Source organism: Bos taurus, chromosome 24 (genome assembly GCF_002263795.3).
Source record: "Bos taurus isolate L1 Dominette 01449 registration number 42190680 breed Hereford chromosome 24, ARS-UCD2.0, whole genome shotgun sequence".
NCBI classification, from domain to species: domain Eukaryota; kingdom Metazoa; phylum Chordata; class Mammalia; order Artiodactyla; family Bovidae; genus Bos; species Bos taurus.
In genome coordinates this window covers 56,576,246-56,719,992 of record NC_037351.1, presented here as the reverse complement: position 1 = coordinate 56,719,992, position 143,747 = coordinate 56,576,246, and the positions used below count along the sequence as shown (strand labels likewise).

The following is a 143,747-nucleotide window of genomic DNA, read 5'->3' as shown; positions in this document are numbered from 1 at the left end:
TTAACCCTTTGGACCACCTCGCAGGGGTCAGGAACTGTCTGCTGGTGAAGGCAGTCTGAGCAGGCACCACGCGGGAGTTAGTGGGGTCACTGTGGGTACCACGCGGTCTCTGGGGTCCGGAAACATCAGCCTCCCAACGCTTGTGCTCTTAGCTCACATCTTTTAGATTTTTTATTTTTTTCTCTTTTTTTGAAATTAATTTTTATTAGAGTTGTTTTAAATGTTGTGTTTCTGCTGTACAGCCAAGTGAATCAACCATATATACATATATATACATATACACACGAATGTGTGTGTGCGTGCGTGTGCGCGTGCGTGCACACGTCCAAAAAATCCCCTCCCTTTTGGACTTCCTCCCCATTCAGTCATTACAGAGACTGAGCAGAGCTCCCTGAGCTGTAAGGCTTGTTCTCATTAGTTATCTGTTTTATACCTAGCATCTAAGGGCTTCCCTGATGGCTCAGTGGGTTAAGAATCCACCTGCAATGCAGGAGACATAGGAGATGCAGGTTTGATCCCTGAGTCGGGAAGATCCCCTGGAGGAGTAAATGGCAACCCACTCCAGTATTCTTGTCTGAAAAATCCCATGGACTGAGGAGGCTGGTGGGCTATAGTCCAAGGATTGCAATGCGTGTGTGTATATATGTGTGTGTGTGTGTGTGTATACGTGTGTGTGTATCCAAAAAATCCCATTTTGGACTTCCTTCCCATTCAGTCACCACAGAGACTGAGTAGAGCTCCCTGAGCTGTAAGGCTTGTTCTCATTAGTTATCTGTTTGATGTGTAGTATCTACAGTGTGGATATGTCAATCCCAATCTCCCAATTCTCCACTCCCCATTTTAAACTCCCATCTTTCCTGCTTCCTCTCCGCATGCTGGCTTCTTCTCGTGAGCTTTCTGGCCCATCCCAGTCCTCCAGGAACCCAGCAGCCCTTTCCAGCTCGGCCTCCCCTCCTGCCCCGTGCCCCCTCCTCCAGGCTGCACTCCCCTCTCCCCTCACTGCCCAGCATCATCTCCCACGTCAACCAGCTGGCCTGGGAGTCCTGCAGAGGTAGACCTTTCCTTCCAACCCTCTTCCCTGGAAACCACAAACACACAAAACAAAGAGAGATCCTTGCAGAGGCCTGGGCTGGCAGGGGTGGTGGCGAGGGGGTCATGCCTCCACAAAGCAGAGGCCTGGGCTGGCAGGGGTGGTGGCGAGGGGGCCATGCCTCCACAAAGCAGAGGCCTGGGCTGGCAGGGGTGGTGGCGAGGGGGCCATGCCTCCACAAAGCAGAGGCCTGGGCTGGCAGGGGTGGTGGCGAGGGGGCCATGCCTCCACAAAGCAGAGGCCTGGGCTGGCAGGGGTGGTGGCGAGGGGGCCATGCCTCCACAAAGCAGAGGCCTGGGCTGGCAGGGGTGGTGGCGAGGGGGCCATGCCTCCACAAAGCAGAGGCCTGGGCTGGCAGGGGTGGTGGCGAGGGGGCCATGCCTCCACAAAGCAGAGGCCTGGGGTGGCAGGGGTGGTGGCGAGGGGGCCATGCCTCCACAAAGCAGAGGCCTGGGCTGGCAGGGTGGTGGTGAGGGGGCCATGCCTCCACAAAGCAGAGGCCTGGGCTGGCAGGGTGGTGGTGAGGGGGCCATGCCTCCACAAAGCAGAGGCCTGGGCTGGCAGGGGTGGTGGTGAGGGGACCATGCCTCCACAAAGCAGAGGCCTGGGCTGGCAGGGGTGGTGGTGAGGGGGCCATGCCTCCACAAAGCAGAGGCCTGGGCTGGCAGGGTGGTGGTGAGGGGGCCATGCCTCCACAAAGCAGAGGAACTGTGGCCCCACCGGCATAGCATGATGCCTGGAGACGCTCAAGGATGGTCAGTGGAGAGCCACCCCTTGCCCCGCACAGTACCCAGAAGACACACTGGCCTCAGATGCAGGCAGAGGAGACTCCTTCTTGGTGTGGTTTCTGCCCCCGGCTGGCTGATGCTGAAGGCGGCCTGCCTCAGCTTAATCAGGTCAGTGGCAGGCTTAACCCCTGCCAGACTGACTGCATCCCTTTCCCCTGGGAAGAGGGCCACTGAAATCCTGCTTCAAAGTCATCCTGCGCAACAGCCCCGGTACAAACAAGAAACAGCTCTGAGGGCAGGTGTGGCGAGGAGGGAGCAGGGCAACTGCAGCTTCTAGGAAGCAGGGGCAGGCCCCGGGGGAAGCAAGGCAGCCCAGCAGCTGGACCAAGGCAGGCAAACTGCGAAACTGGCCCCCCTTCTTCCCTGCCACCATCCCGGCCTCCTGCCGCCACTCTGCAGGGCCTCCCCGCACGAGATGGAGGCGCTCTGCTCTTTCTGGATCTGGGCTGGTCTGGCGATTTGCTCTGGCCAGCAGAAGGGACAGCCTACACATCCAGAAGCCGGGTGACTTGTTCACGCTCCCAGAGCGCTGGATGTCACGTGACAAGCCCAGGCCAGCCTGGGTCCGCCCACCCCAGCCACCGACTGTAGCGGACCCAGCAGAGACCACCTGAGCATGGCCTTGAACAGGAGAACTGCCCAGCTGACCCATGGACTCCTGAGCAGAAATAAACGTCCATGGCTGTATGCCACCGGTTCTGTGGTTCTGTGGCAGGTGGCATCCCTGTGGCTACACAGAGCTGATAAGGAAGCAAAGAACAACTGTCGCCTTCCTGCCCAGGCTGTGAGTGAATGCAGGGTGAAAAAAAACCTCGGCCTGAAGTCCAAGACCTGGTCGCCAATTTTACGTTGGCCACTTATCAGCTGCATGACCTGGAGCCTCCGTTTCCTCATCTGTAAAATGGGGATGGATACTAGTGCAAACCCTTCAGACATCAAGGGGTAGTTCAATGCTTGGTGCACAGTCGGCAGTCCGTAAATATCCTTCCTTGCTTCACAGCTGCTGCTGCTGCTGCTGCTAAGTCGCTTCAGTCATGTCCGACTCTGTGCGACCCCAGAGATGGCAGCCCACCAGGCTCCCCCATCCCTGGGATTCTCCAGGCAAGAATACTGGAGTGGGTTGCCATTTCCTTCTCTAATGCGTGAAAGTGAAAAGTGAAAGTGAAGTCACTCAGTCATGTTTGACTCCTAGCGACTCCATGGACTGCAGCCTACCAGGCTCCTCCGTCCATGGGATTTGCCAGGTAAGAGTACTGGAGTGGGTTGCCATTGCCTTCTCTCCTTGCTTCACAGAGAAAGAAGAAAAAAGGGTGGGGCGGGGTAAGAAAGTGAAGTTAAGAATTTAGAGGCTGAAATGATTTGCCAAGACTTGATCAATTGTAGATGAACTGTCCAGAGGTCTTATGGCAAATAAAAAGTTAAAGAGTTTTGTCTTCCTGGTGGAAGTTGCCTCGGAGCCAGCTCCCAGACTCCTAGGAAAGGTAAGACTGTGACGTGTTTTTACATACGTGTCCAGGATCCTGATAGGTTTGGGACCCCTGGTGTTTCCTAGCATCACTAATTTATGTCCAAATACATTCTACACGTGATGGGTATTGTGAGCCCCTGATAAATAACACAGTCGCGCTCTATTCTCCCCGCATTCAGTAAATACTTGCCCTGAACAGTTCAATGTGATCTTGCCGGGGCACTGGGTGGGGGTGGGGCCGGAAGCCATCAGGGTGTGCATTTGACAGAGCAGTCACTTGACCCCCCAGGATACGGGTTTGAAAACAGTGCCCAAGGAAGATGTCTCCAGCTTTCATCTGGAGAGCCTGAAGCCGCTCTCCTCCAAGGGCTCGTGCAGAGAGGGGGCCTAACTGTCTCCAGCAAGGAGGGCACACACACAGGGGCTGTCAACCGAGGTGATCGACTGGGTGATGCAGAAGTCCATTACAGAGGAAGGTCATGTCTGTACCTCCAGCCTCATTCCGAGAAACCTACGGGGTTTTGAGGTCAGAGCAAGGGAAATCAACTCCCTTACTTCTCTGTGTTGCTGTCAGGATGGGAGGAGGGATGGTTGTCCAGGAAGGCCCCTGTTCCTCAGGAGTTAATCTGCACGCTCAAGAGCTTTTGAAATAATAACAGCATGCCTTGCATTCAAATAAGGAAGCAAGAATAGAAGAGTTACGCACTCTGATAGTACATATTTAATGATCGGGAAGTCGTAATGCTGATAAACCGTAGCAATGCGGGCTCCTCCAGCCAACGGGATAGGTCCTGGCACAAGGCTACAGGGACCAGCAGAGGTGGGGTGTGACACCCAGGCCCGGGCTCAGGGTGGCCCGGTGCGCTGATCAGTCCCTGGGGAGGCGGGAGGGCTTGATGCAGGGGAAGGGACTGCCAAGGACAAGATCTCTTCATCATTTATCTTGTGCTAAGATTTGGAAATTATAAATACTTTGCAGTTCAATGCTTTGCAGTTTTCCCTGCTTCTCTGTGACTCCAAACCTTATCATCAAAGGCCACCTTGGTCTAGATGACCATAGAGCAAGTAGGGTAAACTTGACCCCCAAGAGCTAAATTCCAACTCCTCTCTCATTTCTCCAAACGTCCCTGGCCAGAGTCAGGGGGAAACTTAAACCCAGCTTTGTCTCCGGGCTGGGAGCTGACTTTCCTCACAGACTGGCTGCCCATCCACATGGGCAGCAGACCCAGGGGCACCCAGGCCAGTGTCCACTTCAGTGGCCAAGGGCAGAGAAAGGGGGGTTGCGCTTCCCAAACCGACTTGGGGTCATTCTTGGTCACTGGGGTTTTATCCCTCCTTTTGCTCCCTTCTAATTGGCCTTCCTTGGTGAGAAAAACTCCTAAACCATTTGACACATCATCCTCAGCAGCCAAGGCACTCTGAACCAAACACCACGTGCCAGGGAGCAAGCTGCTGCCTGGCTTATTATCTGAGCAAATATTACTGGCAGGAGATGCTGGAGCAGGAGGGAGAGAGGAGAGAGAAAAGAGACGAAGGAGGGAAAGGGTGGGGGGACCACGTGTGTGTGAACACGCACCCTTCATTCTGAAGACCCTGGAAGGGGTCTGGCCCCAAGTGCAGAGAAGCCAGGAGCCCTGGGAAGCCTAGCGTTGCCTGGAATGTTTGAACCCCACCTGGGGCTTCACCTATGACCTGGGCACATCTCTGCCTACCTGGGAGTCCCGCGGTGCCCGCTTTCTCCCATCTGGAAAACATGGGTGATAAGTGAGAACTCGCTGTGCTTCCCCTAACCCCGCCCCTGCCTTTACCCGGGCTGGGGGATAAGCGGGATACATGGATAGGTTTACTCGCTCAGTTGTGTCCAACTCTTGGACCTTGTGGACTCTAGCTCGCCAGGCTCCTCTGTCCATGGGGATTCTCCAGGCAAGAATACTGGAGTGGGATGCCGTTTCCTCCTCCAGGGGATCTTCCCGACCCAGGCATCGAACCTGGGTCTCCTGCATTGCAGGCAGACTCTTTACCAACTCATTCACCAAGGAAACTGGTATAAGCGGTTGGTGGTGACAAGTAACAGAGCACCTCCCCCAGGTCTATGCACTGTCGCATGAGTGGCAACAAGCCAGCCACCACCCAGAGCTCCCGCGCCTCGAAGGCCTCCTCGGAGGGCGACAGGCTTGATCTCCTCTGCCTGTTTGCCCTGCAACACAAAGTCACTGGAGGGGACTCAGCCAGTGGGGTCCTGGGCTGCCTGACCACTTGCTCAGAGGCCCGCAAGGCCCCAGAGGCGGGTCTCCAGAGGGGGGGTCTCCAGAGGGGGGGTCTCCAGAGGGCGGATCCCCAGAGGGGGGTCTCCAGAGGGCAGGTCCCCAGAGGGCGGGTCTCAGAAGGGGGTCCCCAGAGGGCGGGTCTCAGAGGGCGGGTCCCCAGAGGGGGGTCTCCAGAGGGGGCGCCGGGTCTCTGCATCGTGCTGCCTGCTCTTCCCACGGTCCCTCCAGGTACATTCTGCCCGAGGGTGTGGCTCAGCTGCCCAGCGTGGACGTGCCTTCTCCTCCCCTGCTCCCCTTTCAGCAGAAACTCTGGAGGAAAACAGGGAGCCCCAAGGAACAGGCTTCGCACAGCAGAGGTTCCGGGTCAGCTGGTAAGACCACTGAGTCCTAGACTGGCAGGGCGTTAGAGACCACTTGGTCCTCTCCTTTACTTTAGAGAGATCCAACCAGTCCATCCTAAGGAAACCGATCCTCAATATTCATTGGAAGGACTGATGCTGAAGCTCCAATTCTTTGGCCACCTGATGCGAAGATCTGATTCATCGGAAAAGACCCTAATGCTGGGAAAGACTGAAGGCAAAAGGAGAAGAGGGCAGCAGAAGATGAGACGGTTAGATGACATCACTGACGCAATGGACGTGAGTTTGAGCAAGCTCTGGGAGATGGTGAAGGACAGAGAAGCCTGGCGTGCTGCAGTCCATGGGGTCGCAAAGAATCAGGCATGACTGAGTGACTGAATTACAAAGGAGTCTGGGGCTCTCGGGGCTCTTAGAGGTGTCATGATTTGCCTAACATTGACCACAGGAGTCAATGACTGAGACCTGAAAACCCAGATTACCTCCCTACTAACTCAGTGGGGTGTTTTTTTTTTTTTTTTTAGTTTCTAACTGACTTTTGCTGTGCTGGGGTTTCATTGCTGTGCAGACTTTTCTCTAGTTGCGGCGAGCCGCGGCTGCTCTCCAGTTGCGATACACGGGCTTCTCTCTGCCGTGGCTTCCTTGCAGCAGACCATGGACTCTGGGCTTGAGAGCACAGGCTCAGTAGTTGTGACGCACGGGCTTAGTTGCTCTGAGGCTTGTGGGATCTTCCCAGACCAGGGATTGAACCTGCATCTCTTGCATTGGCAGGCAGATTCTTCACCCCTGAGCCACCAGGGAAGCCCCTCAGTGAGCTTTTTATTCTTTCCTTGGCTATTAGAATAAATCTTTAGGGGGCACTCAGCTTTTGGAATCATGATTTCTGGTCATCTATTCTGCCTACGAAGAAGCCTGGCAAAGAGAGATCTTTAGAACTGCTGCGGGCTGTGCTCCTGCAAGCTATCCAGGATGTCGTGAGTTGCTGAAACAAATATTTAATTCTGGACAGAATGCTTCCCTAAAAGTTGGTAGAAGAATCCAGTACAGCCTCGCCTAACTTCCCACTAAAATCATCTTAAAGACCGATTAATAGAATAAAACATAGAACTCACCAAACTGAACACCAAGACTGCCATCAACTTGCATGGGGGACATTTATGAGGAATTTTCACCTAAACACAAGGCTGATGGAACTGGGTAGGAAAAATAACACCTGAGTCCTCCAGCTGTTCAGAAACTCAAATTAAGCAGCGATCACTCAACATGATGGGTGATGCCTTTTGAAACAGCCAGAGTGCTATCCACTCCCTTCTACTAATACCTACTAGAGTTGAGAACTGCAATTCTCAGAAAACACCCAGGAAAAAAAATGAGGGTGGGTGGGTAGAAGAGGGGCATCAGTGGTGGCAGAGCAAACCCCAGGAGGTACAGTTTCCCAAGGGTGCTCCAGGTGAGAATAAGGACGAGAGGACGATCGGGCTCATGGCATACCAGGGTCTGGGGATTCCTCAAATGGCAAAGAACCTGCCTGCCAATGCAGGAGACGTGGGTTTGATCCCTGGGTCAGGAAGATTCCCTGGAGAAGGAAACGGTAACCCACTCCAGTATTCTGGCTTGGAGAATTCCATGGACAGAGGAGTCTGGTGGACTACAGTCCATAGGGTCACACAAGGTTGGACACGACTTAGTGACTCAACAACAATGACATATGGTGAACTGATGCACACACATCATTTGAGCAGCTTGTCAGCAGCCTAGGAATGGACACAGGTAATGAATCTATGTCAGTCCAGCAGAGCCAGATTACAAGAAAGCTAGTTAAATGGTAGGAGCTGCGTTAGGTGTATTAATTGGCAATTTACTGTAGGTCTACAAGGTTGAGCACACCAACATCCAGGAAGGAGGCTGGGAGGAAAACACACACCCTTTCTTAATTCCATCAGGCCTGACTGGGTCTTCTTCCTTTGAGAATGAATAAATAGGACAAAAGGAAAGAGATGGAAAATATTGGAAAACAGAAAAACAGAAGCTACCTGGAATCAGAGAAAACTCATCTGAAAATATCTTATAGAAGCTTAAAAGAACATTTTAGAGAATTATTTGGTATCTCAAGATGATGCAAATGAGAGCTGGATTCTCTGAACCAGGATCAGAAAATAATTAAGAAGAAAATGAGACAGAACTCTATAAATAGTAGTATGTAAAAAAAAAAAGTTAAGGAAAGAGGTGAGAAAGAAACTCTTGAAAGAAAATGAGAAATACATAGCATTGGAAATGAAGAGCCAAACAGATGCCACACTTGTTAGGTTAGAATTTATGCAGTTCAGGTGGTCTTTCCTGCAGGGAAGCATTTTCAATTATATGATGACTCAAAACGTGTATCTGTATACACTTTTTGACAGTTTGAAAAAAACTTTTAATTTTGTATTGGGCACAGCCGATCAACAATGTTGCGACAGCTTCCATCTGTGTACTCTTTATGAAGGGAAACTGAAGACATACTTGGAATATGATCAAAATTAAAAGCTCGAGAACATGACATTTTGCTAAAAAGGACTGGCCAACAGGTCTGCGTGAATATAAATAGTCCTTCATGCAACCCCAACATCAAAAGGAGTATCATTACGTCAACAAACAGCACCTTTTTGGAAAGATTTTATGAATGAATCTTCAGGAACATAGAAGGGTCAATACCTCCTTTTACAGAAAGATTTCAATGATATTTAAAAAGAAATAATTCCATTATTAATGGTTTTCATCATTATGTAAATAGCAGAGTTTGACAAAAGGAAATTCCTCTAAAAAATTACCTTCCTCTAAAAAGTTATCTCCCTCTTGCAGAATTTAACGCAGATTCATAAGTGCAGTTAAAGGGGGTTGAATATATGTCAAATGATGAAAACCAAAACCAAATAACCATGCTTTTAAAAAAACCTAGAAGGAATATTTCAAAGTGTTAAGTTTCAGGTGAGGTCTGAAAGCACCAGTAAGATTCAGTATTAGCACTGGAAAAGTAGCCAGTGCGATCAAATGAGAAAAAAACAAGGGGAATTTAGAAAGGAACGACGCTAGTATAATTGATAAAATAACAGAAGTCAGCATAAACTGAGTGCTCATGACTTGACAAGTATTTTTGAAGTTGCACGAACTCAATTTTTAAGATCAACCTATGAGGTGGTTTACAATTAATTATCCTGAGTCACAGAGGATTAGGTAAATTATTTAAGGTTACACAGAAAAGTAATAGAGGTGGGATTCAAACTCGGGTAGTCAGATTCCAGACTCCTTATCCCGAACAGCTACCCTATATTGCTTCTCTCGGCAGAAAGAGAACACTCATAATGATAAGTTAATATGATTTTTTTAACCTACAAAACATAAGAGCCTCAACACCCAAATTATTAGAACCAATAAGAAAGTTGAGTAAGGTGGTCAATTTTCAGGTGAACATACAAACATCAATATGGATTATACATCCATAAAAAATCCAAGATAATACACTGGTAAACTACTAGAATTAATATGAGAATTTAGCAAGGCTCCTAGACTCAATATCCACAGACAAAAATCAACTGTATTTCTACAAAACACAACAAACAGAAAATGAAAAAGACACCATTTACAGTAGGATTAAAACATCAAGTACATAGAAATAAATCTAACAATAGGTATGCAAGAGTTTAGCAAAGAAAATGATATACTCTGTTAGAGAAATTAAAGCGTACTATAAATGAATTGTAAGACTCAATACTGTAAAAAATGTAATTCTCTCCATATTGATCTATAGATCCAACCAAATTTTTAGTAAAAATCTTAGCAGATTTCTCTTGTTCCCTTCCTGTCTTCTTTCTTTCCTTTCAGCTTTTTGGATTTAACAAGCTGATTCTAAAATCTAGGGGAGGATACAAAAACATCAAAGAACAGTCAAGCTATTCTTGATGATGAATAAGAATAGATGGGAGGACTTGCTATATTAACTATCAAGACCTCTAATAAGACTCTAATGGTGCAATAGCGGGAAAGGATATACAACGAGACCAGCGTAACAGAAAGAAAGCCTACAAACAGATCCACATCCGTACGGCTGTGCTGTGCTTAGTCCCTCAGTCACATCTGACTCTTTGCGACCACATGGCCTGTAGCCCGCCAGGCTCTTCTGTTCATGGGGATTCTCCAGGCAACAATACTGGAGTGGGTAGCCATGCCTTCCTCCAGGGGATCTTCCCAACCCAGGGGTTGAACCCAGGTCTCCTGCATTGCAGGCAGGTTCATTACTATCTAAGCCACAAGGGAAGCCCATGAATACTAGAGTGGGTAGCCTATCCTTTCTCCAGGGGATCTTCCTGACCCGGGAATTGACCCAGGATCTCCTGCATTGCAGGCAGATTCTTTACCCGCTGAGCTACCAGGGAAGCCCCATATACACATGACACGGGATTTAATAAGACGGGCACTGCAGAACATGAGGAAAGGTAGTCTTTCTAATAATGGAGCTAGGGTAACTAGACAGGCATGGGGGCAGGGCTTGATTCCTGATCCCCTACTTTATGTCATGCACACACAAAAAAGTTCTGTAGGAATCACAGAACTCAGTGTAAATGGCAAAACGATAAAGTTTTATAAAATAATATAGGGTAATATCTTAATAATCTCAAGAAAGATTTCTTAAACAAGACTTAAAAAATACTATAGCAAGGGTAAAAGACTGATGTATTACAGCACATTAAAATTGAGAGCTTCTGTATAATCAACGCCACAAATAAGAGAGGAAATAGACAGACACAGAGAGGGAGGGAGGGAGACAGCGTGCAAGGAGAGCCATGGATATTTTCAGCGCATGTGACTGACAAAAGGCCTGAATCCAGAATATATAGATATAAAGTCTTTTGGAAATCAACCAGAAAAAGTCAGACATCCCAATAGGAAAACAGGCAGAGACCTGAACCAGCACTTCACAGAAGAAGAAATCCAGATTTCCAACAATTATATAAAAATGTACTCAAAATGACTAGCAATCCAGGAATTATACACATAAAACACCCTTATATATCTACAAAATGGCTTAAATGAAAACCTCTCAATCTCAACTACTGGCAAGGAACATAGGAACACTCCCAGACCGCTGGTGGCAGTGTAAATTTATGTAACAGGTTAGAAAACTGTCTGGCAGGATCTGATATGGTTGAATATGCCCATGTGCTCTGATGTGGAAATTCTGCTCCTAGAGAGACCACCATGTTGCAGATGCTGTCACAGGCTGGCCTGCCCCCCGCTGGGTTTTTGAGGCTGCCATCCAAGGGACATGAGGACACGCAAACTTTTAATGAAAAGACGTGAGCAGCAGAGGTCTGAGAGTGAACCAGGCTCCCAGAGTCTAGCCCATGCTCAGCCACATAGCTGTTAAAACGGAGGAAAATCTTGTTTTTGTTATTACTTCCCAACTACGAGTTCTTTGGGTAGATTTCTCTGAGCACTCTCCTATCTCAGATTCCAGGACAGGCTCACAGAGATGCTCACCTCCCACCGGGAGCTCCGCCCCTCTGCTGCGCTGGACTCCTTCCAGAGGACCCGACCTCGGTGCATCCACAGGGCGGGGGCGAGGGTGCAGCTGCAGCCAGACCCCATCAGAGCCCGCCGGAGACGCGCCTGTGGATCAGAACTAATGGCATTAGGCGATCACTCAGGGAATACAGCTGCAATTACCCCTTGGATGCTTTCTCCAAGATGACCACATGCAGAACACCAAGAGGGGAGAGAGTAATGAATCACCCAGCGAATTAACTGGAAGCCGCTCTAATTAGTGTTATAATTTTTCATGAAAACACTAATGAATATGAAATAATGTGGCCATGAAACCGCTAGGACAATTAATGCTTCGGAGTAATTTGGGGTCAGGGAAGGATTCTACAGACTGTTTAAATAGACTTGCATGTTGAGAACTCAGTGGAAGCCCCTGGCTTCAAAATCTTCTATTAGCAGGTAAGTTTGTTACCTCAGGAAAAGCAAAGTGTCTGTGGGTTTTCTTCCTTCCTTTCTTTCTTTTTTTTCATGTTAAGGCTCCTGGCTTTGGGAATAAAGATGATGCCATGAAGGGGACCTCTTCAGGATCAGGGGAACAAGAGAAAAAGGCAAGATTCGGCCATACCGAAACCAGAAAAGAAGAAACAGTACCTGGCACTTTTAGCCTCAGCACTACCTGGATGTTGGAGAAAACAGCTTTCTGAAATGACTCCCAAACCTGCGATCATGAAGACAAGCCGAGCCTCGGTGGTGGAGCTGCAATTTTTATACGTACAATTGTACAATTCTAGCAAATGCAGAGTTTGTGCTCAACATGTACCACACTTACAGAATGGACCTTATCCCAAAATCAGTCAGTAAGGATGCCAATCAGAACGTACTGCATGCATAGCAGATTCCTGGGTTCTAAGCCCACACTTAGCAAAATGCTTATAATTGTTAAGAGTCTTAAAAGGACCTGGGGGTGGGGGAGAGAGGGAGTGTGGCAGGGTAACACTGCTGCGTGTCTGACCAGCTTGCAAGGGGAGCACCCAAAGACCAGTGTGGTGTCTGGCCATCTCTCTCATCACAGTTCCACCAGTGAAACTGACATAAATTCTGCCCCTGTGAAACAGGTGATGATCCTGGGTGTGCAGGCAGTGCTAAATACTACAGCGTCTCATTTAACCAGCACACCAACTACCAAGTCAGCACCAACCTTGTCCCCATTCTACAGGGAAAGCAACTGAGGTTCCTCAAGGTTAATGACTTGAGTGAGCTCACACAGCTAGCTAAATGGTATAGCTGGCACTGGATCTGTCTAGCCCCAAAGCTCATGCTCTCAGTGACGACACCAAGCAATACTCCTGATATGTAAAAATGATGGAAGAGTTGGTGACTCAGGCCAAATCTCCTGCTAATGTACAGAGAAGTTACAAAGGTAATATTAATCAACTAATAATAATAATAATGATAGAAACTATATTAGCAAGCATTCACAATGGATCAGCAGTTTTAAGTATCTATATGCCTGAGCTAATTTAAGGCTCACAATAATCTTCTGATACGCTCACTATTATTTGAGGCACAGAGACTGCTATAGGCTGAATGCTTGTGTTCCCCACCCCCACTGCCCAAATTCATTTGTTGAAATTCTAACCTCCAAAGATGATGGTAGCAGTAGGTGGGGTCTTTGGGAGGTGCTTACGTCATGAGAGTGGAGCCCTTATGAACAGAACTCAGTTCAGTTCAGTCGCTCAGTCGTGTCCGACTCTTTGCGACCCCATGAATCGCAGCACGCCAGGCCTCCCGGAGTTCACTCAGACTCACGTCCGTCGAGTCAGAATTAATGCCCTTCTAAAAGAGGCTCCACAGAGCTCCCTAACCCCTTCCCCCAGGTGAGGATACCATTAAGTCTGCAAGCTTGAAGACAGCCCTCACTAGACCGTGCTGGCATACTGATCTTCCAGCCTCCAGAACCATGAGCAATACATTTCTACTTCTGATACGCTATGCAGTCTGTGGCATTTTGGTACTGTGGACTAAGAGATAAACAAGATAAACTCTGAAAGCCTTGACGATTCTAACGAATTCTGAAATGTTTAAAGGTTAATTAACAATGCAACAAAAAGTCCGTCTTTGGAGCTTTTTATTTTATTTTTCATACTGAAGCAGTGCCTATGGAATGTGAAGGGCATGGCCGTGTCAGGGAGAGCCAGGATAAAAGACGACAAGGCTCTGTTTTTCTTGTATTCGGTGGTAGAGGGTGGAGTTGAGAGGTAAGGACTTTCTCCTGGGTTCTGCGTCCAAAGATGAAACACTGGGAATCATGCCTCGTCCACTGGACGCATCCTCAGACAGTTCACCCTGTTTGTTTTCAAACGCCATCTGGAATTCTATCCACCTCTGTTGTGCAAACAAGACTTTTGTATGCCCTGGCTTCCCTCGTAGCTCAGCTGGTAAAAAATCCGCCTGCAATGCAGAAGACCCCAGTTCAATCCCTGGGTTGGGAAGATCCCTTGGAGAAGGGACAGACTACCCACTCCAGGATTCTTGGGCTTCCCTGATGGCTCAGATAGTAAAGAATCTGCCTGCAGTGTGGGAGACCTGGGTTCGAGGAGGATCCCAGGAGGGACCCCTCATACCTGGAGAAGGGTATGACAAGCCAGTCCAGTATTCTTGCCTGGAGAATCCCCATGGACAGAGGAGCCCAGCGAGCTACAGTCTAAAGAGCTGGACACAACTGAGCGACGAAGCACACACTCGTGCCCTAAAGGAGGGAAGCAGCCTAGGCTGGACTGTGAGCTTGTGAACAGGAGTACCAGAATTCTAGCTCATCCATGAAAGGAGTTACAGATTTTGTTCACAATGCTCAGAATCTGAATAAATCAGCCTAGCAAAAACCACAGACACGAAAACACAAGGACTTTTTGGAATGACAGGGTGAGCAAGTTCAGTAACCAGAGACGGCCTGTTATGAATAACAGGAGACTACATTTGCCTACAGGGTGTCATTTCTTCACCTCCACGGAAAGTAGAAGCACCGGGTATTGATTCATAGGATGCCATTTCATATGCACGCAGAACAAATCCAGCTAAACAAAGTTATCTGCCCAATGGAACTCGAAAATATTTCTCAATTGAATTTTAAACAGACCTCGATGTGAAGGAAATTTAATTAGGTGAGTAATATAGAACACAATGAAATGTCCATCAAAATTGCTTCCAAAGGTTTAAAATGTTTTCCTTTTCAGACAATGTAGTTAGAGCTGCTGAGATATCTGTGTTAGTAGCGTCTCTTGAAAAGTGGGCCTGGGAAATCAATGTGATCACCTCTCTGAATTACGTATGCACAAATGAGAGCAACTGAGACCCATATAAATCAGCTCAAGGAGCCCACTGTGCACCAGACCATTAGGGGACAGGCAGGGAAGAAGGAAAATGCAAATAAACACATTATCTGAGGCATACTCACTAATGGAAGGCATCTCTTAACACCCTCATTAAGGACCAAGGCAAAACCCGTCAAGTATTTTTAACACTGCTTCTGATTTTAAAAAATAAAAGCACACCAGAGGTAGAATCTCAGGTTAAAAAAAAAACAAAACCCAAAACAAAACAAAGAAACAAAAAACCATCAACAAGCCTCAGACATTGTGAGAGTCACAAATGAGTAAATCTCTCGATCTTTCTGATATCACCTCCAAACAGCCCCTATATTCATTGGCAAAATGAATCAAGGGCTTTCATTCTTTGGATTTTGTCCACTCAGAATAATGAACCTCTCGATTGGATGGCTTAACTTCTGTAGGCATTAGCTTTGGACTTGGTTCCTCAGATGTTTGGTGATTATTTCAGTGGGAAAAAAACAGAAAAATTTAAAATGAAATCTTATAAAATACATGGAGAGCCACATATGGTCATCTAGTGAGCCTGGAAGGGATGCCCTGCTAGGACGGCAGAGGTGACCCTAGGGATCACCAGGATTTGCTGAGTGCCAACTATGTGTTAGGCACCGTGCCACACTCAAGGGAAGAGGAAGGAGAGGGATGCTTGGGTCCTGCCTGCTTCTATCCAGAGGGCAGGTCAGGCACAGCTACAGACAGACTTGAACATGGCTTCTAACAAGCTAGGCATAGCTCGCTATTTGTATGAAAGTTTGCTACTTTTTAATGTCTTTAACAGCCGCGCTGGGTCTTTGCCACTGCCAGCGGACTTTCTCCAGGTGCAGAGAACAGGGGGCTACTCCACCTGGGCGCACGGGCTTCTCCTCGCTGTGGCTTCTCCTGTGGAGCCCAGGATCTAGGTGTGCTCCTGGGCTCCACAGATGTGGCTCAAGACCTAGCTGCCCCACAGCATGCGGGACTGCCCGGACCAGGGATCGAACCTGTGTCCCCTGCACCAGAAGGCAGATCCGTAACTGCTGGAACACCAGCAAAGCCCAATAACTGGTTTTGAAATATTTCCACATTTATTTTCCATTTGTTGTCCTTATCCCAACCATGGAAATGGCATACTCCAAGAATGGTAGTGAGCTAAAATATGTGGTAAGAGGTAGATGGCAACACACACACACACACACACACACACACACACCCCCCACACCGCTCAAACTCCAACCCACACTTTCCTGAACCCAGGCACCCTGCTGTGACATCGTCTAGTGTCCCCTGCTCTGTCTGTAGGCTCAGTCACGTGACCTGCTTTTCCCCAGGGAATGTCACGGGGTGTGTCATTGCTGTGCCTTCCTCTTCGCCATTGCTGGGAGGATCCACCCAGGGTACACCAGAGGTCCCCGGAGGGGAAACATGGAGCAGAGCCAGTCACACACACACATGATCAAGCCAGCCAAACCACAGCTGCAAACCCAGCCGGGATCAGCCTAGGTCAGCTGAGCTCTACAGATATGTGAGGAAAAAAATGTTTAGTGCTTTTTTTAAATTCATTTTTTTATTGGAGTACAGTTGATCTATAATGTGTTTATTTCTGCTGTGCAGCAAAGTGGATCAGTTATACATAGACACAGATCCACTCTTTTTTAGATTCTCTTCGCATGTAGGTCATTACAGAGTACTGAGTTCCCTGTGCTACACTGTAGATTCTTATTAGTTATCTATTTTATATGCAGTAATGTGTATATTAATCTCAATCTTCCAATTTACTCCTCCTCTCCCAAATATCATATGATATTGCTTATACATGGAATCTGAAAGAAAAAAGGTACAAATGAATCTACATAGAAAACCGCAATAGAGTCACAGGTGTAGAAAACAAACTCATGGTTACCCAGGGGAAAGGCAGGGACGGAAAATGTTTATTGTTCAACGCCGCGAGTTCTGGGGTGGTTTGTTAGTTACTATTATGGCAATGGGTAACTGACACGTAGCACATTATAGATGTTCAATAAACTATGGACTTTATTTCTTTTCTCTCCTTCGCCCCAACATCCAAGGCCATCTTGTCCCTTAGGTCATCATTCTAGGCAAGGGTTTCTGTGGAAAGTCCTGAAGACAGCTGATCAGCCTGCTACCTGACAAGTGGTTGTCCAGGCCGTGGTACCCCAACCAGAGGAGAGGACAGCCTCTGACTCGGGGCTCAAGGTGCTTCAGAGAGGCCTCAGAGCTGCCTCCTGCTCTGCCCAACCCCACCTGTCTCTGCCTCCGTGTCAGTGGAAAGCTGGTTTGTCCACCCAAAGCACACAAATGACGGTCACTTAGGCCAACTGCTTATCAAGCATATCTAATCACCACGCACCACTGACTGTGGCTCAGACCATGAACTCCTTATTGCCAAATTCAGACTTAAATTGAAGAAAGTAGGGAAAACCACTAGACCATTCAGGTATGACCTAAATCAAATCCCTTATGTTTATACAGTGGAAGTGAGAAATAGGTTTAAGGGACTAGATCTGATAGATTGCCTGATGAACTATGGATGGAGGTTCTTGACATTGTACAGGGGACAGGGATCAAGTCCATCCCCATAGAAAAGAAATGCAAAAAAGCAAAATGGCTGTCTGGGGAGGCCTTACAAATAGCTGTGAAAAGAAGAGAAGTGAAAAACAAAGGAGAAAAGGAAAGACATAAGCATCTGAATGCAGAGTTCCAAAGAATAGCAAGGAGAGATAAGAAAGCCTTCCTCAGCGATCCATGCAAAGAAATAGAGGAAAACAACAGAATGGGAAAGACTAGAGATCTCTTCAAGAAAATTAGAGATTCCAAGGGAACATTTCGTGCAAAGATGGGCTCAATAAAGGACAGAAATGATATGGACCTAACAGAAGCAGATGATATTAAGAAGAGGTGGCAAGAATACACAGAAGAACTGTACAAAAAAAGATCTTCATGACCCAGATAATCACGATGGTGTGATCACTCACCTAGAGCCAGACATCCTGGAATGTGAAGTCAAGTGGGCCTTAGAAAGCATCACTACGAACAAAGCTAGTGGAGGTGATGGAATTGCAGTTGAGCTATTTCAAATCCTGAAAGATGATGCTGTGAAAGTGCTGCACTCAATATGCCAGCAAATTTGGAAAACTCAGCAGTGGCCACAGGACTGGAAAAGGTCAGTTTTCATTCCAATCCCAAAGAAAGGCAATGCCAAAGAATGCTCAAACTACCGCACAATTGCACTCATCTCACATGCTAGTAAAGTTGTGCTCAAAATTCTCCAAGCCAGGCTTCAGCAATACGTGAACTGTGAACTTCCAGATGTTCAAGCTGGTTTTAGAAAAGGCAGAGGAACCAGAGATCAAATTGCCAACATCCACTGGATCATGGAAAAAGCAAGAGAGTTCCAGAAAAACATCTATTTCTGCTTTATTGACTATGCCAAAGCCTTTGGCTGTGTGGATCACAATAAACTGTGGAAAATTCTGAAAGAGATGGGAATACCAGACCACCTGACCTGCCTCTTGAGAAACCTGTATGCAGGTCAGGAAGCAACAGTTAGAACTGGACATGGAACAACAGACTGGTTCCAAATAGGAAAAGGAGTATGTCAAGGCTGTATATTGTCAACCTGCTTATTTAACTTATATGCAGAGTACATCATGAGAAATGCTGGGCTGGAAGAAGCACAAGCTGGAATCAGGATTGCTGGGAGAAATCTCAATAACCTCAGATATGCAGATGACACCACCCTTATGGCAGAAAGTGAAGAGGAACTCAAAAGCCTCTTGATGAAAGTGAAAGAGGAGAGTGAAAAAGTTGGCTTAAAGCTCAACATTCAGAAAACGAAGTTCATGGCATCTGGTCCCATCACTTCATGGGAAATAGATGGGGAAACAGTGGAAACAGTGTCAGACTTTATTTTTCTGGGCTCCAAAATCACTGCAGATGGTGACTGAAGCCATGAAGTTAAAAGATGCTTACTCCTTGGAAGGAAAGTTATGACCAACCTAGATAGCATATTGAAAAGCAGAGACATTACTTTGCCAACAAAGGTCCATCTAGTCAAGGCAATGGTTTTTCCAGTGGTCATGTATGGATGTGAGAGTTGGACTGTGAAGAAAGCTGAGCACCAAAGAATTGATGCTTTTGAACTGTGGTGTTGGAGATGACTCTTGCAAGTCCCTTGGACTGCAAGGAGATCCAACTAGTCCATTCTAAAGGAGATCAGTCCTGGGTATTCATTTGAAGAACTGATGCTGAAGCTGAAATTCCAGTACTTTGGCCACCTCATGCGAGGAGTTGACTCACTGGAAAAGACTCTGATGCTGGGAGGGATTGGGGGCAGGAGGAGAAGGGGACGACAGAGGATGAGATGGCTGGATGGCATCACCGACTTGATGGACATAAGTTTGAGTGAACTCCAGGAGATGGTGATGGACAGGGAGGCCTGGCGTGCTGTGATTCATGGGGTCGCAAAGAGTTGGACACGACTGAGCGACTGAACTGAACTGAACTGGATCACCATGCAGCACAGCAATGCATTCAATCAAAGGCATAAAACAAAGGTCGGGAATGTTTTAAACCTTCTGCTCACATATGCATAGTTTTCATAGTTTGTTACTCGTGTAATATGAACGTCAAAATGTAACTGCAAAAGGAAAAAAATATCTCCAGGCAACATATAGTTTCCACAGAAGATACACAGCAAATTACCTTAGTTTCAGTTTATCACCAAAGTTGACACAATGTAATCACTCGATTCTGTAGGGATATTACAGAGAGAAGTGAGGATTTATCCACTCAAATCTTAAAATTCCAGTAAAATCAAGGTGAAAAAAAGCTAGTTTTTCCCTCATGCATAATTACTTAGTTCAGTATTGTGATGGTAGAACCATATATATCCCTGAATACCTCTGAACAACTAGGTTTCAAAGATCTCAGGTAACTTTATGTACTTCTCTGCCAAAGATCAGGAAATGAGAAAGAAAAAGGATAAACTTATAAAAGTGCTGATCCCTGTCTTTTTTTCCTTTTTAAAATCACCACCTTTCTTAGCCTGTGCCAGGCCTCAGTTGCGGCATGCAGGACCTTTAGCGGCCCTGTGGGAACTCTCAGTGCAGCTTGTTCCCCTAGTTCCCCACCAGGGACTGAATCCCGCTCCCTGCGTGGGAAGCGTGGGATCGCCCAGCCTCCAGACCACTGGGCAAGTCCCTGGCTTTTTTCTTTACAGGTAAATTTAAGTCAATAACAATCTAAGAATTTACAGTATATTAAGTAATGGCCATTTAAACGCAAACTTGGCCTACAGATAACCAAAATGACTTGGAAGAGGAAAATAGTCCTCCTGATTTGCTGATGTGTTTGCAGGCTCAAATATTCTCAAATGGGTAACATTTTCAGCTTTGTGTGGAAGCAGAACCACCTTTGTTATTTACAAGATATCGTGAGCACTGTTTCCTCTACACAGGAATCTATTTTTAATTATGTAAGCAAGTATTTCAAGGATTAAAATATTAACAAAAAAGAATACTCCTTTTCAAAGAGCAGAGGCTAGAAAAGAATGCCGGATATAAGCAGACATACAAAACCAATTTCCCCCACCCTCCAACTGAGTGACGGAAATTAGGAGAATCCATTAAAATAGGCAGGAATGCATCAAAATGACTCATTTGAAAAGAAATGACTACTGTGTGTTCCGCCATGGGCCAGCACCTGTGGGAGACACGGGCGTATGGCTTCTCCCCTCCAGAGCCATAGGGAAGGGATACAGAGAGATATAGAGAGTGTCGTAAGACTCCAGCTAAGAAGCTGCTTCGTAGTTTGGAAGAGATGACTACAACCAGAGTTGAGCAAACGGAAAAAAAACAATGGGCTGGAGTTTGTTGTGAACGTTCGGAGTTGGAGGACCCGAGGTGGCCAGGAAGGATGGGGAGGGTCTGGAGAGGAACAGATGAGATGTGACACCCCAGGAAGGAGGAAGAGAGGGTGCGGAGACACGGATGCGGTGAAGAGGGCAGTGTGTGGGCAGGGCAGCAAGAACCACCTGTTCAGCAGGTTCCCTTGGCAGACTCGTCCACCGTAACACGGGTCCCTGTATAGTGCTTAGTGATCAGTACTGCACATCCCTCCCCTCGGTGGCAATAGTCTAAAACTTTCGATAGGATTTAACCCCACTTTAAGATTCCCTTTAAAACTCATACACATATAGTAACTGAGCTCAGGAGGAAATGTCATTAATGAGAACTTGATACCATGAAACATGAAATACTGCTTCCAAACAATGTACCAATACTGATGATTCTTTTTCAAATGCCATCTACTAACTTGGGAGGGTAAAATGGGCAGAAACAGCATCATATAAAGGCATTCATTAATTTATTCACAGGTGTTTACTAGCTGCCTGTCATATGCTATATCCAATCTTCGGTCTCGTAGAACTTACAGTCTGGGGGGGGGAGGCCAGTGACAAGTAAGCAGGTCATACCTATCTGTGTTCTATGTGAAACGGGAGGGGTGGTCCAAGAAGATCTCAATTTAGGAGACCAGAGGAAACTTCCTAGAGGCAAGGACGTTTAAGCCGCCAAGATGTGAAGTTGAGTTGAGTTAGTTGAGTGAGGGAAGAAGTGTTCTAGGCTAAAGGAATGGCCTGGCGTGTCTGGGGCACAGAGTGAATGGGTGCGTTGAAGGGAGATGAGACTGGAGGTGGGCAAGGCTCAGTCTGTCTGGAATCAGTCTATCTGGAATCAGGACCAGTCTATCTGGTCCTGGAATCTGGACCTTCACCAATGGGCAAAGGGAGCTAACAAAGAGTCTTAAACAGCGGTGTACTGTGGTCAGATGTGGGTTCCAGAAAAACCACTCTGGCTTAAGGCTGGAAAATGGACAGGATAAGGTTAAGTCTGGAGGTGAAGAGACCAGCTTAGAGGTTGTTGAAATCGGTGATGCCTCCAACAGTGACTGATGCTGAAGCTCCAATATTTCAGCCACCTGATGTGAAGAGCCACCTTGTTGGAAAAGACGCTGATGCTGGGAATGATTAAGGGCGGGAGGAGAAGCAGGTGGCAGAGGATGAGATGTTTAGATGGCATCACTGACTCAATGGACATGAATCTGAACAAACTCTGGGAGATAGTGAAGAACAGGGAAGGCTGACGTGCTGCAGTCCACGGGTCTCAAAGAGTCAGACCTAACTCAGCGACTGAATAACCACCACCAAGGGCAGTAGTGGAGGGGATGGAGGCAGATATTTAGGAGGTATGATCCACGTGGCCAGTATGGCTAACTTGGGGGAAAAGGAAAGAATTTTGAGTTAACTTCCTGGTTCCTGGCTTGAGATTCTGTGTACAAGATGATGCTACTGAGAGAGAGAGACTCATATTTGGTGATGAGGGGCAGGGGTTAAGAAAAATGAGTTTACTTTGAGATAGACTGAGTTTGAGGACACTCAGGCAAAGATGTCCAGATGCAAAAGGAAATAGAGACCTGCAACTCAGAGGAGATATCAGGGCTGGAAAGAGACCTAGAAGTCCTCAGCAAAGAGAGAAGACAACCTGATGGATGCCCTCTTCCGGGGGTGAGTATGTTGAGTGAAAATAAAATAGCCTAGGCCTGAATGATGGGCAGAGTCCACAAAGGAGGCGGAGAAGGAGGAGCCAGAGCTCCAAAAAGGAAAGTAAAAGAGTACAGTGTTTCAGAAGTCAAGGGCAGAGTGGTCAGGAGACTGTCACAGGCCACGGAGAGGCCAAGGGAAGAACTGAGAAGTAGACACTGGGTTTAGCTACAAAGACCTCAACAGCGACGCCGGTAAGAGTGGGCTTAGTAAACAGGAGTGGCCAGAACAGGACAGCGAAGGGCAGACTGAAGGGCAAGTCAGAAGCACACGCTGAGCTATAGCAGCTCTTCCCAGAAGTGAAGGGAGGGAAGAGCCCGAGTTAGAACAGGGGTCAGAGGAGCATTAAAAAAAAAGATAAGCAAGTTTGGAGCACAAAAATTCAGATGGGAAAAAGCTAATGAGGTGGGGGGCAGGGAGGAAGGAGAGGGTGGGATGCAGGAAGACAGTAACATGGAAACCCACAGGACCATACGCAGAATAGACAGGCTGCTGCGTGACTCGGGAGCTCCAACGGGCTCTGTAACAGCCCAGAGGGGCCGGGTGGGGAGGGAGGCGGGGGAGGGGCAAGAGGGAGCGGGCACAGGTGAGCCTGTGGCTGATTCATGCTGATGTGTGGCAGAAACCAATACTGTGCCAATTATCCTTCAATTAAAGGTGAATAAATAAAGTTAATGAGGAAGAGCTTCTATGCACAGGAAGGGATCGGGTCCTGAGAAGACAAGAGAGGCAGGGGCCCAGAATGAGGGGAAGGAATGGGTTTTCTTGTTTTCCTCTTCACTTTTTAAATTATGAAACTATGACAACACATTCACAGGAGACTTAGAAGAGACAGGAAAAAGTTACATATAGTTCCAATATATGTTCCAATTATTTTTTAAGTAGATAATATTAAGATTTTTAGTTGGAAGTTTCAATATCAAACTCTCAAAAACTAATAGAATCAATATACAGAGAAGTAGAAGGATATTGTATACCTGAGAAGCACTATGAATCAGAGGAAGTGGTTTTTTTTCCTTTTTTTTGTCTTTTTAAAAAATATTTATTTTTAATTGATTGATGATTGGTTTACAATATTGGTTTGATTTCCATCATGCATCAACATGAATTAACCCCAGGTGTACATACGTCCCCTCCCCGCTGAACCTCCCTCCCACCTCCCACCTCCTGCCCATTCCCACCTTCTAGGCTACTCCAGAGGCCCTGTGTGAGCTCCCCGAGTTACACAGCACGTTCCCACTGGTGTCTGTTTACACAGGCTGGTGCACACGCATCCCCGCTGCTCTCGCCATGGGTCTCACCCGCCCTCTTCCTCCGCCTCCGTGTCCGTAAGTCTCTTCTCCATGTCTATGTCGCCACAGCTGCCGTGTGAATACACCCATCAGTACCGTCCTTCCAGAGTCCATATACATGTGCTAGTATACGCTATTTATTTTTCTCTGACTCACTTCAGTCTGTGTAATAGGCTCTAGGTTCATCTACCTCATTACAGTGGACTCACATGTGTTCCTTTTTATGGCTGAGTAGTGAGAAATCCAGAGAAGGCGACGGCACCCACCCCAGTGCTCCTGCCTGGAGAATCCCAGGGACGGAGGAGCCTGGTGGGCTGCAGTCCACGGGGTCGCTAAGAGTCGGACATGACTGAGCGACTTCACTTTCACTTTTTAGTTTCACGCATTGGAGAAGGAAATGGCAACCCACTCTAGTATTCTTGCCTGGAGAATCCCAGGGATGGGGGAGCCTGGTGGGCTGCAGTCCACGGGGTCACTACAAGTCGGACACGACTGAGCGACTTCACTTTCACTTTTCACTTTCATGCATTGGAGAAGGAAATGGCAACCCACTCCAGTGTTCTTGCCTGGAGAATCCCAGGGACGGAGGAGCCTGGTGGGCTGCCGTCTATGGGGTCGTACAGAGTCGGACACGACTGAAGTGACTTAGCAGCAGCAGCAGCAGTGAGAAATTGGCTTTCAAAAGGAAGAATGTCTCTTCCTTTTTAGAAGAATGGAAATAAAAAGGGGATCAGAAGGGTTAAACATCAAGAGTGGACTAAAGAATTCACTTTCATGCCTTGAACATAAACTGATATAAACTCTGATATATGTTAGGAGGCATCTGAATCCAAGATTTTAAAAAAAAATCCTTTAGATTTGTGTATCTATCACTCTTTCAGAAAAGCAAAAAGTTCTTTTACTTTTTTTTTAAAGTATTTGGAGTCAAAGACGACTACAGGAGAGGTCTTGTTTACACTGCAGTCTTATCAAAATAGAATATCTTTTAAAAACCACACTGAGTTCACTAGAAAGGAAATGCATTTAGTATAAGCCCTGGTGGAGTGGACAGACTTATTTTAATAAGATGCAGTGATGCATATAAAACAGACTAAAAAAAATGACTTTCCTTACTGTCAAATCCACGTTTTACTGGAAAAGGTTTTGGTAGTGTAACCCAGCAACTACTAGGAAACGCAGGTCTGCAGATTTGAGGACCACATGACGTGAAGAAACTGCTTTAATCATTGTTTATCAAATAGATTTACAACCAGCTCTTAGACCTAATTCAAATGTGTTCCTGCTCATTTACAGAGCAAAATTTCAGACACAGAAAATGATTTTTTTCCCAACACTGAGACTGAATGCTTTACCAGGTTTGTTTTGCTTGGGGTGGATTTTCTTCCCTTCATCCAAGTCACTTGGAATTTAAAGATGAATTGTCACAGAGAAGAAAATCTCATTTATCATACCCCTGACTTTCTTTTAAAGGGGATACACTTGTCTGTTCCTATGCACCACCTTCCCGAGAACCACTTTAGCAATATATTAGGCTTGAACTCAAGTTCCCTGATATGCAGCAAAAGTTTTACATTTTCATTAGCTTTGGGAAGTCAAGGGCCATTTTACTAGAACTCTAAAGAGATGGGGTCGTGCCTAATCACAGACCAAAAGGACCCACCTGCCTCCTTTCTCTGGACTAAAAGATGCAAATAAAGTGGAGCAACTGACTGAAAACGGCCAGAGGCAGGGGTCAAAGCCTAACGTCAGCTCTCACCGTGGCCAGGGCCATGAGGACGGAAGTGGTGGAGAGGTCCCTCTTAAAGACTGCCCCATCAAGGAATAATCTCAAGAACTCCAACCTGCCTCACTGGAGGCAGCCAGGCAACATGACTGCTGACATGATGTGAAAATCTTGGTTAATATAATGAAAACTGTGTTTGCAAAAATCACGTGGTGGGGGAAATCCGTTTTTGTGCACTTGTGTTTGGGGCAACCAGACGATAAGCCTTCAAAGGAAACTCTAAATCTGAAATACCATGTTGAGAATAGCAGTCAGTGCCTGCAGAAGCCAGTTCAATTCTCCCCCGGCCCCCTCTCTCCCAACACACAGAGGTAACGCTCTTCCTCTCCGAAAGGAAGGCGTCCTTCAGCATCTCTGATCCTCACGCCATCATCTCTCTCCCTTTATTACCCTGACCTCACACAGAGAACCGAAGCCGCAGGCTAGAGAGGACAATCGGAGGCCTTGTTCAGACTTGGGCTCCCAGATCAGAGAGCTGGAGCTGCTGATCAGGGAGGGCCCCACCCGGACCTAACCCTGCAGAGGACCCATGCCCCTTCTCTGGGCTGAGATGTAAGTTTGCTCTGCTCAGCGTGGGCGCACGCTGGCTCTTGGGGCGCTCTGTGGCGCTGTTCGTGGTGCTGAAGTCTGAGCCTGGGGCGGGCAGGCGGCAACCCACCCACCGGTGCTCCGCTGTCAGGGGCGGCGGGCTGGATCAAGGGGCGGCGAGCCTGGAAACAGCTGCTGCCCACAGAGCCTCAGCCAGCACCCCAATCTGGTTCCAGGTGTAGCTCGGTGGCTTACTTCTTTGCAACTGAAAAATGGCTGGTTCACTTCTTCTCTTCCCAGGGGATTTTCGAGAGCCCACCTTCTGGCTCACTGACCTGGCATGTCTTTCCTGATGCCCTCTCTGCACACACTGATTCTCTCTCACCCACCTCTCCCCAGTACAATATTTTGCCTTTGCAGAGCACCTTATAGTTGGCACAGTGCTCACTGGCACCATCAACTGAGCCATTTCTCTTACACACATAACATTCCTCTTCTCTCCCACAGATATATATATATATATATATATTTGCTTTCTCTGCCCCTCTTCTCCTCCCAAGCACTTTCCAACTAAGCAGGAGACTGTTACTTCAATGTGCAGGGTGGGCGAATCATCTTACCCATCACAGCAAAACTGACGATTTCTCCTTAGCAACTTATTAGAACAGGCAGAGGTTAGAGTTCCAAGGGACCAGGAAAAAGCCCTCTAAGAAATTCCTAGGAAAATACGGGTAGTGGTCGGGAGGGTGGGGAATGGAGACACAGATACTAGGAACAAAGTGAAGCAAAGAGTGTGGCCCTTAGGGGCGCAAGGCTTACTGCAGTTAGGAGACTGCCGGCAGGTGGCGCTCTAGCTCAAGGTGCTCTTGGTAGAAGCCTGGACTGTGCTCCTGGCTCCACCTCAAACCTTCTTTCTGTTAACAACCCCCTCCCCCGCCCAGGTTTGGAGCTCTGTCTTCTTGATTCAAGCACTTATCCAGACTATATTCCTGCTAAAAAGCACCGTTTGCACAATTCTATTTACTGTAACACACAATGAGGAAGGGACATAAATAAGAGGTCAAGGGAGGATTTTTTTCCTTCCGTGTGTGTTTGATGGGTCTCAGATCAAAACTGTGTAATCATCAGTAACATGATTCAGCAATTGGGAAATGCAAACAAGTTGTGCAAGTGCTTGTTCTGGGCAGGGCCCTGGAGGAGCCCACAGGGCTGGACCGAGCTTGAAGAGGGCCATGCCAGCAAGGACACCTCCTCCCTCCCACCAGGGCAGAGCTGGCTGTGCCTACAGCCTGACTGGCGTGACCTTTGGCTTTTGCGACACACACTCGGCTGGGCCGGGGTTAATGGCACTTTGCAGGGAGCTCCAATTGAGTAAACAAAAAATGCCTTGCCCTGTTCTAATGGAGCGCATTATTCTGAGGCCTGAGCCTTCATCCAGGCCGCTGCAGCTGCTCTGCAGGTCAGTGCTACCAATAAAGCAATTAGCCAATGAGAAAACTCTTCTTCCCTAAGGGGGACTTGGGGGGGCTTTGTTGCCATTGCTGTGCTTTTGCTTTGGGTTTTTAAACAAGCAATCCAAGTTGATATGAGCCTCTTACATCAGACTCCAGGATGAAGACAGTGAAACTGTGTGTTTGCCGAGTGTGATATTTTAAGGAACTGGTCTCTTGTTCAACACAGGCTGGAGAGCTCACAGCTTCCTGTTCAATTAACCTGAACCATAGCTGAACTCTGCCCTTTGAACTCACTCAGCAGATAAATACATTAGCTCACCTAAGGAATCATTAATATTTTCCAATCACATAAAACAAACATGAATGTCTGAACTCAACCCAATAGAGAGCCAATTATGTATACCGCATAGAACATGTTGGAAAAAAAATCACAAATGGATGTTATTTACAGAACAAAAAGGGTCAAGGAAGAAATAAAACAGATCATGCCCACAGTTCTGGAAACAAAGGGGACTTTCATTTTCATCTCTGTAAACATGAGGGGTACCAAGCAATACTTAAGCAATTCCTGTTCCATCTACACTGCTCTAGAAGAAAAAGTGGTTCCTTACTCCTGGTCTGGTTTCTACCCCCTTCCATCAGAAGGCTCCAAGCCCTCTCTTCCAAAGTGACTTCAGTGCTCATGCTCAGATACAGAGTCCAAAACATTGCATATCTGGGGACAAATTTTATTCCCAATCTGCTACAAATGAACCAAAAGAATTTCTGTGGAAGTTTTACTGCCTTTAAGGGAACCAGTTTTAATGAAGCAAGCTAGCTTCTTGATTGAAATAATTTCAGAGTAGAAACTGATGTTCCCATGATGTTAGTCTAGCACCTAAACAGATTTTGTTTTGGGGGGAGAGAGGAGGGGAGGGGAGGGAAGGGAAGGGAAGGGAGAGGGAGAGGAGACTCGTTAAATGCATCTATTTTGTTCTTATCCCTGCGTGTCATCTCAGAAGAATGAGTAAAGCATCCCCAACCGAGTCATTATGTGTTTCAGTTTGATTCAGTTTCACTTCCCACCATTCTGCCTCATGACTCCTCCCCTCCCACCCCCTTTCCATTTCTGTTTGGCTTGGAGTGTGGGCTTAATGCCCAGCTAGCCTAGATGAGGACACTTAAAGGAATATCACAAGCGCGAAGGGTAAATCTATTGAACGAGGGTCTTTAACTATGTGGTTTCCTTAAAGGGAAAGGTTGGATCAATAGGATCAATATGAAAGGTTTCCCTGGCCCTGCATAAAAGGGTAAGGGCTTCTCTTTTCACTGGTTTAACTTTACTCTCTGACAAATGCAAATCAATGGATCTGTGTTTACAACAGATTCCCTAACAGACCCAACTTGGGTACAGCCCAGAGCCTCGCTCTGGGGGGTGGGGCATCCGGGCTTGTTCTGGGGGATGCTCCAGGCCCTGGAGGCGGGGTGGGCTTGCTGCCCACTGGGATCCTGCGGCTACTGCCCGTGGTCTCTCCAAAGAAAACAGACAGAAATGGAGCAATGGAGCACCCGATTCTTCCAAAGATGCCTCAACGCAAACACAAAGCCGAAATTCCTAGGAGTCCATCAACCTACTATTAACTGGTTGTACCAATACAGATCTGGCAGGTTGACTACACAGAAGAAGCTGGAGTGGGATACTTACAATTGGAGCAGCCCATATATTTCAGTTTCTAGAATGTTCCTTCCATCCTTTCTCAGGTGGTAACTGGCTCTCTTAGCTATTACAAGGCAAACCACCGAAAAACTATGGGTTCTCTTCCCCGTCAATTTTACCTTTCCCTTTAAAAATGTGATGCTTTCCGGAGATGACATGACTTCAAGTCAATGCCGGTTACAGAGAAATTATTTTTCTTCCTGCAGGAGAAAGTATATGTATATTTGATTACGCGAGCCAAAGTCCAATGCTGATTAAATTACGTTGGAGGTGTGCTTCCAACCCAAACAAAGTCTGCTTTCTACAGAAGAGTAATGGATCTTCAGATGGTGAGAGGGGCACCAAGGTGGAACACAGCGCCTCCCCTCCCTCTGGGACAGTTTGCGTGGGACGGCTTTCCTAACAAATGTCCACAGCTCTGAGGAATCCTCCCCACACCGAGACTAGCCCTGTCTGCACAGCCCACGCTGGGCCCATCCACGCCCTGCTGTGCATCCGATGGGCTCAGTCACCCAATCGGGCCCCTGCCCCTCCTCCCCTGCCTGCATCCATTTCTCAGAGCCTTAGCCTGGAGATCTGGGGATCATAGAGCTTTCCCCAAAGGCACTGACGTGCATTAGGGGGACGGACGGGGTGCTGGGGGGTCCCCAGCCCACGTGTACAGGCTCCGTACCTGACAGCATGAAGATCCTTCTTGGAATCCCTCATAACAGCCTCCCCCCACCAGGAAAAGCAATTTTCCCAGGTCAGGAAAAGCTGGGGCCTCTGAGCGGGCCGGGGGTGAGGACAGTCCAGGGTCTGTAGATGAAGGTTCAGGCCCCAGGCTCCTCACCATTCACCCTTCTCCCCAGGGCCCTTTATCCAGACGGTAATCGCTATTTATTCCCTCCTCGGTTCCCTTCCTCTGGCAGGAACCCAGAAATGGAATCTCTCTGCTTTTCCTCTGAGGTTTCCATTCCTCCAGGGACGCCCGACACGACGCCACTTCTCCTCCAGACAGTTTCTGCCAACACCAGCCTCCGCAACAGTGAGAACCCTGCAACCCCCTTCCCCCGATCTTTCCTTAGAAGAACAGGTTCTAAAGCCCAGAAAACTAAGGCTCACCCTAAAGTGAGGTTGTGGAATGGAGGCAGAGGCGGCCTCGTTTTCCCTTCTAGGTTCTGGCCTGGAGCTCCAGGAGGTAAACCCTGCCCTGGGCCCCCTGTGATGTCTGGGCAGACCCGTGTCTCTAGGGAGAAGTGGGCCCACTCTCCTCCTGGAGACACAGAGCACCTGGGGGGCTCCGTGTCCCTTCGCTCCACCCTCACCATTCCCCAGGAATCCAGCCCTGTCTGAGGATTCTAGGAGCGGATTGAAGATTCTAGGATGGGGGTGACGAGAGATGAAGAGTCCACTCTGCAAAAGCCTGCTCACCTCTCCAAACCGAGGGCCCTTCCCCTGGGGCTTATGGGGAGGGGCCAGCAGCCAGCCTCACCAGGCGGAACCACTAACCTTAACCCTTTTCGGTTTCTGTATCCAATCACCTGAAGTGATTCACATCCATTTTCAGAAGAGGGGCTAGGCATCAAGGAACCGTTTGAAAGCCCTCTTCTTTAAGGAAACCCATTGGTGGGAAGATGACCCCGTCTCTGGGGAGAACAGAAAGAAAGAACTGCTTCCCCTTGGCCGCCCCTCAAGGCAGAAAAATACCAGATTTGTTTTTGTCCTCTCTCCTTTCCTTGCTCCTTCTTCTCATCTCGTTCTTGGAGAAGGAAGGAAAACACTCCTTTCTTCCAGGCTGAAACTTTCTCTTGAAGGGAAAGCTTTCGTTTTTCTCAAATTGGAGAACTTACAATTAAAAAAAAAATCTGAATGATTTAGTTCTGATCTCACCTGCACCACTGCCCCAACTTTCTCTTTCTTTCCGTCACCCACCTTGGTGTTCCTTCTGGAAAAGTCAACCACTGGGCCAAGACGGGAAAGGTTGGCAGAGTGGAAGTCTCCCTGAGGAACAGCTTTGAAGTTCTTTCTGTTTCCCCATCAAGGTAGATGTCTCAGAGAAAACTTTCCTACCAGGGGGCCAGGCCTGAGTCCGGGGTCCCAGAAGGAAAGCTCGCCCCAGTCTCCGGGAGACTGGCAGTCCCCCCGGGGCTGTTTTTTCTCATCATCCTGCCCCCAGCCGGGGAAGAAACAAGATTCTTCCCTCGTTGACCCAATTAGCCCAGAGCAGAGCAGACAATACCGAGGGCTGATGCCTAGGCCACTGTCACTGCGGCCTCGTTTAATTGTCCAAATAATGCGTCGGTGGGAAAGTGTGCGACTGGGAACATTTAACTCGAACGTTCTTCCCTAAGGAAGACAAATCAGGATGGGGGCGGATCAGGAAGCTGCGAGGTTGGCAGGCAGCTTTAGAGACCTCGTTTCTGACGTTCAGCTCGGAGTATCCCGTGTAACGAGGGGTGACCAGATTTCCCGGGTGGTTTCGACGGAGGAGAGAAGTTGCCTGGGCCCTGCTGGATCCGATGCGGGCTGCGCGGGGCGGAGGCGAAGGCCCCCGAAGCGCGGGACGGGGAGGCCTCGCGTCCCGTGCGAGCCCTTCGGGGACACCCGCAGCCCGGGGAGCGCGGGGACGGGGCCAGAGGCCGGCAGCCCGGCGACAGACGAGACCAAGGGTAGGAAGCGCTGGCTGGGGCAGCCGCCAGACCCGAGAGCCCGAATGGAGCTGGCGAGGCGGCGCGGCGGGAGCGCCGGGGAGCCAGGCCGCTGGTGTGCGCTCTGCTGGGAAGAGGGCGCCCGTCGGGTTTACTGGAAACGCGCCGGATCGGATTCCGGATCAATGAAATCTGGGTCCACACGTTTACGTTCTCGTTGCCAGCATTAATGCTCTTTTAATCTTCTAAACATTATCAGCATCGATCTCCCTCCATATACACATTTGTTTGAGAAAAGTGACATACCCGCACGGCGCAAAGCCTGGAAGGAAAATAAAGTCGCCGCCTCTGGCATCCAGGGCGCGCGGCGGCGGCGCGCGTGGGTTCACTGCTCTCCGCAGCTCCCGCCCACCCCAAAGCAAATTAGGAAGGTGTTCTCGAGGCCACCGGGGACTTGACCAAGATAGGATGGCAGCGAGCTTTCCAATTATTCACCCGACCAGCCGGCACAAGAGGCACAAGAGAACACCGTATGTGGCGTACCGACTAGGGAGGCAAAACCGTCAGGAAAAACGCGCTGGGACCGACTGGGAGTCAGCGAGGGAGGGGGAAGGTCTCTGCGAATGGGTCCCTGTCCCCACCCCGAGGCTCACCCCTAGGCTCAGCGTGGCCTCAGGAAGACCCCTCGGTCGGCCCACTGGCCCGCTGCGGGAGACATTCCGGTGGGTTGGGTGAGGGCTCTCCACTGGAACAGAGTTGGCTCCAGATCGGCCGCCTGGAGCGGGCTAGGTGCCTGTCTGACGTGGGGACGGGAGACAGGATCCCTGCCGGCCGCCTTGGGAGTCCAGCTCACAGGAGGCCAACCGGCTGGGAGAGTCGTCTGGGGGCTCCGCTGTGTCTCTCGCTCTGTCTTCCAGCTGTCGGAGGAAACCAACTCCCGCCATGGGGACCTCGATTTTCCTCCAGGAGGTGCCCCTCCACTGTCTTGCCTGCGTTCTCTCCGTATCTCCTGGTTCGTGTCTGTGCTTGGTTCAGAGGCCTCTTAGGCTCAAAGCCAGAGAGAGTTTGTGCTGGAAGCCCCTGGGGAGTTGGTTCCAGCGTTCTTAAATCTCTTCCCCGGTTAATAAAAACTGCCCTGCAGGAGTCAACCCTGGACACCGCCGAGGAGGCCCAACCTGGTGTGGTCCCAAACAGTTTCCACTGTGGCCACCCTTTATGAAAGGAGTCCTGCACTTGGAACCCCTTTCTCTGAAATCTAACCTGAGTTTCCCCGACATCTTCACCCTTCCCCTTTAAAATACTACCTGGGGCTGTGGATCCAATACCCCAGTGGTGGGAAAGGAGGAGAGCCAGGCCCCCTTCTGCTGTGATGGGGTGCACTCCACCTCCGGAAGAGGGGGCCAGCGCTGGCCCGAACCAGTCATCTTAATTCTTAATTCAGGGTTCCCTCAAACCCCTGTCTGCTTAGGCCTCTGGCAAGACCCAAAATGAGAACGAGAAAGGGAAATTAAGAAGAGACAGAGAAGTTAAGAGGACATAGAGAAATTAAGACGAGACTGAGAGAGACTTGGTCTTTGTGAGATGGGGGCCGGGCGCTCTCTGCCAGATTCCAGCACCGGGGTCTGCAGAGTTGCCCTGTGGAGTCACCCGGTTTGCTGAAAGCCCCCTGGAGCCCTCCGCTGCCCTGTGAGTCCACTGCAAGAGTGGGATCGATACTCCTGGTAGAGAAGGCCTCGGAGTTTCTTTTCCATTCGCTCCCATTCGCTAGCGCTCCTAAGCACATAATACCTACTTACCAGGCCCAGCTTCTGCGTCAGTGTCTGAAGAGACTGATCTACTGACCCCAAGCTGAAAAGACTCCTGTGTAATAATAACCACTCGACACACTTGTAGTTCTGATAAAATGGCCAGATAAAAAGGCTAAAGCTCTTGTCCCTTTTCAACTCGGGGTAATAAAACAGACACGCATTTGAATGCTTGAGCAAAGTGGGGTCCCTGGCAGGAGATTTCCACTTGCCGAAGGAGGCTCTTGGTCTCCCACTGAGGGGGCTTTCTGGCTCCTGCTCAGAAAAGCCCCCAGGACTGGCCCCAGGACTCTTTGGCGTTGGGTGATGGGACTGCGGTCTCCCACAGATGCCACACTCTCCCTAACCCCCTGATGCTGTTGCAAAAAGGCTTGAAACCGGCTGACCAGCAAAGTGTTTCTTTCTACCTCACTTTCAGACAGATGTGGGCGGAAGGCTTGCTTTTTTTAAAAAAAAAAGCTCTGTCCTTTTCGGGACAGGCATGAGGGGGCGGCAGTGCTCTGAAATGAGCCGGAGTAGATCGTTGTCACTCCGTCTTCACCCTACCCTGGCCTCCCTTCCCCGAGACCCACCGCCAAGTTTCTTCTGCTGCCTGTGCCCAGGAAGCCCATCCTCGCTAGAACTCTCAGAGACGGACTAAAGGCATGTTCGGGGGCCTAAGACAAAGGGGGACCACACCGTTTGGAATTGTCAGTAGGCTTCCAGTCCATTTTTCACGGATACTCTTTATTTCCTGCTTAATCTTTTCAAGGGACCAAGAGCAATCAGAGTTTTCTAGGAGAGGATGAAGAGTAAGCTAGGGGAAAGATAAAGTAGGTTTCGAGTTCCATGCAGAACTATTTGGAGTTCACCGACTTGGGGAAGCTCTGGGGGTGGCGGACCTAGTTTTCATGACCTTTTCGGATCGACACTGAGGGCGGTTACGGACTAAAGACTGGAATTCTCCAACAAGCGTAGGCGGACGGCGGCTGTCAGAGTGGAAACGCCCCCTCCCCACCGCCTGTCACATCCCCCAACCCTGTCCAGCGTCGGTAGAGTGCACCCCATAAGCCAGACTCATTGGTGCGAGGAAAGCCCCAGGGAGCCGGAGAGGAAGCTTGTGCTCTAGCTCCGGAAGCCCGTTGTATGCGGCTCGGAACTTCGGGCTCCCCGCTCCTGTATGTAAATCACCGCCACCGCGAATTGTCCCCCAGACAATCTGACTATCGGGAGAGGTGTCTCAGTCCAAAAGAAGCCGCCCAATCCCGGCCTGCAGTCGGGAGCCGTGCGTCCTCCCCGGAGGGGCGCCTGGACACTTCGCCCCTCCTGGCCTGTGGCAGGGTCCCCGGGGGCGCAGCGCACCCGCCACGCATACCGCGCCGGGGCACAAAAGCGCGCACCCGGGTGCCAGCCGCAGCCCGGGCTGCGCCTTTCTCTTGGCTCCCGCCGCCCACACGGGAGGTTTCTGCACTCCTAGAACAATAGAGGGCTGTACCTCGCGGCTCCGCCGCTAGAGGAGGCACAAAGAGCCCAAGCCGGCTCCAGAACAATGTAACCGGCGCGCCGACCCGTCCCCTCCTGCCGGCCGCCGGCCCTCCCCGTCGCCGAGCCCGGCGCTCCATCCGCGTCCGCTTAATGCAAAGGCGAAGCCAGGAGCCCAGCGCCCAAGAGGCGTTAACTAACCTGCATCTTAATTTCTCAGCACCCTCTTCCGCGAGCTCCCAGCCTCGTCCCCGGGGTCCAGCCACACCTCGGCACATCGCGGCCAACGCTGGGAGCCGGGCAAAGGGCGGCCGGCCGGTAAGGCAGGACGCTTCCCGCTCCGAGTTTCCTCTCTCCTATCCTCCCAGAGCGGTGAATGTGGCAGCCCCAACCTCACTGTGCGCAGGGACGCGGGCGCTGGCCCCAGCCCGCTCTTTCCATCACAAAGTCCCCGCGCCAATGTCAAGGCCGGAGACCGGCTCCGGAAGCGTGGTTGTATCCCGGCCCCCCCGGTTCTCCGCGTGGGCAAGGCTGTGCTTCCTGTCAGTGACCGAATAAGTTTGCCCAACACTGTGGGGAGAAAGACAGCAGAGAGAGCTCTTCCCCCTCTAAAGCCCACTACCTCTCGCCACCAATTGCCTCTATATAGGGAGACCGGGCAGCTGGGAGAAGTGAAATGTATTGTCTGAACAAGAGTTCAAGTGCACAGGGTTCTGAATAAAGGCAACCCCGCAGTCCCCGGGAGTCTGGGAAAGACAGGGCTCCTAGTGGACACCGCACACCCTCCTCGTGCCTTCCACAACTGGAGAAGGTCCGAAAGAGAGGGCAGAGTTGTTGGCACGGTGAGCAGAGTGCGAACAAAACCGGGACGCGGGTCGCTCAAGAAGCTCGGGAGACAGGGAGGTGAGAAGGGAGAGAAAGAGCAAGGGAGAACAGAGAAAAGAGGAGAGAAAGAGTAAAAGGAGAAGGTCTGAAGTAGAGAACAAATGGCAAGCCTGGAGGAAGAGGGGCAGGGGACCCGGAGGGGAGGCTCAGTGCCCGCACCCGGGGCCAGGGCAGCCGGCAGCCCGACTCCAGACGACCCTCTGGGCTTACCTGCCAGGCGTAAGGCGGACATGCGCTGGAACTCGGGCTCCTGCAGCCACTTCCACATCCTGCGGAAGGTCTCCCTGCCAGATTTGAGTTTACTCCACGGTTTGGGGTTCCGGAGCAGGTCGGAGAGAGTCCCCTGAGACCGGCACAACACCCTCTGCGCGAAGATCGCCTGTGGGATGCTGTAGCGCTTCAGCTCGGCGGTGATGCGCTGGGCCACCTCTTTGGTGTTGATCTCCTCCAGTTGGCCGGAGGTGGCCACCTGCGACCCCGAAGACGACGAGGGTGGCCTCTCGCGGCTGGGCGCCAGCACCGGCCCGTGGGACTGAGCGTGGCCCGGGTGGTGCAGGCCGTTGAGGTGCGACATCATGGCCGCGGGCGGGGTGCCCAGGCCGCGGGACAGGTGCTGGTCGCCGCGGGTCAGCATGGCAGTGTGGTGCGCGTCGAAGTTGGGGCTGAGCATCTTGTCGGGGCCCGGGGGCCCGTAGTTGGGCAGGCTCTGCTGCGCGTTGTGGAGGCCGCCCAGCCCGTTGCCCAGCGGTGTGGCGGCCAGCGGGGACAGGCTCTGGCCCATGCCCGGCATCTCCTTGTAGGGGCTGTAGAGGTTGTTCATGGTCGGGAGCCCGCGCTCGTCGCGCAGGAGCGTGAAGCTGCCGCTGACGTTGCCCGAGAGGCGCTGCTGGTGGTGGTGATGGTGGTGGTGGTGGTGCGGGTGGTGGTGCGGATGCGGGTGGTGGAACTTGTCCGACACGGTGGAGATGGGCGGCAGCGGCTGCAGCGGCGTCAGCGTGGTGTAGGTGTTGCTCATGCCCATGCCGGGCGGGGACGAGTCGCAGGACATGCTCATGGCGTGGTGGAGCGGGATGGACAGCTCGGGCCGGTAGTCGCCGCCGTCCAGGATCGAGGCCATGCTAGTGACCATGGCCGAGCGCGACGCTGCCGCCGCCGCGGCCGCGGCCGCCGTGCCCAGCTCCTGGTGCGCCGTTGGCGGCGGCGGCGGCGGGGGCGGCGGCGGAGGGCCCCGCAGCGAGCCGGCGGCGCCGCGGCCCGCGTGATGGGGGCTGGGGCTGGCCAGCAGCTCCGGCTCATGGCCCGGGCCTCCGCCGCCGCCCCCGCCGCCCCCGCCGCCGCCGCCCCCGCCACTGCCGCCGCCGGCCGGCCCGTGCAAAGTGCCCAGACTTTCCATTGTCAGCTCTGGGTTCATGGCGCAGCCTTCTAGGTCTTTGGTGAGGCATCGATAGGCGGTGTAGGCAGCCTTCATTCAGTCCATCGGGGCCCGGGAGCGGCGGCGGCGGCGGCGGGGGCGGCCGGCGGGCTGGCGAGGTGCGCGTGGCGGAGCTCAGCTGCGGGCGGCGACGGAGGGCGCGGGAGAGCGTGTGTGTGTGTGTGTGTGTGAGCAGGGAGAGCGCGCGTGCGGGTGTGCGCCCCGGGCTGCGGGCGGGCGCGCCCGGGGCGGGGGCGGGCGAGGCGCGCGTGCGGGAGGCGGGCGGGCGCGGGAGGGTCACCGGGCCCCGCCGCGCGGGCCGGCGCGCTGCCTCGCCATGTCCGAGCCCGCTCCGGCGCCGCCGTCCTCCGTCTGCGCGAACGGGAGCTGTCCAGAAGGGCTCTGCCGCTCGCCGGGGCGGCCAACCTAACCCGCCCGGGCCCGGGGCGGGGCAGCGTCCGATGGGCGTCGCGGGAAGCCACTCGGCGGCCGCGGCTTCCTCGGGAGGGGCGGGCCTCCTGCGCGCCGCCACCAATGGCTGCGGAGGGGGCGGGGCCGCGCGGTTCAGGTTTGGCTGACGGCTCTATGCCTCTTTTTTTTTTCCTCCTTGGCCGCTGAAACCAAACGTCAAGGGGAGGGACGGAGGGGAGGGGAGGGTGGTGCGGAGAGAGAGGCGAGAGTGCGGGCGAGGGGGAGAAATCACGGTGGAGATGCTGCTCTGTGTCTCCTCCGAGCTGCCATGACCCGGTCTAAAGGGCTTTGCTTCACCCCTAAGCTTTTCTCGAGGCTAGTAAGCCAACTGCGTACGGCTGTTAAACGCAAACTCACATCTCCTAACAAGCCGCTACCCGAGGGTCACTAGCTGGGAGCCAGTAATGCAGCTTTTTAAAAAACGCAGTTGCCAATGTATTGTAATGCACGGTAAATCCCCGAGACTGGGGAGTGCATAGTCTACGGGGCGAAGGGAACAACCAGCGCCCTCGCCGCCCCCGAGCGGGCCGCTGTGATGCATGCAAAGTTAACACGATCACATCATTTAATTACCCGGCGAGCCCATAAATCTCTTAGTTATGAGCCTTCAGAAGGGCCCTGCTAGATTGCAAAACAAAACTGGAACACCAGGAGCTGCGGTTTCAAGGTGACCATATGCTGGCTGCGGGAGCGAGTTGGAAAGGAGTGGGTGGGGAGTCGGGGTGGAGAGGCTGGGGGTGGGGGCCGTGTACAGTAGGCTTGTTGCTGGTGCCTGTAGCCAGCAAACTTCGGGGTGCAGGGAGTGTGTAAACCGTCCGGGAGATTACCGATCTTTACACACACACGCACACACACACACACACACACACACACACATGTCCCTCAAATCCTAGGAGAGGGACGCCCGGGGTTACGGCTGTGGGTAGAAGACCTAGAGCCCAGATCTGCATATCCAAGCCTTGTTTTTGAAAAGAACAGAGCCCTGGTCAGTTCCAGAACGCTCGCAAGTCGCAGCTTTGAAACGTGCACCTTCACGTACCCAGGATTTCCGTTGTTGACTAACCCCAGGTCGGCGACTGGGAGTGGAGCGCGCGTAGAGAGAAGGGGCAGATTTCTGCGGCCCGGGGTTGGGGTGGAGGGCTGGTGGAAGGCCGAGAGCCGCTCGGCACGGAAAGCCTTAAAAGTAACTGCTTCTTCCAAAGCAGGTTGCGCTCTGTTTGCCTCCGAAGATTCAAGCTAGCTGAGGTTGCGCAGATGTTGCCTTTGTTTAAAGAGACAGTAATTAAGGACAGGGTGGACATAAGTTTGAGAAGCGTGACCTATTTTCTTTTGATCAGCTGTCAAAAGAAGAGCAGGGGGTCTCCTTAAGACAGCCCCCTCCAACCACTTCCAGCTGTTAGAGAAAACTTGATAAGAAAACAAGGACACACAGTCTGGAATACTGTATGCCTTCCTGGCGCTAGAGAAAGGTTTTATTCATTTGGAAAACAGTTCTTAGTCTCAGTCACCTTTTATGGCTGCCCTCCTCTCTAGATACAGAGCCAAAAAAAGAAAAAAAAATCCTCCCCCCATCATCCTGTCACATGAATGTACGGTGACATTATTTACAGATCAACTTTATTGAGTTCTGGTTAAAATCTTGCCAATTAGTCTTTCAGATAGCCTCTTCTCTGTGCTATCAAAGCCTGGGCAAGAAAGTGGATGATCCCCTGATTTGCTAGATATACTTTTCTTAGCTGCTCAAATTTTTAATGTCACAGCCCTAGGCAGGTAGCATCCCTCACTTTTCTGTTTCTCTGACTTTTCTCTCTCTCTCACCATCTCCTACCATCTCTCTTCCCACTCTCCACCTTATAGATGGTGACTGGACAATTGGGGATAACTTGAACGTTAAATGTTTGAAATACACATCGAGTTGAACAAAAGTACACAAGAGTGCAATCTCCGGTTGGCCCAAGAGTGTTCAGGGACTCAAAGAGGGCAGGAGAGGAATCCAAGTGCCCTAGTACTAAAGGCGGCCTCCCCTCTGTCCTGGCTTCAGGCTCAAGGAGTGGCTCGTGACCCCAGGCTGGGACTTCGGTAGGCACTGTCGCCGTTTCAGAAACCTCCGCATATAAACTGCCATTTAAATAAAATTTCAAAATGATAAACTCATTTACCAGGCTACCAGGATAAATCTGCTCCTGGGTATTGCATCTCCATGTGCCTGGAAGCAGTCACGTGCTGGGGAGCTGAAAGGTGAGTTGCGTATTCTGGCCTCTTCCTCACTCTCCCCTCCCTCCCCCACTCCTTCCCTCGATCAATATTGGCGATCTCAGGGAAATCATGAAATCGTATTGGCTTCTTTGTGTATAATTTCATTGGGCTAGATTAAAGCAGATTTTTCACGTTGTTTTTCTGATAGTGGTTTGACATTTTTGTATTTCAACCCCCAACCCATTGAAAAGAAAAATTAATGTGCGTGTTTAGTCAGCACCCTAATTTTTTTTTCTGAATTACGTTTGCATGTTTTCCTCCTTTCTTTTTAAACAGGAAAAATATTTAGTATCTACTCGAAGATAATTTTAAGAACATCAGTACTAATTGAATACAATTTTCAAATATGTTTGAAATAGCTTTGATTTTTTTCCCTCTACAGTTCGAGAAAATAAAAAGGAGGAGTTGCTTTCTGACCACCTCTTGAATAGCACATATGCTCTAACCTTCAGAAGTTCTGAGACTCAGAATTATTTTTTTATTTTAAAGTTATACTCTTGTTCCCCTCGACTGTATAGCAATGCGACAGCAGAAATGCTACTTCATGACTATTAAAATTACCAGTCATTATATCAGGAGCAGACTATCCATTACTCAGGATACCCCCATTTACAGCACCGACTTTCTTCAAGACCACACACTTAAATGGGTCAAAAGAACCCTGTAAATAAAACACACTGACAACAAATGTAAGCTATTGTACTTCAAAAGAAAAAAACAAACAAACTGAATTTGAGTTAGCAAGTGCACGAAAAGACTGGAAAATTTTACTGTTGGAGTTTTCATATGTGTTTTCACATTAAAAAATTTTTTTTAAGCATCTGAGGAGAGAGTGTGAACATTCAATTAAAACAGAGAACTTATAAATTATTCACACACACACACACACACACAATAAACAGACCACAAGTAAACCCAACCTGGATAACGGGCCCAACAGCTCTGTTTTTCACTAAACAACAGTAACCACAGCCCAAACCCCGGGGTAGAGGGGGGCGGCGGCTTATTTTCATCTCAACGTTCAAAATCCTGAAGAAGGTTTTGTGTTGGGGAGAAGGCATTTGTGCTACAACTAGGTTTATCAGAGCAATACAAAAAGACATAATGGTGGGTTGATTTGGACTATTTTATTTTTGTCCTTCCCCAAACCATCTGGCGTGTGAGTGTAGGGGTATTGATCAGGATCTGTGCACTGCAGACCCCATGCCAATCCATAGCGTTTCTGGCAATCAGCATCGCCCATGAATTGCAGCTGTCTGTGCAGCTCCCGAACAGAAATCTTCAAAAAAGTCCCCCCCTTATCAAACACATCATCCGTTCAGGGGTAAGTCAATACCATTTCTTTGTCATTCCGTGAGCAGGGATTATGTAGGAGAAAGTTTTTGTTGTCAGTTGTAGCTGCTGCTGCGCCCCTTTTTTCCTTCCTTTTTTTTAAAGGAAAGAGAGCAATTTTCTAGCCATTGAATGGTAATGGTTTTCCAGAAAGGCCTCAAGCGTTTGTAGGAATCGGGAGACAAATGCTGTTTCAATATTGTGGGGGAATTTTCAAAGGAGGGGGAAATTCTTATGTTGCTATACACAATACTAGTGATAATAGAGGGTTCCTTTTAATGACGTTGGATTTTCTCGGAGCCCCTGGTGATGAAGACGCCGCAAGTCTGTGATTACCCTTGCAGATGGAAGGTGGGTGCTAGTGGCGGAAAGGGCGTCTTCGGAATCGTAACTGTTTGATATCTCCATTACCTCCAGTTTTCTTCGGCCTGAAAGCTCGGGCTGGTTGGTTGGGCACAGGGAGAGGAAAACCAAAACCCGAGCCTAGCTCACTAACTCCCTCCGGCCACTCAGCTCAGAAATTCACTGATCCTTCTCAGATTCCAGGTGAATCTAGGAAAGTTGTTTTTAAAAGTTTTCTATTAATAGGTGGTAAGGCCAAACCGGTCCTTTTTTTTTTTTTTTGTCCGTTTCTGGCGCTGTGTGGATGTTGTTAATTTCGGGAAAAAACCCTACCGAGTTAGTTACAAGAGCTGGTGGGGGACTGCCCTGAACTTTCAGGTGGACAAAGGACACTGCACCAGGTCGGGGGAGAGCGGGGAGTTTGTTAGTTATTCCCACCCTCAACTAGCCTCTTAGGGAAAGAAAAACGAGGCTCCTGGAGCCCTCCCTGCCGGGAGAACTGTTCTCTCGGAGCCCCAAGCCCGTCGTCTGGATTCGAAGGTGCGGAGTAGGGCCGCCGGCGCAACCCAGCGGCAAGTCGGAGCCTGGGCGAAACCCACCTAGCCTCAGTAGTCCGGGAGCGGGAAGTGGGCGGGCTTGGGGGAGGGGAGGGGGTGGCGGGGACCCCGTCTCAGGGAACTTCGGCACGTGCTCTGGGGCGGCCAGTCTGGAGAGGCAGCGTCAGCCGGAACGCTGAGCTTAGCAGCAAAGCTTCTTGCCCTTCCGCCTGCCTAATTTCAAAGAAAGCCCGGGACTAGGTCTGCCTATCTTGATCGCACCCCTCCACCCCGTCAGGTGGGGAGCCTGAAGGACAGACAACACACACACACACACACACACACACACACACACGGATACACAGAGACACACACACAGGTTTTTGTCTTTCGTCCTCCCTGCCCTCTCTGGGTTCCCTGGCCCTCTCGCTGGGGGAGAACTTCGTCGAGGGTGGGTCCCCCCGGCCTCCGACCTGGATCCTAGGTGACTGTAGCCAGGGCTGGGTACTGGGACCGCAGTCCCTGCCCGGGCACAGTCCTGCCTTCGGGGTTCACAACAGAACCTCGAGTGGAGCCCCACCCCCTCTTTCCGATTCTGGTTGCGAGGCTCCTACCACTTCGGAAGCTGGTGGGAGAAATAATCTGATGCTTGGGGGAAATAAAGAAGTGAAGGAGAATTTGAAGTCTCGAACCTGCAAAGATCAGAGAAGGCTTATTTTATTTATTTAGTTAGTTAGCTGGAGGAGTAGGGGCGGGGGGTGGGGGGAGCCTGACTCTTATGACCTCGTAGCATTTCCCCCCTAGAAGAACGTTGAGCTTTAAGAGAGCAACTTTTTAGCCTGAAAACCGCGTCGACGAATTTTCTTCTCATCGGCCTTAAGTTCCTCTCGCGTGCTTTCTCTCCCCGTAAAGCCCTGAAGTCGGTTTTAAGCCGTGTGGAGCTGCGATCGCATTTTCTTTTTACAGCGGGTTTCCCAAAGTACAATCCAAGTATACCTCAAGTTCTCCTCTCCTCCAGTCGTCAGCCCGCAAAAAGAAAAATTGGCGTGAGGTCCTTTTGTTCAGGTCAACTTGTGCGTGAAATCTTTTTGTTGTTCTTTGAAAAGGAAGGCAAAAGTTGCAGTTGATTTTTAAAAGGACTCTGAAAGTGGAGCTGTTTTCAAGTTGTTCTGAGACACCAAGCACGGGCGTCGCTTTTATTTATTACCTTCTTAAAACGATCATTTATTTGCTCTGGACATAACCCTTTTTGATTGCTGTTTTCAATATTGTTTAGACATTAACACAACTATCCAGCACTTCTCTCTTTGAAAATGGGAGCGTTTAAAAATCTTTTTATATAATTTAGATCGTCTAGCTACCACTGATTTAAAAAAAAATACAGAATTTAAAAAAAAGAGTTGGTCTGATTAAAAGGGTAATATTTCTGTTGGAAAACTAAAAACCAACTGAGGGGTTTAAAATATTCACACGAATCATACCGTTTCTTTTTAAAAAATCACATGATACATATATATTTTTAGATTCCTGGGACATCAACCTCCAAGGATATTAAATTGCCAAGTGAGTCTGAGCTGATCTTTCAAAGTAATACTATCAAAAGTAGAATAGAAAACACACTCGAGATTATTTCAGGAGCATTTAATTTTGGGAAAATTGCTTCGATGGCACTTTTGAGACATTCTGAATTGTTTCACTTCCAAAACGTGTCAGAAAACAGCAAACTCTGACCGACTGCAGGGTTCCGGGGCGGCCGTGGGCGTTCGAGGAACGGGCCACGGTCCCCGCGGGCCACTGCCTCCAGCGCCGGGCCGGGCCTGGCCGGGCACAGGTGGTTCGGCTGCTTCTGAAAGACGCCGGGCGCCGAGGGCATCCTGCCGCCGGGCCTGGCAGAGCGATGCCCGCAGCGCACCTGACTCGGGGCAGAGAGACCTGTTGGCCACGGGGAAGCCGCGTTTGCGCGGAGCGGCGTCGGGGCCGCGGGCGCGGGTTGGTCGCCCGCGGCGGACCGCGCCCTCGAGCTGCCCGGGTTCTGCCCTCCCGACCCGGGGCCTGCGCCCAGCCGCAGCTCGGGAGGCGGAGGAAGCCAGCCAGGATTGATGTCTAAATCAATGCCGTTTCTAGGCGCTTCTCTCTGCTCCTCTCCGTCTTTCTCAAAGGCAGAGCGCCTCCCCAGAGTGGATTTCCTCTCCCTGCGCAAAGTCAAGGAGAGGCGAGTGTCCGCAGGAAACCGAGATCGCTGCCCTGCGCGGGGCCTGGGAGAGGTGGGGGGACCAGGAATAAGCGCCAACAGGGGCCTGGGAGCCCCCCGTGCGTCCTCGTCCTCTTTTTCCCCCAGGTCGCCCGCCACCCCATCAATTCCTACTTCCTTAGCCCACCTCGGAGGGCTCGGCCCCGGCTCGGGCCGCTCTCGTGGCGGTGGTAGCCGGCGAGGCCTGACCCCGTGCGCCCTCGTAGGTCCCAGCCAGGCCCGCAAGTTGACGAGACCCGGGAGGGGAGTCCTTAGTCTCCGATGCCAAGCCCGGCCCGGCTAAGGCCGGCCTGGCCGCTTCGGATTTAATTCTTCACCGACGAATTAGGCAGCTGCAATTGTCGCGGAAAATCAGCGGCCACTATTGATCCCCGGGACGAGCAGGGGATGGGGAAAGCCTAGGGGCGCGGGCGGGCAGAGGGCGGGGCGGGGTGGGGGATCGGCTCCGGCCCTCGGGTGCCCTAGATCGGGCGTCCTGGTCGGGCCCCCCGAGGCCCCCGCCGAGCACGCGGCCAGGTCAGGCCTCCGTCCGAGACGGGCTCCTCTTCTCGAGCGAGACCCGGCGGGGCCCGGGTGGGCGTGCGCTAGGCCGCCCGGCCTGCTCCAGCCCGCTGCGGGCCTGCCCTGCGGAGGAGAAGGAGGGGGACTGAAGACAAAAGGCAGGACCGAGGACGGATGCTCTCTCAAGGTCTGCGGGGGACGCCTGGGCCGGGGCGGGGAGCGGTACCCGCTGCCTCCCAACCCCGGGCGGGCTCCCTCGGTCAGGAGGCTGAGGGGAGGCCCCGGGGCGCCTCCGGCCCCCGCACGCCCGGCTCCAGGCGCCCCCTCCGCCCGGCCCCGGCTCCCCGCACAGGCTGCTTCGTGAGGGACAGGGCAGGCCTCGGCCGCTGGACAGGGGGGACTTCCCGCCGCCACCGCCGGAGCAACAAGTCCTCAAGGCAGAGGCCCCCCGAGGGCAGGCGGTGGAGGTCAGTTTCCTCTGCTTTGTCTCAAACAAACTTGAGAAGGGTGTGTCCTCAGAAAAAAGGAGCTGACCCAGTTGTGTGGACAATGCATGCTAAAGAAGCCGTTTTGGTTAACTGATGCAGAAAGGTGGAAAGGTGGGATGTCTGAAGACAGTGTGTAGAAAAGCACCCTCACCCCTTTATATATGGGAAATGCACCGGCAGCCAGAGTAGTCCTCTGACGTCTACATTTCACGTTTTGCTACTTTGGACATCTTGAAGCCACGTGGGTTTCCCTTACCTTTGAGATTACTTTTTTATAGGACGTTTATGGGAATCACATATTATACAGAAAGTGTGTAAGCTATATAGAGCAGAAGTATCAAAGGTATCAAGCTCCTCATTTACTTTGTTTCATTTTTCTCTTTCTTTCCCAAACTGCCTTCTTTTGTTGGAGGGAATGTGTGCTTCAGACTTTATCCTGGAAAGAGTTGAGCACTGGCTCCCTGGAGATCAGATATAGAGTCAAAAAGGGCCTTCTCACTACATTGCCTGCTCCATAATCCATGGGCTGAGTATAGGTCACTGAACACAAAGTGGCCTTTCCTCTCTTGCTTACTGAGATGGTTTAATGGATTTTATAATGGTTTTGCAACTATCAGACTGGGGAAATCTGGTTTGGGGGCATTGTGTTCATATCAACCAACCAAAGGCAATGCATTATGTCAAATTCTTTACCTTATCAATATAAACTGGTGACAACATAATGGAATTTCTTAGGATAATTTTGAAAGATCAGGTTTTGTTTTGAAACACCTGTTTTGAAACACCAGGTTCCAAACATGGTTTGTAATTTTCATTGTGGAAAAATCCTGAAAATTCTCCATTTAGTTGATCTTGGGCTTGGTGAAAGTTCTGAAAACCCTTTTAAGCAGCAATATTCTATATATGTCTGCTACAAAACAATGATGTTTGATCCCATTGCAGTTTTTAGCATGTCTTGCTCCCTCTTTTTTTTTTTTTAAGTAGAAGACTTGTTGGGAAGGCAGTGAATTAGAGTGAATTTAAACCTCCAGTAAAACAGAGATGGGGGTGAGTGGAAACATTTTTAGGAGTTTACCAACACACTAAGGTTGCTTAGATTCATACATATGAATAAGGCAAGGATTTTGTGTTCTGGGAGGACAGTTTTGCTTTGCAGATGCTGTTCCCAGTGAACTGTGTTCACCCCCTTGAACTTGGAGAATGTCAGCTCATATCTGAAATTTCAGTTGCCATTTTTATACTTCTTTTTTAAAGCTACTTGCATATCTGAGTTTTGGAATTATTTTTACTTCCTTTTTTCCCTCATACTTTAGTTTTCCTCCCCCAGCTTTTAATCTAAACTTCTCTTTTTTAAGAATTATTACTTAATTAAATTGCCCATTACGTAAGTGATACACTCATCATGGTAATTAATACTGTATCATGACATACTTGGGGAAATAATGACTAACCCTAGTTTAGTTAAAAAAAAATTTTTTTTTTTTTACTTCACTCTTTCATCAACAAGAACTTGCCTTTTTAAGATATTGTAACTTAAATATTGGGACATAAATGGGGGATAACTTTGTAATGATGAACTTCATATTCCAAACGCTTTCAAGATTCTCTTTTTCAAAAATGAATTTTCTTGTAGTTCTAATTCCAAGTGACGTAATTCAGTGAGTGGGTTCTGGGTTTTTTGGTTCCTATCTGTGACTAATTTACAGACCAGGAAAGTCAGAAGAAACAGAAAACAGAGAACGAGAGAATAGAAACTGTCAGAATTTAGTGATTCATGAGACCAAAATTGCTTCAGAATTATGTCATTTTTTAGAATTTATTACACATTTCAGATTGAGGGAATTTTTTTTTCTGAAGGGACTTTTAAATTTTATGTGAAAAAATTGCTTAAGCCCTGTTTTCTCAAAGTGGAACCATAGTGATATTTACTATATCATCAAAGTGTCCTGAAGGGAGAAATGTGGGGACAGTTTCAAGGGTCATGTTTAACCTTAGGCTTGTTACACAATGTGAGCAAACAGCAGCAACCCTGCATATTTTGTATTCTTGGTATTCTGAAAACAATTGGGTGTCAATCAAATAAGCATATTAAACCAGGGTCACTTACCTTGTAAATGAACGTCTGGGTGGACTCGTTTTAAAAGTGAGTAATCCCTTGGAAAACCAATCGATCATAATTATGTATATATATATTATCTGTATGCTTAAAATATTGATTTCTGTATGCTGGGGTTACATGCAGTAGTGAGTGGAGTTGGGGTAGGGTAGGTGGAGTGAAGTGGGCAGTGGAAAAAGTTACATCTATAGGAGTCTATTGATCCATGACAGGGTAAAATTTTTTCCCTTGGTGTACTCTCCCTAGGACACTTTAGATCATACCAACCTTTAACACGGTGTTTGTAAACTTTCTGGGTGATATCCACAGTGAGAAATGGATTTTTATGTTACAACCCTAGCACATACGTATGTATGTACATTTCAGGAAGGAATGGCATGTTTTTAAAGTTCCCTTTTGTAGACCAACTTGTCTTGGAAATTCTAAAACTAAAGTTTTAGAACCCTGTCTGATTGTTCTGTGTTATCTTCTTCCCAGTATAGCCTCTGTTTTTCTTGCTGCTCATTTAGTACTTGTTTTCTCGTTTGGTATTATTTGTGTATGAGGTTCACTGGCTGTTTTAGATAGTAAGCACAAGGAGGGAAGTGTCTCGTAGTACCACACAGGGCTCTTGATCCTACCTTGTTCATTATTTTTTTGAAGTCTTTACTGAAGGTTAGAAGATCTGCTCATCAAATCTGTAGGTGACAGAGAGCTAGCAGTCATATCTAATATACTGAAAGACAAAATCAAGATTCAAAGTGAAATATGAATGTTGGAATGAAAACCAGTATCGTTTAATCAAACACAGACTGATATAAAATCCCTTTATTGAGGCTGAAAATAGAAATCAAAAGAGATTCCTGGATTGCCACAACAATGCATGTGCAAAAATAGAGGTGTTAGTTTACTCTAAGTGCAAAATGATATAAACATATTATGCTCCATAAGCAGCTAATGTAATTTTGGGCTGAACTAATAGAAATGTGGTATATAGCTTACAAAGAAGGTAGCAGTTTCCCTGTACTCTGGGCTAGAGGCTTGTCTCGCTCTACCTACCTCATTTTAATACAGATATTGACAAGTTAAAGATTACCGTGGGCTCTCAGGGTGTGAGGGAAGAGGAAACCATGCTTTATGGGGAAGAGTTCGAGCAAATGTTTAGGCTGGAGAAGAGGTGAATGGTATGATTGCCACTTCAAATATTTGCCTAGCTGTCATGCGGCAGAGTTGGGGGAGAGTAGTTTTTGCTGATCCCCAGGGCAGAGTTGGGACCAAAGGGTAAAAGTGTCAGGGGAGTTGACTTTGATTCTAATAATTAAGGTTGCTTGAGAGTACAGCAGGTTACTGCATGAAAAGTGAATCGTTTATCCACATGAGTACTCGGCAAAGGCTGAGTGACCATCTGGCTAGGATGCTATAGTACGGATCAGCTGAATTAGGCATCAGGTTGAAATAAGTGATCTTTCTGGTTGAATTTGAGAATCTTCTCAATTATTTTAAAATATTGTGAAAGTGATTTTACATGTAGATGAATTTAAGAGATAGATTTAATATTCAAGCTTGTAGGAACTTCAAATGGACATGGTAGAGCATTTTCTGTCTAGAAGCTCTGTGAAAACAATCTCTTATTTATAGAAAACACAACCTCGTTATTTCTTTTTTCTTTAAGCTTTTTATTTTGTACTGCAGTATAGCTGGTTAGCCATGTTGTGATGGTTTCAGGTGAGCATCAAAGGGACTCAGCCGTATATATGTACACATGTTCATTCTCCACGAACTCCCCTCCCATCCAGGTTGCCACGTGACATCGAGCAGAGTTCCTGCACGACACAGTAGGTCTTTGTTGATGAAAATGGATTCATTATTTCTTGTCTGCATTTTTTAAATCCAAAAAAAGCTCTGAAAATCAAGTTTTTCAAATCTCATGTTGAAACTGCCTTAACTGAACGGAGGTGAGATATCTCGGTCTTTATCCCACTTGGAATGAACGTTCATACATATCTCTGCAGAAATAGTAGTGTGTTTAATTACCAGGTGCTTTTCCAGACCCTGTTGGGGGTATGCAGTATATGCTTTTTTGCTGCTAACACCTTTCAAGTATGTGAAAAAATGTTCAATTCTAAGCCATCTATTTCCAAATGATTTCCTTAAAGGATTGTTATTACTTACCTTATAATTAGATAGTTCTTGTTTTTTCAGAGTTGCTTGAACCCATTGGTCAGAAATCTAAACAATAAGCCACTTTACTAACGTAGGCTAGAATGATTCTCGGAACAATTATTGAGTCCCTAAACCTTGTCACAGAAGGAAATTTCTTTACAAGCCAAATTTATCCTAGATAATGAAATGGTAAGTTGCTCTGCCATTTCCATATTTATTTTATGAAGAGGTTAGTGGCAAAAATGATCTGTGTCAAAGGTCTCCTCCGAAGCATATTTGATATTACTTAAGACGGGCAGCGGGTGACGGTATCACACTTTGCTGGCCTGGGAGGAGGATTTAGTGGGATCCGTTAATTAATGGCTTTCATTTTACAAATCATTTCTGTTGCTATTACTCATCCTGTAGACATTTATGGAACACCTACTCCAGGCTGGCCCTCGGCTGGGCAAGACGAATGAGATGGAAGTAGTATCCTTAACACGCTCACATAGTAATTCCATCCTCAAAACAACCTGTCGGATAGGCAAGGCAGATATTATTGTTCCCATTAAAGATGGAAGTGACTCTCTTAGGGTCACACATCCAGTAAGTGGTAGAACAGGACTTGAATCCAAGGCTGTAATTCAGAATCTACGTATTTTTCCATCGTATTACCATATATTAAGGACCTGTTGTTCACCATACAAAGTGTATCTTCTCATCCAGACTTTATCTTTGGCTTTCCTTTTAGCTGGCTGCTCAGAATTTGTAGCCACTTTTTATGTGTGGAGAAGGCATTGTGAAATGAATTTTATGGGAGATTGGTCTCCAATTTCTTCTTTTTAATATTTATTAAAATTAAAAAATGTTTTATTTGGCTGCACTGGGTCTTAGTTGCGGCGTGTGAAATCTTTAATTGTGGCATGCGAACTCTTGGTTGCAGCACGTGGGTTCTATTTCCCTTGACAGGATCAAACCTGGGCCCCCTGCCTGCCTTGGGAGTGTGGAGTCTTAGCCACTGGACTACCAGGCAAGTCCCTCTAATTCCTTCTCATGAAAGCCCGAATGCCCAGACTCTCCCTATTCTTCCCCCAGCAGTCCCCTGGCAGGTGGGGCTCAGGAACATCAACCAAACTCAGTCAATAAGATACGCATTCCTCAAAGTAAGACACCGAAGAACAGAGGCTGGGACAGCCTAGAATTCACGCTGGTGAAGCTGGTGCGTTCTGTCCAGCAGCGTCAACTGGTTCTTTGGCTATGATTCCTTTTTCTAAACGTCCCTGATTTCAGACCATTTTCTGGACCTGGTTCTCATCCCTTTGGGTCTGTTCTGTGAGCCATCTGATTTCCTTTCACTTCATTTGTTCGCAAAAGTTAGCCTGCATCAGTTTCTGTGGTTTTCAAGATAGGACTTTAGAGAACCGTCTTACAGACTACGTAGTGGGAATTGGTCAGATTTTAGACGTATTTTGAAGAGAAACCGGACAGAACGTGTTGAGGCATTGGACGTGGAATGTGAAAGAAAGAAAGGAGTCAAGCACGCCTTCAAAGTTTTCGTTCTGAATAATTGAAAGAATAAAGCTACCATCAAGTCCGGTTCTCTATTACTGCAAATCTCCTCCCCCACCCAAGTGGTGAATTAAAACAACAACCTTTTTTTAAAAAAATATCTCTGTTGAACTGGGCCTCTTGCAGCATAATGGCTGGGTTTTGAGAGGGAGCAGTCCCTGAGGGTGAATGTTCCAGGAGAAGAACCTGGAAGAAACTGCCGGGTCTTTATGACCTAGTCTCAAAACTCACATCATGTCACTTCCTCCATCGTCTATGCCTAGAGTTATTCATGGACTCATTCATAGAGGAAGGGACGCTGGAGCAACAAAGAATCTGCAGCAGTGTTTTGAAACGTTTATCAAAGAATTCTAAGAAAGGTGGGGAAGATGAGGAGAGGAACAAGGTGAAGGGGCTTATCATGTGTTTGGACACGTTAAGTAGATGTCTGTTAGGATTCAAGAAGGGATAGTGGGTAGGCAATTGGGTTATGAGTCAGGTGTTCAGGTGAGAAGTTGAGGCTAGAGATAAAAATTTAGGAGTTGTCTGTGTGTACTTGGTATGTAAAGGTTTTGAAGTCAAAGAGTGCCATACCTCCAGCTTTATTGTATTTGCTCGAAATTGCTTTGGCCATTTGGGGTCTTTCATGGTTCTAAATGAATTTTAGGATGGTTTTTTGTATTTCAATAAAAGTGCCATTGATATTTTGATAGGAACTGTGTTGAATCCACAGATCACTTTGGAAAGTGTTGACATTTTAACAGTATTAATTCTTCCAATGCATGAACATGAGATGTCCTTCCAGTTTATTTGTGTCTTTTCCCTTTTGTCATTGTTTTGTTGTTTTCAGTCTACAGGTGTTTCTGTTCTTTTGTTAAGCTTATTCCTAAGCTTTTTCTTATTTTGGATGCTACTATAAATGGAATTATTTTCATTTCTTTTTCAGGTAGGTTGTTGTTAGTATATAGAAACACAGTTTTTTATATGTTGATTTTACATCTTGTAGCTTTACTGCATTTGCTTATTCCGTAGTTTTTGTAGAGTCTTTACAGTTTCTACATATGGCATCATGTCAGCTTTAAACAGGGGTAATTCCACTTCTTTCTTTCTGATTTGAGTGGCTTTTATTTCTTTTTGTTGGAATAGCTTCTCTTGCTAGGACTTCCAGTACTGTGTTGAAAAGGAGAGGTAAGAGTGGGCATCCTTGCCTTGTTCTGGATCTTAGAAGGAAATCTTTTGGTTTTTCATTGTTGAGCATGATGTTTGCTGTGGGCTTTTATTGTATTAAAGTAAGTTTCTTCTATACTTAATTTGCTGAGAGTTTTTTTAAAATTGAAGGATAATTGCTTTACAGAATTTTGTTTTCTGTCAAACCTCTTGTTGAGAGTTTTTAATTGTGAAAAGATGTAAATATCGGGAAATGGTTTTTATGATCCATTGTGATGATTCATGTGATTTTAATCCTTTATCCTGTTAATACGGTATAACGTTGATTGATTTGTATGTATTGAATCATTCTTGTATCACAAAGATACATTTTACTTAGTCATGGTGAATGATATATGCTGTTGTAATGAGTTTGTGGTATTTTTTTGTTTTTTGAGGATCTTTGTATCTGTGTTCAGGAGGGCACTGATCTGTAGTTTTTTTCTCTTGCGATATCTTTTGTCTGGCTTTGGTTTCAGACTAACTTCATAGAATTAGTTTGAAACTATTTATTCTAATTTCAGGAAGCATTTAAGGAAGGTTGGTGTTCTTTATAAATGTTTGGTAAAATTCACCCACGAAGTCATTTGATGCTGGTCTGTTGCTACGTTGGAAGTTTTAAAACCATTCCTTTGGTTTTTTTCATTCGTTATTGGTATGTGCAGAGTCTCTGTTTCTCCTTGACCCAATCTTGGTAGGTTGTGTCTAGACTGTCCAGTTTTTTGGCATAGGATTGTATGTGTTTAGGTTGTCCAATTTATTGGCATATGATTGTTCATAATAGTCTTTTATGAGCCTCTTTATTTCTGTGAGATTAGTTGTAATGTCTCCTCTTTTATTTCTGATTTTATTTATTTGTGTCTTCTCTCTTTTTTTTACCCCCTAGCCTAGTGAAGGGTTTGTTGATTTTATTTTATTTTTCAAAAATTAACTCTTAGTGCTCGCTTCAGCAGCACATATACTAAAATTGGAACGATACAGAGAAGATTAGCATGGCCCCTGTGCAAGGATGACACGCAAATTCGTGAAGCGTTCCATATTTTTATCAATACAGTATACTAACGCATATATATGGAATTTAGAAAGATGGTAATAATAACCCGGTGTACGAGACAGCAAAAGAGACACTGATGTATAGAACAGTCTTACGGACTCTGTGGGAGAGGGAGAGGGTGGGAAGATTTGGGAGAATGACATTGAAACACATAAAATATCATGTAAGAAACGAGTTGCCAGTCCAGGTTCGATGCACGATACTGGATGCTTGGGGCTAGTGCACTGGGACGACCCAGAGGGATGGTATGGGGAGGGAGGAGGGAGAAGGGTTCAGGATGGGGAACACATGTATACCTGTGGCGGATTCATTTTGATATTTGGCAAAACTAATACAATTATGTGAAGTTTAAAAATAAAATAAAATTAAAAAAAAATCAACTCTTAGTGTTATCAATTAAAAAAATGTTTATCTGTTCTCTAGCATTTATTTATGCCCTAATATTTGTTAGTTCCTTAGTTATCCATTCTTGGAAATGTTCCTTCTTTCTGCTAATTTTGGGCTTAGTTTCTTCCCTGAGGTATAAATTGAGATTGTTTATTTGAGATCTTTCTTGTTTTTCAGTGCAAGTATTTATTGCTATCAACTGTACCTTCTGTACTGTTTTTTCTGCGTCTCATTAGTTTTGGTATGTTGTATTTTTATTTTCATTTGCCTTGAGATATTTTCTAATTTGATTTCTTCTTAAACCCAATAGCTTTTTAAAAGAATGTGTTGTTTAATTTCCATGTGCTTGTTAATTTTTCCAGTTTCATTCCATTGTAACTGGAAAAGACACTTGGAATTCTCTCAGTATTCTCAAATTTGTTTCGTGCCCTAACATGTGGTATGTTCTGGACAGTGTGTTTCTGTGAAAGAATGAAGGCTAGAAATGTCCTATTTTGCCATCTTGCTGATCTTTTAGAAAAGAAACTGCAGACTTTTCCCCAGAGTGACTGTACAGCTTTGTTTCCCACCAGCAATGTATTGAGTGAGTGAGTTTCTATACATCTTTATCAGCTTAAGTATTGTAAATATTTGTGTAGTGATGTTTCATTATGGTTTTAATTTGGATTTCCTTAGTGGCTAGTGATGTGGAAGATCTTTTCATGTGTTTACGTGCCATCGGTATACACATCAATGAAATGTCTGTTCATATATTTTGCCCATTTTCCAATTGGATTATCTTTTACTGTTGAGTTTTGAGAATTCTTTTTATATCCTAGATAGTTGTTCTTTGTCAGATAGGTGGTTAGTAAATATTTTCTCAGTCTGGACCTTGCCTTTTCACTCTGGTAAGTAGGACCTTTCACAGAGCAAATACAAATTTTGGTAAAGTCCAATTTATAAATTTTTCTTTTTGTGTACCATACTTTTGATTTCAAGGCTAAGAATGCTTTGCCTAGCCCTAGATCAATTGTCTCATATTTAATTTTTCTAAAGTTTTATAGTTTTACATCTAACATTTAAGTCCAAGATCCATTTTGTGTTAATTTTTGCAAATGAGTGAGGGTTAGAACAAAGTTCTTTTTCTTTTTGTTTATTTGCCTGTGTACACCCAATTAGTTCAGCTTCATTCATTGAAAAGACTATTTTTCCTCCACTGAATTACATTTACGCCTTTGTAAAAAATCAGTTGGGCATAGATATGTGGGTCTGCTTCTGAGTTCTCTATTCTAGTTCATTGAGTTATGTGTCTGTCTCTCCACTGATACTACATAGTCTCAGTTACTGTAACTATATAATAAGTCTGGAAATCAGATAGGCTAATTCCTTCTCCTTTGTCTTTCTTTTTAAAAATATTTTAGATATTTTCATTCTTTTGTCTTTCCATATACATTTTAGGATAATTTTATCTATCTCTATAAGAAATCTTGATGGGATTTTGATAGGAATTGTGTTAGACCTGTGTTAAACCTTGATCCAAAGGAATTAGAAAAAGAATGACAAAGCCTGGAGTCAGCAAAAGGAAGAAAATAATAAAGATCAGAAAGGAAATAAAGAGATTCCCCAAAAGAAAATATCAGTGAATCCAAGAGCTGTTTTCTTTTTTAAAGGATGAGCAAAATTGACAAACCTTTAGCCAGGCTTATTAAGAAAAAGAGAGGGAGGACCTAAATATAAAAACTAAGAAATGGAAGAGGATAAATTACAACTGATATCACAGAGGTACAAGAAATCATGAAAATTAGTTATATGCTAACAAATTGGACAACTTAGAAGAAATGGATAAACTTCCAGAAACATACAATCTTCAAGACTGACTCAAGAAGAAATGGGTAATCTGAATAGATTGATTACTGGTAGTTAAATTTAATCAGCAATAAAAAAATTCCCAGCAAACATTACTCCAAGATTGTATGTATTGGACATTTTCATAAGAGAATTCTACCACAATTATAAAGCAGAGCTAATACCTATCTTTCTCAAGCTATTAAAAAATCTGAAGAGGAGAGAACACTCCCAAATTCTTTCTCTGAGGTCACCATAACTTTGATGCCAAAACCAAAGACATTATGAAGAGAAATGTTTTTTACAAGCCAAAATCTCTAATGAATACAGATGCAAAAATGATCAACAAAATGTTAGCAAGTGAAATTCAACCATATATAAAAAGGATCATACCATGATAAAGAGTGGTTTATTCTAAGAATGCAAGATTCTTTCATTATTGGCAAATCAATGTGGTACACCATGTTAACAAAATGAAGGATAAAAATCACATGATCATCTCAAAAGATACAGGAAAAGCGTTTGACAAAATTCAACATCCATTCATGGTAAAAACTCTTACCAAGTTGTTCCACAGCAAATATATCTCAACATAATAAAGGCCATTTATGACACACCCACAGCAAACATATTTTATATGAAAAGCTGAAAAGATTTTCTCTAAAATCAGGAAAAAGACAAGGATGCCCAGTCTTGCCACTTCCATTTAACACTGTTTTTGGGAGTCCTAGCCAAAGCAAACTGACAGGAGAAAGAAAAGGCATCTAAATTAGAAGGGAAGAAATAGAATTATCACTATTCTCAGATGACATGATCCTGAAGATAGAAAACCCAAAAGTCACCACCAAAAAACTATTAGCACTAGCAAAGGAATTCAGTAATTAATTAATTACTGAAGATTAATACACAGAAATCTGTTTCTTTCCTATAAACTTATAAATCAGCAGGAAGAGAAAGCAAGAAAATGACCCTGTTCTAAATTGTTTCACAAAGAGTGAAACACCCAAGAATAAACTTAACCAAGGAAGTGAAAGAGATGTCCTATGAAAACTATGAAATACTGATAAGGGAAATTGAAGGTGATACAAAGAAATGGATAGATATCACATGTTCATGGTTTGGAAGAATTAGTATTGTCAAAAATTCCTATCAACCAAAGCAGTGTACATATTGAATGCAATCCTTATCAAGATACCCATGACATTTTTCACATAACTAGAACTTGACTGAGAGACAGAGCGTGAGCATGAGAACAAATAACCCTAAGATTTATATAGAACCACAGATGACTCCAAATAGCAAAAACAATCTTGAGAAAAAAGGACGAAGTTTGGAGCGACCACACTTTCTGGCTTCGGACTATACTGCAGAGCTATGGTCATCAAAACAGTATTGTACTGAAACAAAAACGGACACACAGATCAATGGGACAGAATAGAGAGCCTGGAAGCAGACCCGTGCACATATGCTGCACTGCTACATGATTTCCCTGGTAGCTTAGTGGTGAAGAATCCACAATCCGCCTGCAGTGCAGGAGGCAGAGGAGATGCAGGTCTGATCCCGGGGTCAGGAAGATCCCCTGGAGGAGGAAATGGCAACCCACTCCAGTATTCTTGCCTGGGAAATCCAATGGACAGAGGAGCCTGGTGGGCTACAGTCCATGAAAAGAGTCGGACGTGACTGAGCATGCACGCATACACTGAAAGACAAAGAGGGCACGAATATACAGTTGGGAAAAGACAGCTTCTTCAATAAGTGGTGCTGGGAAAACTGGACAGCTAGATATGAAAGAATGAAATGAAAACATTTTCTTATACCATACAAAAATAAACAAAATGGATCAAAGACCTAAATGTAAGCCCAGAAACTATAACACTCCTAAGAGAGAACATAGGCAGAACACTTTTGGACATAGTTTAGGAATATTACTTTTGGATCAGTCTCCACAAATGGGACCTATTTAAAAGCTTTGCAGAGCAGGGAAACCACTGACAAAACAAAAAGACAGCTCCTGAGTGGGAGGAAATATTTGCAAACGACATATCCAATAAGGGTTAAAATGCAAAATATATAAACAGCTCATACACTGAAATATCAGAAAATTAAAACCCTTAAGCAAAACAATTTGAATGGACAGAAGACCCAAATAGACATTTTTTTTCCCCCAAAGAAGACATATAGATGGCCAATAAGCACATGAAAAGATGCTCAGCATTGTTGCTGATTATCAGGGGAATGCAAGTCAGAATCATAAGGATTACAAGTAGATATCCCTTCATGCCTGTTAGGATGGCTATCATCAAATAATCTACAAATAACAAAAGTTGGTGAGGATGTGGAGAAAAGGGAGCCCTAATACAATGCTGATGGGAATGTAAACTGGTGTGGCCGTTATGTAGAGTAGTATCGAAGTTCCTCAAGAAACTAAAACTGTCTCCCGGAGTTTGAGCAAACTCTGGGAGACAGTGAAGGACAGGGCAGCCTGTGGCCCAGTGGTTTCGAGTTTGCCTTCCAGTGGAGGGAAGGCAGGCTCGACCCCTGGTCAGGGAGCTGGGAAGCAGTGTTGCAGTGTATTCAATGGAGACTTTAAAAAAAATGGTCCACCTCAAAAAAATCTTAAAAAAATTAAAAATAGAACTACCATAGTGAAGTGAAGTTCCTCAGTCGTGTCCGATTCTTTGCAACCCCATGGACTGTAGCCTACCAGGCTTCTCTGTCCATGGGATTTTCCAGACAAGAGTATTGGAGTGGATTGCCATTCCTTTAAGACCCAGTAATTCCACTCCTCCATGTGTGTGTATATGTGTGTGTGTGTGTGTGTGTGTGTGTGTGTGTGTGTATATATATATGAAGAGTAACCCTTATTCAAAAAGATATATGCATCCTCATGTTCATAGAAGCCTTATTTAAAATAGCCAAGATATGGAAGCAACCTAAGTGTCCATCAGAAGATGAGTGAGTAAAGAAGAAGTGGTGAACATATACGTTGAAATATTCCTCAGCCATTAAAACAGAATGAATTTTGCCATTTGCAACAACATGAATGGGCCTGGAGGGTATTGTGCTTAGTGAAATAAGTGAAAGAAAGGTAAACAGTGTGTGTTAATCACATATATGTGGAATCTAAATAAAATGGTGAATATAACAAAACAGAAGCAGACTCACAGAAAACAAACTAGCAGTTACCAGTGGGAAGAGGGATGGGGGAGGCAGAAGATAGGGGTAGGGGACTCAGAGATGCAAGCTACTTAATGTATAAGACAAATAAGCTGTAAGTATATATTGCGCAGGTTTCCCAGGTGGCTCAGTGATAAAGAATCTGCCTGCCAGTGCAGGAAATGCAGTTTCCATCCCTGGGTCAGGAAGATCCCCTGGAGGAGGAAATGGAAACCCACTGCAGTATTCTTCAGAGAAAGCTGGTGGCTACAGTCCAGAGGGTCAAAAAGAATCAGACGTGGTTGAGCGACTCAGCACAGCACAGCAGCATATATTGTACAGCACAGGGAATCGTTGATAATAACTTTAAATGAAATATAATCTATAAAAATATTGAATCACTATGGTGTACACCTGAAGCTAATATAATATTTTAAACCAACCACGCTTTAATTAAAAAATAGGTATCCATCTCAAGATAGTGCAGAAAGACAGGAAATTGTCAAATAAAGGGGAAGGACTAAAACAATACTGGAAGAAATCATTGAAATAGATTTCAAGCTTCACATTCTAGAATATTGGCTACACCAATATATACCTATGTGGGGGCAAGTTTACATTTATTTCTTCAATCAGAAAAATGAAGTCAAGTTATAGCAGTTTGATGGACAGTATAGAAAGACTCTGGCTTAGACTTTTGCATGCCTGGGTTGTAACCAAAGTTCTGCCATTAAACCCCATTAAACCTCTTCATACCTCATTTGTATCTTTTTGTCAAATAGGATTATAATCAAGTTATTTCATATGATTTTATATCTTGCTGTGTTCGAATAAATATAAGACTAGGTAGAGATTTGAGCCTAGAATTATAGGTTCTAGCCCTGCCCCTTTTACCAACTTTATGCCATGAAGTCACTTATCCTCAGTGTCTGTTTTCATGTACAAAATAAGAGAGTTATACTTCCTCCTAGCTTTCTGCATTAGGAAGGAAAATTTTATTATCCCCATCTTACATATGAAGTATGTAGGTTTCAGAAAATCCTAAAGGAAATTAACCCTGAATATTCTTTGGAAGACTTGATGCTGAAGCTGAAGTTCCAATACTTTGGCCAAGAGCCAACTCATTGGAAAAACCCTGATGCTGGAAAAGACTGAAGGCAAAAGTAGAAGGGGGCAGCAGAGGATGAGCTGGTGAGATAGCATCACCAACTCACTGTTCGTGAGAGGACAGAGGAGCCTGGCATGCTGCAGTCCATGGGGTCACAAAGAGGCAGACGTGACTTAGCAGCTGAACAACAGCAACGACAGGTTACAGGTTACAGAAAATCTAAGTTGTCTAAGGGCTCACGGCTTATTGATCAGGGACAAGACTAGGAATAGTCAATATCTAAACACTTTTATTTTACTTTTTAATATTTATTTATTTGGCTGTGCTGGGTCTGAGTTGCATCATGTGGGATCTAGTTCCCGGACCAGGGATCGAACCTGGGCCCCCCTCTTTGGGAGCTGAGGGTCTTAGCCAGAGAAGTCCCTAAACATTTTAAAATTAATGCAGAATATACTTGACAGAAAAGTGACCATCTACATGGTATGATATGAAGGACTGATGGTTGTTGAAACTTTTGCTCACAATTACTCTCTTCTTGGCTCACCAGGGCATCTGAAATTTCCATCTCTCTTCATTTGTTTAGGTTCAGCCACCAAAGACCTTGTGAGAAAGCTATGCCACACTGAAAAGGCATATATAACCCACCACCGAGACTGATGCTGAAGCTCCGATAAAGGCTCTGATACGAAGAGCGGACTCATTGGAAAAGACCCCGATGCTGGGAAAGATTGAGGGCAGGAGGCAACGGAGGATGAGACAGTTGGATGGCATCGTGGTCACAATGGACGTGAGTTTGAGCAAACTCCGGGAGGCAGTGAAGGACAGGGCAGCCTCACGTGCTGCAGTTCATGGGGTTGCAAGAGTCGGACACGACCGAGTGACTGAACAACAACACCACCCGAGACTTTAGCACGGGTACTTCGATTGCATTGTTCCCCCGCGGAGGGAATGGAGCCTGCCAAGGGCGCTTTCAAGTTCCAAACAAAAGCCAAGTTAAGGCATCACTGCTGGAATCTATGGAAGTCTGTGTCCCAAACGGAGTGGACTTTACAAGTCTTTCAGAGTGATATCAATGTAGATCATTAATGTGAAGAAACAACATTTTATAATGGGAATGATTTTTAAAATTCTGTGGTATATTTCCTCTGTGAAATGGAAACCTGTTAATCAAATGCCAAATGCAGCTCAGTGTGTTGGGGAGTTCTCATAGAACTATTAGAGTTGTTTCCATGATGCCCAGTGGCTCCGCGTGCCTTGGGCTCAGTCCCGTGGAGGGGAGCCAGTGCTGAGCAGAGTGCCTGGCCTGGCCTCTGGGGTGGTCATTTACAGAGGGTGCAGGGGGAGGGGACATTCCAAGTGTCACAAAGGGGGATGGGTTCTAGAAAATAATATTCATTAGGAAGGCACGCAGAGGGCTTCTCAGGTGGCGCTAATGGTAAGGAACCCACCTGCCAATGCAGGAGACATAGGAGTCGTGGGCTCCATCCCTGGGTTGGGCGATCCCCTGGGGGAGGAGAAGGCAGCCCACTCCATATTCTTACCTGGAGAATTCCGTGGACAGAGTAGCCTGGCGGGCTACAGTCCATGGGGTCACAAAGAGGCAAACACGACTGAAGCGACTGAGCACGTACACACGTGAGCTAAGTCAGGACAGGGAAGAAGGCATATTTAGGAGGCAAGATTTGTGATGGTCCTAGCGCAAGAAGGCTAATTCAGAGTGGGGGTACAAATAGATAAAGAGAAGGAGAGGAGGGGTGAAGGCGAAAGTTAGCCTTACTCACAGGAAGGGAATACAGAGTTTAGGGCTGTTTAAAGGTGAGATTAAATGAAATGGATTGGATTGATGGAGTTGGATTGATCATCCTGTTCTGGCATTATGTTTGAATGTTTTTTGAATTCTGATCTGTGTATTTCCTCATAATACATATGCCAGTATTGAAGTGGTTCAGTGACCCAGGGATCTGAGTTCACAGAGTCACTTTAAGGAGACAGAGAGATGGGTTTCTAACCTTGCAACTATTAGGCTGCGTTCAGGTCCCACTTAAGAATATTACCCGGATTTAAGATAATCCTCAGAGGATTTTGTTTCCATTAAAAATCTGGAGCACAGGATAGATGTAATCCTTGATCCTTCATTTAATAAAATGTAATGGGAAATGGGTGCACATACACCAGGACCCTGAGATAGCAGATGATTAGAAAAAACTTGATTGGAATATATTCAGACCAATAAAAATACATTTGAAATCTTTGGGTGACTTTTCATATGGATCAGAGAAATGTAGTTTCCCCTCTCCTTTGGTACTCTAATCCAGAAAAAAAATCTCTTTGTCAGAGTATTACAGAAGCATTTATGCTTGCCAATATCCGTAGGGTGCCAAGGCCTGGTATTACTGATTCTTGAAAGTCAGGGAGAAGATTTTAAGCATCTGCCCAGTAGCAAAACACCGCACTAGATGCTTTGAAGTTAAATGATGTTAAGGAGATATGGCCAAACCTCTGATAAAATGTAAAACATCCCCTATTGAATATATTGTGCTGCTTTCAAAATTGGTGGTGTTTTTGTACCGTGTTGCAGTTTCAAAGTAATTTCGTAGGCTTCTTTTCATTTGATACTAGTCATATGTGGAGCGTTTACTGCGTTCCAGGTATCATAAAATATCACCTCATTTAGTCTTTCCAAGAAGCCTCATTCTAAGAATTAGGCAGGTACTGTTATCTTTACAGAGAAGGTCCTCATGGCAGTTCTGACGGTAGTCCAAACAAGCTTTTAACATAGTTTAGGAGACAGGCTCACTGAAGGTTAAATGACTTCCATAAGGCTATATGACCTGATGACCTAGTCTTCTTAACCCTTTCTCATAGACTGCAATGATACCAGCATGTGAACTTTCTGACATTAAATGTCTTTAACGTAGTATGTTTATACCAACCCTTGGTTTTTATCTTTATATCTAAGGCCAACATTTTATGTTGAGAGAAGCAGGATACTATGCCATGGATTTATTCAACAACTTATGCAGCCTCATAGATTAGACTGAGACATGGAGGGAGAATTACCCCCCCAGATTTTAAGAGGGCAGGTATATTTGATTAAGTGGAGAACTTTGTTAAGGAGATGGACCCATGGTAAGAAACTTCTCCTGTTACCTGTTCCAGTGCAGTCTTGTTTGGGCCGTGTGATGATGTGTGTGAGCATGGCTATCTTACATTGGGTACTTGGAAATAAACTTTGAGACAGATTTTCATGCAGAAAGTTTGCTCCAAATGTATTCAGGAGAGATATCTATAAGGTCATGGGGAAGACAGGACTGGGCTGAGGGAGGCACTGACCTGTATTTCTGTGGCTTCGGGACCCCAGCTGATGTTACAGGGAGCTCTGGAGCTCAGATGACCCTCTAGCATTGTCCCATATTGAGGCGTGGGGACCAGATCTTTGTTCTCCTTCACGAGCCAGTCACTGGCCATAGGTGGTCCCCTCAGAGGAGCCGAGATCCTGGATCCGGCAGATCCCAGCGGTAGAGGGCAGTTCCCGGGGGGAGCTCAGCTGTGAGTCACCAGCATCCAGTCTTCTTAGCAGCTGGGCTGTGAGTGTGTCCACCCTGAAGAGGGGACATGGGTGGAGTGCCCTAGTGTGCACTACATCCGTGCTGTGCCACTCAAATCCACTTTTTGTTGTTGTCCAGTTGCTCAGTCATGTCTGACTCTTTGTGACCCCATGGACTACAGCACACCAGGCTTCCTGTCCTTCTCTGTCTCCCGGAGTTTGCGCACATTCATGTCCATTGAGTCAGTGAGCTATCTAACCGTCTCATCCTGTGCTGCCCCGTTCTCCTTTTGTCTTTCGTCTTTTCCCAGCATATCAGTATTTTCCAACGAGTTGGCTTTTTGCATCAGGTAGCCAAAGTATTGGAGCTTCAGCTTCAGTCTTTTCAGTGAATGTTCAGTGTTAATTTCCTTTAGAAGTGACTGATTTGATCTTCTTGCAGGGGACTCTTAAGAATCTTCTCCAGCACCACACATTGAAAGCTTTAGTTCTTTAGTGCTCAGCCTTCTTTATGGTCCAGCTGTCACATCTGTACACGACTATTGGAAAAACCATAGCTTTGACTATATGGACCTTTGTTGGCAAAGTGATGTCTCTGCTTTTCAATACATTGTGCTGTGCTTAGTTGCTCAGTCGTGTCCGACTCTTTGTGACCCTGTGGACTGTAGCCCGCCAGGCTCCTCTGTCCATGGGATTCTCCAGGCAAGAACACTGGAGTGGGTTGCCATGCCCTCCTCCAGGGGATCTTCCCAACCCAGGGATCGAACCCAGGTCTCCTGCATTGCAGGTGGATTCATTGCTGTCTGAGCCACCAGGGAAGCCCAATACACTGCCTAGTTTTGTCAAATCCACTGGATTTTTATAATAAATCTCCCCTATCTGGGAACATTTTTTTTTAAATCAGATTTTGATTGGTCTTATTTTCTGGGAACGTACAAATGAGGCTTAGTAGGAAATACTATGGCTTTTGCAGCCATAGTTGATCTCAAGGCTGTAACTAATACTTGTATGATCCTTCTCTACCGTTCATTCTCGGTTTCTCTCAATTCTGGCTAACCCCTCTGCTGGGCTAAGTGGCTTACCTCTCAGAGGGTCCTGAACTCCTGGTTATTCCTGTGCCCTTCTTGGGGGTATGGCTGCTGGTCTTATCCATCTAGCAGGCTTAAATGGTAAGCCTGAGGCCATCACCTGATTGCCAGACACACTCTTTACTTATGTATAGAGCAGAAGTAAAGCTCCCCCTGTGGGCAGGGTTAATTACTCTAGCCCATGTGGCTGATTTTGCTGGTCTCTTGGCATGAGGACCCCCAAGTAGTTGGGTGGCAACTGGAGCCTAAAATTCAAAGAGACTCCTACTGTGTGCCCAGGAAGTCATTTCCCTTCTTTGAGAGTTAGGACCTAGAGACCCTCAGAGCCTAAGCTTGTATGGATCGCAAGTGAGTTCCTGGAGGCAGGGGCGGTAGATAGTTCCACCTCTTGGTTTTGGGACCCATGCATTCTACCTCAAGGGGTCACAGGACCACGTGTCAGTCATTAAGAGTGTATATCGAGTCCTAGAGGATCCTGCCACCCTCACAGAATACCATCTCTGGGACGGCCCCTTGTGTCACCAAAGAGACGTTCCACTGCTGGTTCACAGCAGACTTTTCAGTGAAGCGGTGTGTAATCACAGTTCCCGTGGCCGTATGCTCCCTGCCACAGCACCTCTGCTGTGAGGTGGGCCCCTTGGTCTGAGGTGGTGTTTTGTGGAACCCTGTGTTGGTGGATCAGACACTCTTGTGGGTCTTTGATGATACTGTAACGTCTTACGGAAAACCCGCACGAACTTTGTGGCACACCTGATGGTTGACTTGCCCCTTGGAGGCTGGCTGGTCTCTTTGCGGGATGGTGCCACATGTTGGCTGTCTGGTGATACTCAATGCTAGCACTGGGTAAGTGGGAGCCTCGGCTGTTGGTTTCATGCTTAGGTTTCAGCTCTGCCAACGTGGCTTCTGTGTTTCATGCACTGTCCCAGGCCTGGGGTGACTGATGACAGATGGGTCAGTTCACTCTGTCCTGCTGGCTGTGTAGTGTCTGCTCCCAGAGATGCTCTCTGGTGAGAATTAACACGTGATACAAAAGTCTTCAGCGTTTGTGCCCTGTCCCCTACATCATCCGAATGCCTCTTCCCAAACCTGTTTCTCCCCAGGCCTCCAGATTGTCTCTTGCTAGCCCCCTGACTTGGAGAAGGCAATGGCACCCTACTCCAGTACTCTCGCCTGGAAAATCCCATGGATGGAAGAGCCTGGTGGGCTGCAGTCCATGGGGTCGTGAAGAGTCAGACATGACTTCACTTTCACTTTTCACTTTCATGCATTGGAGAAGGAAATGGTAACACACTCCAGTGTTCTTGCCTGGAGAATCCCAGGGACGGGGGAGCCTGGTGGGCTGCCATCTATGGGGTTGCACAGAGTCGGACACGACTGAAGCAACTTAGCAGCAGCAGCCCCCTGACTAACCAGCTAGGCCACTGACCGCGAGTTCATGGAGATTCTAGCCCCCGACCCCTTGTCTTTCTGTACAAAGTGGAAGACTGGTGTGTCACTTGAAGCTCTGCCCTCGGAGAAGACTGCTGTCATCTGGGCCTCTAGAGCGGGCTGTATACAGCAACATCACTGGGCCTGGAGGCTCCCCAGGCGGCCTCAGGAGAGAAGCTAGCGCAGCAGCCCTGGAGGGCGAGTGGGTTTGTGCCGCTCGCTTACGCAGCCTCTGAACATGCTCGTGCCTCGTCCCTGTGGGACCACTTCCATCTTTTAACAATTCTTTTCTTTTGGTCTCCAAAAGATGTGATGGTACCTTGCCCTCTGGGAAAGTTCAGAGATGTAATAAATTCTGTATTTCCTGGACTAAGGCTTAAGTAATAGCTTGTGAGAAAGAAAGGCTGGTATCAGTTGCCCATAGTTCAGCAGCATCTAGGGAATTTGGCCACACGCTAGAAAGAGAATTTCAGAGAGAGTCAAAATACCTCCAGTGTCTAAACTGATAGGGCTCGCCAAGGCTGAACTATGAAGGAGGCAAAATTTTTTTTCTTTTTCCTTTTTATACAGTTCTTTACTTGAATGTTTTCATAGTAAAAATTGGAAAGTTTCTCCGTTCAAAAGACTTAGATACTAACTCCAAAGCTTTTCAGCTATGTGACCTCAGGCAAATTATTTAACCTGTCTGAGACTCAACTTGCTAGCTAAACACTGGCAGTCAGTCAGTTCAGTTGCTCAGTCGTGTCCAACTCTTTTCAACCCCATGGACTGCAGCACAGCAGGCCTCCCTGTCCATCACCAACTCCCAGAGCTTACTCAAACTCATGTCCATTGAGTCGGTGATGCCATCCAGTCATCTCTCATAGGGAGAGAGGATTAAATGAGATATTCTTGGGGCTTCCCCGGTGGTCCAGTAGTTAAGGCTCCATATTTCCACTGCAGGGGGCCCAGGTTCGTTCCCTGGTTGGAGAACTAAATATTCCATATGCCTTAAGGTATGGTCAAAAAGTAAAAAAATAAAAATAAAAAAAATGAAAAAGAAAAATCATGCTTAGCATATAGAATATAGCATTTAAATGAATACCGAGTAAACGATTGCAGAAATGACCGCTATTTTGAGCCGGTAAGTGTGGAGCGCCCAGTGCAGAACTTGTGGAGGAAAGGTAAAGGGGATGAAGAAAAGGATCAAGAAGAGCTGAATGAAAGTGAAAGTGTTAGTCGCTCAGTTGTGTCTGACTCTTTTGACCCATGGACTGTAGCCCGCCAGGCTCCTCTGTCCATGGGATTCTCCAGGCAAGAATACTGGGGCCAGTTGCCATTTCCTTCTCCAGGGGATCTTCCCGACCCAGAGATCGAACCCACGGTTTCCTGCACTGCAGGTAGACTCTTTACTGTCTGTGCCACCAGAGAAGCTGAAGTTGGCTCAAATGTCAGACTCTGCAAGCTGGGAGGCAGCAGGTACTGTGAATGTTCAGGAGCTTGGAACCATCTAGAATCGTCCCCCTAAAATCACTGAGAAATTACAGGGAGACCTGGAGGCAGAGGGTGTGAGATTGGTGGGCAAGACCATTTTAAGGGGTGAGACTGGTGACATATTTATATTCCTTGAAGCTCCTCTCTTCCCAAAGTCTGTCCTGTGTTTGATGTCCCACCATCTAGGCTTGGTAGGCCTGGTGTCCAGCCCTTCCGCTGCTCAAGCGCCCCTCCTCCTCCTCACTCCCCCTCCCCTGCACCTTTCCTGCACCTTTCTTTCCGTTTGGATCGCTGCTCAGCATAATCCTTCTGATTCTATCTCCTCCATTCATTCTTCTGGGCTGAGGCCCCCTCACGAGCGCCAAATCAGCCCCCAGTGAGCACAGGATGGGTGTCTGCTTACCTCATTTACGTGTCTCTCAGTTCTAGAGAGTTTCTGGAGAGTGGCCATCACGGTGCCCACCCCCCCCCCCCTCGAGATAGTTCTAACTCAGTGTATATTTGTTGAATAATTATCACTTGTCTATTTAGACCTTCCGGTAAATTAAAAGGGAAGTCCGTGAGCAGAGAGTCCTGATTCCTTCTCAGCGTGTCTTTGGAGACACATGCTCCTTCCCTGAGTCTCATAAACCGAGAGCACTGGATATGACCTCTGAGGTCCTTCTGAGTAAGGAAAGTGCACAATGCTGTGGAACAGGAAGCAGTGGTCACGACCACATCTTTGCGTGGCGGGCTTCTCGTCATTCAGGTCGGCTTGTCACTCAACATGTGACCTTAGCTTTCAGTTGAATTTATTTATTTTTTAATATGTATTTATTTGATTGCCTCTGGTCTTGTTTGCAGCACCATGGGATCATCATTGCAGCGCAGAGACTCTCTAGTTGAGGCGTGCGGGCTCAATTGCTTGGCAGCCTATGGGATCTTAGTTCCCCAGCCAGGGATCAAATCCATGTCCACTGCGCTGCAAGGTGGATTCTTAACCGCTGGACCACCGGGGCAGTCCCAGCTTTAACTTCAGATCGTGATACGTGCAAGGAAGAAATCGCCTTCGTCCCTTTTTTCCCCTCCCATCCTTCTTTCTCTCCAGTGTTTGTCTATTGGTTTATTGTCTGTCTCTTCTCACTGCAGTATGAGCTGCAGGAAGTCAGTTTTATTCACGGCTGTGTCCCCAGCATCTGTAACAGTGTGGAGCAGGTGCCCTGGAAGTATTAGTTCAAGGAATGAATGCGGTCCACAAACTGGGTTTATATTTGGACTGTTCGTAGCCAGGCTTCTCACGGCTAGAAGAGTTCGTCCCAGATTGCACCTACAACTACACGTAGGTTGGCTCCGTAAATGGGCTTCCTCATTGCCAGCAAGTCCTCGGGTGAGAAGTGCCACCGCAGCTTGAGCTGCTTAAGCCTGATGTTTGCCATGTTGTTCTTTTTAACTTTATGTTGTTCAGTGGCTTCCCACTGCCCTAGCTCCAGGAACCATATGCGTCAGTGGCTGCAGCCCTGTGAGAGAGTCTGAGGATTTGTTTCAATTTAGGAATTATTTGGACCAGTCTCCTCTCCCTTTCAAAACAAGTCTGGAACCATAATTTAGAGAGCCCCGTTGATACCTTTTCCTCTCCTGCTGGTTGGTTCATTACACTGTCTGGTTTAATGGCACCCCACTCCAGTACTCTTGCCTGGAAAATCCCATGGACGGAGAAGCCTGGTGAGCTGCAGTCCATGGGGTCGCTAGGAGTCGGACACAACTGAGCGACTTCACTTTCACTTTTCACTTTCATGCATTGGAGAAGGAAATGGCAGCCCACTCCAGTGTTCTTGCCTGGAGAATCCCAGGGATGGGGGAGCCTGGTGGGCTGCCATCTCTGGGGTCGCACAGAGTCGGACATGACTGAAGCAACTTAGCAGTAGTAGCAGCATAGACTGTCAGCTCATGCATATGTTGCTGTTGCTGCTGTTGCAGCACTTCAGTCGGGTCCGACTCTGTGAGACCCCATAGACGGCAGCCCACCAGGCTCCCCCGTCCCTGGGATTCTCCAGGTAAGAACACTGGAGTGGGTTGCCATTTCCTTCTCCAATGCATGAAAGTGAAAAGTGAAAGTGAAGTCGCTCAGTCGTGTCAGACTCTTAACAACCCAATGGACTGAAGCCTACCAGGCTCCTCCGCCCATGGGATTTTCCAGGCAAAAGGATACTGGAGCTCATACATATAGTGCTTCCTTATTTTCAAAGAAAATAGTATTCACCATTGAGGGTGGCTGAAGCTCATCCTCTGCTGAGATTCTGGAAATAAAGCAGCTCTGCAGAGCAATGCTTCCCTGGTTGGCTCAACGATATAGAATCTGCCTGCCAATGCAGGAGGCGTGGGAGATGCAGCTTTGATTTATGGGTGGGGAAGATCCTGTGGAGAAGGAAATTGCTACCCACTCCAGTATTCTTGTCTGGGGAATTTCATGGACAGAGGAGCCTGGTAAGCTACAGTCCATGGGATCGCAAAGAGTTGGACGTGCCTGAGCAACCCTGCACACACACACACATTAACTCAACACAGACCACTGACATCAAAGGGTGTGACTTTCTTCCCTCTACTGTGCAGTACCCGGAACAGCACCTGATGCACTGGGGATTCTTCACTGAGTGAATGAGTGAGTGTTGACCAAGCTTGGTTTTATTACCTTATGATTTCCGTTTTGCTGCCCTCTTTTCCTCTCTACTCCAGAACGGTGTGCCTGCTTAACTCTCCTCTCTGACAGTGGTGCTGCCCATGGGTCTGTGACACTCTTAACTCTCTGATCTGTCTCTCACCTTGCACATTCAGCTCCCCACCCATCAAGACCTTCTGGTCACGTTCTTCCTCTTTTTAGGACCTTTGCCAGGAAGTTGGCAAAATAACCTGTGCCTCAGTGTTTATGGTGCTCACTCTGCACTTACCTTCTGGAAGAACTGCTTTTACATGAAGCCGTTATCTCTGATAGCATTTGTTTCAGGGACAGTTGCAGTTAGGTAGACGAGCTAGACTTTAGGTGGAGCAGCTAGAATCTGTGTGTCCCCCACAGGGACAGGAGCAGAGACCAGTCGCAAGGCAGCAACAGCAACTTTGTGCTGAAAACTCTGAGCTCAGCCTCACTGAAGGTGCAGACATCACATGGAGTAAGTTCAGTCTAGATAGGCATCCTGGAAGAGGTGTCTCCTTGGCTAATTCATACAAGGAATTGAGCATTCGAATTCATGGGGAAATCAGCGTAGGCTGGTCTCGGACCTGGTTTGCTTAGGGATCAAATGCACTGATGAATGGCAAAGCGGCCGCCTTTTCTCTCTCCTCCCTTTTCCCTTCGAAGTCTGACTTAAAGGAAGCGGGGAGGGGTCCTTTCCCTCTGTGTCTCTCTTTTGGCCTGTGCCGAAGTAGGAAACCCCATCTTGCTTTCATTTTCTTCCTCCTCCTCCCCTCAGACCAGAGATGCCCATCATACACTTTGTGGTTCTCACTTAACGAATGTTAATGAGATGGCATCATAATCACCGGATTTTATAAACATCCCATCCGCAAATTGGACCACAAAACCCAAATGAGCCAGCTGAGCATCTGTATTCCACCAGCCTGTGTTTTCCCCACAGCCTTAAGCGAAGGATGTAAAACAAGTTCTTGCTTTGAAGCGGTTCGGGCCCACGGGTGTGAGGTGCTGACGACAACTGCTGCTTTGCCTGGCCCTCACTCAAGTGGCTTCTTGGGCGCGAGCCTTTCACACAGGCCCGGGTGATGTAAGGGATTTAGGCGTGATCAATTATACCCTTTTCAAGTTAACGCTAGAAAAATGAGAAATTGATTTTTTTGACGAAACAATATTTTAGGAACTCAGGATATAAAAATGGGATTTGACCTCTCTTATCAAGTCAGCTATCATCATGCTGATTACAGTCTACAATTATGCCATATTTTGTAAGTCATGGCCTAGCGCCATCGGCTTGTCGGACTTGTTCAGGGAGAGAGCAGAGCCGTGATGAAGTGTCCAGCTGTGCCTGCTTTGTGGCTCGAAGGGGAGAACTTGGAGGATCTGTCTGGTTCAGCAAAACTGCTGGACGAGCGTCATCGGACTCGGGCATCAGAATCTGACAGTCCTGCTTAATCTCTCTGCAGAGATCTAATAAGCAAAAACTGTACTGAATGATTTTTCTGGTGCTTCCTGTTTTACTGGATATACCTTATTTTTACCCAGTATGCTACTATTACTATGCCCAAATTATGATCAAACAGTAAGCGACCAGATGGTGTATGTTGCAGACAGACTTGCTAATAGGTTAACAGCATTTTGAAGGGAGGGCTAAGCTTTACTCACTTTTGTATCCTGAGCACCTGGCATGATGCTTGGCCAATAGAAGGGACTTAATTCCCGTTCACTGAATATTTGTAAATAATTTTCTAACCACAGAACTATCTGAAGACTGGTCCCCAGGCTTCTCCATTGCAGTAACATGAAAGAAATCCAGTTCTTAAAAATTTGCCAGTAAGAGGACTTCCCTGGTAGTCCAGTGGCTAAGAATCTGCCTTGCAGGGGACATGGGTTCAATCCTGGTTGGTGGAACTAAGATCCCACAAGCCTCGGAGCAACTAAGCCAGCAGGCCGCAACTAGAGTCTGTGAGCCATAATGAAAGATTTGGCATGACACTTTGGAAATCCTGTATGCTGCAACTAAGAGGGGAAAGAGGTGAAGTCACTCAGTCATGTCTGACTCTTTGCGACCCCATGGATTGTAGCCCAGCAGGCTCCTCTGTCCATGGGAGTCTCCAGGCGCGAATAATGGAGTGGGTTGCCATTTCATTCTTCAGAGGATCTTCCCAACCCAAGGATCAAACCTGGGTCTCCTGCCTTGCAGGCAGACTCCTTACTGGCTGAGCCATGAGGGAAGTCCACAACTGAGACTTCATGCAACCGAATTAAAAAAAAAAAAATTACCAGTAAAAACGGTGCTTACTTTGGGGAAGTGACTATTTGCAAGGTGATTAAATATTTGAATAACCTGGTAAATAAAACAAAAGAAATATAATGGGAGGAGAACATGAAAAATTTTGTTAAAACACCACCACCACCACCAAAAAAAAAAAAAACCCAACCACCATACCTGTTCATATTTGGGAACATCAATGACTGTAACTTTATGAACTATTTATTCCCAGACACTGAGCCTCTTTTTAATACCATTTATTTGATCACTGATTTAAAATATCATTGTAATTACATACTGAATTCTTGGATGCTTTCAGAATTTCTATTCTGGAGCAGAATATATTGATTTTTTTTTTCTGTCTACCCATTCACTAATATTACACTTTTAACTATGGTAGCTTTCTATACATTTTAATATCTACCAAAGCTAGTCATTCATTACTAATTGTTTTCTGAGAATTTTTTGGTTGTTTTTGCATAAATAGTCTCTGGGCTGAATTTAATAGTCACTTTGTCAAGTTAAATTGTTTTTTGCTTGCTCTTTGCCTTCTATTCCCAAAATCTGATTGGAACTTTTATTAGAACTGCTATGTTATATTTACTTACTGATTTGTGAGAGAACTGACTAGTTTATGATGTTATATCTCTTAATTTGTATCTTTCCCACTACGGAGACAATGATAGAGAGTATTGCATAGAAACAGCCAGACTAAAAACCAATGCATGTGAATTCTGTTATCTGCCAAGTTGTAACTGCGTATCTCTTTATGCTGCAGTTTCGACATTTCAGATGTGGAAAAGCATAAATACCTTTACATATCTGGGGTTTTAATACTTCTGGGGTTTTTAATGATTTATTCATTGTTTGATAGAATATAGGTGTTGTGCTGTGCTAAGTCACTTCAGTCGTGTCCAGCTCTTTTTGACCCTGAGAACTGCAGCCCACCAGGCTCCTCTGTCCATGGACTTTTCCAGGCAGGAACACTGGAGCTGGTTGCCATTCCCTTCTCCAGGGGATCTTCCCAACCCAGGGGTCACACCCGTATCTCTTGTGTCTCCTGCGTTGGCAGGCAGATTCTTCACCGGGGCGTCACCTGGGAAGCAGGAAGTTCAGACTGTCTGGTGGTTAAGTGCATAGACTTCGTCAGCATGACCTTTGGAGGTTAGTAACCGCCTGAGAGTGTGGAGGAGAAAATGAGATAATGTTTTCCCCTGTACCTTGTTCTGTAAATTCCAGGAAGTTAGGGTTTCAGGTTCTGCGTGGTGCCTCTGCACTTCTTAACCTTTTTTGAGCTGTTAGATCTCTTTGGCAATCTAGTGAAGCCGGTAGACCATGTCTCATAATTTAAAATGCAATAGTTGTGTTGCATGTAACCGAAAAGAGTGAAAACAAAAATTTTGACCTAATAATATATTTTCTTAAATTAATGCGTTAAATGAGATCTAATGAATTAAAGTGGTGGCTTTAATACCCATTTATTTCAAAATAGTGAAGAACGTATGATATTTTAAGATATCTGCTTCAATTTAATGTAATAAAGTATCTGACATTTGTTCTGGCAACCGAGTCATAGATATCGCTAATATCACTGATTTGTTGCCTACTTTCACAGTTGAAAGCAATTGTTAATTTCAGTTACAGGTTGATCAAAATAAGGACATAATTTGTTTTGTATCCAGATTCAGAGATCTCTTGAATTCTATTTAGGGAGAACAACTGTTTCCCAGGACTCAGGATTTCTTAGTGCTAAAATTGGGGATAGTCCTGCAAACTGGGACAGTTGGGCACTTGGACCCAAGGTTAGCCTCTGGGAGCTCCACAGTAAGATGTACATTTCATTGTTAAAGGCAAGATATGACCCCACTATTACTTTTTAGATAGCGTCACTGACTCAATGGACATGAATCTGAGCAAATTACGGGAGATAGTGATGGACAGGGGAGGCTGGCGTGTTGCAGTCCATGGGATCAGAAAGAGTCAGACATGACTGAGCACACACATACTGACCCCTCAGGGCTCTTTACTTTAGAAGAAAAGCATTAACAACCATGACGGAATATTCTGGCTGGGGTGGGACAGGCCAACCACAGAGGAGTAGACACTCCTACATGAGGCTATTGTTGTTCAGTTGCTAAGTCAGGTCCAACTCTTTGCGACCCAATGGACTGCAGCACATCAGGCTTCCCTGTCCTTCTCTACCTCCCGGAGTTTGCTCAGATTCATGTCCATTGAGTCAATGATGCCATCCAACCATCGCATCCTTTGTCCCCTTCTTCTCCTGCCTTCAATCTTTCCCAGCATCAGGGTCTTTTCCAGTGAGTCAGTTCTTCATTTCAGGTGGTCAGACTATTGGAACTTCAGCATCAGTCCTTCCAATGAATATTCAAGGTTGATTTCCTTTAGGATTTACTGGTTTGATCTCCCCGCTGTCCAACAGACTCTGAACAGTCTTCTCCAGCGCCATAAAACCATTCAATGCCACCGTACACTGAGCTACCCTGTCTTCCTATGTCTGAAACTGAATAAAGCATTTTCTGTTGACAGAAATGATACTGCCAAGGAGACAGAGCTAGCAGCTGCAGGAACTTTTACAATTATGACTCTAAGGAGAGCCACAGGTAAGTCTGAACAGTCGTGCAACTAACGAACACCAAGTACCTCTTGTAAAAGAGAGCAAAGGACACTAAGCAGGATGGGATGTGGTCCCTGCCGCAAGGAGCGAACAGTGGTTGGGTTGCTGCTGCTGCTGCTAAGTCACGTCAGTCGTGTCCAACTCTGTGCGGCCCCATAGACGGCAGCCCACCAGGCTCCCCCGTCCCTGGGATTCTCCAGGCAAGAACACTGGAGTGGGTTACCATTTCCTTCTCCAATGCATGAAAGTGAAAAGTAAAAGTGAAGTCGCTCAGTTGTGTCAGACTCCTAGCGACCCCATGGACTGCAGCTCACCAGGCTCCTCCGTCCATGGGATTTTCCAGGCAAGAGTACTGGAGTGGGGCGCCATTGCCTTCTGCCCGAGCATAAAATACAAAGCTGGATGAGCTAAAGGTCAAAGAAGTAGCAAATACAAGGAAGGCGGTCCATGGTGGGGATTTGAGGGCAGAGTAGCAGGGAGAGCAGTCTCATGTCAGGACGGAGATGGGAGTGGGAAGGCACGACTGTGGGAGCAGGACCTGTGCCCAGGCACCAGGAGGGTAACCCAGAACCATCTCTCTATGCAAACATCTGCTGGTGATGGCTCTTTTTGAAAGTTTAAAGTATGATATTAATCTATGTTACATTTTCAGTGTGTCTGCCCTCTGATGCCCTCTCGAAGCACCTACTGCCTTACTTAGGTTTCTCTTACCTTGGGTATGGGGTATCTCTTCATGGCTACTCCAGCAAAGTGCAGCCGCTGCTCCTTACCTTGGATGTGGTCGCTCCTCCTGACCTTGAATGTGGAGTAGCTCCTCTCGGCCCTCCTGCACCCGCGCAGCTGCCGCTCCTTGGACATGGGCTTGCTCCTCTTGGCTGCTGCCCCTGACCTCGGATATGGGGTAACTCATCTCAGCCACCACCCCGACCTCAGACGTGGGGTAGCTCGTCTCAGCCACCACCCCTAATCTCGGACCACAGCCTTGTCTAACTCAATGAAACTAAGCCATGCCTAGTGGGGACACTCAAGACGGACAGGTCACGGTGGAGAGGTCTGACAGAATGTGGTCCACTGGAGAAGGGAATGGCAAACCACTTCAGTATTCTTGCCTTGAGAACCCTATGAACAGTATGAAAAGGCAAAATGATAGGATACTGAAAGAGGAACTCCCCAGGTCAGTAGGTGCCCAATATGCTACTGGAGATCAGTGGAGAAATAACTCCAGAAAGAATGAAGGGATGGAGCCAAAGCAAAAACAATACCCAGTTTTGGATGTGACTGGTGAGGGAAGCAAGGTCCAATGCTGTAAAGAACAATATTGCATAGGAACCTGGAATGTCAGGTCCATGAATCAAGGCAAATTGGAAGTGGTCAAACAAGAGATGGCAAGAGTGAACATCAACATTCTAGGAATCAGCGAACTAAAATGGACTGGAATGGGTGAATTTAACTCAGATGACCATCTACTACTGTGGGCAGGAATCCCTCAGAAGAAATGGAGTAGCCATCATGGTCAACAAAAGAGTCTGAAATGCAGTACTTGGATGCAATCTCAAAAATGACAGAATGATCTCAGTTTGTTTCCAAGGCAAACCATTCAATATCATGGTAATTCAAGCCTATGCCCTAACCAGTAAGGCTGAAGGAGCTGAAGTTGAATGGTTCTATGAAGACCTACAAGACCTTTTAGAACTAACACCCAAAAAAGATGTCCTTTTCATTATAGGGGACTGGAATGCAAAAGTAGGAAGTCAAGAAACACCTGGAGTAACAGGCAAATTTGGCCTTGGAGTATGGAATGAAGCAGGGCAAAGGCTAATAGAGTTTTGCCAAGAGAACACACTGACCATAGCAAACACCCTCTTCCAACAACACAAGAGAAGACTCTACACATGGACATCACCAGATGGTCAACACCGAAATCAGACTGATTATATTCTTTGCAGCCAAAGATGGAGAAGCTCTATACAGTCAGCAAAAACAAGACCGGGAGCTGACTGTGGCTCAGATCATGAACTCCTTATTACCAAATTCAGACTTAAATTGAAGAAAGTAGGGAAAACCACTAGACCATTCAGGTATGACCTAAATCAAATCCCTTATGATTATACAGTGGAAGTGAGAAATAGATTTAAGGGCCTAGATCTGATAGATAGAGTGCCTGATGAACTATGGAATGAGGTTCGTGACATTGTACAGGAGACAGGGATCAAGACCATCCCCATGGAAAAGAAATGCAAAAAAGCAAAATGGCTGTCTGGGGAGGCATTACAAATAGCTGTGAAAAGAAGAGAAGTGAAAAACAAAGGAGAAAAGGAAAGATATAAGCATCTGAATGCAGAGTTCCAAAGAATAGCAAGGAGAGATAAGAAAGCCTTCTTCAGCGATCAACGCAAAGAAATAGAGGAAAACAACAGAATGGGAAAGACTAGAGATCTCTTCAAGAAAATTAGAGATACCAAGGGAACATTTCACACAAAGATGGGCTTGATCAAGGACAGAAATGGTATGGACCTAACAGAAGCAGAAGATATTAAGAAGAGGTGGCAAGAATACACAGAAGAACTGTACAAAATAGATCTTCATGACCCAGATAATCACGATGGTGTGATCACTCACCTAGAGCCAGACATCCTGGAATGTGAAGTCAAGTAGGCCTTAGAAAGCATCACTACAAACAAAGCTAGTGGAGGTGATGGAATTGCAGTTGAGCTATTTAAAATCCTGAAAGATGATGCTGTGAAAGTGCTGCACTCAATATGCCAGCAAATTTGGAAAACTCAGCAGTGGCCACAGGACTGGAAAAGGTCAGTTTTCATTCCAATCCCAAAGAAAGGCAATGCCAAAGAATGCTCAAACTACCGCACAATTGCACTCATCTCACATGCTAGTAAAGTAATGCTCAAAATTCTCCAAGCCAGGCTTCAGCAATATGTGAACCGTGAACTTTCAGATGTTCAAGCTGGTTTTAGAAAAGGCAGAGGAACCAGAGATCAAATTGCCAACATCCGCTGGATCATGGAAAAAGCAAGAGAGTTCCAGAAAAACATCTATTTCTGCTTTATTGACTATGCCAAAGCCTTTGACTGTGTGGGATCACAATAAACTGTGGAAAATTCTTCAAGAGATGGGAATACCAGACCACCTGACCTGCCTCTTGAGAAACCTGTATGCAGGTCAGGAAGCAACAGTTAGAACTGGACACAGAACAACAGACTGGTTCCAAATAGGAAAAGGAGTATGTCAAGGCTGTATATTGTCACCCTGCTTATTTAACTTATATGCAGAGTACATCATGAGAAATGCTGGGCTGGAAGAAGCACAAGCTGGAATCAAGATTGCAGGGAGAAATCTCAATAACCTCAGATATGCAGATGACACCACCCTTATGGCAGAAAGTGAAGAGGAACTCAAAAGCCTCTTGATGAAAGTGAAAGAGGAGAGTGAAAAAGTTGACTTAAAGCTCAACATTCAGAAAACGAAGATCATGGCATCTGGTCCCATCACTTCATGGGAAATAGATGGGGAAACAGTGGAAACAGTGTCAGACTTTACTTTTTTGGGCTCCAAAATCACTGCAGATGGTGATTGCAGCCATGAAATTAAAAGACACTTACTCCTTAGAAGGAAAGTTATGACCAACCTAGATAGCATATTGAAAAGCAGAGACATTACTTTGCCAACAAAGGTTGATCTAGTCAAGGCTATGGTTTTTCCAGTGGTCATGTATGGATGTGAGAGTTGGACTGTGAAGAAAGCTGAGTTCCGAAGAATTGATGCTTTTGAACTGTGGTGTTGGAGAAGACTCTTGAGAGTCCCTTGGACTGCAAGGAGATCCAACCAGTCAATCCTAAAGGAGATCAGTCCTGGGTGTTCATTGGAAGGACTGATGTTGAGGCTGAAACTCCAATACTTTTGCCACCTCATGTGAAGAGTTGACTCATTGGAAAAGACTCTGATGTTGGGAGGGATTGGGGGCAGGAGGAGAAGGGGACAACAGAGGATGAGATGGCTGGATGGCACCACCAAGTCGATGGACATGAGTTTGAGTGAACTCCAGGAGTTGGTGATGGACAGAGAGGTCTGGCGTGCTTCGATTCATGGGGTCGCAAAGAGTCGGACACGACTGAGCAACTGAACTGATGTTACATTTTGGACTCCCCTGGTGGCTCAGATGGTAAAGAATCTGCTTGCAATGCAGGAGACTTGAGTTAAATCTCTGGGTGGGAAAGATCCCTGGAGAAGGGAATGGGAACCCGCTCCAGTATTCTTGCCTGGAGAATCTCAGGGATAGAGGAACCTCGTGGGCCACAGTCCATGGGGTCTCAGATTCCGACACGACCTTCACTTCACTTCTTCAGGTTCTATTTTGGTAACACATTAACCCCCAAATCTTAGTGGTGTAACAGCTTTGCTTGGCTCACTCAGATATCTCTAGGAATGCAAAAATCATGAATAGGTTTCCGAAGATGCTATTTTTCTATGAGGCAGCTGGGAATCTGCCCACCCCAGCTTCTTGCCTCTCTTCCCACAGCCACTTTCTTCCTCCCTAGAGGAACTAAGTCTGTTTTTCTTTTTTCATCACACTGATATCTCCTATTTTATCTCTTGAGCTTCTCTGTGTGTCCCCAGCTGGCAGCAGAGATCCAGACTCCTAGTTCCAACTCCTGGGGTGACCCTGATAATTCTCTACTTACGTGGGCTGGGTCTTGGGGTGCTGTGGGCTGGCCAAGTCGTGTTCCAAGGACCTGGCTTGGGGGGGACAGCATCACAAGCCTGAGCTTATTGCCATGTGCCCGTCCCAAGGGCAGTGCCCAGTTATAAAACAAGGTGGCATCTGGAGTTGGCATTGCTGCATCCAGCCAGGGACAGATGAAGACACCAAGCTGGGAGCTGAGTGGGAAAGGGGCTCTGGGAAATTAAGATGGGAGGAAAGTCAGTGTAATTAGGTGGAAAGGAAAAGAGGAACGTCCCTGAAGCAGAATGCTGGACCATTCAAAGGGCTGCCAGACAGTTAACTACCCGTAACAGGGGAACGGTCTAGGTATTCACCAAAAGAAACACTGGGAATCACAGAGGTTAAAGAGAATGACAAAGTTCTCTGGTTCCTTGACCCTGGTTGGTAGTCATGATTCTTTTCTTTCAACAGTATCCAGATCAACCCAGGGTTTCCCTGATGGCTCAGCGGTTAGAAGAATCCACCTGCAATGCAGGAGACGCAAGAGATGCAGATTTGATTCTTGGGTCTGGAAGATCCCCCTGGAGAAGGAAATGGCAACCCACTCCAGTATTCTTGCCTAGAAAAAAATCTCATGGACAGAAGAACCTGGTGGGCTACATTCCAAAGGACCTCAAAGAGTCAGATAGGACTGAGCAACTGAGAATGCAGACCAACCGAACCCTCCTCCTTTATACCAAAGGCTCACTGAATTTACCTCTTTCATCATTCATTCTTTCTGCCCTCGTGTGTGGTGGATTCATCACATAGAAAATTCCCTTTCTTAGTTGGAACTGGATTTCAAGAGTGAGAATGGGCAGGTCACGTGGTGTTCCCTGTCAACAGTGGATCATTTCCTGGTCTAGGACGTCTTGGTGGAGGTGGAGGGATGTCCTCCATCTGGGAACCCTCAGCTGCTAACAGGAGAGACCATTTAGGCCCCCACATTTCATGTAATTTTGTCTCCTAAAAATAAGAGCTCCAAGTAGTCATTCTGGCCTTGACTTATTGGGATGACCAAAAAGTTCATTTGGGTGTAAGATGTTATGGGAAGGGTTTCCCTAGTGCCTCAGAGGGTAAAGTGTCGTGCCTGCAACGTGGGAGACCCAGGTTCGATCCCTGGGTCAGGGAGATCCCCTGGAGATGGAAATGGCAAACTGCTCCAGTATTCTTGCCTGGAGAATTCCATGGACGGAGGAGCTTGGCGGGCTACAGTTCATGGGGTTGTAAAGAGTCAGACACAGCTGAGCAATTAACACTTTCAACTTGTTATGGGAAAACCCAAATGAACTTTTTGGCCAACCCAATACTTTACTGCTGAAAACTTTCTTGTATACATTCCCTTTTGAAGGATATCATACTTCAGACTGGACCAAACAAATCTCTGTGGCCCTTTCACTTCCTGATCTTTCTCTCCTTTAAGTCACTCAGTCACCCTCCTTAACTATCTTCTACACTTCATTAAGAATGGTTTCAGTGTGTTCCATTTCTGAGAAAGATATCTCCAACTAAATTTCCACCTTAGTTCCCAATAGGCTTTGCTTACTGATTAGGTCATGAAGGTTTCTGGAAGCTAAATTGGAAGTATTAATATTTGTAACTACAGTTGCTGAGATCTATATCTATATATCTGTGAAGTCTGCTACAAGATGAGAATGAGTTTTAAATTGATCTTTAAGTGTTGAACAACCATGTCCACTGGAACGTTTTAGACATCTCTTCTGAACTTATCACTTCGTGTCATGGGTGGGTCAACTTTCACAGTTTCTCCAGACGTTTTTTCCCCCTTTCAGTGTGGGGCACATACACCAGCCGGAAACCCACTTTCCGAGAGCAGTCTCCCAGGCACTGAGCAGCGCTCTGGTGCGGGCCATGAGCTCTTTGTACACTAGCAGCATTTTCAGAGTTTTTTGATTTTGGTGGTGGTGTTTGATTTGTCCCTGAATCCACTGTTGGAAGCACATCCATTTATTGTCTATAGATTCCAAAAAGCTCTGTAAAATATAACTTAAGGACATGATTTGCACTGCTGAGTCAGGCTGTTGGGATTTTGCAGTTTGGGTTTGTTAACTCTGAAGGGGAATAATGGCTTGTGGAGCACAGCTGAGCCTGTGCCTCACTGAATGGGGTTCCATGGCTTCTTCTCTAGAGTCCTTGAATTCCTTGGTGGATGGGGTAATGTTGTAAATGGATGTAGTGGGTTGAATTGTGGCCCCTGAGAATATGTCCACTTGGAATGTGACTTTATTTGTAGTAAGGATCTTTGCAGATGTGATAAGGTGAGGATCTTGAGATGAGATCATCTTGAATTAGGGTGGGCTCCAAATTTCTTATAAGACAGGTCCGTATAAGACAAGAGAAGGGGGAAGATACAGACACACAGAGAAGGCCATGTGAAGATGGAGCCAGATTGGACTATGTAGCCGAAAGCCAAGGAATGCCAAGGGTTGCTGGCAGCCCCAGAAGCAAGGATAGAAACATCCAACGATTCTCTATCAGTACTTCCAGAAAGAATCAACCTTTCTGATAACTTGAATTCAGATTTCTGGCCTCCAGAACTGTTATAGCATAAATTTCTGTTACTTTAAGGGAGCAAGTTTCTGGTAATTTATTATGACAACCCTAGGAAACAAATACAATAAGGGTTGTCAAATGAAATATTTTACATATAGGAAGGAGTGTGTTATTTAAAGCAAGGATTGGCAAACCAAAGCCTGAAGGCCAATCTGGCTGCTGACTATTTTTTTAAATAAAGTTTTATTGAAACACATCTCTACTTGTTCATTTATGTATCATCTCTAGCTGTTTTTGCCCTACAATGGAGGATTGGGTAGTTGTGATAGAGACTAGGAGACCCACAGTAATGAATATATTTACTCATTTTGGGGCATGCAAATACAGGTTTACTTAAGAGAGGGGATAATGATAGGGAATGGGGAATTCTGTAGTTATCCCTTAATAAATCTGCTTTGAAAGTCTGTATGTTCAAATTTTGAATTTGCTTAAAGTCACATCTCTCTTATAGAAGTGGAGATATTCAACCACCAATTCAAAACTTCAACCAAACAGCTGGTCTATAGGATTTATGAAGCCTTAAGGTAGATCATTTACCTCATCTTCCTCACTTTGACTTCTTGGACTTAATGTGAATTGAAAGCATAATTAGTAAGCAAAGACTCTGATGCTGGGAGGGATTGGGGGCAGGAGGAGAAGGGGACAACAGAGGATGAGATGGCTGGATGGCATCACTGACTCGATGGGCGTGAGTCTGAGTGAACTCCGGGAGTTGGTGATGGACAGGGAGGCCTGGCGTGCTGCGATTCATGGGGTCACAAAGAGTTGGACACGACTGAGCGACTGAACTGAACTGAACTGAACTGAACATACTCTCAGAATAAGGGAATGAGCTATCTACCAATATCATTATATTGAAGGCCCGTCTCTCCTAAATGGTCCTGGTGCTTAAGGACATGATTGGATGGGCTTCTTTTTGATATGTACAGTTCTCCCAGCTCCCAAACAAGAGATGTAGCAACTGAGTTAAGTAGCACACAACAGTAGCTTACTTACCTTAGCATAGTATACAAATAAGCATTGCTTCTCTGTTGAGGAATCATCCCGTTGAAGCATGCTTTCCACCTAAACTTGTGTGCCTTTTTAAAGCCTTTACAACTTTTCTGGTGAAATAAAGATTTATAAATTTGGTCATTGAACTTTTACTTGAACATTTCTGACCAGTTTTGAGAAAGACTTCTCTTAAAAAAATGAGTCATATCTCTTGAAAATCCGCTTAAACGGATTTATACAGAGAAACAATCATTGATGTCCAAACATTCAAAGATGTTCAGCAAAGCACTATTTATAGCCAAGAACCCAAACTTAAATTTGAAACAATAATGGAGAATTAGTTAAATAAGATAGAGCTTCCATCCTGTGAGCTTATCAAAGAATATTTAATAACATGGAAGGCTTTCTTGATATATTTTTAAGTGGAGAAAAAGCAAAAGAATGCAACAGTATGCATGGTTAGGAACAAACACACACTCAGAAAAACAGGTGAAAGTTGTAGGTGGTTTTTACCATTTTGTTTATCTCTATTTTCTCATATTTTTTCAAAGAATATTTTTATAATAATAAAAAAAGAGATAAAGGGAGCAGATTTTGCTTTCAAATATTTTCATTTAGATTTGAGAATTGTTGGTATAAAAATAACTTTGTTGTTTGGGTCCCAGAACATTTGATAAATTACTTAAAATGTGGCTTATGAGGACAATGCCATTTAGATAAGTCACTTTCACACCTAAGCCTCAGTTTCTTCATCTGGAAACCAGAGCATTGAATTCATTACATATCTAAGTTCCCAATCACCTGTGACATTCTGTGTGGTATGAGATAGTGTTCAGAGCAGCCTGTCCATCAAACTAACTTACTCACCAAAAATGCCCGACCGCTCAGTCGTGTCTGACTCTTTGCCACCTCATGGACTGTAGCCTGCCAGGATCCTCTGTCCATGGAGTTGTCCAGGCAAGAACACTGGAGTGGATTGCCATTTCGTCCTCCAGGGGATCTTCCCGACCCAGGGATCGAACCTGTGTCTTTTGCGCCTCCTTCACAGGCAAGCAGATTCTCTACCACTGAGCCACTGGGGAAGCCCACTCACTGAGAACAGTGCACTGCAAATGCGGTGCGTGTGTGTGTGCATGCGTGCTAAGTCACTTCATTCGTGTCTGTCTCTTGTGACCCCATGGACTGTAGCCCGCCAGGCTCCTCTGTCCATGGGATTCTCCAGGCAAGAATACTGGAGTGGGTTGCCATGCCCTACTGCAGGGGATCTTCCCCACCCAGGGATTGAACTCACATCTCTTATGTCTCCTGCATTGGCATGTGGGTTCTTTACTACTAGCACCACCTGGGAAGCCCCCAAATAGGGTCTACCCCCAATTATTGAGGCTGGTACAGACCCTGTGGAAGGCGCACTGGAGAAAGAGCCCAGACTCTTGCTTAGACTAAGAAAGTCAACTGCCTTACTGGCCTGGGAGAGTTGGGTCAAGTTGGCTCTTCTATGGGTGAGGTTTCTTTAATCTTCTTTGTTTTGGTCAAGTGGCGGCAATGCATTTTCTTAGGGAAAAAATTTCTAATTTTAAAATTTAATTTGTACCTATTGGCCCCAGGCAAAGACAGCCTGCAATAAACTTGGTGTCGGTTTCATGTTTTGCTGAAGTTTCTGAAGGGTTTTGTTTTGTTTTAGAACAACTAAACCGCTTCTCTGTGAGAGGTGACGGGGGGCAATCATCAGCTTGTCAAGTTTGCTGGCCTCTAAAATTTGTATTGCCTTCACTTGAATATAACAGGGCCATCCTTTGCTCTGCTTGCCTGTCTTTCTCTGTCCTTCACCTGCATTCCGTCCTCCCCTGGAGCTGCACAGGGTAGAAGATATTCCCTTGTAGTGTGTTGACCTGTTTCCCCAGTAAGACTTTTAAGTTCCTTCCGGCTAGGCACTGTGGTTTCGCTCATTTTGTATCCTGTTCCTATCCCACCCGGTGTCACACATAGGTGACCACAAGCGACTTTTGATTTGAATTTTAAAGTGTACTGTGGCCAGCCCTCTCTGATGCAGCCTTGTTTACCAAAGGTGGGCTCTTTCACCCTCCATTAGCTCTCCCTTTGCTTGAGATTACAATCAGGGGGCTGCGCTATGGTGCATTCATATGCTGGGACATTCTTTTTTTACTCTTAAGTCTTTTGAATTTGTTACAATATTGCTTCTGTTTTATGTTTTGGTTTTTTTGGCCTCAAGGCAGGTGGGAGCTTAACTGCCCAACCAGGGATAGAACCTGCACCCCCTGCCCTGGGAAGGTGACGCCTTAACCACTGGATCGAGTCCCCGCGATCGTCTTAAAGTTGGAGCATGTGTATTGAGAGAAACAATTCTGAGGCTGTTTATTCCTTTAGTCAACAAGCATGTATTCATGGTGTTCGCTGAGGCAGCGGAGCAGAGGGACAACTTCTGGCATCTGTGACGTCGGCACGACGATGGGAAGGGAGAGGACAGGAGCAGAAGCGGGACACAGACTCGATGGTCTGACCATGCATCCGTCTATCCGTCCATCAATCAAATACCAGCTGATGGCCTAACAAGTTCCTAGCGCTGGTTTGGGCACTGGGGGGCACAGTGTGATTAAAACAGGCATGCCTGTCTTGGAGAAGGCAGAGTTTACAATATAGTGGGCAACATAGAAAAACAGTGAATAAATAAATAGCTACTGTCTTTTCAAGTGAAGGATGAAAATCCTTCAAAAAAATAACTTAGGGAGTAGCATCAACATATATACACTTTACCATGTGTAGAACAGGTAGCTGGTGAGACGGCGCTCTGTGACTGGGAGCCCAGCCTGGCGGCCTGTGATGACCTTGAGGGGTGTGATGAGGGGAACCAGGGAGGCTCAGGAGAGAGCTGACACATGCATCATGGTGGCTGGCTCGCACTGCTGTACGGCAGAAACTAACACGACACCGTATAGCAATTTTCCTCCAATGGAAAAAAAAAATTTAAAACAGCAAAGGGAAAGGGGATGGAGGCTGAGGGGTTATTCAGGGCAGGTGGGCTACAGAGTGACCAGAATGGCCTGAAGATGCAAGGAAAAGAGCCCTGGGCCGAGAGTCAGTTTCTCATTTCAACGCTGCCATTTACTCTGCAGCAGAAGTCAAACTCTTATGCATCCTTCTCTCACCTGATTACTGATGAAATAAGCTGATGTATGTGACTGTACCCCTCAGGAGTAACATCATCATTATTATTATTAATGTTAAGGCCTGTTGCATGATTTGCATTTAAAAGACCTGAGGAAAAATTGGGCATTGGGGGCTAGTTAGTATTAGCTACTAGTTCATGGTTGTAGACAACCAAGTAGTTAGTTTTAGCTACTAGTTCTTGGCTGTAGACAACAAAGCTCAACCTTTCTGGAGTCCTGCAAGTCCCCAAGAATTCCTTAAAATGCAGGGGATGAGATAAGGAGGATGCGTTCAATCTGTTCATTGGATGTAGTGTGTGTGTGTGTGTGTGTGTGTGTGTGCGCGCGCACGTGTGTGTGTGTGTTTGTGCGTGTGTGCGTGTGTGTCCCTGAATGGGACAAAGACAACCAGTAGTGCTTTCCAATGCACAACAAAAGTTTATTTAAAAACAACGCATTCAGTACTGTGTTTGGCACAGGAGGCAATGAGGCAGGCACATTCACACTTAACAGGTACATTTGGGGAGCTGTCGAAGCAGATCATTGCATTTTCTTCACAAACTACAGTCACAATATACACGCGATTACCTTTACAAAAGAAAGAAAAAAAAAGTGATCATCCTTGTTCACCAAGAAGGCAGGAGGCTATTTACACATTCCTCAGTCCAGCATGCTGGCTTCAGTCCGATCTCTGCAGCCCTGTCCATCTGGCAGCTCGTTTCTAAGAGTGACTGAGGCTGCCGCTCGTAAGAGATATGAGTCTGAGTCCTAAAGGCTGAAGCTTCGTCCAGAGAGCAAGGGGTCTCCTCGTTTGCTGGAAAGGAGTAAAGCCTTCAAAGCCAGTGTCTCAGCAGGAAGTAGCTTTTCCAAAATAAATGCATCCAGTGCGTGGGGGAGGGCTCCGTGGTTTTAACAAACTTAAGCATTTATTTTTCCTCATGCTTCTTCCTCATTTCTATCATAATTTACAATCACTGTTCTCCTACCTTTTGACCTTTTGGTTCCATCATTACTCTATAAAGAACTTTGCTCCTCACCCTACATTGTCATAACATTCCTTAAAATGATGCTAAAATGAGGCGGTGGAACCAAGTAGGTTAAACGAGAGAAGATATCATATACATTCTTTTGTCTTGATTTCTGATTCGTGCTTCCACAATAGATTGTCAACTTCCCATCTAAAGAATGGAGGCAGCATGGCGTCGTATAGTATAATAGAATCAGTGGTTGGGAAACCCAGACTCTAGTTCCAGTTAACAAGCTGGGAACATAAGTCATTCTCTGTTTCCTGAACCACAGTTGCCCGGTCTCCACGTTCAGGATATTCACCTAGAATCTAGACCTGAGTTAATGTCTAGATTTGTGAAGTTCTGCTGTGGACTTGCGTGACTGCCCTGCGTGAATAGGTGATGCCGCACCGGGCTGGTTCAGTGCTTTTGTTCTGAGTCCCGGGAGAATTTCAGTGCTAATTGCTGATGCTCCATATTTGGATTTCAGCCCATCGATAAACCCCTCCCAGGGCTCTTGGTAGTAAGGCTGCGTTCTGCCTAGTAAGGGCTTAGATCTGGGTCTTGAAATGTGGTTAAAGAGCATTTTTGTCTTGGATACCTATTATTCTAAGTCTTGCAAAATGGTCTAGGTTCTAGATTTCAGAGGGAAATCTGTTCCTTTCTGCAAATATTTAAATGACTTTATTTCACCTACATACATTGACCAAACCTCTCTCCCACTATCTGCCAGATTTTCTTCCCTACCTCACAAGATGAAAATGTTGTGGGGGTGGCTGGTTCCTCAGTGCTGGCTTTGCTGTTAATTTCTTCCGAGTAAAATTGGGACCCCGTCAAGTCGCTTCTGTTTGTAGCTGTGAGCTAACCCTCTTTGTGTATCAGGAAAAGAGCCAGATAAAAGCCTATTTTGTGCCCAGGCTATATGCAAATTGCTCTGAACACAGAGAAAAGCATTTTAACATGTACCTGGCTCATTTGAAATAAAGTGTAGTGTCTTAACTGTAGTGGAACAAGCTGATTTTGATAATTGTTAAGAACAGAAAGCAGAGGTGTGCCCTGACTTTTTGAACGTAATACAGAAAATGTCCAAGTTGAGTTTCAAACCTTCACAGTCTGGAAATATTTTACAGAACCTGTAGGGCATTTTACTACAGCAAGGAAAGTAGACTCGGTCCTTTATGATCTAATTTTGATTTACCACATACAGAATAAAAACTTATGGCTACTCATTGTGTGTAAGGAATTAAGTACACTTTTTTTTCCTCCAGCATTGCCTTCCAAAGGATTTAATTAAACCCACCTAAGAATGACCTCCATCCTAAAACCTTTAATTTGCAAACAAAGCTTGTTGTGTGGCTCAGTCTGATTTCCAAACACTCAAGAAATAGGGCTTTCACTTCTGACTGGTGGTGAGAAGGAAGGAAAGCCGAGCCCAGTGCCCAGAGATTGCAGTGGCCAAACGTTTGCTGGCAGGTCCAGCCTCAGCTCAGGGCTTCGCTGAGGGCAAGGCACGACATGGTGCCTTCCCTCACTGTGTTCCTAGCAGTATTCTTATTTAATGGAGTTTTTAGCCCACTGTGAATTTTCTGAGTGCAGAGAAAGTCCAGCTGAGTGCATACTCAAACCCTGGGCAGGGTTGTAGTGTTTTGCCGAGTGTCCCCCTGGTGAAGTAGAGACCTTTGAACCACAGAGCCTCCCCAGGTAAGTGTGACGAGTCCAGGTAAGCCAATCGGATGTCTCTTTCCACCCCCTTCTCCTTTGCAGGCACTAAGTTCTGGATGCCTATCACTTTTGTGCCACATCAGAAGGTTGAGGACTAAGTGGACAGGGAAAATTAGCCAAATAGGGAAAGAGGCAACGGTCAATAGGGTGTGAGGAAAGATCAGCCAAACATGGTTTCAATTGGCAGTTAAATTAAAGAGTGTTTACCTGGAAGGTCACCTTTAGAAATCAGACAAGCCATGGCTAGTAACTCCTTAAGGTTCTGAGGAGTCTGTTGAGAGGTTCCTAAGAGTCACGTGGCTAAGGGAGTATTTTGAACCCCTAAGGTCCTTAGCCTCAAGGACCAATAATATATTAAAAATACAGAATCGATCAAGGTGGCCATGCCTCTCTGCAGCAAGCGGGGTCCACGGGAGCCCCTCGGAAGCCACGGCTAGCCCTTCTATTTGGTGCTCACTGACTCAGAAATTGTTCAGGCAGTGCTGCGCTGGAGCCAGCTCATAATGGCTCTTGAGAGTATATTGTGACATTTCAGCTGGTTGACATCAAGTTAGTAGTTGGAAACTGGCTATGAAGAGAGTATCTATAGCATGGAAATTGGCAAGTCCTACAAATCAGGGCTCCATCATCCTTCAGAGCCAGTTGTTAAACATTTAGCATCACACCAAAGAGCTAAAGCTGTCTCTTAACCCCACAATAGGAAAAAGAGAGGAGGTCTCTAGTGTCTCTGATGATGAAAGTCTTTGCATGTGCACAGCTATGGAAAGGAACCTGGCCAAAACTTCATTGGGATGTAATTTAAGAGTAATTCAGGAGTGAAAGTCGCTCAGTCGTGTCCGACTCTTTGTGACCCCATGGACAATACAGTCCCTGGAATTCTCCAGGCCAGAATACTGGAGTAGGTAGCCTTTCCCTTCTCCAGGTGATCTTCTCAACCCAGGGATCAAACCTAGGTCTCCCACATTGCAGGTGGATTCTTTACCAGCTGAGCCACCAGGGAAGCCCAAGAATATTGGAGTGGGTCGCCTATCCCTTTTCCAGCGGATCTTCCTGAACCAGGAATTGAACCAGGGTCTCCTGCATTACAGGTGAATTTTTTTTACCAACTGAGCTATCAAGGAAGCCCTTCATTAGGATGGAGGGACCTTATTTAACAGAGGCTGGCACCAGGCAACAAGTGCCAACTGACCACCCCTTTTATATTCAGCTGGTTTTAGAACCTTAGCTTCTTGGTGTGTGTTTTTTTTTTTTCTTTTTTGATTGGTTTCATTTTAACCCAAAGATCTTTGCATTTGGGGGCACTTCCTGGAGGTTGAGAAATAAGACCCCTTTAAAACTATTTTAGGCTCTGGGAATGACATCTAAGTAGAATCTGAATGAATTGTTCAACCTTCCTATTTCTCAGTCTGCCTATTTTTAAAGATGAGTGACCCGAGATCGCTTTTAGTCTGAACCCGAGAGACATATAAAGAGCTGGCCTTGGGGTAAAGTAGGTTAAAGCTATGTTCCCCACTCTGACTGTCTCCAGGCCTGCATCCATTCTGACAAAACTGACCAGTTACTGTTCACTTACAAATTAGTGGCTGGTCAATTTAGCCAAAAGAGTTGAATGGTTGAGTCACTAAGACTATTTCTATTGTCGTGATAAGTCCAGGAAGCAGATCTGATGGTAACTGCATGAGAAGTGACAAGCATTCAGTGACTTTGGTCAACATGGTGTACATGACTTCACTCTATATTTTTGGTTCCCAAATTGTGGCCACATCAGAATCACCTGGGAATCTTTGTAAGTGGGCTTTTATTCCAGGACATTCTGAGCCACAGGTCTGGGGAGGAGAGCAAGGATGGTATTAGCTCCTCCTGCCTTCCAGCTTGGCTTGCTGGTGGATGGGTAGCAAATCCAGGTCCTCTCCCCACAACCCCATCATCATCTTAAATCGGAGTCAGTTACTCACAACAGGCTCATCACTGTGATTATCCATTGTAATTAACAACAAGAGAATGAGCTTCATTGAGGATAAAAACATCTGTTCAAACACATATATCTTCGATAAGTCATCACAGTAAAAAGAAATTTTAAATACTGCATGATACAATAATGACATTCTAAAATATTTCCCACTTTAAATGTTAAATCTATATGGCAAAGTAATCAAGGGGTGAGAGAGTCATATTTCGTCATTTTGGTCTGTGGTATCAGCTAATCTGTGGCCTTGATTAATTGGGCCACAGGGCCCAGACAGGACCAGCAGGTAACCCAGGGGCTCTAAGTCCCCAGCACCCACGACCCTCGGTCTGGGCTTTTCAGCCGCACACACGCACAGCCGCAACTTTCTTTGTGAGCAAAAGTATAGTTCTACACACTCAGGGAGAAGTAGAGGCGAGACATAAACTTTGGCTTGGCACATTCAAATTGCTGCAGGGAAAAGGATCCAGAATTATACAGAAAATGGCTGTCTCTCATCTTGGACAGGAAGACCCAGCCCCAATTATTCATTGTTATTTGTGCATCTTCTCAGCATATTGAACTAAATGCAAGAATGTGAAGTCTGCTCTTGAAATTACTTATTACATGGAAAGGCACTGACAAAATGTACTTTTTTACCTAGAGTCCTCAAATGAAAATTTTACATACTAACCGCTCTCAGCATTCAACTTTTAAATTATGCATACATATTACTAAAACAAGGTTTTATTAAGATGAATAGATTATTAAGATCCCAGCTGTCAACTGGGAACTGTCAGTAACTTCATTGTGGTTTACCAGATTTATCAGAATCATCATTTACCAAGTAGGTTTCCTTTCATGTTAGGGGAGAATGTAGGTTATTACCAATGGACTGTCGTATACCTAGGCAAGCATCTCCTTTTCTGTTTTGCATTGAGAAATAATTTTTAAGTGCAGGGAAAATCTTTTTTCCTCTTTTTCAGCTTTTCTAACTTATTTTATTTTCTGTGCCTTGTAGACCCCAGACCATAATCACTTTCCCTTTGAGCCCACTTTTATTGTATGCTGATGAGCCAAGAAGTGCTAGATGAAGAGTCAAAACTTCTCCACTGATTACCTGTGCAATCTCGGGAAAATCGCTTAACCTCTCTGTTTCTCATTTTGGGAAGTCAAGGATTATGACCAGAGATATTGAAAGGCTCTTCCATTTCCAGTGTCCTAGGTCTCTAGAATTCTGTCCCTGCTGCCTTTGCCCTCAAGTCAACATCTCTTTGCTGACTGACTGTGTCTAATAATTAGTATTTTGCCCAAATCAAGGAGAAGAGGGTGGCAGAGGATGAGATGCTTGGATGGCATCACTGATTCAACGGACATGAGTTTGAGCGAACTCTGGGAGATAGCAAGGTTACAGGGAGGCCTGGCGTGCTGCAGTCCATGGGGTTGCAAAGAGTTGGACATGACTTAGCAGCTGAACAACGACAACAACCCAAGTCAAAAGAAATGCTTTTCTATTCCTCTGCTTCCCCACCCAGTCAGGTTACTTCTGACGTTCACATCCGTGGATAACTGGCTAACTGGAGGCCTGGGCACAAGGAGGCCAGGGGACCCCTCCCTGCACAGCCTGGCTGGTAGTGCCATGGTCAGGGGCCTGCCATCAGAGTCACACAGATGGCCCGGTGGTCACAGCCAGCACTGCTGAATGCACGGCACTTGTACCACGGTCAAGGACACTTAAGACACAGAAGCAAAGCATGCAGAGGCCTAAGCATCAAATATGGAGAAGATTTTCTGGGTGTGAGAGGGGATCTTAATGCCACACTTTAACGCTGTCTCCCCTGGATCTGCATGCCTACACAGGACACTCAGAACAACTGATGAAAACCAAGGGAGTAGCGTTAAGCAGGTTGTTAAATAATTGTGGGGGTTTTTTGTTTGTTTTTTGTGCAACTGAATTGGTCATTTGCCTTGGTGTCACATGGAGACAGACTTGGGGGCTTTATGGTGATACTTATTCCAAGAGTGAGGGTAGACTCTGCCATGAGCATCTGAAAGAAAGAAGTGTGAGTCGCTCAGTCGTGTCTGACTCTCTGTGACCCCATGGACTGTAGCCTGCCTGGCTCCTCTGTCCTTGGAATTCTCCAGGCAAGAATACTGGAGTGGATTGCCATTTCCTCCTCCAGGGGATCTTCTCAATCCAGGGCTTGAACCTGGGTCTCCTGAATTGAAGATGAATTCTTTACCATCTGAGCCACCAAAAAGAAGAAAGGTTCTGACAAAAGGATGCACTTAACCTATAACCAATAGAGCAAAGTCAATGGAAAAACCAGGGGTTGGTACCTGTGGCTGAATCAGGAAGGAGGACCCACAGGCCTGTCTGCCCACGCCACTGCTGTTGACCACACAGCCTTGGAGATCCTGGCTATTTATAGAAGCATTCCATATTTTTTAGAAATTCTATGAGTTTAATAGTACTGTCTGTCTGGTGAGACATTTAACACAAAATGGATATGTATAAGGAGAAGGCAATGGCACCCCACTCCAGTACTTTTGCCTGGAAAATCCCATGGATGGAGAAGCCTGGTGGGCTGCAGTCCATGGGGTCGCTAGAGCCGGACACGACTGAGCGACTTCACTTTCACAGCCGGACACGACTGAGCGACTTCACTTTCACTTTCACACTTCCTAATCTGGGCTCACGGGACCCAGCAACTCTTTTGGTCGAGACAGTACTTATATAGGTTTAATCTTGGGAACAGTCTTTAAAAACAAAAAGGCTTTTTGTATCATCAGCTAGAGGCTGTTTTTCTCTATGCCGAAACTGTAGGTCAAGGGCATAACTAACCAAGAAAAATAACAGTAAAAGGTGTCATATATTGAGTGCTGACTACATGCCGAAAACTGAGATAAATGCTTTACCCGCACGCTGAATCTAGTTTTTGGGTTGTTTTTTTTTGCAATAGAAGGATAAAGCCCTCATATAAAGAATGGATAAATTATGAGAATTGTGGTTAACCACTATGGGAGGGCTTGGGATTGTCTTCAGAGATTTTTAAAGACAAAGGGAAAGGTGGTCTTTTGGGATCACCTCCAGGAAGTCCTACCTGGGACCAGGAGATAAGCCTTATCTCTCTGTCCTGGGTCTGGGAGACAGGTCTGTTTCCTCAGCATGTTGAGTTTTTGTGAAAGTGATGGATGAAATGATGGTGGGAGATGACAGAGTCCTCTCACTCTAGGTTAAAATGGAGCCAAGAGCGAAGTGAGATTTACTCAGTCTCCCTGAACTTAAAGAAAAATCCCCAAACCTGACATTTTGATGAAAGCTAATTTAAATGGTCTACAATAGAACAATTAACCGGCTTTAGGGATTCTGGTCGTTTGCTCTTTTAACCTGCCTGGTTCCAAGTGTCCACATATTTCATGAAATCTAGTGGGCACATTGGGGTTAAAACTCCAGAGTCAGGATCTGGCCCATATTCAGTTCAGTTGGTCAGTCGTGTCCGATTCTTTGCAACCCCATGGACTGCAGCACGCCAGGCTTCCCTGTCCTTCACCAACTCCCAGAGCTTGCTCAAACTCATGTCCATAGAGTCGGCGATGCCATCCAACCATCTCATCGTAATATTGGCATTATCACTTAGCTGAAACCAAGTGAACTAAGTGCTTCGGAAGATCCAGCTAAACGCTCCCGTCAGTTTCCCATCTCCCTGTGGCCCTAACAGAGAACAGCACAAAGACTGTAGTACTGTCCTCTTTTTTTTCTTTTCTTTTTTAATGTAGTACTTTCCTCTTTAAAGTGATAAGGGAGTTAAGCATGTGGTTTGAGTGCCCATCAAATTGTATCATTGCATTTAGAAGTGTTTTGGATATCTCCCCCTCTACTTATTTCAAGTATCGAGCTTCCCACTTCAAAACTTCCATTCGGATGCTCTCCGGCTATTTGGATGATTGTCACGCACACAACGGAGTGAGGTGTGTCACCAGTGGTAACACATTTGGACTGTATGACTTTTCTGTCACTGGTTAGTGTCTGGATCTATGTAAGCTGCCCTGATTAGCTTTCTGGGAAAAATTAGAAGAAAACAGCCCTCTTCAGAGCCAGGCAGAACATGAGCATAAGAACCGCATCTTTCCTTATCAAATCAGACTTGTATTTGTTTTGATTTTCGGCATGATGGTACCTTCCCAAGGAGGGGCAGGGAGCTGCTTACTGAACAATAGCAATGATTTTAAACAGTATTTGTAACATCACAAGCAATCTAGATGAGATTTCTGGAAAAGAATAAGCTACCCCACCCAAATGTATTATAAATGTGCTTGACTGGCATTTGGAGAGAAGAAAGAAACTCTTATTAAAATTTAACATCGACTTGGCCAGACTTTGGGCTGAACTGGAAGAACAAAGTGCTGCTCAGTGAAAAGCTGGGGACAGGAGTGATGTGATTCCACTCCTAAGGCTGAAAGGGGAGCAGCTGCTGAACCCCTTGCAGCAGACCCATGCATCTCCAGTCCCAAGGGTTCACTTAGGACCAGGCTTGCCACGAAACAGTGGCTTTTCCTTTTGAAATGTTAGATCTGTAGAGCCGATTTCAGTGGAAAGAGGGAACATCTGGTGTCTACCATCGCCTTGGAGTTCTGGAGCGGTGCTGATGGACACCGTGACGCTCAGGATGACCTCGCCTCAGCGCCGTTCACATGGGGTCCTGGCCAGTCTCAGAGCACCTCCTCTGCTTTGACCCTGCTGGTTCTCAGAGGCCCTGACCATAGTTATAACACTTTAGGGGCCATGGGATCCGTAACAACTTCTAAGTATTCTCCTTCCTTTCTCTTCTTTTATAAGTACCAAACTCAAGCTGACTCCCTGCCTCTATGTTCTGAGGGGATTCCCAGTCCAGTGCTTGGGTTGGGGCTGTGGGAGGCAGTGCGCCCAGGCTGGAACGCCCTTGAAGGTGCGGCATCAGGATGATTTACCATAACAGCACTCAGGGTCACGAGATGAGACGCCACCCGCGCCACAGTCTTTCTTAGTGATGGTCAAAGATGCCCTGGATCACGTGCCTCCCAGCAGAGAGGAGCTGCTCTGCTGCAGGACGGCTGCATGGACCAGTGAGAACTTCCCGAGGGGCATTTCTCATAAAAGGAATCGCAAGGGGATCCGTCACGACCCACTCAGTTTGTCATGAAGCATCAGTTACCCAGAGCCTTGAACTTATCAATTACAGATGCAAGACACACAAGCAAAGCTATTTCAACACAACTCCTAGCCAAATATAAAAGTCCATGGTGGTGGGACCAGGAAAGTGGTTGTAGAGGGTGGAAGGGAGAGGGTGGGAGGGGCAGCAGGGAAGAGAGGAAGAGAGAGATGATATTTGCAAACCATTTTTTTCTGTTTTCATTTTGAAGAGTCTGATCCCACCCAGGCAAAACTGAAATCCTGCCCTAACCTCTGCCCAGAGGCCTCTGATTGCGAGGCCTCTATCTGAGCAAAGCTGTAGACACTATAGCTCTAATCCTCACTAGAAAAAAAAAAAAAAAAAAAGGAGGCAGTTTATTATTAAAATACAAACTTGAAAATACTTCAAACCATTTCGTTAGCAGCAGAGTTCCCAATGCAACAGTCACTTTATCAATCAAGTTTAGATCATGAGGCTTCAAAGCATCTGTCTTGCTAAGACCCTTAAAAGAGCAGGGCAGAGGGGAGAAAAGACCCCTTTGCTCTTAAGGGGCAGACAGTCCTTATGAGAGACTCTCTAGGGGTCTATTCTGACGGGCTACTCGGTGTGAGTCGGGGCACTTTTAAACCAGCCGTTTGGCACTTCCTGCTTGGAGTTCTCAGGCACAGTGTGACAGGGTCAGCTTGGTGAGCCCTTCCCCATGCATTCGGTACAACAGCTGAAACTCAGCCGGCAGCTGGTGGGACTCCTGCCACTTGGTGGTAAATTTGGTTCCTTTTTTGTCATAGTAATGGTACGGAAGATCTTCCCTTGTGTTGGGGTCAAATCCAAAAGGCCAGAATCCATACAAGTGGATCTCTTCACAGACTGCTGACGCCAGGGTGTACATGAGGATACCTGTGCTCAGCCGTTTGGGTGACAAGTGTTTGTTTTTCCAGTACCTGTGGAATAATAAGTACAGGCGGATTCAGAGCCCAGTGTTGAAGGTTTCTGTCAGATGAGTCACTGTGACCAGTTTGGGGGGAGTGAATTTATCCAAGTAAATTAAGCAGTACTATTCTGAATCTATCTTGAAGACCACAAAAAACCCCTCAGGGCAGGGCCATCTACTTTGTGAGATCCAATGCCAAATGAAAATGTGGGCCCTTATTTAAAAAATACTCAAGAATTTCAAGAGGGCAAAGCAGGGGATTAAACCAAGTGTCGGCCCTTCTGAGCGCGGGCTCGTCTGTTACCGTGGAAGTCCCACGTTCAAAGCTGTCCCTGCTCTCTGTGTGTGTGCTTAGTCGCTGAGTTGTTCCAACTGTTTGTGGCCCCATGGACTGTAGCATGACAGGCTCCTCTGTCCATGGAATTTTCCAGGCAAGAAATACTGGAGTGGCCTTACTCTGGGTTGTCCAAAAGAGTGGTGTCTCTGACTCCCTGGTGATGCCGTAAAAGCCCACCAGTGAGAATGACCATGCCTCTCATACGTAAAGGGCGCTTGGGAGTAGGGAGTGGGTATTTACTCTAAGGGGCCCTCCTCTGTTACTTCCTTACCCAAACTCAGAGGTTAAATCTTTCTTCATGGGTTTGAAAAGATTTGGGGGCCTTATTTTTTTCTACCCTTTTGTGAAAACCACATTCCCTGTTCCTATGTCTTAACCGAGGGCTTCCAAGACCTTCTTTGATGTGCCAGAACCTAAGAAAAGTATTTACACACTTTCTGAATTTGTAAAAAATGCTAAATAATGGTTGTTGTGCTTTCCATATTTAGACAGTAATTTGAAGCCTTGCTACCTAAACTGCCAAATATCTGAGACTGCTGTGGCATGAAGGTGTGTGCATGCGTGTGCCCGTGCACTTGTGACTGGTGTACAAGCATACTCAAACTGTTCATGAATCAGATTTCCACAGACTGAACTTCCTCCAAGGTTTTGTTGAACTACTGTGTTTGGTCCAAGCCCAAGTGGGTCATTCTGGCTACTCCACGGGCCTCCTGAGAGGCTAGGGGCCAGAAGGGCCACACAGGCTGCTTCTGGAAGGTTCTATCACATGCAGTTAGACCCTTCTTCACTACCTGAAGGCTTCACATGGACGTTCCCCTTCCAGGTGAAATTCACAAGTTCAGTCTTTGTTTCCATATTCTTACCTAAGGAGTTAGAATGACTTCTGATGATTATTTTGGTACAGCTGTGCTTAAATGGAGTGAGAGGGGAGCAAAATGATGAAGTCAGAAAGACCACAGGGCAGGTTGGCAGGAAGCCTGGCTTCTAATTCTGGTTCTACCCATTTTGGGCAGCGATGTCCAGTAAATACCTCGTTCTTTGTACCTCAGTTGATACGTCTTTAAACTTAGAAGCTGGGTTATATTACCTCTTAAACAGGTAACCATACATCCTGGGAAACTGAAATAGCCCCAGTTTTTGTCTGTTATCTTTGTCATAATTCTTAATAGGGTCATTTTTCTTTCCAAGAAAAAGTTCCAGCGTGGACTCTAAATGCTGGCACCAGCCTGCCTTTTAGATACGTACCAGCTGATTACATGATCATTCCTCCTTTATGTGAGAGGTCAACTACAAGATCTTAAATCTGGAAGATGTTAGAGGACTACAGGATGTCTACTATGTACCCATTTGCGATGTGATAAAAATTTTATAACCTTTTCTACCAGACCTCCCAGAACCCATTCTAACTTGCAGTAACACCTGGATAGTATGTGAGGGCATTGGGGCTACTTGAACAGGGGACATTAGAGGTGAGGCGATTTTCTCAGATTATTCATAGAAAAAAATTCTGCAATTAATTTTGTTTTATAAAATTCCCTTCATTTTATAAGTGTGTGTGTGTGTGTGCTCAGTCGTGTCTGACTCTTTGAGACCCCATAGACTGCAGCTTACCAGGCTCCTCTGTCCATGGAATTTTCCAGGCAAGAATCCTGGAGTGGGTTGCCAGGCCCTTCTCCAGAGGATCTTCCCAACCCAGGGATCAAATCCAGGTCTCTTGCATTGCAGGCAGATTCTTTACCATCTGAGCCACCATGGAAGCCCTTAAATGCCTGCTCCCAATTCTGGCTGCTCATTAGAATCATCTGAGGAATTATTAAGACATACCAAGTATCTGAGCCGCTGTCCTTCCCCACCAGACAAATCACGTTAGGATCTCTTGAAGCAGAGCCCAGACAAGAGTACTTTTTTAAATCTCTCCAAGTGATTCTGAGGTATAGCCAGAGTTAAGACTCATCAGACTAGATGAAAATACTGCATCCTGGTTAATCTGTCTTTCAAATTACAGGGGGATAACAACGAGCTGCTAAAATACTTTTCACATGTTTTGGCACTCAAATCTCCAATGATAAAAGCCGATTTTACAATTTTGACTTGTCTAGGTGGTTTTCTAATCTTGGCTATCTAAAAACAAAAAACAAAAAAACCACCCATCAAAGAAAAAGGAACATTTAAAGTCAATTGCATCTTTAAGAAAACCACTTGATTTGTCTACTTTAGTTGTTGGCATTATTGGGACGTAGCTGTCCATTCAGAGAAAATTATTGATTTGTGGTGATTTCCATGGCTGCTTGTTAGGCTTACCACCAGGGAAGGGGACAGGGGATGGATAGGCAAAGCTGATGAAACACCAGTCCTTCCATTTGACACTTGGTTACCAGCTTGGGTAGGAGATCGAACTTCTTACCTAGAACCATCCGTTCATTCGTTACAAAACGTCAGAGTGTGTTCTAAAGTACTATGCTAACCACAACAACTAACTAATCAGATAGCTAGTTCCCACCCCCAACAGATTACGATATTGATTTGCCATCTGGTACGGTGTGAGTTAAAGGCAATAAAACATACACACCTGTTGACATGTTGCATTATATTTCCAGGCCAAGCCAACTGGAGCTTTAACTGGCCTCTGTGTTCAACAAAAAAGTCAACTAATGTCCTGGTAACAGTGGCCGATGTGTGGAAGAAAAAGGCAGGGATCCAAAGAATGGCCCCGTCAAGCTTTTTCAAACTGAGAAAGAAGTTGTTACGATCCTGAATGGTCAAAAGGTTGTTGTAATATTTTTCCAGGATGCTGGGGTTGAAGGTGGTAAGGTTGGTTTTCCTTCCAACATCTCTTTGGAAAGCTTCCGTAGGGGCGAAATTGCAACGGAAAACAAAATCTGACTTATCTATCTGCGGTCCACACCGGCTCCCTGTCAGGATCCCGCTATTTCCAACCACAGCGCAAATGTTATAACGCTTATTCACAATGGGAGACACATCTGGAAGCAGTGATCGGAAGTTATTGCTAATAGAGAAAACGTATTTATGGCTGGAATAATCATAGTGCATCAGTTGTCCAATCCGAACACTATTCTTGGTCAAAGAAAAGTTTTTTATTACATCGACATGCTGAAGAATTTCTTGCCTAAAATAAAAAGAGATTCATTAAATGTATCCCATTCAAAAGAACTGATTTTCCATCTTAGGTCTTACAATGTTTCATTCAGGCAAGAACTGTAGGCACACGTAACCCAAGAAAGATTATACACTCATAATAACTGAAGGGAGAACTGCTTCAGGATTACAGGCATGCTCTAGTCTCTCAAATTCTGGGTGTAATCCTCTAAGGCTTGTAAATGTTGTGATTTATGGTTTTCAGTTGCTGATTCTTTGGGTTTCTGCTCTACCCAAAAAATGTATTTGATCAAGGGGAAGGCATGGGCCAAACTGTGTCAGAAGATACAGGGAGACAATTTACACAGACCCCAAGGAGCTCACATTAATGCACAAACATTGGTGACTTACGGTTTGCAACTAGGGACTACTTGTTTGCTATTGGGCTATAGTGTACGAAGAATATAAAATATTACTGGTGTCCAAATAAGAGTCAAACAGATATGAGTCAGTATGGTACTATCTATTATTAAAATATGAAAACGGTAATAGCAGTGGGAGTAGTTGAATATTTAATAGAAATGAGATGATAATCTCATTATTGTCCTTTGAATAATGAAAAAGGAATCTTTTTCTACTTGATTATATAGAAACCCAATTAAGTTAGAGAAACCTAATTCTTTAGAAAAAGAAGCTATTGTAAATCCTGAAAACGTGTATATTCTAAGAATTCAGAGGATAAACAGGCAAGGGTGATACTTAGCACTAATTTCTGGTTGCTTTCATGTTGAGCATTAAGTGAAATTAACTATCTCCTCTTAAAATCTCTGCTATTTAAAATACTTAAGAGAGATCGGTCATGTGTTACTTTGCTACTAGGTTATCCAGTTCTAAGAAATCACTGAACTCCTCTATCTTTTGCCTAAAACAAATGGCAGGAATGAAACTAAATGCTTTGCATACTATCACTTTACCTGGAATCTTACTTTTTAAAAAATTACTTCAAGTTGTCAAAATGCAGAGCGACATACATTGAAGGCTTTAAAGCAAACTTCCAAAGTTACTAAGTGTTCACTGCAAACTGTTACAAAGGTAAAAGCTTAAAGTGACACTGGGCAAATTAATTAAAGATTACCTAATAAATGGATTGAAAGAAGGGGAGTTTTGAGAAGGAAATATTGTTCTAATTGGTTATTTGGATCACATGGCCTAGTGTGGGGAGAACATTTTTACTGAGACAGAAATATGTTTTGGGAAATATATAATATATTTGACCCATGACAATTTTCTGGGCTGCTTAGAAAATTAAGTTGGATTAAAACCACAAAAGTTAAAAAAAAAAACTTCAGAGTTTTAGAATTAATCAATTATTATCATGGACTAATTGATAATTAAACAGTGTTTTAAGAATTTTAATCATAATCAAATGACTCTATGCCAGCTTTTCAAGTAAACATTTTCATGTACCGTGGATAGCTACTGAATTTGTTTTAATTCTATCATTGGATTAAAAGAGTGCGATAACTAGAAATTCTATGACCAAAACACAACACCCTAAATAGAGTGGTAAAGTAAACTTTTGTAAAATAAGTATTCATACCCCTAATGAATACACTAGATGGCTCACATTCCATTTAGCAGCATAATTATCCCACCAAGAAGGAAGAAGTAATGACTTATCTGGGATTGCTAAGAGTAGACCAGAAATCACTGAGGAAAATACATACATTCGCATAAATCTCATCCTTCTTCTCCCACCTCAAAAAAGAAAAAAAGAAAAGAAAGGAAACACACACACACACACACACACACACACACACTCCATGTATAAATGAAGCTGCTGTAAGACAACTAAGAGTAATTTTGGTAGCGTTTACAATATATTAAAAGCTATAAAAGTTTAATGAGAACAATCAGGTTAAAAAACCAAAACCATACTTAAACATCTGCATATATTTGGGCTGAGATTTTTCACTAGTAATTTGTTGGGGATGAAGTATAGTGTCTTCTGTATTTCGGTGAGACAATACTTTTTTACTTTTTTTTTTTTTTTTTTCTTTTTTCCAGTGAGGGGCAATGAAAATGCATTGGGTGGCCTTTTTGTCATTAACTTTTTTTAAATAAATGGCTTTGGCAGTATTAGCCATACATGTTACCTATAAATCACAGTGCTCAATTTAAGCTCAAGTTAAGGAGAATACTAGAAATATCTCCCCCCCTCCTTCTTTTCAAAGTGGCCTTATTGATGTTTTCCTTTTATGAGGGGGCACTCCATAAACAGAAAAGGGTTACTAATCAGCCTTTGTGCAGTCAGGCCAGGAAGGCAATGCAGATACACCTCGGGTTGGGGGGAGTGGATTTCTGTTGTACTGTTATTATTTCGTTTTGTTTTGGTTTTGAGCTCCAGAATTCAGAACACCTCCTGGATCTCCTATCCTACCTTTGATGTAAAAACGCTGTCCGATTAAACGTCCACTTAGGTCTGGCTTGGAGTTCATGAGTCACAGAATGCGGAAAGGGCACCAATGACGAATCTAGAAGCTTCAGCGCAAATTGCGACCTGGAGAGGGGCATGAGTACACAGACAAACGCGCTGGGCTCCGCTCGGGGAAGCCAAGGCAGCCATTAAGGTCCGGCCGGATGGCAGCGGGGAGGGGACGGTGGTGGTGCGGGCGGCTAGTTGGCGCAGGCCCTCGGTGACATCCCGCCCCAGAGCCCCCTGCTCGTCTGGGCCACCTTCTGCTCCCCACACACACTCGGGAGGAAGAGGGGAAACTAGGCAAGCCCGTCTCCATTGTCCATCCCTCCGGGCGAGGGAGAGACCATAAAATGGCCGTCTCGCGGAGAGCAGGGCCGGGAGCCCGGCGTTCGGCCAGAAGCTGCCGCGCTAGGGGGACCGGGGAGTCAGCACCGCGGACAGCGGCCGCGCCCGGGCGGGAGGGCCGGGGAGTCAGCACCGCGGACAGCGGCCGCGCCCAGGCGGGCTAGGCCCGCGCCGCCCCCGCGCCGCCCCCGCGCCGCGGCCCGATTGATTTTTGGAGAAAAGGGCAGATGAACCCAAGACCCTGGGGAAGGCTTGGTGGGGGGTGGGTTGGGGGATGGCTCCTTCCTTAACCTCTTCCTTCCCGAGCCTCGGTCTGATTTCAGCCCCATCCCCTGACCGGGGGCCCTCCGGACATCCGCTCTACTCCTTCCCTGGGTTTCGCACCTCGGGTCTGGCTGAGACCACAGGGTGCAGTTCGTATTCGCCACCAGCCCCTCTTGAAGGCTCTGTTGGCAGAGCTCTTGGGGGTGGGGGTAGGGATGCTGTCACAGTTGGGGCAGAGGGCCTCCACGAGCTCCGCCAAGCTTCTCCCGACGCCTGCCTTCTCGGTCCAGCCTCGCGCCCGGCGGTGACTTGGACCCGGGCGAGGGGAGGCGGCCCTTAGGCGGCTCGCTTCCCGCAGAGGGCGGGGGGGATTGCGGAAATCCCGGAAAGAGTTGGGGGGGGGGCGGGGGGCGATGGCAGGGCGGTGGGTAAGGATCGAGGTCGAGGACCCCAGGGGCTGCAAGAGAACAGACCCGCGCCTCGTTTGATGGCTCATGGGTGGGGGGAGGAAAGCAGGAGAGCGCGCCAGAGGAGTCCGGCGCCTGCGCCATTAACTCGCCCCGGTCCGCGCGCGGGGTAGGCGCTCACCGCCACGCATGTCCATCTCTGCATGCCCACTCCCAGATACACACAAGGCCTCTCCATCCACCATCATTCTCCTTAAACCACCCTCCCCACCCCACCCCACCCCCCATTTTTGAAATGGGGGAAGGGATGCCAAAGAAGAATATGAGAATGCAATCACTTTGATGAGGACGACGTCCGGATTAAAAAAAAAAAGCAGGAGGTGGGTGGCGGTGGTGTTAAGAATCAGAGCGAGGCATGGAAGGTCCACGCAGTTATCTTGCCCAAAGTGTCTCGGAGAAGGCAAAACACCCTCCCTTCCCCCACCCCCCGACCTCCCGCCCCCATAAACTAGATAACCCGCGGGCGCCCAGAGGCCCCGCACTCACCGGAATCCCGCGTGGAGCATGTACATTCGGGGCGCCCCCGGGTTGGCGTACTTGGGAGTGGTGAAGATGCTCTCCTTTTTCAGGGACACGTAGCTGATGAGCGATAAAATCAGCAGGGCGACGCTGAGCATGATCAGCCCCAGCACACTGGCGACCCGGGCCATTTTGCAATTTCTCATCCCGGGCCGGCTTGGGATCAGGAAAAGCGGGGAAATCGGTCCATTGAGCGGCCAGCAGCTCGCTGGCGTGTCAGTGTGTGTGTGAGTGTGTGTGTTCGCGCGCGCGTGTCAGCGTATGTGCCGGGGGGAGGGGGACCGGGCAGGGGAGCCGCGCAGGGGCCCCGGGGTAGGGGTGGGCAGGAGCCCCAGAGAGAAGCCGGGCCCGGGAGGCAGGGGCGAGCGGGCCCGCGAGGCTGAGCAGGGAGACGGAGGGTCTGCGCGGCGCCGCGGCGCTGGAGCGGCGCGCCGTGCGTCTCCGGCCGCCGGCTCAGGCTCCCCCGCGCGTTTCCAGCGAGGCTGCCATCTCCTCTGCCTCCTGCAAGACAAATGTGATTGGAATAATGTTACAGTTCTATCTAAGCACAGGATTTAATTAATGAACTCTAATCTCCCAAATAACCGGGGGAGGGGCGGGGGAGGGAGGGGTGAAGGGGAGGTGGTGGAGGGAGGCGAATTGAGGCTCGGAAGGCTGCAGCCCGCGTCTACGCGGCCTTCCCCGCCGAGGGTGCCGGCGAGGGCGATGCCTGTGGCCAGACAGACGCCCAAACCTAGTTCCGTGGACAGTTCATTGCTTTATAAGTATATCGTGGAATACAGAAATAAATAACTGGGTGGGCTGTCCTGGAGGACGCACACCAGCTGGGTGTTTCTGAGATGCTGGGACAGTGGTTTTGGGAACAGATATTAAAAAGCTTCTCTTGCTCACCACTGAGCCCGGTCCCACCGATCAGCACCTGCCCTAGCACCCCACGAGGAAGCCCTGGAGAGCCACTGGGCCTTGTGAGCACCTCAAACCTTCTTGGCATTTTCCATAATCTCTCCTCTATCCACTTGGGTTGCCCAGCGCATCCTTTACTTCTCTCTAGAAGATGGGCCGTGGCTAGCAGAGCTGTAAGGTGAGCTGTGAGGGTGGAGGGCTGGACTCCCCCCTCTTTCCTCCCAGTGTCTGGTTCCTAGCACACTGCAAGTAGACGACAGGCACGCCGCACAGTTGACCAGGACTGCAGCAGGTCACTCTGATTTAACTGTCCATTTCACACTTTTCTGACTCATCCCTGTGGCCCGGCCTTCAGGATGGGCAGCTCAACTTTGCCCTGAAGCTTAGCTTAGCTTGGACCAGAAGCCGCCTGTGTGCTTAGTTGCTAAGTTGTTTCTGACTCTTTGCGACTCCATGGACCGTAGCTCACCAGGCTCTTACTGTCCATGGGATTTCCCAGGCAAGAATACTGGAGTGGGTTCCTATTTCCTTCTCCAGGGGATCTTCTGAACCCAGGGATTAAACCTACGTCTCCTGTGTCTCCTGCATTGTAGGCAGATTCTTTACCCGCTGAGCCATGGGGGAAGCCCCAGACCAGAAGCTGGAGTATGATAAACCTCCATCCATTATGAATGCCCACAGCTCTCTTTGGAGGAGTCCAGGAGCCAAGGCAGAGAGGCTGCCTCCGAGGATGGAGGGAAAGCTCACCAGGTAACACTTTGTGTTGCTTGACTTTCAGTTTGTTTTAGCATATTCACGTGTTACCTGGTTTAATGTTCCTTGGAAACAAAAGTTAATTCATTTTCAGTCATGCTGTTGAATGCTCAGAAAGCAACCCACGTGTTTCTTTGGCTCTGTCCTTTGAAGTTAGCTGTGGTTTCTTTCCTCTATCTTTATACTCTTGGCCTGGTCCTTTTTTCTGACAAAGGTCTGTCTAATCAAAGCTATGGTTTTTCCAGTAGTCATGTATGGATGTGAGAGTTGGACCATAAAGAAAGCTGAGTGATGAAGAATTGATGATTTTGAACTGTGGTGCTGGAGAAGACCCTTGAGAGTCCCTTGGACTGCAAGGAGATCCAGCCAGTCCATCCTAAAGGAGATCAGCCCCGAATATTCATTGGAAGGACTGGTGCTGGAGCCAAAGCTCCAATACTTTGGCCTCCTGATGCGAAGAACTGACTCATTGGAAAAGACCCTGATGCTGGGAAAGATTGAAGGCAGGAGGAGATGGGGACGACAGAGGATGAGATGGTTGGATGGCATCACTGACATGATGGACATGAGTTTGAGCAAGCTCTGGGAGTTGGTGATGGACAGGGAGGCCTGGTGTGCTGCAGTCTATGGGGTCTCAAAGAGTTGGACACAACTGAGCGACTGAGCTGACTGACTGACTAACTGGTCCTTCCAATAATGGTCAGCAAGCACTAAGGACAGAAGCCAGAGGGGAGAAATTGGTCTTCAATAGCCTTTTCTAATAAAACAAGTTGATGTTTTCCAGGGTGACTGTGATATCTTCCTGTCTTGAACTTCTGATTTTATGGGCTTCGGTGGACCTGACACTACGGCCTGTCTGTGGGCTGTGAATTCCTCAAAGCGGTGAACTCCTGGGCTCAAAGCTCCTGCGTAACCAGGGCCGCGTCTTCTTCTGCCCTGTTTCTGTGAGTGTGAGTGTGTGTGTGTGTGCGCGCACACGCACATACGCGCACTTACCCTCAGTCAACAAGTTTTATCTGACTCTTTGCAACCCCCTGGACTATAGTCAACCAGGCTCCTCTGTCCATAGAATTTTCCAGGCAAGAATGCTGGAGCGGGTTGCCATTGCCTACTCCAGGGGATCTTCCCGATCTAGGAATCTCAATGAACCCATGTCTCCTGCATCTCCTGCATTGGCAGGCGGATGCTTTACCAGTGGGCCACCTGGGAAACCCTTGTTTCCACATCCTCCCTGCATTTGGTCTAGATGTTTAAGGAGTGTTTGAGGACCTAAGAAGCTCCCTGTGAAACACATGTCTGGTGTGGCCAGCAGTGCATGGAATGCAACCGTCTGTTTCCAATGGAAAAGACAGTAATTTGTACCCACTCAAGACATTTTTTATCAACATCTAAAAATGTAGGTCAAGAGGACACAGATTTTCCCCCATGGGACGTTTTACTATGTAAAAGTTACAGAGAGGGCTTACAGGTCTGTGCATGATGAATATTTGAACCATATTTTTTGAATAAATACAATTTTATAAAAAGAGATCATATGAGTGTAGTGTAAAATGCCCAAAGGAATAAGACCTTATGAGAGCTGTCTGGGAATGATACATGTTGGAAAAAACTCTCCTTGACCAGGAGGTAGAGGGGTCTGCCATGGAGTCCAGAGGACACTGGTTACAGCTTCAGGCTCTGGAGTCAGCAGACTGGCCCTGGAACGCTGACTCTGTGACCTAGGAGAAGTTGTCAGCTTCTGTGCTTCTAGCTTTCTAGCTCCTTATCTACAGGACTGAAATAAAGACCGCCCCCGCCCCCGACCCAGAATCTGAGAAAAAATTAAACAAGGCAGGTAAAGGCCTTGGCAGAGCTCCTGGCTTGTATTGAACATTTAATAAATATGAGCTAAAACAGCCTGGGTACATTTTTAGTGTCTTTCTGTGACCCTATAAATATCCTACTGTACAATGTATAGAAAAAGACGTATTTGGTGAGGCATTTTCCTACAGAAAACGGCAAAGAAGCTCTTTGGTTCTCTTACAGCGTTACAGGTTTTCCTGGGACATATGATATGGACTCATTCCTCTTGGATTTAAAAATTGATGTATTGCTTATGCTTAGCACACCTCTGTGAACCTTCTGAAGAAAGTCCTGCTAGAATAATTCCCATATTGCATATGGATCACTGAAGGTCACATGATGTAAAGGAACCAAATTAGCTAGAAAATAAATAGGCATGCAGGAATCCTATGCCAGGCCTAAAGGCAAAAATGGATTGCTCAGTAATTACCAGAGTGAAAAATCTTGGGAATGCTTCATCAAAGAGCAACTGAGGTTACAGAATCTGATATTTTTCAGGCCTGGGATTATAGCCACTTAGTAAAATAAAAATCAGGTACTTTTACAGAATATCACTTTTCAGATTTCATTGGAAATCTGACCTCTACAGGAGTTCAGGAGGATGAATACTATATATATATATATATATATATATATATATATACATATATATATATATATATATATATATCTCAAGACTTCTTTGACTTAAAGTTTCCTAGGGGAGTTATTATTTTGGATACAAGTATTTCCCCGCTTTTTCGGTGGCACAGTGTGAAGAATTCGCTGCCAATGCAGGAAACGTGAGAGATGCAGTTTCAGTCCTTGGGTCGGGAAGATCCCCTGGATTAGGAAATGGCCACCCACTCCAGTGTTCTTGCCTGGAAAATCCCATGGACGGAGGTGCCTAGTGGGCTACAGTCCATGGGGTGGCAAACAGCTGGACACAGTTGAGCACACACAGAGAACAACACTTTTTGCAGACACAGTTGTTGCCCTGTGGGTTCCTCACCAACGCATGCCTACCAAGAGTAAGTTATAGGCACCACTTGGTTGGGAAATCTGGGAGGGATGGTGTCTTTGGTTAGAAATTGCATTGTTCCTTTATTAATTTCTGTTTTCTTTCATCAATTCACTAAACAGGACGTGCTGGTTGTCATATACCCCGGTGGGGCAGACACGGGCATCATACCATCACTCTCAAGCTCGTGACTCTTACGGTCTTGCGAGGGGAGAGGGAAGGAGACCTCCTGTCTGTGCTGTGTGACCAGCTCAACAACGAAGGGTTGATGAGAGATCTGGGTGATGACCCCTGTCTTGGGGAGGTTGGAGGTGGGCTTCTTCACAGAGGGCAACCTCTGAGCTGAGTTTTAAAGTGTGAGTAGGATTCACTAGGCAAAGAACTTGAGGATCCCCAGGAGGGGTGAAGACAGGAGGCAGGGAGGGTCACGGTGAGCTTATTGCCACAAAGATGGCCCTCGAAGGCTCCCAGTGACACTGTACCTTCAGCAGTGCCGCTCAGAACCGTCCACAGTCTGCAGAGAGCGAGGGCTCAGTCTGACTTGAACTGAGCGTGTGTAGGAGCAGCTGGAGTCAGATCCATGGAGAGAGGGAAACAGCAGCTGCTCACGTGGAGACCAGATGATGCATCCAGGGACCTGCCAGTCTCTTTTGTGCCTTAATTTATGAATGAGAAAAGCGGACCACTTTCCGTTATGAGACACCGCTGAATAAGGCATCACGGAGCTGACTTTTGGAAGGACAGGTGACGTCTCCAGACGACAAGCCACTGGGAAACTCTCAAGGAGCCGTTTCCCAGCAGACGGCCCCCAAGCCGCAAGCGAAGGAGTTCGTTCTGTACCCTATGGCCTGACTCCTTTGTTTCTAGTGGGTCTAACACTGGCCACAGAGGAAAGCTCTTGGAATCTCTCTGGATTTCTACCTCCTAATTCCCCACAGAAGATAAATACTTTATGAGTTCAGAGGTAGGAAAAGCCATTGTGGTCAAAGAAAGCTTCACAAAAGCTCTCAACTGGAACAGAGTCTAGGAAGATACATGGAAGTTTCCAGAAATGGAGATGGTCACAGGGGCAGGGCAGTTAGGGGCAACCAGGCTGAGGGTTAGGGTTAGGGAAGGGCATGCCAGGGCCAGCAGATGGCTAAGCCCCTGGGAGTAAAGGAAAAGCAGCCAACATGTAGAGAGCACTTTTAAGGGCCAGGTGCTTTTAATACATCATCCGTAATCTTTCCTTGATCGGGTGAGCAAAACATCACTCCCTTCACTTTACCGCTGAAGAAACTGATGTTAAGGATTTGCTCAAGGTGAAGCCTCTTTGACTTTGAAGCCCACCCTTTAAAGCAGGTCCAGAGACAGAGAGCTGGAAGAGTGTGCAGGCCTGGGAAGTTTGAAAGCACAATCGTTCGACAGTGAGAATCAGTTCGTGCTGCTACCACTGAAGGTGAACATGATGGTGATGTCATCTCACTTTTATTGCACACCTGCTATGCGGTGGGTATTATACTCGGCACTTCACTATGATTACATAATTAGATTACTAACTACTATCATTCGATCTCCATTCCATCCCTCCGATGGTATAATGTGTGTGTGCATGCTTAGTCACTCAGTCGTGTCCAACTCTTTGCGATCCTTTTGATGGTAGCCCACCAGGCTCCTCTGTCCATGCAATTTTTCAGGCAAGAATACTGGAGTGGGTTGCCATTTTCTCCTCCAGGGGATCTTCCCCACCCAGGGATCGAACATGCATCTCCTGTGTCTCCTGCACTGCAGGTGGATTCTTTACCACTGAGCCATTTGGGGAAAAGTCCTGATGGCATAATGACTGGCACATTTTCAAGAATGAGCAACTGAGGCTCAAAGAGGTTAAGCAACTTGCCAAAATAACGCAGTGAGTGGCTTCAATGTCTTCCACTGATACTTCAGGGCCAAAAGGAAGAGGAGTCTGAACCTGCTCCCTTGGGCACTGTGTCTCAGGGTTACTGAGGAAGAGAATGCATATTAGCCTCTTTTAAAAAGTCATTTAGGGACTTCCTGGAGAAGGCGATAGCACCCCACTCCAGTACTCTTGCCTGGAAAATCCCATGGATGGAGGAGCCCAGTAGGCTGCAGTCCATGGGGTCGTTCAGAGTCGGACACGACTGAGCGACTTCACTTTCACTTTTCACCTTCATGCGTTGGAGAAGGCAATGGCAACCCACTCCAGTACTCTTGCCTGGAAAATCCATGGACAGAGGAGCCTGGTAGGCTGCAGTCCACGGGGTTGCTAAGAGTCGGACACGACTCAGTGACTTCACTTTCACTTTTCTTTTTCATGCATTGGAGAAGGAAATGGCAACCCACTCCAGTGTTCTTGCCTGGAGAATCCCAGGGACAGGGGAGCCTGGTGGGCTGCTGTCTATGGGGTTGCACAGAGTCGGACACGACTGAAGCGACTTAGCAGCAGCAGCAGGGACTTCCTTGGTGGTCCAGCGGCTGGGAATGTGCCTTGCAATGCAGGGGGCAAAGATTCGATCCCCAGATGGGGGAACTGGGATCCTACATGGCAGGGAGCATCTGAGCCCGAGAGCCACAACTGGAGAGAAGCCCGTGCACCACAACGAATGTCAGTGCTGAGGCTGGGACCTGATGCAGCTAAAATAAGTGAATACTTTAAAAAAATGAAACAACAAGCTATTTAATCACAAGGGTGGGGAACGCGTGGCAACAAGGAAAAGACCGTAGTGATACCTGTGAAAAGCAGGAGCCTGTCTGTGGCTGGGAGGAGACTGGGAAGGGCATAGGAAGAGGGGTGGTGATCAGCTGACCTGTGGGGTCACTCTGGAGACAGCATCTTATTTTCATTGTCTACTTCGTGCCACCACAGCACCCAGCACAGCACTCAGCACACGCCCAGCATGGAAGGAAGGCAAAGAGCTTCTCTGATGTACAGCATGACTGAGGGCCAGGTTAGGGAGAAGGTTGGTCTCCAGTACTGACTGTAGAAACAGATCATTCATCTTGAATGGGATGGGTGAGTTGTCTTGCTTATTGAAGAGAATGGGTTTAATTAAATACAGAATATAAAGCACAGGAGGGGTGAAATGCCCTCCTACCCTGATCTCCCCAGGGACAGCCACTGTTACCACCCAGAGGCACTCTGTGCATTTGTAGGCATCTGACTGTGTATTAATTTTTACAACATAAATGTCAAGGCCAGTTTGGAGTGATATATGTTTCAAGGTTTTTAGCTATATCTTTTACAAAAGACATTTTTTGCATAAAATTTTAACATTTCAGATGTTTGAAAGGATTACATTTTCTAGAAGCTGAGGAATTCCTCATTTTGCACTCACAGACTTCTCTTAAAGCTCAGTGAAGCATCTCTATGTGAAAGGAATACAAGAACTTCAAATATCCTTTTCTTCAGTGAATAAATAAAATTTATTTGGAAAGCCGTCTTAAGACTTTTTGCGGTCCAGTCCCTAGGAAATGGTGTGGAAGGAGCTATTACGTTCAACTGTGTTCATCTCAGGGTCCTTGCATAGAATTTCGATTTTTCAAATATTTGCAGATGTTATTTTTTTTCTTGAAGCAGAGGTATTATACTTGGAGAAGCTACTTGAAAAATAATCGTACAGTTAAGTTTTAAGCTATTCTTATGTCAATTGTGTCTCTGTATGGCACTGGCTCTGGGAACAGGAAGTCACCCACAGTGAGAGCGGCTGCAGTAGCATTTCCTAGGGATGAACAAGGAGGTGTTTTTAGAAGAGAAATCTAATTTTAGCCTTCATCTTGAGTTTCGGGGTACTTTTTGTCTCTTGTGCTTCTGAAACTGTGATTGTCGACAGCGTAGCTTTCAGAGCAGGGGAAAGCCCTTCTGTTTGTATATTATTATAACAAAAAATGATAAAATTTCCATGTGATTTAAAAAAATGCACTGCCTCATGCTGATTTATTGATGAGGACAGCTTCAACAGACAAAATGGTAGGAACTGCTGAAGGAAAGACGGCTAAGAATCCCCTCCCCAGCACCTGGCTCCTGATGACAAGCACGTGCCTCTAGCTGAGATTTCTCGTGTTCACAGGGAAGTCACAACAATAGGAGGTCACCGGACTTCCTGACATGGAAAAACTCGGTCTCAGCGGAGCAGGGGGGAGGTTGAGCCATGCCATGTTACACGCTGTGGCCCTCCATGCTCCGCATCACGGCCACCAGAATGTGATATGACAGTGTGTTATTCCTTGCCATAAATAAGGGGAAAAGAGACTAAAGGGGATTAAATGACTTGGCCAAACTCACAGTAGCTTTTTTTTTTTTAATGGGATTTTAACATGTAGCTGAGTGCCTGTATAGTTATTCCCCTTTTCACCAAATCTGATTGACTTTCATCCAGAAGGTTAGGGTCTGTACACTGGGGCATGAAAGAATGCTTCCTCAAAGTGAATGTTTCTCATTTAAAAAGGAGCCAAGGATGTGGTCCCCACCTCTGCTTCTGTATCCCTTTCTCCTCATGGTCAGCTTTTTGCAAGGATGTCTGAACATGAGGAAGGTGGTTTCTCAGTGGAGGAGATGACTGATGTAAACTCGGGAGGAATCTTTTATGTCTCTGTTTCAAAATTCTATTTTACTCTGTAGTTTTACATGAGTCTGGTTGGAGGTAGTGTAAGATGAGGTAGTGTCTGGCTTTGGGTGTCTGTACTTGTGTTTGAAGGACGGCAGTACTTTTTGTTTGTTTAATCCTTTGATTTTTAGTTGGAGGATAACTGCTTTACAATACTGTGTTGGTTTCTGCCGTACCTCAGCATCAATCAGCCGTAGGTACACACGTGTCCCCTCCCTCTTGAAACTCCCTCCCATCTCCCACCCCGTCCCACCCCTCTAGGTTGTCCCAGAGCACCGATTTGAGCAAATTCCCACAGGCTATTTTACGTTTGGTAACGTACATGTTTTCATAATATGCTGTCAATCCACCCCACCCTCTCTTTCCCCGACTGTGTCCACAAGTCTTCTCTATGTCCGTGTCTCCGTGGCTGCCCTGCAGATGTGTTCGTCAGTACCATCTTTCTAGATTCCATGTATATGCGTTGCTGCTGCTGCTGCTAAGTCGCTTCAGTCGTGTCCGACTCTGTGCAACCCCATAGATGGCAGCCCACCAGGCTCCCCCGTCCCTAGGATTCTCCAGGCAAGAACACTGGAGTGGGTTGCCATTTCCTTCTCCAATGCAAAAGTGAAAGTGAAGTTGCTCAGTCGTGTCTGACTCTTAGCGACCCCATGGACTGCAGCCCACCAGGCTCCTCTGTCCATGGGATTTTTCCTGGCAAGAGTACTGGAGTGGGGTGCCATTGCCTTCTCCGTATATGCGTTAATATACAATATTTAGTTTTCTCTTTCTGACTTACTTCACTCTGTATAATAGGCTCTAGGTTCATCCACCTCATTCGAACTGACTCGAATGTGCTGGGGGAGGGCAGTTTTGATGTTGGCCTTTTTGCAGGTAGAAGAGGTTGAGTGGAGACCGTCAGAGGACTTGCCAGCGGGTGGAGAATGTGATTACCACCTCCCCTAACAGCAACCCGAGTAGAAGGAGCCAGCGTGGGCTGGAGGTGAGAGGTAGGTAACCGATCTTCCCCAGGATATCTCTGATGCTTACACTGGTTATCTGACACCTGGCTTCTCTCCTGTATAGGGCTTTTATTCTTGCTCTGAGTTCAACCATTCAGTAGGAAAAAAAAAAGAAACTTAACCACTGTGTATGCTACATCCCTGACAAAGAATTTTATTTCTTGTATTTTTCCCAAAGGAAAATCTCCAACAAAAGTGAGTAAAGCACATGTTGTGATACTGCTTTTTTGCATCTGTGATCATCTAGGGTTACAGAAAGTCTCCTAATTGGAACTCAGTCACCATAAAAAGGTACCACTGCTCACTTGGGGGCAGGTGCTACCCCAAGGGAATCAGAGTGTGGGAGATTGAGAGTATTGCTTCATTCCTTGGAAGCCTGGCATGACATGTATTTGTAGGCATATCCGGGTATGAAGTTGACTCAAAGGTGGTTACTGAATTCTCCTGGTTTGGGCTTAGATTTTGGACAACCTTTCCCCATCCACTAGGCAAACGATACTTTTCTGACCCTGCAGCATCGTCTGCATTCTCAGACGTCTGTCCTCTGCCTTCCTCATTCTCTATGACAATTAGGATTGACGACTAAATGGGGACCTTGTAACATTAAACTTACTCTTTAATCTTTACAGCAACATCCTTCAACTCTTTAGTGTTATGTGGGATGGCTGTGTAGTTAGCAGTGTTAGGTAGGATTTGTAAGGCAGTGGAAACTGCATGTATTATACATCTGGTTAAGGCTAGCTGTGAAAAAGTGAGGGCTGCAGACAGCATTAGACCTTTAGACAGTGGCTGTGAGCACTTATCAAAGGATGCTCCCTTTGTGAGCTCAGTGTGGATAAGGATGCTGGTTCCTCGTAGGTCTCTACAGTTGATAATCACTATCTTTAGGGCCATCTTTGGGGAAAAAACTGACAACCATATAAATCTTACATTTTTATAGCCCTTCAATCTTTTTTCAAAGTACTCTCACATCTATTATCCCGACTTCACCTCCCAAGGAAACTGTGAGCTGGGCACAGCAAGTATTTCTATCTTGATTTCATAGATAAGAAACAAGGAGGTTAAATCCCCAGCGAGGCAGAGGAGACTGAGGCTAAACATCCTCGTCTGATGTTAAGACTGCTAGTCTCTCTACTGAAAAAAGCCTCTCCTTTTTTATTCTCTGCAATCTAGCCTCTACTGTGGAAGTCACTTTATTTAAAGCAGTGTTTCTCAACTTGACCTGCACATTTAAGTCACCCGAGCAACTTAATACTGATGCCCAAGCCCCATCCCAAACCAACTGCACTAGGATCTTGGCAGTAGCTTCCAGCCGTCTGCACGTTTTAAAGTGCCTTGGGTGATTCTGACGCACACTGAGGATGAGAAACCATTGCTAGCAGCTGACCAGTGGCAACTCTCTCGTCAAATTCCATGGCGTTCCCTTCACCATTAGCCTGGAGCCGCTGGATGTTAATTTCTTCTTTAAACCCACTCCAATGCAGGAGACGCAATAGATGTAGGTTCGAGATCTCTGGGTTGGGAAGATCCCCTGGAGTAGGAAATGGCAACCTACTCCAGTATTCTTGCCTGGAAAATTCCATGGACAGTGGAGCCTGGCAGGCTACAGTTCATGGGCCCAGATAGTTGGACACGACTGAGCGACTAAGCACAGCACAGAGAAAGAAACATTAAATCTTTTATTTGTATTTAATTTTCAACTCCTCCTTTGGAAAATGCCTATTTTTTGTATATGCCTTATGATGTGCGAATATATAAGTAGAGTTATATATAATTTATAAGTTTTTAGACACAAGTATATTGAGTGCATCTAAAATTTGTGCAAATGGAGATGAATAATCCAAAAACTTTGGCGATCACTGATTTTTTAGAAATTCCTGGCTGAAACCATCAGGAAAAGTCCAGAATGCCACTCCTGGAATAGAGGGAAAAGGAAACAATTGTTCTAAGGCATCAATGATTTGAGCAAATGTTTTTGCAAAACCTGCCAATGGTTGGTTTCTCCCAAGGGCCCAAAGAACTGGGTTTACTTCTCTTTGGAGAGGTGGGTCTGCTCCTGCCTGGACCAATGTTCGTGGAAGGTGCCAGCACTTCCCCCCAGGACTGAACACCCTGGTGCCCCTGGGAAGACAGCCGGCACAGGCCTTGGGGCTGACTGCCTGCCCACAGGGTCTTTCCCAGCAACATCCCAGTTTGTAAGTGGTTCTTCTGTTGCTCTGCATAATCCTCTCCCCACCCTTACCCCCACTTTCCATCTCTCCAGCTGCCCTCGGTGTTCTCTTTGCCTAGATTTATCTAGATACAGATGTTGTGGGGAGGGGGTCTGGCCAGGGTGCCGTGATTCAACACTGTCCCCTAGACACTTATTTTTGGGGAGGTGGTGTCAGACACACACCCCCTCCTCACTGGTGCTGGGAAGTGGGATTCTGTGTGTCTAAGGCCTGCAACAGGGTGTCCTCTAAGATTTAGGGGTGGGTGTCTGGGTTGAAGAAACTGCCAAGTCTGTGACCCTGAGACATGCCAAGAGTAAATGCAGGAGTGACGGCAGGGGACCAGAAGCAGGGGCTGAGAGCCAGTTCAGAGGGTGGGCGAGGAGTCCTCCTGAGGGACCCCCACCCGCGCTTTGCCAACTGAGCGTACCTACCCTCCATGAGGGGTGTCATAGGTGCTGGGTGGACTTAAAGCACACGATAAGGGCATCCTCCTGGGGTACCAATTTTACCAGAAGAATGGGGGAAAGATTTTTCTTACACCAAAACAAATACGGAAAGAGCATGGAATAAAATACAAAAAGCACCTGCACTTCAAAGGTGAAAATAGATTTTTCCTGCAGGTCTTTTTTCTGCCTCTTCCCAGGCCTGAGGCTTTGCCTCCCCAGCATCTGCCTGTGGGAAGCCCTGCACCAGAGCATCCATCCGGGGTAGGGTAGGGGATCTGATCCCTGAGAAGGGCCAGAGACCGCCCCCCGCCCCCCCCCACGCCCCCACCCCAGGGGCGGAGCCTGAGAGGCAGAGCCGGGCGTCGGGGTTGGTCTTGGCTGAGGCGCTGGTCTTCCCTGGGTAAAACCCGATCCCAGGCGGGCCTGAGGTTTCAGTCTCACCTCTCTGCAGGTAGCTCTCGCTTCTCGGTGTCACTTGCCTGAGGGAACTTGGAACTAGGGAGAAGTTTCCACCGCGTCAGAGCCAGGGCCTTTTCTAGCGGGGAGGGCAGAGATGGTTCTAGATGAGTCAGCGCTGCTTATCGGGCTGCAGGTCGCAGCGGTGAGGACCTGATGCACCGTCTGCCTAGACCATCATTACCTCCGGCAGGCCCTCCTGGAGCCGGGAGAGGCAGTTAGGCTAATGAGATGGCAGTTGGCAGAGACAGATTCACGGTCAACATCTGTGTTTATAAAAATTGTATTTATTGTTGGCTGTGCTGGGTCTTTAAGGTATGATTTCACTTAAGGGAGGTAAAAGAGTGAAAATGACGGTGTTCATCACTCAAGTCGTGTCCGACTCTGCGACCCCGCGGGCGGAAGGCCGCCAGGCTCCTCCACCCATGGGCGTTTCCCATTATGCTCCTTTAAGTGACAGTTGCTGCTTGCAGACCTTCTCTAGTTGCGCCAAGCAGGGGCCACTCTCCAGCCGTGGCGCATGGCTTCTCTTCTCGGGGAGAGAAACGTGGGCTCTGGAGCAGAGCTCAGTAGTGGCACACGAGCTTGGTTGCCCCCTGGCGTGTGGCATCTTCCGGGACTAGGGATCAAACCCATGTTCCCGGCATTGGCAGGTGGATTCCCATCCGCCATATCATCGGGGAAGTCTAGCGTCTTTTCTTTTTAAATTAAAAAACTTGAAACGGTATTCTAATAAGAACACTTGATGTGAGATTTATTCTCTTAACAAAGTTGTAAATGTACAAATATAGTATTACTATCTCTAGGCATAATATTGTACTGCAGATCTCTAGAACTTGTTCCTCTGGCATGACTGAAATTTTATGCTCATAGGGTAGCAACTCCTCATTTCTCATTCTATCCAGTCTCTGGCAACCAGCATTCCTCTTTTTTTTTTTTTGTTCCTGTGAATTTAATACAGAATCTGCCTTCAGTACAGGAGACCTGGGTTCAGTCCTTGGGTGGGGAAGGTCCCCTGGAGAAGGGAATTGCCACCCACTTCAATATTCTTGCCTGGAGAATCCCTTGGACAAAGGAGCCTGGTGGACTACAGTCCATGGGGTCACAAAGAGTTGGACACGACTTGAGCAATGAACACTGTCTCTTTCACTTTCTTACCTCCCTTAAGTGAAATCATACAGTGATTTCTTTCCTTCGGTAACTGGCTTATTTCACTTAGCATAATGTCCTCGAGGTCCATCCATGTTATCACTTACCACAGGATTTCCTTTTTAAAGGCTGAGCAATACTCCACCGAGTATACATGCCACTGTCTCTCTGTTCACTTGTTGAGGGATATTTGGGTTGTTGCTACATCTTGGTTATTGTAGATAGTGCTGCTGTGGACATGAGCGTGCTAATGTCTCTTTGAGATCCTGATTTCAATTCTTTCGGATGCTTTTCCAGAAGTGGGATTGCTGGACGATATGGTAGTTTTATTTTTAGTTTTGGGGGAACCTCCATACCGCTTTCCACACTGGCCACAGCTTTGCATTCCCACCCACACTGTGCAGGGCTCTAATTTCTCTGGATCCTCAACAGCGCTTTTTGCCATTTAAAAAATAACAGCCATCCTAACAGATGTGAGTGATATCTTATTGTGGTTTTGATTTATGTTTTTGTGATAATTAGTGACACTGAACCTCTTCATATACGTGTTGGACATTTGTATGTCTTCTTTGGAGAAATACCTATTCTGGCCTTAAACCCACTTTTGGGGCTTCTCTGGTAGCTCAGATGGTAAAGAATCTGCCTGTAATGCAGGAGACATGGGTTTGATCCCTGGGTTGGGAAGGTCCCCTGTAGAAGGGAAAGGCTGTGCATTCCAGTACTGTTGCTTGGAGAATCCCATGAACAGAGGAGCCTGGCAGGCTACATACAGTCCATGGCGTTTGCAAAGAGTCGGACACAGCTGAGTGACTAACGCTTCTCCCTTTTTTCCACACTAACCCACCCTTTAATCAAGATGTCAGTTTTTTGCTCTGGAGTTCTAGGAGTTCTTTATATATTTTGGAAATTAACTGTTTATCAGATAACATGGTTTACAGGTATTTTCTCCTTTCTGCAGGTCGCCTTTCCACTCTCTCGATGATTGCCTTCGTGCGGAAGCTTTTCAGGTAGATGTAGTCTTACTTGTCTAATTTTGCTTTTGTCGCTTGTACCCTTGCGTCATACCCGTGAATTGATTGTTAAGGTTCATGTCATGAAGATTTTCCCCTGTATTTTCTTATAGGAGTTTTATAGTTTCATCTCTTACATTTAAGTCTTTAATTTATTTTGAATTGACTTTTGTGTATGGTATTAGATAAGGGTCCATTCATAATTTTCCATGTGAATATTCAGATATCCCAACCCGTTTGTTGAGGAGACTGTCTTTTCCCATTGTGTGTTCTTGGCATTGTCATACCAGGGCTGTTTGCCCTCCGCCAGGGCCTTTCATCTGAGAGTAACTAAAAGGTGCGTCTGCTCCGTCAAGGCCAGGCCTTGCTGCGATGGTTAGAATTTCCTAGAACAGCCTTTGCTAGAGATTTATCCTAACAACAAAGTGACACATAGAAAAATACATGTGGTGCCTCCCTGGTGGCTCAGTGCCAAAGAACCCGCCTGCCAGTGCAGGAGGCACAGGTTCGATCTCTGATCCGGGAAGATCCCACAGACTGCAGAGCACCTCAGCCACGTGCCACAGCTCTTGATCCTGAGTTCTAGAGCTCGGGAACCACAACTACTGAAGCCCGCGCCCTAGAGCCTAGGCTGAGCCTGTGCGACAAGAGAAGCCAGCACTATGAGAAGCCCACGCACCACAACTAGAGAGCAGCCCCTGCTCGCCCCAGCTAGAGAAAAGCCTGTGCAGCAAAGAAGACCCAGCAGAGTAAAAGATAAATAAATAAAATTATATTAAAATTATTTAAAAAGAAAAATATATCCACAAAGATCTTTATGGCAATGTTATGGAAAAAGTAAAATACAGAGACAGATCAAAAGGCAGATTGGTATTATTCATTATGTAACAACCTTCAAGGGTACTAATATATATATATATAATTTAAAATATTCTTGGTGATTATTGTATCTCTCCTGACAGGTAAGTATAGAATGGACTTGTGAACACAGGGAGGGAAGGAGAAGTAGAGATGAATTCAGAGGGCGGCACTGCCGTCTGTACACCAACCGGAAAACAGCTAGCTGATGGGAAATGTGGTATAGCCTGGGAGCTCAACCCAGTGCTCTGCGATGACCTAGAGGGGCGGGGTGGGGGGCGGTAGGTGGAAGCCTCAAGAGGGGATATATGTATATGTATACATGGTTGAAGAAAAGGAAATGGCGCCCCACTCCAGCCTTCTTGCCTGGAGAATCTCATGGACAGAGGAGCCTGGCAGGCTACAGTCCATGGGGTCGCAAGAGTTGGACACGACTGAGCGACTAAGCAGCAACAGAAGGAAAGCTTCCCTGGTGGCTCAGATGGTAAAGCGTCTGCCTGCAATGCGAAAGACCTGGGTCAGGAAGATCCCCTGGAGGCAATGGCAATCCACTCCAGTACTCTTGCCTGGACAATCCCATGGACAGGGGAGCCTGGCGGGCTATGATTCATGGGGTTGCAAGAGTCGGACACAACTTTAGCGACCAGAGAGAGAGAGATCCATGGCTGATTCACCTTGTTCTACAGCAGAACTTAACACAACATTGTGAAGCAATTATATTCCAAGAAAAAGTAAAATACACTTGTCACTTTTTAGATGAAAAAAGAAAAGGTATTCTCGGGAAGAATATACATTGGCTTAGGGCCTCAGTGCTGGACACAGGGTCAGTGGAAACAGCTCTATGATCCTGTGGATGCTGGACTGTGAGGGGTTTCTACTTTCTTTATAATTTTCTGTTTTTTTTCCCCCAAGATTTCTGCTATGACCATTAATTATATTACTTTCATATTATTTTACCTTTTAAAATAAAAGTGAAATGGCTCTTTAACTGTTTATAATTACTAGTTAATGGAAGTTTCCAACCTGTTCTGTAATTTCTGAGCTCACTGGGTAGCCCACATCTTACCTTCAGTTTGATTTTTCTTTTTGCTGAAGAACACACATAATTGGTTTATGCAGAGAAGGAGTGTGGGTGGTAAAAAAAAAAAAAAAAGAAATTACTCAATTTTGAATCCTTAAGGTGTTTATTCTGCCCTCACTCTTTAGTGAGCATTTAGCAGAGTGCATAGTTTTCTTGTTCCCTTCAGCATTTTGAAAGATATTGTCCTGCTGTTTTATGGCATCTGTTGTTGCTGCTGAAAAGATTGAAACTGGTTCAGTGAGCTTATTTTTGTCTGTAATCTCTCTCTCCCTCCTTCCATCTCTCCCTGATAACTTTCATGCCTTTTATCTTTAGTATCCTATCATTTCACTAGGCTGTGTCTAAATGGAGATTTCTCTTCATTCATTCTGCTTGGCACTTAGTATACACTCTCAGTCTGAGAATTCATCTCTCTGCAATTCTTAGGCATTTCCTCTTTGGATATTCCCTTGCCATCAGTTTCTAGGTTCTCTTCTTCTAGAAGTTTGAGCACATGTATGTTTGAGTCTTTTAGTTTATTCTCTATGTTTCTTAACTATTAAAAAAATTTTAATTGAGGTAAAATTTATATAGAGAGAAATGCATAGATGTTAAGTATAGAATTTGATGAATGTCTGCACCTTTATAACCACAACCCCCGCAGAATTCAGAACATTTCCATCACCAAGAATGTTCCCTATGCCTCCATCAAGAAATTCCCACCTTTATAGACAGTCATTCTTACTTTTCCCACCATGTCTTAGCTTTCCTGTTCTTGGCCTTCTTATAAATGGAATCATGCACAATACAGTTTCTGTGTGTGGTCTCTTTCACTCAAAATGTTTTTGAGATTCAGTCACGTTGTTTGTACCAGTAGCTCATTCTTATTTACTTATTTATTTTAGTCAGAGTAATATTTCATTGTAGAAAAATACCAGAATTTTAAAAATCCGTTTTCCTGCATCATCTAGGGAGGGATAGGATCAATTCTATTGATTACTTTTCCCCTTGAATATTAGTCATATAGAATCAGGAAAAAAGCTGTGGAAATCAACACTGTATTACTTCTGCCTCTTGCTTCCTCACTCTTTACCCGCTGTTAGTACTTAATGTTCTTCTCTTACCCAGCTCTTAAGTGTTTCCACCAATCTCCCCTGTCAACTAACTGGGAAGAAATATGATTGACCGTATTATTCACTGATGTGAAACACTGGGGAATGTGGTAGACAGAATAATGTGTGTGTGTGCTGCGTTGCTTTAATTGGGTCCAACTCTTTGCAACCCCACGGGCTGTAGCCCGCCAGACCCCTCTGTCCATTGTTTGTCCAGGGATTGTCCAGGCAAGAATAGTGGAGCGGGTTGCCATGCCCTTCTCCAGGGGATCTTCCCAACCCAGGGATCAAACCTGTGTCTCTACATCTCCTGCACTGCCAAGTGGATTCTTTACCACTAGCAGCACTGGGAAACCCAGACAGACTCATGCCTCCCCTTCAGTGTCCATACCCTCATTCTCAGAACCTGTGAACCCGCTACCTTAGGTGGCAGAAATGGGGAACACAGGTATACCTGTGGCAGATTCATTTCGATATTTGGCAAAACTAATACAGTATTGTAAAGTTTAAAAATAAAATAAAATTAAAAAAAAAAAAAGAAATAACTTTGCAGATACAATTCACTTAAGGATTATGACTCGGGAAGCTTCTCCTGGATTATGGGGTGGGACTCACAAGGATCCTCAGGAGAGGGAAGTTAGAGGGTCAGAGGCAGAGAAAGAGAAGTGACAAAGGACGGGGGGTCAGAAAAGGCCATGTGAATGCGGAAGCTGTGAGACAGAGGCAGGAGACCAAAAGAGGCAGAGACAGGCTGGAAGTTGCTATGCTGAAGCTTTCAAAATGGTTGAAGTTGGCTGGGACTTCAAAGTAAGGAATAACTCCTTTCCTGGAGCCCCAGAAAGCAGGCAGCCCTGCCGACCCATGCTAGACTTCTGACTCTAGAACTGCGAGGAGAAGTTTGTGTGGTTTTAAGCCGTATGTTTTCGGTAGTTTGTTACAGCAGCAGGAGGAAAGAAGCACAGGGGCGGAAGGCCCGACCTCCCTGTAAACGCTTGAATCTAAGAGACCCAGAGGAGAAGCGCATGACTTCACTCAAACGGAGGAGTTTCTGATGGCGGGTGTCAGCCACACGTGTGACCATGAGTCTCACGTACAAGGTCTGCTTCTGGGATGTTCTTCACGCCTTGTATCGCCTACACCTCCTTCCTCAGTGCCTTTGCTTAGGATATGGCTTGGCTTCCCTGGTGGCTCAGAGGGTAAAGCGTCTGCCCACAATGCGGGAGACCTGGGTTCCAGTACTCTTGCCTTGAAAATCCCATGGACAGAGAAGGCTGGTAGGCTACACTCCATGGGGTCGCAAAGAGTCGGACACGACTGAGCAACTTCATTTCAGTTTGACTTCTCTAAGAAAGTTCCGTCCTGAATGCTGTTGAGCCGGAAGGGGCGGGTTTTACTTTATCACATCCAGACAGATGGAGTGAAGGGAAGGGGCTGTGGAACTATGAGGGGGTCTCAGGCTGGAGGCTGGAGGCCTCGTGGGGCCCTAGACACCTCAGAGGAGATGGTCGGTGGGTGGAAGGAGTCACCCGAGTTCTCAGCTTTGCCTGGCGAGGTCTCGCCCTTTCAGCCCTACAGGCCTAGCGAGGTCACGTGACTCCTCTAACCGCACAGAGGAACAAGTTGCAGTAAGAAACAAAGGTGATTTTGCTTCCGATTCTTCAGAGATAGCAATATGTCAGCAGCCCCCAGAGAGGCTGAAAGTAAATGAATCAGTGCTAGAAAGTGAAGGATACCATCCGCGCTGAATGGTGAAAAGGACTCCTGAACAGTATCTTCATTGATTTTTTCTGTAATTGACACAGCATCTTGGTTTGCCTTCGGGCTTCAGAAGGAGAAAACGGGGAGCCTGTGTACACAGCTTCCTTGGGTTGGAATTTAATAAAAAAAAAAAATTCCCTTGAATGAGCTACCTTCCTTCCATCATTTCTCTCTTTGTGTCTTCTGTCTACTCTTTCCTTCTTTCTGCTTTTCTTCCTTCCTTCATTTCTTCTTCCCATCTCACCCCCTCCTCACTAATTTGCCTCTCCCCACCCCCACCCTGCATTTCCTTTTGTGAAAATAAGTGTTTAGACAATAGATACGCAGTACCATGAACCTGTTTTTGCTCCATGGGACATCGAAGACCTTAGGAGAAAAAAAAAATAGCACATTCCATCTTTTGTTTGCTGAAATCTCTTCAGGTCAGAAACTCAATATTCTTTGTGTGTGTGTTGGGGGTGTGTGTGTGTGGAAAATGTAGCTTTAGAACAATGGCCATGTCTAAGCACGGCCCTCTGGGGTGGGCTGCAGAGAGAAGACCCTGGCTCCCTCCAGGGGCTCCTAGGGGTCCACCCCACAGGAGACAGAAGGGTCACTTCCTCACCTGATGGAGCACCCACCGGCCCCCTCCCCCCCAAACCCGGGCCGCAGTGGGCGGAGCCTGGTTCTCAGCCATGTTGCTGGTTATGGATTTTATAAAGGGAAACAGCAGAGGTCAGCCAGATGGTTTTCAGGAGAGCTTCCTGAAACGAGTCTCTTTGTAGGGAGGTCTGGCTCCTAAGCCAGAGGGAAGAGCATCAGCAGTTTTCTCAGTAGCCCCTGGGAAGTGCTGGGGAAGCAGGATGTGGTGCCAGGGAAGGCAGAGCATGGCAGCCTTTCTCTGTCCCAGACAGGCTTGCCTACGTTGTGTCCGGAGGAACTGGAGGGCATTTCAGACATCCTCTCATAAAGATATTCCATCAGGCCCCACACTAGTCGTGGCCCAGAAGAGGTTCAAAAATTATTTAACAAGAAGTGAAATGAACCTGAGGGTTGATTGGTATTTTGAAGAATAAACTTCAAATTTGCCTTTGTGAACCATGCTCAGTCCTGCAAGGAATATGAAGTTCCTGCTAAGTGCCAGGCCCTGTATTTTATGTTGTGAATATAACTGTCAGCTAGAAATCAGATGGTGTATTCTCTTTTAGAAGAAAATGTAAAGCTACCAGTGTACTGGGTGCGATGGAGGAGGAGTGGGGGGGGGAAGCCCAGGAAGGATAACGGGGGCGGGGGGATGACTTGGGGAGGAAACAGTTCCCTGAGCAAGTGGTCACTCGATGCTGGGAGCTGGAATCTGCAGGAAGAGCAGCGCTCACTGGGGAAGGGAGTGGGAGAGCTGAGTGTCCAGGGAAGGAGAGAAGGCACGTGGGAAGGTTTTGGGGCATCATGGCTTCCCGGAACGAACAGGAGCCCCAGCTAGATGACCAGTGAGAGGGTGGGAAATGGTAAGAAATGGAGTCAGAGAGTCAGGCCAGGGCCCAGGCTACAAAAGCATTTGGAGTGCTTGTTAACAGTTTTAATGTTTGTGTGTGTGTGTGTGAGAGAGAGAGAGAGAGAGACAGACAGACAGACAGAGTCCGACATGGAGGTATCAGGAGCAGTAGATGGTATGGTTGGAGCTGGGGTGATGGTGGAGACCTGGATGGAGTCCCGAGATACTTTTAAGGGAAAGTTGGCTGTGCTCGGTGATGAACTGGCTGAGAAAGTTGAGCGAGGGAAAAGAGCTAGTGTCCCCTGCGTTTCTGGCCCGAGCAACCCTGTGGATGGCTGGATGGTGGTGCGGTTGTAAGATACAGAGCCCCACGGAGAAGGAGCAGATTCGGGATGGGCATGGGTTTGGTATTATGTTGCCTTTGAAAAAAGTCTAAACGGAGACGTCAGGTTAACGTCCCCATGTTCTCTGTGGCTCTTCCTGCCACTGATGGAGAGCTCCTGCCCTATATAGTTTCATCCGACCTCCAGAGTATGCAGGTGAGCAGAGCAAGCACCATCCTCACCTTTAGATGAGAAAACTGACACTCAGAGAGGTGAAGTTGCTTGCCTGAGGTCTCCCAGCTAGAAATCTGCACCAGAACTGGGATCAGTTTAGTTCTTTAGACTCCAGTGTGTGTGCCCTCTCCTCTCACCACGCGCTCTCCAGTCCCACCTTGTGAGTAATGATGAGCTTCCTGGCGCTGTGGCAAGCTGCTGGGGGAAGGTATCCTGGCATACGAGGGCCTCTGCTCCGGTAGCCCTGTAGTGAAAGTTGCTCAGTCGTGTCCCACTCTTTGGGACTATACAGTCCCCCATGGACTATACAGTCCATGGCTTTCTCCAGGCCAGAATACTGGAGTGGGTAGCCATCCCCTTCTTCAAGGGATCTTCCCGACCCAGGATTGAACCGGGGTCTCCTGCACTGCAGGTGGATTCTTTACCAACTGAGCTATCAAAAGTGGTCCCATAGTCTGCCTACAAATGAGGCACAGAGCGTCCCAGGTGCTAATGGTGGAAGCTGATGGTGCCAGACTGCTCTCCTGGGATGTTTTGTGTGTGGTTGGGGTTTGAGGTCACGTATCACCTTCAAGATTCTACCGAGAGGACTAAGGTTTATTGTTGGCTCACTCATTCTTCACGATGGCTCTGTGGTGTGGCGGAGGCAGGTACTATGAGCCCCATCTTCCAAATGAGTGAACACAGAGACCTTGATGTAAGTTGCACATCCAAAGCGGCTCAGCTAGAAATCGGTCAAGGCTGAGACGAAAGCTCAGGTCAGCCTCCTGGTAAGTCCATGCTCCTTGAGTGAAGCTTCACTAATTCCTTGTGGGCTGAGGAGCCAAGCCAGATGGCCTTGAAGGGACCTTCTCATGCCCCAGTTTAATGATTTGAATCATGAAAAGGCTGTGAGAAAAAAAACACAACCGAGCATGATTGTAACATGAACGGTCTGTTGCTTTTTGTTATTTTTCCTTGAATATCAAGGGTCACCTCTGTGGTTGTGTGGAATACTAATACCCAGTTTTGCCTGATCTTATTTTAAAAAATACCAAGCTCCAAATAAAGCAATAAAGCAATTCTTATGGCGCTGTCTTAGGGAGGAGAAAGTGGTCTAGTCTACTTTTTCTTTCTGGCAGGCTGCTTGAAGCTTGGGTGGGGGTGGGGGGCAGGGGACGGCATTCACTAGAGAAGATTTAGAAGTGGCTTAAGGAACCAGAAGCGGGAGAGGTATCAGGCATGCTCTCTGAGCTGGGGGCAGGTTTCCCCAGCCTCTTCTGCCTTCCTCTTGGGACTTACTCTGCTCTTTCCATTTAACCTGAGTGTGTCCCCAATCCCCCTTCCTCCAAAATGGGGAGACTCCCTTACATCAGTGACTTGCTACCCTAGCCACACATTAGAACTGTGTAGGGGACTTATATACACATGTGCATGCATGCCAAGTCGCTTCAGTCGTGTCTGACTCTTTGTGACCCCATGGACTGTAGCCCGCCAGGCTCCTGTGTCCATGGGATTCTCCAGGCAAGAGTACTGGAGTGGGTTGCCATGCCCTCCTCCAGGGGATCTTCCCGACCCAGGGATCAAACCCCAGTCTCTTATGTCTCCTGCATTGGCAGGCGAATTCTTTACCACTAGCGCCCCTGGGGAAGCCATATACATAGAAGAGCTTCCCAGGTGGCAAGGTGTTAAAGAACCCACCTGCCAATGCAGGGGATGCAGGAGACACAAGTTTGATCCCTGAGTCAGGAAAGATCCCCTGGAGGAGAACATGGACACCCACTCCAGTATTCTTGCCTGGAGAATCCCATGGACATAAGAGCCTGGTGGGCTAGAGTCCATGGAGTGGCAAAGAGACTGAGTGACTGAGCACACACACACACACACACACACACACACACGCACGCGCACACGCACACACACATATACGCTGGGTGGCATCTTAGACCAATTAATTCAGAGCCTTTGGCTTTGAGGTGGGTGACTGTAAGGTCTCACCTGGGCTGAGAACCACTACCCAAATGTCAGTGTCCAAAAGCCTTTTTTGGGGGATTTTGGGGAAGAGTTAATTCAGGAGGTGGGCGTAGGGAGAGGAGCTAGTGAAGGTGATCAAGGCAGAGTCTCCGAGAGGGAGAAGGACATTAGGTGTGACTAATGGGCGAGGGCTGGCTGAGGTCGGGTGTGGTCAGTGATGTATCAGGAGAGGAACGAGAGAGGCAGGGAGACTGGGCAGGAGGGAGCGTTGGGTCCAACCTTTAGGAGCTCCAGTGGAGTCATCATAAGGGCGTGATGGGGGGGATGGAAGGCTTCCTGAAGTAACAAGGGATCAGGAGCTGAGAAGACACGAGTAGGGAGGGTTTATTTCTTTCAAGAAAGTTGGTGGCAGAAGCAATGGATCCTGCTCGTTGTGGTCAACGTGAAGGACTTTTTTTTCTATTAAAATGGGGCAATTGATCATGTTTATGTGCTGAAGTCAGCACCAGCAAGGAGGGGGAAAGGTGAATGTGATGGACAAAGCTCCCGTGTTCTTCCCGGATCGTGGTCTGTTTTCCATCTTGTTACCTCTCTGTGCCTCAGTTTCCAAGTCTGTGGAATGGGGATAACAGTAACAGCGGCTTCCAAGGGCCGTGGAGAGCAGCGTGTGCCCGGCGTGTAAAAGCATATGACGTGTGCTTGCTGTCGTCCCTGCCTGACCCGCCTCCTCACCTTCTTCTCTCTGCGATGTCCCCCTGCTCTCTGCCCCAGCCACATCCTCCTGGGAGCCTGGCGTGGGAAAGCAGTGCCATAGCCCCCTCCCCACCTGGAAGGGTGGTCTGGATGTGCCGCAGAGCAGAGGAGGGAAGTTTAGCTGTCCTGCCTCTAACTCCGGCTTTTTGATGATTTCCTTTACGGTCTTTAATAGCCATGCTAATTTTGTCACCAGAATCTATACTTGGTCCTTGCGGCATATGGTGCAATGACAAATCGCTCATCGTAGCAAAGTGAGGGGGAGGGCTCATCGCCAGGACTTCCCGTTCACTGACCCGGCTGTCGGTTCCTAGTTCCACGCCTGAGGGTGGGGCCGTGGAAAGACACCAGCCCACTTAAGCTCCAGCCCTTGTCTTGCCAGCAAGCAGCTGTGTGACCTCAGGCTAGTGGCTCTGTGTCTCTGGGTCCACGTGACTGCCTGTGCCAGCGCTGGACTTCTGTTCCGATGGCCGAGCCCCCTTTCTTGACCTTCCTGGATTATTACGTGCCACTGCCATCCCTCCCTCCGGGGTCCCTACATCTGCCCACTGAGGCTGCTCAGCAAGGCAAGGGGAACCCTGTGGAGGGGTGGGGGTCACAGGAGGGGATCCCAGGTTAGGCCGCATCCCCAGGGGCCCCCTTCTCTTCGGAGAAATCCACCATTCGCACTTGACTGCTCTTGTGTCTAAACCAAGGTCTGAGAGAAGGAGGCGTCCTATTTCAGGTCCTTCCCATCTCAGCAGGGTGAGCGTCAGGTCCTTTTCTGAAAGCTCCAGGGCCTTGGGAGAAAGGTCTGTGAAGTGGAGAGGGTGGCTGATCCCTGAGAAGGGAGAAGGGGAAAAAGAGCCCTCGGCGCAAGGCTGGCCGGGCAGGGGCAGTGTCACAGCCGGCAGCTGTGCTGACTGTAAACCTCTTTGATCATCATCTGAGTGGTGGAGCCAGTGGTTCGGAGCTGAGCAGACCGGGGTTCTGGTCCCAGAACAATGTATGAGCTGAAAGACCGTGAGCCGCTTCTTAAAATGCTGCTCTGGGCTTCATCCGCATCCACAGCCTTCCTCAGAGTGAGGATGACAAACGCCGGGTGATGCTCGCCATGGACTGGGGCCTGTTCAGTCCTGACAACCCCATCCCGTCTCAGCTTGGTGGTGGTGGCTGTTCAGTCGCTCAGTGCTGTCTGACTCTTTGTAACCCCATGGACTGCAGCACGCCAGGCTTCCCTGTCCTTCACCATCTCCCAGAGTTTTCTCAGATTCAGGTCCATTGAGCTGATGACGCATCCAACCATCCAAGCTCTGTCTGGTTGCCACCAGCAGGAGCTACTCTTTTGTTGTGGACTGGGGCACAGGCTTTTTTGGCATTTTGGACAAAATTCCCGAAATCAAATTCTGAATTGTCTTTTTGATATCAGGCTGACTTAGGTTTTCCAGAAGATTTCAAAAGTTTTGCTCTCTCTTCTTATAGAAGAGTAATATATATATTTACATAAATTCAATAATAATCTGTTCTCATTGTAACAAGACATAATTAGACAAATCATTAGCTTGGCTTCTTAGTCTAAAGAGACTTTTAAAGATCTAATTTGAGATTCCCTATTACTAGACAATTTTAAGGAACCGAGGTTGGCTTTATGGAAATAATACAGCCTCTTGGACAGTACCAAAGCTTTGACTTGAGTATCATATTTGAGAATATGAATAGAATAATTTTTCTTGCTGTACTTATGTAAATAATTGGGCCATATTTAGTAGAACTAGACTTAGTTCAGTTAGTTCAGTGGCTCAGTCGTGTCCGACTCTGCGACCCCGTGAATCACAGCACGCCAGGCCTCCCTGTCCATCACCAACTCCCGGAGTTTATGTTACAGACAAATTAGTTTCACTGTAATTATCTTTGATAAAAATGGAATGACTATAGAAAAATTTATGTTTTAATAGAAAAAGTATAGTGTACTTATCAGATTCTAGTCTGTTCATTGTTTTTGAGGCTTTGTCATTTACCCGTAAACCTCAAAGAAATCACCACAACGGATCATAGATGGACAAACTTCATCCCTGTTTCTGTGTGGGTCACTTGAGAGAGTTCACCAGAACTCATGATGATGTCATCAAAGACAGTCAAACTGCAAAGCCAGAGAATCTATCGGCTTGAAACTGCTTTCCTCATTCCACCATCTAAAGAAGCTTTGAACTCAATCTAGAAATTTTCTCAACTGGCTGCTCTCCAAACTCAGAAATTGAGTTAATAATTTGTTCTAACTATTAAGCTTTGTTTTTCTTTTGTTTCCATAGAAATGTCTTTATTAAATTACCTGACTGATCACTCTATCTAGTGACCTAATTTAGGTGGAAGCTCACCTATACACTGGAGAAGGAAATGGCAAGCCACTCCAGTATTCTTGCCTGGAGAATCCCAGGGACAGAGGAGCCTGGTGGGCTTCTGTCTGTGGGGTCACAGAGTCAGACGTGACTGAAGCGACTTGGCAGTACCTATACACTGGGCTTCCCTGGGCGCTCAGACTGTAAAGAACCTGCCTGCAATGCAAGACACCTGGGTTCGATCCCTGGGTCAGGAAGATCCCCTGAAGAAGGGAATGGCAACCCACTCCAGTATTCTTGCCTGAAGAATTCCATAGACAGAGGAGCTGGACAGGCTATATTTATATTCCATGGGGTCCCAAAGAGTAAGACACGACTGGACGACTGACACTTCCACTCTTTCGCCTGTACACTGCCTCCTGAAATAAAACATCCTCCTGTTCATCCTGCCTCAAGTAATCCTGATGACATGTGACTCCTCATGTTTCATGTGTTTCTATGTAAATAACACAAATAAAAGAAACCCAATTACACGTTATCCACAAAAATGTAGGTTGACTTAGACAGGTAAAGCCTGAATCTGACTATAACCTATTTGTTTTATTCATTGGTTAAATATTGGCTTTTGGGAATCTCTGCTCCAAGGAACTTTTCAATCCTTGGCTGTTATTCTCCGTATAGTCGTCATATTAACCTCTCTAATGCCTTGTGTTTTCTCAAGGGTTTTAAATGCCTTTCAGCAGCCACTCACACACCAGGATCAGACAACTGGAAAATTCAACAATAAAGGTACCAATAATAACAGTGACGATGTGACCCTCTGTCTTGGTGGCTCAACTGGTGGAAACAGTGATTGCGTTTTTCTTTGGCCTGACTATATTAAAAGTGGTAACTGAGAGTAATGCTCTGCTAGTTGGTCATCCTCTGAGCCTGCTAAGAGAATGGCCAAAAGTAGGGAGAAGGGCATGGCAACCCACTCCAGTGTTCTTGCCTAGAGAATCCCACGGACAGAGGAGCTTGGTGGGCTACAGTCCTTGGGGTCGCAGAGGGTCAGCGACTGAAGCGACTTAGCATGCCTGCACACATAGGGAAATAGTAAAATTAAATACAAAACAGAGACTAGACTTGAAAACTCCCTGAGCATGCACAACCATTTCAGCCAGCTAAGCAAAACTAAATCAAGCTTATTTAATGAGCAAAGGTGAAACATAACTTAGGTTATTTTGGCAAACGTCTCTGATGATCCTGAGAGAAACTTCAGTCACCTTCCTAAACGGAAGTAAGATGATCTCTTTTAACCAGTTTCCTGCCCTCTTGAAACTCCCATTGTGATAATTGATTATTGCAGAGCATAAGCCACGTCCTCACTTTATCAAGTGAAAGTGAAAGTTGCTCAGTGGTGTCAGTCTCTTTGTGAGCCGGTGGACTACCGGAAGTCACAATTCCGCAGGACAGAATCCTGGAATGGGTAGCCTTTCCCTTCTCTAGGGGATTTTCCCAACCCAGGGGTCAAACCCAGGTCTCCTGCAATCCAGGTAGATTCTTTACCAGCCGAGCCGCCAGGAAAGCCCAGGGTAACCACCGTATAAGCCAGTCTGTAACATCATGCCACTGAGTTTCTCATCCGTTTTGAATTTGGAAACTCCCAGATGGCAACGGGAGTTGTGAAACTCTTTGTTCTTTTATGCACAATAAACTCTTACTCAATACTAGTATATTCATCTGGTGCTTTTAATTTTGTTTTTCTGGATTTTTGATACCAGGAAGTCCCACTTTCCCTCCCTTTGCTACGGAGGAGTAGTCTATGCTCCTTTTGCTCCAGAATCTCACCTTTGCACTGGGTCCCATTATCTTTCTTCTATTCACAGACATAGTTCCTGAAATTACCCTTCTTTCTCCTACGTTATTAAAATTCCCCTTTCTGACTCGGTCTTTTCCATCATCATGCGAACAGGCTGCACTTTCTCACATTCTTACTAAAACACAAAACTCTTGTTCGTCTCTAGCCATAGCCCATCTTTTTTGCTCCCAACCATGGCAAAAGCTCTGAAAGGCTGTCTATACCTGCTGTATTCAATAGCTACCCTCCGTTTTGGCGTGAATCCACTACAATAGGACTTTTGCCTCCAGCAATCCAAAGGTATTCTTCTCATCAAGTTTGCTGATGACTTCCAGGCTGCTAAAGTCATGGAGCAATTCTCAGTCCTCATTTAGTTTGCCACAGAGCTGAAGTGTATGCCCTTTGCTCAGCGTATGCCCCTCTCCTCTGTGGCACGTTTTCCTCCCTTGGGTCTTTGACGCTTCACTATTCCGGCCTCCTTCTTACTCTGTGCACTACACTTCCTCAGAACCTTTGCTGGCCTCCTCATTCCTCCAGCCCCCAGATGTTCACATGACCCAGCCCTTGGACCCCTTTTTTTCCCTGTCTTCTCTCTCCCTCCATCATCTTATTCAGGTTTCTGATTTTAAATGTCATCTATATCTATAGATGCTGATTTCTGTATGCTGATTTCTATTTCTAGCTGGGTTCCCATTCCTGAAATTTAGACTCATATGTTCAATAGGCATCTCAGCACCTTCACTTGTCATTTTTAAAACTGAACTCCTGATCTTCGTCTCCAAACTTGCTCCTCTTGTAGGCTTCCCCATCTCAGCATCCACATGGCAATTGCATCTTCCCGGGGTCCAAACCAGCCTGGGTCAGAGACACAGTTGAACAAGCATCCCTTCTCCAGGTTACCTGGATGGACCTGGGGAACCGGCATGTGCTGTGACCTTGAACTATGTAATGGAGATAGTTCAGGGCAGCTAATTTAGGTGCCTCAGAGGGAATAGGGCGTTTAGCACATGAACAAATGAAATCCAAACTAAGAGCAGAATCCAGCTCCCAGGCCAGGCAGTTCCCAGTCTGGGATCTACTCATGATAATTCTGACTGGAATTTCAAAAAGATCAGAAAAATAAAGGCGGATCCTGATATTTCTTGTGTCCTTCATTGAGAGTTCTGAGGCCAGGAGCCACAGCTTATTCATCTAGCATGATGTCCAGCATACACTGGGTGCTCAGGAAACCTGTATCAAATGAAAAACAATTATTAACAACTGTGTCTTTGCCAGGGAGCTAGAGAAAGTGGGAGATTTGAGAGCTCATTTAAAAGGGAGTATTGGGATGCAGAAGTCTTGTCTCTGTGAAGCTGGTTTGGGGTAGGGGTGGTTACACATCTGAAGGCATTTTTAAAAGCCTATTTAGCCAGAGCCTGTTTGTGTGCTGGGGTGTGAAACTCTATGAATGTATTATCAGCAGGGCCTTAAGATGGGTTGTGTGATTTGCTTTGGCTAGAAACAGGCTCCTTCTTCACACAATCCCTGGGGGCAGAGAGACCAGCCGGACCACCTGCTACTCTAATGATCCACACACACATCCCCAATTAATGAGAGATGTTTTGGTCTTTAAAGGAACAGTCGCAGCTTGCTCTAACGGTGCAATGTCCAGAATGGTAGCCTCCAGCTACACGTAGCGTTGGAAATACGGCAGGTCCAAATGGAGGTGTGCTGTGAGCATAAGAGAGCCACCAGGCAGTTAAGGCTTGATACAGACAAAAGGGTACGACAGCCCTTATTAGTCATTTTTATATCAAGTGGACAATGAAATGGTAACATTTGGGATATATTGCGTAAGCATGTTAAATTATAATAGCTATTATCTTTTAAAATGTGGCTGCACAAAGCTAAAAATTTCTAACTATGTGCTCATGTTATATTTCTACTGTACATTGCTGCTTTAAAAGATACTTTGTCAGAGAGCCCATTCCTAGAGAGCTTGTATTTTGTTTGGGTCTTGAAGAAATTATAAACTCTGAATAGACAGAGAAGAACATAGGATCCTGCATCATGGGAAAAATGCAGATACCCGACACCACCAGCTGTATTTAGTGAGGAGAGTAGACCAGTTGGCCACAAACCCAGCCCTAGTTTTCCTTGTATTTGATCTTGTCCTCTGAGGCCTCAAGTGTCAGTTTCCCCATCATTTCAATATGCAGGCAAGAAAGCGCAGTAATGACAGCTAACATGATCGAGCTGAGAACCCACTATGACTATTCTGGCTCTGTTCTGTCACTGAGAACTTGCTGGGTGCCTTGCTACTACTTCTGCATTAATGAAGTGGGCACCCGACTGTCCCCATTTTACAAATGAGCAGGGTAAACAGATGGTACATAGAAGGATCAAGGTGGCGGAAGTTAACGGAAGTAGGGGGTGAGGCACAGAGGGTAGTCCCTGGTGTTGCCCCCGTCCCTGGCTTGCCTGGCAGGTGAGCGCTGGCCCGGTGCCCAGGTCGGGGGCGGCAGGAGGGCCCGGCTTCCTTGGCGTCCTTGCAGCAGACGCCTGGCAGCACACCTGTGTGTAGCACGTGCTCATTAAACATTTGTTGATTCACCACCTGAGCCTTCTCCCTTCCCCCTCGCTTTCATCACGCTCCTTCCCATCGCATCTTCCCGGGAACCTTTCTCCGTTATATTGCACTGTGATGGACGAAGGATGCTCGTTCCGGTCAAGTGGACTCAGGTTGGGGTCCAAGTCCTGCAGCTTCCTGGCTGCGGAAGTGGGAGGAAGGTCCCTGTTGGTTTCCTCGGTAGGGAGGAGTAGCACCCGTCTCCCTGGCCGAAGTGGGGACTTAGTGACATGCTGAGCGTAATGAAGCTGCAGACATACAGAAGGTGCTAGTGAGTAATAGGCAGCGTCATTATTTGTTCTTTTCTTATGGCTCACCTCTGGCTCCCTCTCTATTTTGCTGCCCTGATTCTCTGGAGGAGGGGGAGAGACTGATGGCCCAGGGCACCAGGGACCAGGGATCAGAAAGGAATGACTCCTGGCTGTGGTCCACTCTGACCTCCATCTCGGGTCAGTTCACTTCTTCCTCCACCTCTAAACTCCTTGAGCTCCAAAGAGAGCCAGTGTCTTGGTCTAGAAAGAGGTTTTTCTTCTTAAGCAATTCTTTCTATTAATATTTTGAGGGCTCTTTTTTTCCAAGTATCTTTCTGTAATTAGCAAGCCTGGCAGCAACCGTTTGGCAGCTGGTGACCTGTCTTGCACGTGCAGATAGAAAACAGGGCAGAAGCCCCAGAACAATATGATTTCAGACGTGACTTTCCTCCAGCTCTCTGTTGTTATGGTCCTATGAGTAGCCATGTGTCACAGGCACAGAGGAGCTGACTGGGGACACTTTCTTCCATTAGTGGGGAGGGTGCAGGCTATGGGGGAGCCCGACCTCGGGCTGGCAGACCTGATTTCCTTGCAGGTCCTGCATTCAGGGGCAAGACGGCTTTGGGCAACTCCCCTTTCCTCTCTGGTACCCTGAGCCCCTTGGTGGCAACTCCAGAGGAAGAGACTGTACCCTTCTTGTTTGTAGCTGGGTCCCTCGGGCCTCATACAGTACCTGGCATATAGTAAGTACTCTATACATGCTTGATGAGTAAACGAACGGTCCTCAGCAGTTTCAGCTGTGACCGTCAATAGATGCTGTCAATCCATAAACATTTCTGAGGAGAGATGGGTAATAAGGGGACTTAACAGATAATATGAGCTGCTTTGAGCAATTGTAGTGGTTCTTACCGAGTAGGCAATGGCAACCCACTCCAGTGCTCTTGCCTGGAAAATCCCATGGACCGAGGAGCCTGGTAGGCTGCAGTCCATGGGGTCACTAAGAGTCAGACACGACTGAGCGATTTCACTTTCACTTTTTAGTTTCATGCACTGGAGAAGGAAATGGCAACCCACTCCAGTGTTCTTGCCTGGAGGATCCCAGGGACGGGGGAGCCTGGTGGGCTGCCGTCTATGGGGTCGCACAGAATTGGACACGACTGAAGTGACTTAGCAGCAGCAGCAGCAGCCGTGGTTCTTACCATTTTTCATGTTTCTTGTTCCTACCCTATGTTCATACTCTGCCTGAATCTACACATAGCATTAGATAATAAAAGGAAGGATAACAGTAAAGCTAGTTGTTTCAGTCAAAAACTACCAAGTGGGGAATTCCCCAGCAGTCCAGTGGACAGGGGGCTTTCCTGGTGGCTCAGTCCCCAGGAGAAGGAAATGGCAGCCCGATCCAGTATTCTCGCCTGGAGAATCCCATGGACAGAGGAGCCTGGCAGGCTACTGTCCGTGGGGTCGCAAGTGTCGGACACGACTTAGTGACTAAACCACCAACCACTGGTGGCTCAGTCAGTAAAGAATCTGCTTGAAATGCAGGATATGTGGGTTTAATCGCTGGGTCGGGAAGATCCCCTGGAGAAGGGCATGGCAACCCACTCCAGTGTTCCTGCCTGAAGAATCCCGTGGGCTGAGGACCCGGCTGGCTACGGTCCACAGGGTCACAGAGTCGCACACGACCGAAGCGACTGAGCGCACTCGAGCCAGTTGTTAGGACACCACGCTTCCACTGCTGGGTTCCACCCTGGTCAGGGAACTAAGACCCCGCGAGCCATGTGGTGTGACCAAAAAAATAAAGACAAAGCAAAAAACAGAACAGGAAAGCGGCTCAACAATGATCAAAACAAAGGAAGAAAGTATCCTAAGTATATTGAAAACAATGAATAGGCTATACCTATTTAATTTACTTTCTCATTTAGTATATAAAAAATATTACTTGATTTGGGTTTGAGAGAAGGAGCCTGAAATGAAACCATGTCCATTTATATATATGGAGCATCTCATTTACAGGCTGAATTGTCATGATTGGGGTTATTCGGTTGGCAAGCCTCAGAGAGAGATTTCCTTCTCAGCGGCTCGCCCACCCCTCTTAATGTGGGTGCCCCTGCAGGTGGGCGAGAGAGGCTGAGAGGGCCCACAGACTTCATTTGTGAAGCCCATTAACTCTCATCCCCAACTAAGCCGATGCCTGCAGACCCTGGCTGAGGCCATTCAGTAGAGGTGAGCCCCTGAAAGCCTCCTCTTTCAGTGGAAATGGGGCACACTGGAGCATTTGGTCCAGGAAATTGCTCCATGTTCTCAGCATCTGGGGAGTAATAAATAGTCGTTAATAACCTGGGATTGAAGGTACATGGAATCCAGAGCTCAAAGGAGAGCCTGGGCCTGAAGTGGCGAGCTCTCTCCTACAGTCAGGACGGCAGGATAGTAGGTTGGGCGCTCGGCTCAGACCTTGGAACCAGGCAGGCGCAACTCAACAGCGGGCAGCACGTGGAACAAGGTTGGACTGAGGAAGGAGCACGGGACGGGGCCCTGAAGCTCACAGATTCTCCTGGCTCTCCCCCCCACCCTCTTTCCTGCTTCCTTGTTCTTCTGAATCTCTCTTTCTTTGTCTCTCTCTTTACACACACACTTCCCTTGTGGGCTGCCCTTGTGGCTCACCTAGTAAAGAATCTGCCTGCAATGTGGGAGACTGGGTTTGATCCCTGAGTTGGGAAGATCCCCTGAAGAAGGGAAAGGCTACCCACTCCAGTATTCCGGCCTGGAGAATCCCATGGACTGCATAGTCCATGGGGTCTCAAAGAGTCAGACATGACTGAGCAACTTTCACTTCACTTACACGCACACCCCCAGCCGCTCTGAAGACTTGCCAGAGCAGGGAGATACCCATGGAGAGATGCAGAGAGAAACCACATGAATAGAAGAAGCATCATCCTAACAGGATGATTTTCATCCTAACCCCTGTCTGATTTTACTTGGGATTGATGGACATTGTCGCATTTAATCCTTTCTATTTTCTATTTTCCCTGTGAGAGTCGGAGAGGGATTACTTATCTGTGCCCGCCTTTCCCAGCTCCCAGGCATGTTCTGGGCAGCGCTGGGAGAGAGGCTGGCCACCCCGGCTGCCCCCGCCGCCGATGGGAGGTCAGCGCTGCCGGCTGCAAGTGCCCAGGGCTCCTGACAGCCAGTGTCATCCTGCCTCAGGCCACTCAGAGGCCAGGCCGGGGGGCTGCAAGAAACACAGTCCCCTGGGAGGTATGGGCTGCCACTGCAGAAAGCTTAGTTCAAGGCCTCTTTTGTTCTGAGTGAGAACAGGTCCCTACCCTGGGCATTGCATGGAATGGACACCATAGGGGGAGAAAAAAAAAAAAGCTGGAGTTATGTTATTTTCTCTTTAGTCACAATTCTGTAACTAGAATTGCAGAGAATGTCTGAATCTGCCAGGGAGAGGCTGTGTGGACCTGTAGAGCTGGAACTGGACTTCGAGTCTGCAGACTGAACTGCCGGCCCCCTTGGCTCTTACACCTTAAGCCAGGCCTATCGCCTCAGCTTCCCCATCATTAAGTGAGAAGGATGGTCCAGATTGTGTCACTGTCAGGGGAGAGGCTCTGTGAAAACGGGGGCCCCAGGATAATGTGGTTGACAGCACAGCCCATTCTAGTAATAGCCAACCCTTAAGTAGCACTTGGTTTTGATATGAAAAACATTCTTTTTAATTCTTTGGCATAAAGTTTGATATCATATATATGTATATTTGATATAAAAATATTCACTCAATCCTTGTGAAGCAGGTGCTGTTGTTATTCTTATTTTGCAGATGAGGTACAGAGAGGTTAGGTGATGTGCCCGAGGTCACACAGCTAGTAGAGGGCAAATCTGGGCTCTTGCTTCTGAATCTGTGCTTCTCTCCAATCTGTGCCATTGCAATAGGGAGGCAGGGATCTGGGAAGTTTTGCAGCAATAAACCAGTTTAATTTTGTTTATCCCAGCAATTCCCAAACCGATTTGACCAGAGAACCCTTGGGAAGCATAAGAGTGTGGTGGCTGGAAACGGAGACTCAAGAGGCAGACCTGGCTGGCTTTGCAGCTTTCCATTCCACCTACAACTGTTATGACCTTGGAAAGTGAGTGACCTCTGAAAATGTCATAAAATCTATAACATGGGGATGATGATGATAATAGGTTTGCTGAGAGGATTAAAAGAACCAATGCATAAAACACGCTTTACAGAGTGCTTGGCTTACAGTGCGGGTGTCAGTTTTTACTGTAGAGAGTTAGATAGAGGTAAATGGGCTTCCCTGGTGGCTCAGGGTAAAGAATCTGCCTGCAATGCAGGAGATTCTGGTTCGATCCCTGGGTTGGGGAGATTCCCTGGAGAAGGGAATGGCAACTCACTCCACTATTTTGCCTGGAGAATTCCATAGACAGAGGAGCCTGGTGGGCTATAGACCATGGAGTCACAAAGAGTTGGACATGACTAAGTGACTTTCACTGTAAATATATCTATGTTATATATGTAGACATAAGCATGCATGTATTTATCTTTATGTATGCCTGTATCTGTATATCATATAAAATTATATATTTATACATAAATTCTATATATAATTTAAAATATGATTTACATGTAAATTCTATAAAATTTTAATAAATATCTATATATACTATATAGATATAGATCCTTGAGAAGGGCACGGCAACCCACTCCAGTTTTCTTGCCTAGAGAATCCCATGGACAGAGGAGCCTGGCAGGTTGCAGTCCATGGAAATCACCCAGAGTTGGACATGACTGAAGTGACTTAGCACATAGATATAGATAGATATAGACACATCCTACTGTAAGTCTGAAGAAAGAATACTCCTGAAACACATTCTGGGAAGCATTAGTCTATCAATGTCTAAGTTCCCTCTTCTTTTCCTTTTCCCCTATTTTGATTCCTAATTTTGAATTCTAAACTTCCTAAGATCTAATGAATGCATATGTGGGCTTCCTGTGTGAAAAGAACTCAGGTGCAGAGGATGTTATACTTGGAAGGGCTGAGGATAGAGATCATGGTGTCAGACTCGCTTGTTTCTTAGAGAGCTGAGACCTGGAGAGGTTCCTGTCTTGTCTAAGGCCACTCTCCATGGTGCCATCACTGAAAAAACAATGTAACCAAACGAATTCACAGAGTTATAGGAGAGCATCTCATCCCACTCTTGCTCTGGGATGGGAAGGGGTTTCAGTCCCTATGAGCTTTTAGAGCAGATCCCCACAGCCTCAGGGTAGGTGCTCTGGATTTTCCTGAAAACCTATTCATGAGGTTCAAGAACTCCCTAGCACCTCCTCTTCCAACTGAGCTCCTCCTGGTCTCTCTTTGATTTCCTTCATGAATACTAACCTTCTCTAAGATCCAAATAATGTTTAAGGAAGGGGTCATATGCGTCCTGGCCACAAATATAACTAAGATGGGTGGTGGGCCTGTTGGAGAAACTTCAAGAGGTTGTTACTGTGGCATCAGGGGAGTGCAAACCCTCTCTGAAGGCATTCCAGTCCCCAGATCCCACCATCACCAAGGCTGACTTCTGCCCGGATGGAGATTTCCAGGCTAATGATTAGTCATTACTGTGTAAATAGTCCTAAAGCACCTTGCTCTTACATTCCTCCTGACCTGGGTCTCAGTAGTCCATGTCAGACTCTAGCTCCTCCACTGTGACTATCTCCTGAGTTTTACACCCTGCTGTGCTGGGTCAACCTCTGACCTTTGTCCTCTGTGGCTAACTTTCCCCTAGCATTTTGTGTTCCCCTTTCAGACCTTTGTTGCTGGAAACTGGCTGACCCACTGGACACCATAGTTCTCACCCCCTTTCCACCTAGGTGGGGCAGTAAACTGACTTTAGGCCAATGGGATGTGGGAGAAGTGACGCGAGCCCCTTGTGGGCCTGGACTATAGAAACCTCACACACAACCCCTGCTCACATTTTCTCCACACGCTGGGTGGATACTGAAGCCCTGAGTGCCCTTGAAAGGTGTGTACTGGGGATAATGGAACCCCTGACAGCCCGGGACCCTGAATGACTGTGTGGAGAACAGTCCTGCTTCCATCCCTACTGCCCAGTGGCCTTTGTATGAGCAAGGAATGAACTCCTATTGTGTTAAGGCCCTGATATTTCAGGCTGTTCTGCTAATGTGGCTATGCTATGCTAAGTCACTTCAGTCGTGTCCGACTCTGTGCGACCCCATAGACAGCAGCCCACCAGGCTCCCCCGTCCCTGGGATTCTCCAGGCAAGAACACTGGAGTGGGTTGCCATTTCCTTCTCCAATGCATGAAAGTGGAAAGTGAAAGTGAAGTCGCTCAGTCGTGTCCGACTCTTAGCGACCCCGTGGATTGCAGCCTAACTGGCTCCTCCGTCCATGGGATTTTCCAAGCAAGAGTACTGGAGTGGGGTGCCATTGCCTTCTCCGGCTAATGTAGCTAGGGTTCCCCAATACATATTTGTATCCCTTCAACCAGTGATGTTACCCATCTGTATTCAGGTCCACTGTAGCTCAAGTCAACCTGTTTCACATCCTCCTGGGCCCCCAATCTCAGTGCGCCCTGAGCTCTGCATTCTTGTACCTCGCATCGTCACACTCAGGCTGTTCCCACCTTGTTACACCCGGGCTGGTAGCGCTAATTGAAGAGGACAGAGACCTTGTTCTGTACTCACCGTGCATCTCCCAAAATGCCTTGCCTCAAGCCCGGCAAACAGTAGGCACTCAATCAATACTTGCTGATCGATCTCAGAGAGGCTGGAATGATCCATATCAAACTCCAAGCATCATCTGGGAGCTCGCTGATTAAACAGATGAATCTTGCAGCCTTTCTTTAACTCCAGCGACCCAGCCTTTGCTGCAGGG

General features: G+C 46.8%; 2 protein-coding genes, 1 long non-coding RNA gene and 1 other non-coding gene across 6 annotated transcripts in view; 2 read left to right on the top strand and 2 right to left on the bottom strand.

Annotated features, from left to right (window-relative positions):
• The window catches only part of ONECUT2 (one cut homeobox 2), a 57,872-nt gene extending 20,062 nt beyond the window's left edge, over positions 1–37,810 (bottom strand). For both annotated transcript variants that reach the window (XR_003032384.2, XM_024984466.2), the window contains exon 1: positions 36,217–37,810. Coding sequence is in view for 1 of the 2 variants with exons in the window: in XM_024984466.2 (XP_024840234.1) it covers positions 36,217–37,474 (1,258 nt within the window). In the remaining variant the exon portion in view is untranslated. The remainder of the gene's footprint in view (positions 1–36,216) is intronic.
• A 15,715-nt stretch (positions 37,811–53,525) lies between these two features.
• On the top strand, positions 53,526–53,632 carry LOC112444230 (U6 spliceosomal RNA). The gene has a single exon (XR_003032484.1). It is a non-coding gene; the product is annotated as a U6 spliceosomal RNA (small nuclear RNA).
• A 6,457-nt stretch (positions 53,633–60,089) lies between these two features.
• LOC132343796 (uncharacterized) lies at positions 60,090–82,709 on the top strand. The gene is made up of 3 exons (XR_009492760.1): positions 60,090–61,552; positions 75,135–75,208; positions 80,372–82,709. It is a non-coding gene; the product is annotated as an uncharacterized lncRNA (long non-coding RNA).
• Positions 82,710–87,088: 4,379 nt separating this feature from the next.
• ST8SIA3 (ST8 alpha-N-acetyl-neuraminide alpha-2,8-sialyltransferase 3) lies at positions 87,089–105,386 on the bottom strand. 2 transcript variants are annotated; one of them, NM_001001599.1, is given in 5 exon segments: positions 96,891–97,459; positions 100,356–100,913; positions 103,323–103,426; positions 103,429–103,440; positions 104,926–105,102. In NM_001001599.1, coding segments are annotated over 5 exon segments (1,134 nt in total). In that variant the 3' UTR covers positions 96,891–97,176.
• Between the last annotated feature and the right edge of the window lie 38,361 nt (positions 105,387–143,747).

Bases quoted from the DNA above. Each gene is read 5' to 3' on its own strand.
- ST8SIA3 (XM_005224111.4), bottom strand. From the start codon at position 105,102: ATGAGAAATTGCAAAATGGCCCGGGTCGCCAGTGTGCTGGGGCTGATC. The intron at 103,443-104,923 runs GTGAGTGCGGGG...GCCCCTCTCCAG, and splicing joins ATGCTCCACGCGGGATTCCG to GTCGCAATTTGCGCTGAAGC. The intron at 97,460-100,355 runs GTGTGTATGTTT...ATTATTCCACAG, and splicing joins ATAATGCAACATGTCAACAG to GTACTGGAAAAACAAACACT.